General features: G+C 43.1%; 4 protein-coding genes across 7 annotated transcripts; 2 read left to right on the top strand and 2 right to left on the bottom strand.

The window, feature by feature from the left end:
- The first annotated feature begins 12,324 nt into the window (after positions 1–12,324).
- SLC25A5 (solute carrier family 25 member 5) lies at positions 12,325–15,139 on the top strand. The gene is made up of 4 exons (XM_037069132.1): positions 12,325–12,522; positions 13,510–13,996; positions 14,223–14,363; positions 14,717–15,139. The coding sequence occupies exons 1-4, from the start codon at positions 12,412–12,414 to the stop codon at positions 14,872–14,874; spliced, it is 897 nt and encodes a 298-aa protein (XP_036925027.1). The 5' UTR covers positions 12,325–12,411; the 3' UTR covers positions 14,875–15,139.
- Positions 15,140–61,121: 45,982 nt separating this feature from the next.
- On the bottom strand, positions 61,122–77,707 carry STEEP1 (STING1 ER exit protein 1). 2 transcript variants are annotated; one of them, XM_037069140.1, is made up of 8 exons: positions 77,543–77,707; positions 76,217–76,334; positions 66,785–66,826; positions 64,718–64,856; positions 63,910–63,999; positions 62,983–63,075; positions 61,720–61,784; positions 61,122–61,667 (listed from the first exon to the last, which is right to left on the bottom strand). In XM_037069140.1, exons 1-7 carry the CDS (start codon positions 77,664–77,666, stop codon positions 61,722–61,724), a joined length of 669 nt encoding a protein of 222 aa, XP_036925035.1. In that variant the 5' UTR covers positions 77,667–77,707; the 3' UTR covers positions 61,122–61,667; positions 61,720–61,721. The 2 variants fall into 2 exon arrangements, with proteins under 2 accessions (XP_036925035.1, XP_036925034.1); XM_037069139.1 differs by having other exon boundaries at positions 61,122–61,784.
- Positions 77,708–87,658: 9,951 nt separating this feature from the next.
- UBE2A (ubiquitin conjugating enzyme E2 A) lies at positions 87,659–96,547 on the top strand. Its single transcript, XM_037069124.1, has 6 exons — positions 87,659–87,900; positions 88,036–88,116; positions 88,531–88,556; positions 94,424–94,513; positions 95,560–95,648; positions 95,925–96,547. Exons 1-6 carry the CDS (start codon positions 87,857–87,859, stop codon positions 96,051–96,053), a joined length of 459 nt encoding a protein of 152 aa, XP_036925019.1. The 5' UTR covers positions 87,659–87,856; the 3' UTR covers positions 96,054–96,547.
- A 3,978-nt stretch (positions 96,548–100,525) lies between these two features.
- On the bottom strand, positions 100,526–117,173 carry NKRF (NFKB repressing factor). Of its 3 annotated transcripts, XM_037069144.1 has the most exons (4): positions 116,410–116,495; positions 114,668–114,793; positions 104,576–104,706; positions 100,526–103,495 (listed from the first exon to the last, which is right to left on the bottom strand). In XM_037069144.1, the coding sequence occupies exons 3-4, from the start codon at positions 104,688–104,690 to the stop codon at positions 101,538–101,540; spliced, it is 2,073 nt and encodes a 690-aa protein (XP_036925039.1). In that variant the 5' UTR covers positions 104,691–104,706; positions 114,668–114,793; positions 116,410–116,495; the 3' UTR covers positions 100,526–101,537. The 3 variants fall into 3 exon arrangements, with proteins under 3 accessions (XP_036925039.1, XP_036925038.1, XP_036925041.1); XM_037069143.1 differs by lacking the exon at positions 114,668–114,793 and having other exon boundaries at positions 116,410–117,173; XM_037069146.1 differs by lacking the exons at positions 114,668–114,793; positions 116,410–116,495 and adding an exon at positions 110,076–110,100.
- Between the last annotated feature and the right edge of the window lie 6,349 nt (positions 117,174–123,522).

Here is a 123,522-nt window from a genome sequence, read left to right as displayed (position 1 = left end):
GAAAGAGGGAAAAAAACGTCGAGTTGCTGTTCCACTTATTTATGCATTCACTGGATGCTTCTGGTATATGCCCTGACCTGAGATCGAACCTGTGACCTTGACATATTGGGAAGATGCTCTAACTAACTGAGCTATGGGGCCAGGGCCTTATATCAGTATCTTCTGTGTATTCTTCCATAGATATGATGAAATAAATAGCTACGGTCTTGCTACTGCCATGCATAGGAATGTTTTCTGAGCTACTGAGCTATTGTTTTGATTTTGTTTTAATTAAGGAGGGAAAAGCATATACTTCATCTTTCTAATTTGAAAAGAACTCGTTAAAACTCTAGTGCTGGTCCTGGTCAGAAAGCTCAGTTGGTTGGAGTGTCGTCCTGATGTGTCAAGGTTGTGGGTTTGAGCCCCGGTCAGGACACATACAAGAAGCAACCAGTGAATGCATAGATGAGTGGAGCAACGAATCAATGTCTCTCTCCCTCTGTCTCTCTGTCTTTCTCTCCACTCCGCTTCCCTCCCTTCCTCTATCTAAAAAAACCCCAAACCTCTAGCTCTGTTTCTAAAATGAACTTAGAGCTACTTTCATTTTCTCTGTGTTATAAAGGGAATGTTCTGCTTTATGGTTGGCAGTGTGCACCAAACGGGACTAAGTACTTTAGGAGAATTATATAAAGTGTGATGCAGTATTGATCCAGGAGTAACTTACAGCCTTCAGGAACAAAACTTACCCACATACATGAAATAACTGTGATTACAAAACAAATGCAAGCAATGGCATGATAATGGGGTAACAGCTGTTTGCAAGACGGCCAAGGGGTTCTGTGTATACTTACTGAATCAATGATTAACAGGACCATCAGGTGAGAGGGGCCAGTAATGGGCAAGAGAGTTTGGAGGTAATGAGTTTTGAACTAAGCTTTGAAGGAAGTGGCAGGATATTAGTTGGTTAAGAATAAGCTAGCGGGCCCTGGCTGGCGTAGCTCAGTGGATTGAGCGCGGGCCTGCGAACCAAAGAACTGTGGTTCGATTCCCAGTCAGGGCACATGCCTGGGTTGCTGGCCAGTTCCCAGCAGGGGACGCAGGAGAGGCAACCATACATTAAAAAAGAATAAGAGGGCACTGCATGTTGAAGGCAGGTCATGTACGGTGTCACAGAGATGGAAGCAAGCAAAAAGATATTTGGGATAGAGTAAGAAGACTGGCTTCATGCATTTATTCAGCTGCTGGGTACTCTGGACCCAATGGTACATAAGTCAGATAAGGTTCTTGCCCCCCTAGAACTTGCATTCTAGTAAAAGCAGCAGTCAATAAAGACATACATCAACAGGATTGTAATAGTATGAGGGAAATACACAGGGTGCTTTATCAGAGAAATATGTGGAAGTGAGGGAAATGTTTTTCAATCAGGGAGCCAGGGAAGGCCACTCTGAGATGAGACCTGGAGGGTGAGAATGAGCTAACCATGCAAGCAGCTAGGGAGAACATTTCTGGTTGAGAAAGCAGAAGGTGCCAAAGTGGTGCTGGTAGTGGGGAAAGATTTAGTGGACAGAAAAGATATGAGTGTAGCCAGCGTGATGTGTGAGTGAGTCAGTGTGTGAGAGGAGGTTGGATAGAGAATCAGATCTTATGTGGCCATTTGGGCCACAGTAATGAGTTAGATTTTACTCTAAATGCAGTGATGAATCATTGAATTTTTGTTTTCAAATATGTTGTGCTTAATTTTTTACCACATTTTATTTATTTATTTTTAGAGAGAGGGGAAGGGGAGGAGAAAGAGAGGGAAAGAAATATCAATGTGTGGTTGTTTCTCACATGCCCCCTACTGGGGACATAGCCCGCAACTTAGGCATGTGCCCTGACTGGGAATCAAACCAGCGACCCTTTAGTTTGCAGGCCCATGTTCAATCCACTGAGCTACACCAGTGAGGCTCATTGAAGGTCCTTGTGCGGAGAAGATACAATCTGATTTTAATTTTTAGAATTTCCTTCTGCTTTCTGTGTGGATAATAGCTTGGAGGGAAGCGAGGCTGTGAGTGGGAAGACTAGTGAAGAGACTATTACAAAGTCCAAGTAACATAATGGCTTGGACTAGAATGGTAGCAATAAACATGGAGAAGAGTGAATGGGTTCAAGACCTACTTTGGAATTGGACTCAGCAGGATTTGCTGGACAATTGAATGTAGGGAATAAAAAGAAGGAATCAGCCCTGGCTGGTGTAGCTCAGTGAACTGAGCACGGGCCTGTGAACCAAACAACCGTGGTGCGATTCCCAGTCAGGGCACATGCCTGGGTTGCAGGCCAGGTCCCCTATAGGGGGGTGCACGAGAGGCAACCACACATTGATGTTTCTCTTCCCCTCTTTCTCCCTCCCATCCCCTCTCTCTGAAAAAATAAATAAAATCCTTTTTTAAAAAGGTCTCTTATGGAAATGTTAAATTCAAAATGCCCTATGAGACATCCAGGCAGACAGCTGTCTCTAGTGTCAATTGTGTTATTGTCCAAATCAGTTGTGGTAGACAGAATAATGACCCCACCCCCAGGCTCTCCACACCCTAATCCCTAGAATATGCAAACATTTATCTTACAAGGCAAACAGGGCTTTGCATATGTGATTAAGGTTGAGATTATCATGGTTTATCTGGGTGGGCCCAATTACAAGTCCTTAAAGTTGGGAGATAGGTGGAGATAGGTGAACAAGAAGAGGAAGAAATAGGACAAGAAGAACTTGACTCACACCAGCTGTTGCTAGCTTTGAAGACAAAAGTGCCCAAGAACCAAGAGATGGGTGTGACCTCTAGAAACTGAGCATAACCCTCAGCTGACTGCCAGCAAGGAAATGGGGACCTCAGTCTTGCAACCACAAGGAACTGAATTCAGCCAACCACCTGAATGAGCCAGAAAATAGACTTTCCCTGACACCTTCCAGAAGGAACCCATTCTGGCCAGACACCTTGAGTTTAGCCCACTGAGACCAACATCAGACTTCTGATCTCCATAACTGTAAGGTAATAAATTTGTCTTGATTAAGTCACTGAGTTTGCAGTAATTTCTTACAGCAGCGGTGGAAAACTAATATTTCAGAACACTCTTAATAATAAACCAGAAGTGTCCTGGACAAAACCCGGAAAAGTCTGCAGATGAGGGGAGAGTAGTGACTGGAGACAGAAATTTGGGTATCATCAGTACATAGATGGCATTTAAAGCCAAGAGACTGAATGAGACCATCAAGGGAGTGGATGGGAAGACACCTGGCGGAGACAGAAACAACAAAAAATGACTAAACAAAGTCCTCAAGGCCCTGGCTGGGTGGCCCAGTTGGTTTGAGTGTCATCCTGTGCAGCAAAAGAGTTGTGGGTTCAATACCTGATAAAGGCACATTGGTATTTCTTTCTTTCTCTCTCTCCACCCCCCCCCCCTCTATCTCAAATCAATTAACATATCCTTGGGTGAGGAATTTTTTTAAAAGGGGCCTCAAGGAAGATGTGGAAGAACTGGAACTCTTGTGCCCTGCTGTTGGGAATCGAAAATGGTACAATTGCCCTGGCTGGTGTGGCTCAGTGGATTGAGTACCAGCCTGTGAACCAAAAGGTCGCCAGTTCGATTCCCAGTCAGGACATATGCCTGGGTTGCGGGCCAGGTTCCCAGCTGGGGACGTGCAAGAACCAATCGATGTATCTCTTGCTCATTAATGTTTCTCTCCCTCTCTTTCTCCCACCCTTTCCCTCTCTCTAAAAATAAATAAATAAAACCTTAATAAAAAATAAAATGGTACCATCATGTTACAGTCTAGTAATTCCTCAAGTGGTTCATCACAGAGTTACCATATGGCCCAGCAATTCCACTCCTAGGTATATATACTACAGAACTAAAAACATATGTCCACATAAAAACTTTTCCAGGAATGTTTATAGCAGCATCATTCATAATAGGTAAAAAGTGGAAATGATCCAAATGTCTATCACCTGATAAATGGAGAAACAAAATGTAATGTATCCATACAATGGAACTACTTAGCAATTGAACAGAATTGATGCCCTGGCTGGTGTGGCTCAGTGGACTGCACACTGGCCTGTGAACCAAAGGGTCACTGGTTCGATTCCCAGACAGAGCACATGCCTGGGCTGTGGGCCAGGTCCTCAGTAGGGAGCACTCCAGAGGCAACCACATATTGGTGTTTCTCTCCCTCTCTTTCTCTCTCCCTTCCCCTGTCTAAAAATAAATAAAATATTTTTTAAAAAGAAAAGAATTGACTATTGATTCACAAAAAGGACGGATGAATGTCAATATATAGGGAAGGAAGCCAGACACCTCCAAGGGTACATACTTTATGATCCCATCTATATGAAATTCTAGGAAAGATAAACTGACTTATAGTAACAGAAAGCAGACCAGTGGTCATTTAGGGAGAAAAGGAAGGATTACAATGGGGCACAAGAAAAATTAAGGTTGGTGATGGATACGTTCACTATCTTAATTGTGATGGTTTCATGGGTGTATACATATGTAAAAGAACTTAGCAATTGTACACTTTAAGTATGTACAGTTTTGCCCTGGCTGGTGTGGCGCAGTGGATTGAGTGCCGACCTTCGAAACAAAGTATCATCGATTCAATTCCCAGTCAGGACACAGGCCTGGGTTGTGGGCCAGTCCCCAGTAGGGGGCGCATGAGAGGCAACCACACACCGAGGTTTCTCTCTGTCTCTTTATCCCTCCCTTCCCCTCTGTCTAAAAATAAATAAAATATTTTTAAAAATCTGTTTAAAAAATATGTACAGTTTTATTGTGTGATACTTCAAAAAGATTGGTTTTTTATTTATTTTTATTCTTTCAATATTTTATTTATTTATCTTTGGAGGGGAAGGGAAGAAGAGAGGGAGAGAAATGTCAATGCATGGTTGCCTCTCATGCACCCCCTGCCCTTCCGGGACCTGGCCTGCAGCCCAGGCATGTGCTCTGACTGGGAATCGAACCACAGTCCTTTGGTTTGCAGGCTTGCGTTCAATCCACTGAGATACACCAGCCAGGGCTATTTTATTTATTTTTAGACAGAGGGGAAGGGAGGGAGAAAATGAGGGAGAGAAACATCAATGCATTGATCAGCTGCCTCTTGCACAACCCCAACTGGAGACCTGGCCCACAACCCAGTCATGCGCCCTGACTGGGAATTGTGAATCCAACCAGCGACCTTTTGTTTCATAGGCCACACTCAATCCATGGAGCCACCTCAGCCAGGGCTGTTGTTTTGTTGTAGGCAGTTACGCCAGGGCTGGAATTTTAAAGCATGCCCAGAGGGGCCAGAAATGAAATCCTGGAGGCAGGAGAGAGAAAAGGGCTTCAAATGCTAAACTGAGGAATTCAGGTTTGACCAAGTAAGCAAAAAGGAATCACTGGTTTCTTGACCAATATGGGTGACATGATAAAAACTGGATGTGAGCAGATTGTTCCAGAAACTAAAGTGAAATACTAGATAGAGACAGAAAGATTGGCCCACAAGCGATGAGCATTGTTTCCTCCTAATTACACTGCCAACATGAGTGTGATGTTACAGTCTTCCATATTGCAAATGCAAGCCAGGTCCAAAAACTGAGAGTGCCCCATCTGGGTACTTCTTAGAGACTCAAATCCTGCTTATATGGGTTTGGATGTGGTTGCCATCCCTTCTCAGGGATGGAGAACTGGCTGATCACCTTCTTAAGCGAGGGTGGAGTGATTTGGTCATTAAAACTCAGAGTTAGTCAACCTAAATATTTTTCTTAGTATTAATGAAATCTAACATGTATTGAATGTTTACTATGTAGCAGATTTTGTTTAGACATATGTAATTATCACTTCAGTACTTAGAGGTACAGGTACTATTCTCATTCCCATTTTACATGTGAAGATATTAAAGTTCAGAGAGACTAAGAAAGTTACCCAAGGCCCGACTGCAAGTGGCAGAACCACTATTTGAATTCAAGAATTGTGGCTCCAGAGCCTACCCTGCTCACCACTGCGCTGAATTACCTCTCTTCTTATTTTGTCCCAGGTTCCCAAACTCAGATGCTTAAATGCAATTCAGTCTTATATATATAAAAGCAGATGGCCATAGAATCTTAGAATTGGAAGGGTATAGAACTTTCTTTCCAGCCAACACAGCAATCTCCTCTCCAGTGTCCCTAAGAAGTAACCAGTTTCACACTTCTAACATTTCCGGCAACAAGAAGTTCCCACATTCCACGTTTAAGTAGCTGATATTTTAGAAAGTTATTTCTTGTTCAGCTGAAGTCTACCTCCATGAGACTTCTACCCACTGGTGTTGATTCCATATAGAATGTTTAATTCTCTTCTGCCTGACAGTCCTGCTTCAGTTTTGAAATAGGATGTCCCTCCTTCACCCAAAGCTCTTTCCCAGTTAAATATCTCCCGGTCAGTGAGCCATTGCTCATATGACACGAATTAGAGGCACTTCCCTTTCCTGACCGCCTTCGTTCAATGCTCCAGTTTGTTAATGTCCTCTTAAATGTCGTGTCCAGAAATAAGCACAAAACTCTATATGCTGGCCAGCAGAGAAAGCCCCCCTGATCCGTTCACCTCCATCCTCTTGTCCCAGCCTCGTACTCATTAGCATTTTTTGGCATTGTCACTTCACAGACAACTACGACCCCCAGTTTTCACAATGCTACGTTAGGCTCTAGCTCCTCATCTTTATTTTTTTATATTTTTAAAAAGTATTTTAATTATATTTTTTCCATTACCACTTTTTTCCTTATACTCTCTTCCACCTCCACCCCACCCTCCAATCACCATACTGTTGTCCATGCCCTTGGATCCTTTCTCTTTTTTCCTTGATCCCTCCACCCCATAATGCCCCAGCCCCAAGCTGCCAGCCTGCTCTCTATCTATGAACCTGTCTTTATTTTGCTTGTTAGTTCAGTTTGATCATTAGATTCCACATGTAAGTGAAAGCGTATGGTATTTGTCTCTCTGGCTGGCTTATTTCACTTAGCATGATGTTCTCCAGGTCCATCCATGCTGTACAAAGGGTAAAATTTTCTTTTTTTTAATGACCAAGTAGTGTTTCATTGTGTAAATGTACCATAGTTGTTTTATCCACTCATCTGCTGATGGACACTTGGGCTGCTTCCAAATCTCAGCTATTGTAATTGGCCTAAACTTTGAACCTTCTCCTTAAAAGTTTTCTCTGACCTCATTCAGCACCCATGGACCATCCTCAAAAGCCATAGGATGAAAAAATGCCTTGATGATAATGCCTTGCTCACGGTGCACACAGGAAGGCTCCTCATCTTTAAATGTCCTGAACTATTCAATTCCCAGTCAGGGCACATGCCTGGGTTGCAGGCTGGTTCCCTGCAGGCCAACTCCCAGCAGGGGACCCACGAAAGGCAACCATACATTGATGTTTCTTTCCCTCTCCTTGCCCTCTAAAGATAAATAAATAAATAAAAGCTTTAAAATAAATAAATAAATAAATGTCCTGCACTAAATACAGTATTAGAGCATTTTATAGGGCCCTTTGTGCCTTGTAAGCCTGGGCTTATTTGGGCCTTAGCCGTTCTGACTCAGTTCCTAGACGTCTGTGATACCTTTTGGACTTTCTGGTTGAAAGCCCAGCCCTCCTTCTGCCATCTATATACGCTTATGTACTTTTAAAATCTGAGCTCATCAGAGAATCATCTGTAAGGCCACTTTAGTTGATTAGATCTCTCTCCCTTTTTCATTTCTAATTGTGTCACAGGTGGACACAGGTAACCACAGGTAACCACATTCTTGGTGATCTTGGACAAAGAATTGAACCAAACACACACACAGAGTTAATAGCAGAAAGAGAGAGATTTATTAAGTGATAGTACACTCCACGGAACATGGAAGCAGGCCAACACCGAGCAGAGACTGACCTCGGGGCTGGAGGAATTCTGTTCTTATAGGGCAGATATTCCTGCCTAGTTTTGACAGGGCTTATTATTTATGTATTTATGTATTTATGTATTTATGTATTTATTTATTTATTTTTAGGGAGGGGAAAGAAGGGATAAAGAGAGGGAGAGAAACATCAATGTGTGGTTGCCTCTCATATACCCCACACTGGGGGCCTGGCCCACAACCCAGGCACATGCCCTGACTGGGAATTGAATTGATGATACTTTGTTTCAAAGGTCGGCACTCAATCCACTGCGCCACACCAGCCAGGGCTGTTTTTTTTGGGGGGTGGCGTATTGCACATGTACAAGTAGTTATATTACTTTAAAGCTACTGTGCATGTGGTCTCCCATGATTTTCCTTGATTGGCCACCAGGGAAGGGGGTCACACAATGTTAATTCATTATAATGCTATTATAATGAAGTAGGGCTCATGTAGCATGTTCTGTGCAGGTGCATCCATGAGTCACTGCTTTTCCAAAAAGTGGGAACGACTGGTCTTAGAACAGGGTCTCTGCCCTGTATTGATATCCTTTGTCTTAGCCCTGGGGCATCTCAGGAGTTTCCTCCTTCCTGACTATCTCCTGCCTCAGTTGGACTTTTTCTAAAACATACAGATCTGAATTTTATCTCTGAAATCTACTGACCTGTTGAGCTTTCTTTCACTTTAGGCCTTTGGCCAGGAGATCATATCTATCTTTTCTCTGATTCTTTTTTTTAAAGATTTTATTTATTTATTTATCTTTAGAGGGGAAGGAGACGGAGAGAAACATCAATGTATGGTTGCCTTTCGTGGGTCCCCTGCTGGGAGTTGGCCTGCAGGGAACCAGCCTGCAACCCAGGCATGTGCCCTGACTGGGAATCGAACCGCGATCCTCTGGTTCGCGGCCCCTTGCTCATTCCTCTGAGCTATGCCAGCCAGGGCTTTTCTCTGATTCTTTTGACCTCTCTCTTCTCTTTCTCTTTCTCTCCCCCCTCCCCGCCCCAGCTCTCTCTCTCTCTCTCTCTCTCTCACACACACACACACACACACAACTTAACCATGCCTAGCATTCTTTTGCTTAACAGATCCAAACAGCATGATCAGTTTCCCCAAGATTCTTTGTAATTTTTACTTTGCTAACCAGATCTTTCTTATGTATTGTCAGGATTAAGCTCAGTTTAGCAATTTACCTCTCTCTGCCTCTTCAGTCTTCTGAAAACTATTCTTACCAGCAAGAGATTCAAGAATTTATCCAATGTGTGGCCATCAGAATAATGAAACTTCTAGCAGATATTGGATGCCTGATGTCTCTGATCACCATTTCCCCCCTATGTGATGGTTTTATGAAGTGCTATTCAGAACTTTTATATTTCTAGGCATTCTCTTATATATTTCTACAACTACAATCACTTTCATTTCTCCCTTTCATTTTCGCTGAATGCTTTTCACCCTCCAGGCAATGAATTACTGGTTATACACTCTTGATATATTACTGTTCTCTCCTTTTACATGGTATTTCCCTGAATAGGTTTACCCTTCCTTTTCCAGATGCCAGTTAGAAGTTCCATTCTACCAAGTTTGCCCAATACGTATAAAATTTTTTGTTTTGCTTGTGTAACCATTTTATATTCACTGTATTACCCACATTCTGGGTGTCGGTACATAGATAACTAATGGGGGGCCTTCAGTATCATTTCTGACCCTCTTCCTTGTTTTTTCTTGAGAATTGCAAGGCACTGCCTTAGATTTACTTCCTCTTTCTAAATTATACTTGTAGTCTACACAGTTTCCAGTAACACAGTAGTTACTAACACAGAACCCCCACTATGCCTCACTGGAAGAATCCATTTTTAATGAATTGACCAGCCATATATCATTATCACTAATATTAATGTCTATTTTAGTGGGATCTTGCTACTGGTTTCCTTTTTTTTCTATTTACTTTTCAATGGTCTTTAACCTTCAGACAGAAAAAAAAATGTTACTTAAAAACCCAGTATAAAGAATTTCCATATATCCTTCACTCAGCTTCTCCAAATCTTACATACCACTGTAACTAAGAATAGTGCTGGTAGAATACTATGAGCTAATCCTCAGATATTTGAATTTCATCAATAGTACCACCAGCGTCCATTTTCTGCTTCAGGATCCAATCCAGGGTCACACATTGCTTTAAACTGTCATTCTCCTTAGTCTCCTTTACTCTGTGACAGTTCCTCAGCTTTTGTTTTCCATGACCTTGACTCTTTTGAGAACATCTGACTCCTTGAAGTATACTTGGCCTAGGCAACTAGGAGAGCTCCAGCTTATGGTGGATTTGGAAGAACACCAAGCCAGGCATGAAGCTGCTTTTAAATGACTCATCTTGTATTTTATCTTCAGTAAAAGGACACTTAGGTACCCAAACACTGAGAAAAGACGAACTGTATGCAACTATTTGATCATCTTTTTTTCGTGGAGAGATAGAAATCTGACAGAGCAATAAATGTGGAAGTGCTTGAAACTGTAAAAGGTACCCAGATAGAATACAATAGGGACTTGATGCTCAAAGGGAGTAGCAGATGTGGCCTTGAGAGGCAGAAAAGAGGTAGATAAGTGATAGCCCTGCATTTCAAAGAGTAATTAACATTTGAATAAAACGCATTAATCAGAATGTCAAGGGTTCAAACTAGAACGGTTTTGAATTTTATTTTGGAATGTGTTCTAAAAATCACCTCCCTCTAAATAAAATACTCTGTAGATTTTTGCTCTAGCTGTTAAGGCTGGCCCTAGTAGAGGAGTGACCACCACTTTCAAAGAATATGCTCCATCATTGTCTGAAACTGTACGGCAAGGTTGTTTTTGTATCGAGACGCCTCACTAACTGAAACCCGCTAATGAGAAAACTAGCAGCCTCTCATGAGCACAGGTCAGAGACGCCCCCCAAGATCAACAAAGCTGGATTCAAAGTTGCTCTTCTTTAACACACGATACTCGCTCTTCGTGTTGGGTTGCTGGAATTCTTGGGAGGGCTGACAAACTGTAAAGTATACTTAAAGGACCTGAAAATCTTGGAGGAACCCTAGAATTGGGTCCTTTGATGGGCCCATCTGGAGAAGGCGGGAGACAGGAGGAAAGTGAGGGATATGCCCCCTATGTCTTCAGCATGCTGGGCAACTACAATTTGGCTGCAATTGATGTTTTCAAGAGTTGTTCTTACTTTTATAAACACTGTTGTGATCAATTAGGTATAGGATTTGGGATTACCTCTTGGCTCCTGTTATGAACCTGAAAGTGCATTCAAACTAATAAGTAGGTTTTTAAGGACATGCGTGGCAAATGCTTACCTAGGGCACACATTAAGGGGTTCAGTAAGCATTTGTCCATGGACACAACAGCTCTCAATCTAATTCTATTGATTCCTCTAAAATTTTCTGGAATTCAGGAATCTACTCAACCCAAGAGCACTTTACCTGGAGTCCAGGAAGCCATAGGCCAACCTGGTTCACACAGCCTCTTAAATGGTCCTGTACAAAACTCTGAATTTGGCTGCTGGCTGCAATTTCCCAACCCCCCAAGGGAGTTCTTTGGACTCTCCTCTGGCAATTCCCAACATCTTTGTTAAGCTGGGCTTGCAGACCCGGGTATGGAGCACACTGACAGTATCCCAGCTTTGCTGTTCCCCAAATGTCCTCTGGCTTCACTGGCAAAACTTCAGGGCAGTGCCAGGTCTAGAAGGAGGAGGCAGTTGCCTTGGCACAAAATTTAAGGAGGCACCAAGTAACTTGGTAATCAAAATAAATGATTTTAATGCACTATTTTAAGAACTCAAAAGTAATGCAAAAATGTGATTCGTGAACATGAGAAAAGACTCACGAACAAATTATCACAGTTTAAAGACAGGACCTCCACCCCCCCATACACACACACTTGCATGACCCTTCCTCATTTGCCTCACTCTAATCCCAGGCCTGGGGGCTCCAATTAAATTTATTTACCAAAACAGGTGACCGGCCAGCAAACCGTAGTTTGCCTGTATGAAATTTTTAAGATGTTGAATTAAATATCATTTATCTTGATCACTGGATTTTTCTTTCCTTTTTTATGCTGTTCCCTTAGATTCTGCGTCTCACTCTTGCTCCGACCCTGATCCAGATGTTTTTGTACAAGCACATGGAGACCTTAAGCGCCCCTCCCCGCTCCCAGGCCTCTCCCAGGATCAAGCATCCAAATCCTGGTTATTCGCTGGAGCCTCCCCTCCTTCCAATCAGGTCAGCTCCCTGGGACCAGCCTCGGGGTGAGGAGGGCGGCCCCGGCCCGACTCCGAGGCTCCTCCCACGCCGGGCCGAGCCGAACCACTCAGCAGTCCCGGGGCTCAGCGCACCGCCCGCCAGACCCGCCTCCGACGCCGGCCTCCGGAGCGCCAGCTCCGGGTATATATATCGGCCATTTGCTTTGCTCCGCCCTAGAGCCCCGGAGTCCCAGCCGGTTACAAAGCTAGTTCTGCGTTCTCTCGCTCCTTCTTTCGTTTCAACATGACAGATGCTGCTGTGTCCTTTGCCAAGGACTTCCTGGCAGGTGGAGTGGCTGCGGCCATCTCCAAAACAGCGGTAGCGCCCATCGAGCGGGTCAAGCTGCTGCTGCAGGTACATCCTGGGATCAGGGAGCCCGACCAGGAAGTGGGGGAGGGGACGGGAAGGGGGGTCACGCAGAAAACGGGACCCCAGGGTTGGAGGGGCGAACTCTTTAGATAGGTCCGTGGAAGGGGCAGCGTGAGGGCCAGGGTGGCCGCAGAGGGGGACGAAAAGGCTACCTGATGGAGGTGTTCTGGTGACCTGAAGTTGTAGATCTAAAAGGGGGTCGGGCGTGGAGGGCGGTGTTGAAGGCCGGGGTCTCGGCACCCCAGAGGCCGCGAACTTGGACGGGGTAGTCCGGAGTGGTTAGCAGACTCCCCGGACCTTCGGGTCAAGGGCAAAGCCTGAAAGCCGGCGAACACCTGGTCTGACTGGAGCCACCAAGGTCGCGGCAAGGATATCACAGCCTTGGGGAAACCACGCGGCCGGTAGAGCGGCCGCGTTCCAACCCGGCCGGGCCGGGCCGGAAGCCTGCACCGGATAGCGTGAGTCTGCCGCCTCCGCGCCGGTGCCGCCGGCGCGTCCCCGCAGCCGGCCTGCGCCGCGTGCTCGCACGCTCTGGCTCTAGGGGGCGCACTCGGACGGGCGAAGGGGACTGGTGGCCCTCAGGTCACCTCTAGGAGAGAAGTCTGGGCGAAGCGGGAGAGAAGCATCTCTGGGAAGCCGAGGCGTAGGGCTTGGTCACCAAGGTGACCGCGCCCTACAGGGAACTCACTTAATGCCTCTGAACCTTTCTCTCAGATCTAAAGGTCACCTGTCCGCTTGAGTATGCCCTCTCTGTACCCTAAAGGGTGGAGGCTTAAAGCTTCTAATGATGCAGATCGCCTCTTCCACCTGTGCCAGCTGTCTCGCGGTTAGGAAGGCCCAGCTTGTGATACAGAAGACTAGATGGGGGAAGGGACTAACCTTAAATTGTGTTGATTGAGATAATATATTATCTTCCCTTTTCCCTTCTCCATGGTTATAACTCTCCCTGTTGGCCTCCTTTTTGTCTATCAGGTGCAGCATGCCAGCAAGCAAATCACCGCAGATAAGCAATACAAGGGCATTATAGACTGTGTGGTTCGTATCCCCAAGGAGCAGGGAGTCATGTCCTTCTGGCGTGGTAACCTGGCCAATGTCATCAGATACTTCCCCACCCAGGCTCTCAACTTTGCCTTCAAAGATAAATACAAGCAGATCTTCCTGGGTGGTGTGGACAAGAGAACCCAGTTTTGGCGCTACTTTGCAGGAAATCTGGCATCAGGTGGTGCTGCTGGGGCCACCTCTTTGTGTTTTGTGTATCCTCTTGATTTTGCCCGTACCCGTCTAGCAGCCGATGTGGGCAAAGCTGGAGCTGAAAGGGAATTCAAAGGCCTTGGTGACTGCCTGGTTAAGATCTCCAAATCTGATGGGATCAAGGGCCTGTACCAAGGCTTTAATGTGTCTGTGCAGGGTATCATAATCTACCGAGCTGCCTACTTCGGTATCTATGACACTGCAAAGGGTAAGTTTGCTATGTGCTTTGAAACTGTTCTTATGAGACAATGTAGAAGATCATTATGCCATCCTAGTTTGCCAGGAGCCAGAAATTTTTTTTTTTTTTGTAATTGCTAAAGGCAACTAAGGTCTTCCAGTACAACCCTTGTGACCAGATCAGATGCTGGGGGGACATGGGAAACAAGCCGGTAAAACTCTGCTTTGTGGTTAAAGTGTCTCTTTCTTATTCTCAGGAATGCTCCCAGATCCCAAGAATACTCACATCTTCATCAGCTGGATGATTGCACAGTCCGTCACGGCGGTGGCTGGGTTGACTTCTTATCCATTTGACACTGTTCGTCGCCGCATGATGATGCAGTCAGGGCGCAAAGGAAGTAAGTTTCCCTTAAGCGAAAGACATGGGCATAATAACAGCGGTCTGCTCAGATAGCAGAATGGGGTTGATTGTGTATGCTGCACAGTTGCCTTTGAGCAGGCCCTTTGCATGTGAACAAACGAGGATGCTGCTTAAAAGGTGTAAGAGGTTAAGTCCAATCCAATGGGGAATCTATATTGCTCACTGTTCTCCAGTGACAGCGTTAATATTTCAGTATTGGCCAATGTGTTGATGTTGGATTTTGAAAAACTGATAATATCTCTTCAGAGGTGGGGCCTGGGTTTAGTCTGGTGGGTCCTAGGACTTTTCATCAGCATTTGGTCACCAACTCCATGTCTGTCTTCTTTGCAGCTGATATCATGTACACAGGCACACTCGACTGCTGGAGGAAGATTGCTCGTGATGAAGGAGGCAAAGCTTTCTTCAAGGGTGCATGGTCCAATGTTCTCAGAGGCATGGGTGGTGCTTTTGTGCTTGTCTTGTATGATGAAATCAAGAAATTCACATAAATTATTTCATAGTCGTCCTCCCCCCACCCCGTGAACAGGCATGTTGTATTATGTAACATATCTTGAGCATTCTTGACAGACTTGTTGGCTGTCTCTTTATCAATGGCAACTATTTACTGGTTGAAAATGGGAAGCAATAATATTCATCTGACCAGGTTTCTCTAAAGCCATTTCCATGGTGATGGTGGGACTCAATTATATTTTTTATTTCAGTCACTCCTGATAAATAACAAATTTGAAGGAATAAAAAGTATCTGAAATATAACTTTTTGTTTGTGGTTGATTTGCCTATAAAATATATTTAATTTAGTAGTGTGCTATCTTTGAGTAAATGCTTTATGTTTAGTAAATACTACAGTATCTCCTGAGACGCGAAGAGCTTTCTTTTAAAACCAATCTTGCTCTGGCTGGTTCAGTTGGTTGGAGCATTGTGCCAAGGTTGTGAGTTTAATTTCCGGTCAGGGCACATACAGGAAGCAGGTGGTGTGTACAGGGATGGGTGGGACAGCGGTTTTTCCCTCTCTGAAATCAATAAGTAAAACTTTAAAATTAATAAACTCAACCCTGGCTGGTTGAGTTTTCTACTATAGCTCAGTGGTTTGAGCAGGAGCTACAAACCAAAGGGTCGCTGGTTTGATTCCCAGTCAGGGCACTAATCTGGAGTTGGGGCCAAGTGAGAGGCAACCACATTGATGTTTCCTTCTCTTCCTTCCCCTCTAAAAGTCTTCAGAAATAAGTCAATTTCAGCCAATCACTTACCAAAGAACAGCTTGGTTGTGTGACCCATTGATGTTCCTACTACATTAGTAAAATAAAATTCCCGGTCCACTGCATCCAAAACCCGTGGATTTTGATCCACGGCCTGTGGGAGGTCATAGCTAAATGAGCTTTCTCCAAAAAGTGAAATGTATCCACCTTACCTAGTCTGTGGTTATTAATTCAGAAATAATAAACTGAACCCTGATTGCTGTGGCTCTGTTGGGCAGTGTCCTGCAAAGGGAAAGGTCAAGTTCCTAGGTTGGGCACATCCCTCTGTTGCAGGTTTGATCCCGGGTCAGGGTGCACACTGGAAGCAACCAATGATGTTTCTCCCTCTAAAATTAATAAAATTGTATCCTTGGGTGAGGGTTTTAAAAAAACACGTATATGTATATGCTGAAATGTTCACTTCTAAATGGTTGGTTCTGTGAATTTCATCTAAAAAAGAATCATAAAATGCAAGGTAATAATAGAAATTTTCATCCAGTTGCCTTTCCTCACCCATCTTTCCTGGCTCAAGCCATTTTAACCTAATCCCATTCAAAGCAGAGGATTAGAGCTGGCACTGTTAGTGCTGAGATTGCAGTGCTGTTAAAGATTACCGGGAGATCCAGTTAACTGCCAAGGCCTCAACATTTCACAAAGAGGAAATGTACCTGCATTTTGTCTGGTGTGCTAATATTAATAAGCCCAGTCAGTGGAGGACATTTGTGTTTATTCTGCATAAGCCCTTATTTGGGATCCACATGAAAATGTGTTGGCAATTTCTATAGCTCTTAAGCCTCGGAAATCCAGTGGGTTTTTTCCTGTAACACAAGATTTGTGAATAAAGCACCATGGTGGTCATGCCACAACATTAATAGTAGGAAATGATAGGTGATTCGTGTGCACAGGTAAAACTCATTCCTGAGGAACATCACACATGCTGGCTGGCATATTTAAGTGCAACTCACTAGGAGTTTGCATGGCACACAGTGCCCAGGGAGTCCTAGACACTTCAATCACCTGTATCTTGTAGCTTCGTTGAGAACTCCTGCCTGGGGCAGGGTTGCTCCGTTGGTTGGAGCATCGTCCTGTGCACTGAAAGGTTGTGGGTTTGATCCCCAGTCAGGGCACGAACCTAGGTTGCAGATTCAATCCGTGAGGGTGCATTTGGGAGGCAACTGATTGATGTTTCTCTCTCATGTCTCTGTCTCTCTCTCCCTCCCTCCCTCCCTCCCTCAAAGTCAGTAAATATATCCACGGTGAGAATTTAAAAAAGAACTCACAGTGTATACATATATCAAAAAAAGTTGTACATCCTGCCCTGGCTGGTGTAGCTCATGGATTGAGCATGGGTCTGTGAAGCAAAGGGTTGCCGGTTTGATTCCTAGTCAGGGCACATGCCTGGGTTGCAGGCCAGGACCCTGGTGGGGGGCACGTTAGAGGCAACCACACACTGATGTTTCTCTCCTCTTTCTCCCTCCCTTCCCCTCTCTCTAAAAATAAATAAAGAAAGAAAATCTTACCTTTAAAAGAAGGACCCAACTATTAATACATGAAATAACTTGGATGACTGTCCAGCAAATTATGCTCAGTGAAAAAAAAACTACCCTCATGATTACATATTATATGATTACATTTATATAACATTCTCAAAATGACCAAATTACAGAAATCAATTAGCAGTCAGCAGTGGACAGTATAGTGGGTTATAGCTATAAAAGGGCAAAGTGAGGGGTTTAAAAAACAAAGAAAGAAAATTGTACACCTTAAATATGTACAATTTTTCCAAGTTAAAGATCTTAAAGTTGTTTTAAAAACCCCAAACTCTTGTTCTAGTCCAAGAGAGGCCTGGTACTGCCACTTAATTGCACTGTGAGGCAAGTTACCTAATTTCTCTAGGCCTCAGCTTTCCTCATTTATAAAATGAGGGTACTACAGCCTGCCTCGGAGGGCTGTTACAAGAATTAAATAATTTATGCAAAGCATCTGCCAGAGAACATACATAATGAGCACTCTATAAATGGTAACTATGACAATTATTAGGAAGCAGTTAAGATTTCAGGAACTCCAGAATCAGAAGTATCTGATTTTGAATCCTGGCTCTGCTGCTTACCTAGCCGTATGACCTTGGGCAAGTCACTTCATCTCCGCAAGTCTCAGTTTCCTCCTCTGTAAAATCAGGATATAATAGTGTTGGCCATATTTCCTACCAGTGTTTTGAGTGAAGGTTAAGGACCGTGAATCATGTAGAGCAGTAAGTATGACACCTGGCATGTGGTACACACATCAATGGGAGTTTTTCATATTAAGCATCCATTTTGTTGAATGAAGATTTGCCCAAGCAGAGTGCTGTTTAAGAATGAATTCAAGTTCACTTTTCTTTTTCTGCAACAGCCTAGACATACTATATTGTGTAGAATTTCTATAAAATAAACTTCAGCTTAGGTCTTTTTCAGTTGTAGATTTTGACCCTGAAAGGGGCTAAGAGACTCTCCAGTTAGGGCTGCAAACCACAGCACAAGAGAACCCAAGCCCCCTTTATGGTTATTACAATAGATGTAGACTCACCGAGCTGCAGCTATTAAAATAAACCTAGGATCAGGCATTAATGATCAGAAAGCAAGAAGTGGTGCCTCCTACAATTGGGTGGCTGATATAAATGAGGCGGTTGTTGGTTTGTGTTTTTTTTTTCCTGTTGTTTCTATTCTTGTTGTTCAACGATTTTTGAAATTTAATTTAAAGACAAAGTGGTTTTAATCTCTCCAAGCTGTGCAGGATAGTGCTATAGAATTCATTATGTCCATTATGCTCATGTGAACATTGATGGTACACAATCTTAGCAACACCCTAATTTATTCCGTTGTTTTGTTACTATTCAACGCCTAACAGAATCCGTGGAGCCTGATTCCAGGTGAGAGAGCCAGAATACAGGTCAGCTTGTGCACAGCCGAGCTTCCCATTCCAGAGGCCTCTCCAGTCACTGGAGGCAGTGTGCCGCGGGAGCTCCAGACCGCCGGAGAAAGAAACCAGGGGTGTCTCCCCACAGGGGCAGTTGTCGTGGATGGTAAGTCATTTAAGCCATTATTTTCATATTAAAAGACATGCGGATATGTTAGAAAGTCTATTGCACAATTTGAATGCATTTTAAAACCAGAAGCTGCGAAGAGAGTTCTTGTGTACAGAGGACCATTTCTGGCACTGCCCCCAGATTCCTGGGAGGACCCATTCAGCCTCCTCTGCTATCACGGATACTTCAGTAGTAGAAAATTTTTAAAAGTACTGCCGTAGTGGATGATAGATTTTTTTTCCAGCGCCAGTGTTACTGAGGTAAATTTTATGTCTCCTGTGAAGTTTGTGAGCATAGTATTTCGATTTTGCTTTTTAGGGTTTTTAACATAGTTAATATCTGTACACGGTAATCAAATAGTAAAGAAAAGCTATAAAATGAAAAGCCAATATCTCCCTGTCCTGCCTTTCCTATCCCTAGCCCCGCCAAAAGTAACCATTATGAACAGTTTCTTATATATCTGTCCAAAAAATGAATGCATATTGTTGTAATAGTATCTGACTTGTTTGTATCTGAATGATATTCTCACTGCTTGCATTCAAAATGGCATGATTCTTTTAGACCAGTGTCAGCCGTGGGGCACCAGGACTCACAGATGCTGTCGGAGGCAGGAGTGCGGGGAAGGGATAGCTTCTGGACTCTGAGCAACGACTTCTAAGTGTAACCCTCTATGAAACCCTAAACCGGCACTTTTCTTCCCTTTTGAGTTCTAGCTTTGGTCACTGAGTGGGGCCCATCACTTCCAGCATCAGCGCCTTAGTTTCTCCTCTAAAGTCTCTTACAGTTTTAACGTTCTCTAGCTCCATCATTTTTACATAAAGCAGAACCTGTGAAAGGACTGGGGTTAGGTGATTTAATCCTTTCAGAGAACATTTTTTTTTCCAGAGAACATATTAAAATATCTAACAGAGTCATAAGTGAATAGTCTCTGACTCAGAGCGGTCGTTTGCAGACTGTGTGGGTGGGTTGACGCTGCAAGTAAAATTATGAATGTAAAGATTTATATCAATTTTGGGAAGAAGAAACTGAGCAACAAAATTACAGCTTGGAGTTGGGGTTAAAGGTGATCTGATTTACCTCAAAATAATTAACATCTGTCTTGTCAAAGCCTCATCTTATTATGTGTAATGTGCACTTTAGTATGCAGGTGGAGATTTATTTGCACGATAAATATCGGACACTGCAATTTCTGGACAGAAAAAATGCCTTGTGTTCCACTCAAAATGTTTGGAGGAGCTTTCCCATCATTTCAGCCATTATTTGCTTTATGTGCAGGTGAACAAGTTCAGATGCATGGTGCTTTTCTTAGCCAAAGGCTTAAAAGAGCCTTGGTATCCTAGCAACAAATATAAACAATGTTCAAGAGACAGATTGGGCAGTTGTTTCCAATGGACCCACTTCGGAGACAAAACTGAGTTCGGTTAAAGAAGTCTATTTACCCGTGTCTTTTTAAATATCGTCAAGGTAGGAGACCGTGAAAGAGAGGTCTCATTTTGATGCTGAGCATCCAACCTGGGATTTCATTTCTTTGGGCCACTTTTGTAAGGCAGCAAGGAAATTTAGCACTGTTGAGATTTTAAAGAATGTGTAGATTATCGTCACATGATGCATTTTACCGTCTCTGAGGTTTTCACTCCCAGAATGGAGATATTTGTCGCTGTAAAGACATAACCAGAACGAAGTCTGTGCTAAATTGCTGTTGACAGATCAACTTCCAAGAGCTTCATGTTTGGGAGTGAAAAGGAAACCTCTTCTGTCTAAATGAGCTTCCAATGCCCTGCTCTGTGACCAGCAGAGATATCCCGTGGACAGAGGCAAAGGGACTGTGAAGCTAAGCGTGCTTCAGCTTTCAGCGCTACCCCTGGTTCGGACCCCTTCCCAGCCCTAGGAGATACCATAGCAATGTATTCACTTGCTCAGTTTTGTTAAACTTTCAAAAGTAAGATCTGTTTGTGTTTTTAATAAGAAGGCGCCAAAATTAGATAAGCTGACCCCCCCACCCCCAACCACGGAGCTGGAGTAGATGAAGGGCTATGGAGCCTGCCGTGCACATCGGGGGAGAGGTGGGACCTAGTCTGGGACATGCTCATCCCCCGATTTCGCTGCTGCTGTCCGTCTTCCCACTCACGTTGCACTCAAGGGAATTTTTTAAACCAGCGGTCTCATTCTCAAATACCAAACTTTGTCACTTGCCAGTTACCCAGATTTAACTGCTTTGTGCCTCAGTTCTACCATCTGACATATGTGGAGAACAGTATTACCTGCTTCAAAGGAGTAGTGTAAAAATTAAAGGAGTTAATATATATATATATACAGAATTTAAAATAATGCTGGGCACCTGCTTTATACAACTTTGCTATTATTATGACTTACTATTTCATTGTAATACTTTCAATTATTTAAAAAATATTTTATTTATTTACTTTTAGAGAGAGGGGAGGGGTGGGAGAAAGAGAGGGAGAGAAACATCAATGTGTAGTGGCCTCTTGCAGTCCCCCAACTGGCCTGCAACCCAGGCATGTGCCCTGACTGGGAATCAAACTAGCAACCCTTTGATTCGCAGGCTGGTGCTCAAGCCACTGAGCCACACCAACCAGGGCAGAATACTTTCAGTTATTTTTATTTCATTCATGAGAGACTGATGCAATGAATTTATCTCTGACCTACAGACTTCCTAAAACAGTCTCAAGAAAATATCACGTGTGCTATAGGAAATGAATCAGAGAGAAAGAGAAAGAGGGAAGGTTACAAAAGAAAGAAAGGAACCCTTTTTGAGTGGAATGAATATGAACATGGTTGTAGTGATAATCCGAAGCTCTAACTCAGAGCACATATTTTACAACACTGATTATGAAAGAGGGCAAAGGCCAACAGTAAAACCACCCTGCCTCACACCAGATGCCACTGCTCTGCTGGCCCAGGAACCACTGTGTGGTCACTTGGGTTCCCTTTGCTCTTGTAGTATTCCAAGGAATCCATGAAGTCCCAGCCTGACCACCCGACCCTTTGATTTCAGTCCCTAGGGAAAGAAGCTGCTAGGAAGAAGCAAGGTACCTAGACCTTTGGAAGCAAAAGATTGCCTTTCACTTATGCAATTAAGTTCAGAGCCAGGAGTCCATTTATCGTAAAACTTGAGCCTTGTCACGGGTTTATCCTAGAGGTGAAAGTCAGGGGGTAAATACACTTGGGATTCTGGGTAAAACAGCATGCTGCTTGCCAATTAGGATAGAAAGCTGGGAGTTTGGCCAGGGAATTTGTAATCCTGTTTGAACTCCATGCTTCTTTGTCTTAGGTCACATCATACCTCATCATGGATTAGTGCCTCAGTTTGCCCACCAGGAAAACTGGAAATCAATTTTTCTTGAGTTACAATAGCATTTCTTAAATCGTCTATTGGGGGCTGTGGCATTTTTTCAGAATTTCTAGAGCTAGACAGATTGGATTAAGTTAAGACTACTTCTCTTAATCAAAGAATCAATACAAGGAGGTACCAGTGATTTCTCTAGAAGCAGCTTCCCTGGCTGGTGTGGCTCAGTGGATTAAGCACTGGCCTGCAAACCAAAGGGCCACAGGTTCAGTTCCTGGTTGGAGCACATGCCTGGGTTTCTGGCCAGTACTGGTTGGGGGCGTGTGGGCTGGGTCCCCAGTAGGGGGCGTGCGGGAGGGGACTGATTGATGTTTCCCTCCCTCCCTTTCCCTCACTCTGAAAATAAACAAAGTCTTTCAAAAATGAAACTACAGAAGCAGGATCATAGCTAATTATTGTGACCTCTTATATTGTACTAAGCACTTAACCTGGATTAACTCTCCTAATCCTCTCAACAACCCTGAGAGGTAAGTATTACTATTAACTCCATTTTACAGCTGATGAAACTAAGGTTTAGAGAGGTGGGGTAACATATTCTGAGCGCTCTCACCTGACAGAAGCATTCAAAGACAACTTCAAGGTGATCCTGTTCAACTATTTATTTTGGGTCGTGAAATATATTAAAATATTAAAGCCAACTAGTTTTAATACCAACAGACGAAATCCACATGACAAACATTAAACAGAAATTTGAATAACCAAAGCTCAGTCTTCAGAATCCAGAATCCATTTTTAGAGTATGGATCATTTTGTATTTTCAGCCAATTTAAAAATTATTGTTGAAAGAAATTCCTTGAGTTAAATTTGACTTAATTCAAGTTTTGTTTGCTTTTTCAGGATAGACCTTCTTTTTTTACTGTATTTATTTATTTTTAGAGAGAAGGGAAGGGAGGGAGAAAGAGAGGGGGAGAAACATCAGTGTGTGGTTGCCTCTCATGTGCCCCGTACTGGGGACCTGGCCTGTAACCCAGGTACATGCCCCCGTCTGGGAATCAAACTGGTGACCCTTTGGTTCTCGGGCTGGTGCTCAATTCACAAAGCCACACCAGCCAGGACAGGATAGACCTTCTTTTTAAAAGAGGGCTCTTAGCAAAGAATGCTGAGCATCCTCTAAGATTACGTTCTCAGGCTGTTGGGACATTGAGTAAGGCCCCGCTTGACAAACACAACCACATGATTAAGTAGTATTTGGCATCCCCTCACCTCTCACCAGGGTGTCAGAAAAATGCTGAGACCTGGGCTTCTGTCTCTTCTAACTGATTGCACATTATATGGAGAGACAGTACAAGCACCTCTTCTTGCTCTGCTACTTCTACGCATGCTCTACAGTCCCAAACCAAGCCAGCTGCTATTCCCTAGCCGTGTCATTCATTTGCATTTTTCCTAGTGTTAATCTAAAAATAAAAGGCCTTTCAAAGTAAGAGGCAACATGCATTTATTTGAGATTTTTTTTAAAAAAAGATAGCTATTCATGATGAACCGATTCAGGCAGAAGCCCAATTAGAAGACAAAGACAGTGGGTATTTATGGGAAAGGGAAGAAGAACAATTACATCAATAGAAAGAAGGCATTTCTATTGGTCATAGCGTAATGATATTAATTCTAAATGATGTTTTTAATTTTCAGTGCTGTATTTATCAGTCCTCTTGTTATAATATCTGCTGTCTTGTTACTTTTGCGAACAGTTCTTTGGGATACAGTGTTGCTTTAGGCCCAGTCCAAAGGTCGTTTTGCCTCAGTTGAGCATTCCAAGGCTTGAGTCATAAGACATGCAAGACAGATCCTCTGGTATGGCATCTCTGGCTCCATTTTAAAATGGCTCCATTAATTATTTTTTACACTAGCTTTGCGGCACTATTACTTTTCCCAGGCCTGCCCTTCCCTGCCTCTCTGCCAAGGCATGGTCCTTCAAGACCCAGCTGAGATCACACCCCCTCTTCATGCTTTTCCAGAACCCGCCAGCCAGCATGCTCTGCCCTCTTCCTTGAACTTCTAGTCTATTTACATCAGCTCCGTAAGGGCAGGAATTTTATCAGTTTAACTCATGGCTGTAGCCCCAGTGCCTAGAACAGCACGTGGCACATAATAGGTATTCAGGAAATCATTGTTAAGTGAATGCATTATAATGTTTAGTTCATGGTATAGTAACTAAATGTTTACTTGTCTGTCTCCATTAAAGTCTATGTCTTGTTCTTTACATTCCTTACATGGAACATAGAACATGACACATAGTGGATGTCTGGTAAATGTCCACTGGAGGGAGAAGTGAATGAGGGAATGAATGGATGAACAACATGTGGACTTTGTTCTGGTGGTTCAGCAGACGTGGATTTTGTCTGGATTCGGCCCCTTGCTATCTGGCAGCAATTTCACCGGAATAAATTTCACAGGGCAGGGCCTTCCTCACTTGCACATATTGTTTGCCCAGCCCCTGGGCTGAGTGGGAGGATCTGAATAGAGCAGGGGTTTGGAGATCACCTGGTTCCTGGTTACTGCTGCTATATTGTCCCCGCTAAAGAATAGGAGATCCAGCCCTGGCTGGTGTGGCTCAGTGGTCTGAGTGTGGGCCTGCAAACCAAAGGCTTGCAGGTTCAATTCCCAGTCAGGGCACATGCCTGGGTTGCAGGCCAGGTCCCCACTGGGGGACACACAAGAGGCAACCACACATTGATGTTTCTCTCCTACCCTTTCTCCTTCCCCTCTCTCTTAAAAATAATTTTTAAAAAATTAAAAACGAATAGGATATCCAGGGCCTTGGGACACCCCCCTCCCCAAATCTGTGTTAAAGAAAAAAGCAGATATGATGCTGCATCAAGTGTGTCTACCATCCTGTGGACATATGCTGCCTATTTGATCGCGAAGCCTTCCACATAGTAAGTCCTTGATGGCTATCTGGTTGTGATGGTGACAAATGCCGAACACTGATTGTTATACAAGATGACTCAGGCCACTCCACGGGGAGAGAAGCAGGCGTGTACTGGGGCACCCGAGGACACTGCCATCAGAGATATACCAACTGCACACCCACGTGACTTATCAGGGCTGATTACTCCAGAGACGTCCTCCCGCACCTGGGCTCCATGTGCCGGGCTCTTAAGACAGGCCCAGCTGCTGAAAGCCAGTAAGAGCCCTACAGTGAACATGTCCCTCTTTGACTTGCTCTGAAACGGCTGGGTTTGTTCTTTCCCCCAGGGGTACACCAGGGCATTGGTTTGTCTTTCTGCTTACCCATCATTATTTCTTGTTTTTTAGACTTGATTTATTTATTTTTAGGGGGAGGGCAGGGGAGGGGAGGGAGAAAGAGAGGAAGAGAAACATCAATGTGTGGTTGCCTCTCACATGCCCACTTCTGGGGACCTGGCTTGCAGCCCAGGCATGTGCCCCGACTAGGAATCGGACCAGCAACATTTTGGTTTGAAGGCCCGCACTCAATCCACTGAGCCACACCAGCCAGGCCCATGGTTATTTCTTGACCTTTTTACTCTGGCCCAGATGCTCATCTGATTGTATATGGATTATCTCATTTAATCCTTTCAGTAGCTTTATGAGGACCATTTTACAGATGAGGATAAGTGAGGCACCTGGCAAACCATATACATCCCCTGCAGCAGAACACCCTGCAAGCAGAGCACCCCCCAAACTCCACTCCCGACTTAAACGGGGCCAGCACAGGACGGTGTGCTGCCTGGAAAATGACCCTGGTGATCGGAGGAAGGGAGTGGGTTCAGGACTGTGTTGGGACCGACCAACAGCGCAGCAGCAGCGTAAGGAGAGGCAGTCCGTGTGGTGAACGGCCAGACTGCCTGTTTCCAGCTGTGAGCTCTCAGTGCCTCAGCTTGCTCAGCTATAAAATGGGGTCAGGAACAGCACTGTAGTGCGCATCAAATGAGTATTTGCAAGGCACATGGAAACAGCATATGCCCTGAAGTGTTAAGTGACTGCTCTCTCAGAGGCCAGTCTTGTCACTTTGGGGTGCCGGATTTTTCCTGGGAAACTTCACAGGGGATGCTCTCCGCGTGTTGACTGACTAATGGTCCTTGCTGCTGACGCGGGCAGTAGCCCAGGGACTTTACCCGCACGCCACGGGTGGGCCTGAAGAGTGTTAACTAGGGTAGAGTAAGGCTGCCAAGGCCCTGAAGGGGAAACGCGGCCGTTGCTGGACTTGTGGTGACTGAAAGCCACTGGACATGCAAGGCCGGATGAGAGATGCGGGCTGAGAAAGGCACCGCGCTGCAGCCACGGCAGCAGCCCACCGTGAACCCTCGTCCCCGTGCTCCCGGCGGCTTCAGGCGCCCTCTCTCCTCCGCCTTGGCGCTGCTGCGCGTGCTGCTGGGAGCACTACACCTTCCAAGCAGACCCCTCTCCCGCCAAGCCACCGCCTCCAAGACACCTGCTCTGCCCACTGCAGCCGCTCTTTGTCCTCCACCCCTAAGGCCTCATCCTCATTTGCATGAGTTAACACTTAAATATGTGCTGACTGGTTCCCTAAATGTATGGATGTATTGGATGTCTTGGCTCCACAACGCGTTCATTTCCCCGCCACTCTATCACACAGGGCCCCTGACACATACAGCCACATTGCGAGTGTCCAGCAAACACTTGACTTGCCTCTATGGGGTCTCCCTGTAGGCACTCCCAAAGGAGGCTCTCCGGGGGCCTTCATGTCCCAGAGCCCAGAGGTACCAGTAGGGGTGCCTAGTAGGAAGCCTGAGTGGCCTCCATTGCCGTTTTGAGCCTTCGCTAACCAGGTAGGATAGGTATAGCCCACCTTTGGAGGCAATGCCTTGGTGCAGAGGAAAGGGCCTGCAAGGAAACCCACCGATATGGAAAAGTTTGCTGAACCCCGGCTTCCGTGCAGAGCTCTGTGCTGGGCACCCAGAACACAGAGAGAGGTATAAACAGGGCTCTGGCCCTCATGGGAAATATCATGGAAAAATGGAGGAAACAAGAGATTTAGAGTCAGAAAATTCCACCACACTAACTGTGTGAGCTTGGGCACACTACAGCACCTCTCTGAGCCTCAGTTTCCCCATCTGCACCTCTGAAGGGATTTGGGGTGACGTGGGATAGGAGTAGTCAAAGAACACCATAGCCAGATCTATAATCGCTCTGCCATGAGAAGAATATATTCACCTCCTAAGTAATTTAAATGACATTTTAAAGTGATAATCAGGTGATACAATATTTATGAAAGCTCTTTTTTTAAAAGTCCAAGCTGCTCCGCAAAGGTTCCTCACTTTTCCCACTGCTAAAATACATAATAGGCACTCAGTAAGTGCTTCTTGAGGAGAGTGACAAATGTTTCCCGAGTGGTGAGGTGAACAGTCAATTTAAGGTGAAAGGACCATATAGAACTTGAAAGTCAAGGATATAGGAATGTCATCTGCCAAATGCTTGTCCGGACAACTGAGTTGTCCAGATGGCGAGTGTTGAACAACTTCAGAGGGGAGCAGTCATGGTGAGCCTCCATGATGGAGTCCAGCCTTGAAATGAACCTTAAGGACTGGATTGGATTTGGGTTAGCGAGGCATATGAGAGGCCATCTAGTCAGAGGGCATGGCATTGACAGTGCAGAGGGAGGAAGGAAGGAAGGAAGGAAGGAAGGGGAGAGGGAGGAATGCTGCCCAGTTAAAATCAAAGCTTCCCACAAGTCATGTGAGTCAGGACAAGCATACACACAGAAACCTGTGTGCTGATGCTTGAAGTGAAAACTTGGTCTCCCCCACCAGATGGGAAATTCTAAGAAAGGGGGACAGAGCCATACATGGCTTGTTCACCCTATATTCTCAGTACCAAGAGTAGTAACTAGCACACAGAAAAAGGCTCTATGAATATTCACTAAAGTGAGCGAGTGGATGAATGTGGCCATTTGTGGAAAAGGCGTTTGAGTCCTGCCTCTGCTGCTCATTGCCTGGGTGGCCGCAGGCAAGTTGCCTAACATCTCTGAGACTCATTTTCCATTCTGATCATAACACCTACCTCACAGGGTTGTCCCGAAGACTCAGTGACATTGTGTATGCAGTGCCTGCTGCCACCCACAAGGACACTTGGTAGCCACCCTTTGGTTGGAGCAGATTTAAAAGGAGTACTTTGTGTACAGTAGACCACCAGCAAGTATTTTTGGCTGACAGGAAGGTTGGGGACCTTGAACTTTTTGCCCTGTAAGCAATGGGAAGCCTCATATGCAAAGTGGGGTGTTGGCTGATTGGCTGGATGTGATGTGAGGCATGGGCTGCAGGGGAAGAGGGGAGGAGGCGCTGGTGTGGAGGCTGTTGTAATTGTGAGGGGATTAGGATTAGGGTGATGGCAATAGAGATGGAAAGAAAGGGTTGTTGGGAAAAGGAGGACCAGGGGGATTTGTTAGTCACTGCTGGCAGGTGACTGCAAACTAAAAGGGGAGACAGGTATGAGCTCAGAAAGATGCAGACAACTGCCAAGTGGGTTTTACTGCTGAAGAGCAAGCAGCTATGCACTGTCTGGAGACCCAGTCAAAGAGCAGAAGAATCCAGAAGACTCATGAGAGGTTCTGCCATCCCTGGTGAATGAAAGTCACAGTGTCCAATTCCCAGAACCTGAAAGATGTTCAGGCGATGGTATTTTTTTTGAGGAACGTTAGAGTCAGTGTACTTTGTTTCTCTCTTCTCCCAGAATGTTAGAAAAGCACAGTCCACCAGGGGGCAGTGATATCTGTCTGAGTCCAATTTCCATGTAATATAGTAACTTAAAAGGCAATCTTCCCTCACTGATGATCCAGCTGTCCAAACAAGCACAAACCGGATATTGGTGCCATTCATGTCCCCTGCCTGACTAGCAGGAGCACCACTGCCAGGGGTGTGCAAGTTGTGATGTGGCCATGAGGTGAACACTGCGAAGCCGCAGAGCCCTTGCCTGATTACATAGGACGTCGCTTCTTGCTCAGACTTGGAGCTGCCTTCTGCTTCTAGCTTCTGGCCACCTCAATGTTTGCATCTCCCTAACAGGGCCAGGGAACAGCAGGGACTCGTGCGCAGCGGGCCTGATGGTGTGAGCAGAGCTCCTGCAAGCTGAGATCAACAGAGCAAGTACCCACGCCAAGCAGAGCCCCATGCTGGGTGTCAGGAGGTGGAAATTCAGAAGAAATGGAAGATTCCTTTAAGGAACTGAATCTAATGGGAGAGAAAAGACAGATTCGTACTGGTTCAGAGAGTGGCTCTGGGATGAGAAAGGACACTTCTTAGGTCTATGTCTTAGGTTACGCCTCTGAACCTCCCTGAGTTTCAGCTTCCTCATCCAGAAAATGGGGACAGTAATAACAGCACCACTCTCACAGGTGGCTGTGGGGTTTCAATGAGATAATGTGTAAGTGAGATAGTACCTGGCAAACAACATTCGATAAATAGTGGCTGGAATCCTCGTTATTGTTAGGAGTAACAATAAAGCAATATGGTATATGTTGAACACAGAAAAAACTTGGAGGACACGGTGGCAGGTGAGTAGGAGGTGAGTTTTAGCCTGAGTTGTTGAAGGTGAAGAGGTAGGCGTTGTGAAGGAAGATTGGGAAGGGCATTCCAGGCGGAGCGAAAGAGGGAGTGTCTTCAGGCCCCGCAGGTGATCTCACTCAGCTGGCCCGCTGGGGCTGCATTGTCAAGGACAGAAGCTCCTTCAAGGGGGCTGAACCGCTACAGGTCCTGCAAGGCTAGGCAGAGAAGGCTGCTCAGCTCCTCCTCTCAGCACTGAGAAGCTAGGGCAGTGATCTGAGGGGGAGAGTATCTCAGGCAACTACTGTTTGAGCAGCCTCTTGGTCTCCAGTCTCAGCATTTTAGAGGAGGAGGGCAAGTCCACGAGAGCAAGTGCATTAGTCAAATTTCTCCTTAGAAGCAGAACCAATAGGAGATATGTATGTTTATAGATTTATTATAGGAATTGCCTCGTGATTATGGAGACTAACATCCGCCATCAGCAAGCTGGAGACCCAGGAAGGCTGGCGGTATAAGTCTGAGCTGAAAGGCCTGAGAACCCAGAGAGCCTGATGTCCAATGGCAGGAGAAGATGGATGTCCCAACACAAGCAGAAAAAGTAAATTCACCCTTCCTCTGCCTTTTGCTCTATTCAGGCCCTGAGGACCTTGGATGACACCCACCACCCACATTGGTGAGAGCGATCTTCTTTACTCAGTCTACCAATTCAAGCACTAATTTCTTCCAGAGATACCGACACAGATACACCCAGAACAGGGTTTTACTAGTTGTCTGGGCCTCCCTTACCCTAGCTGCCACATAAAGTTAACCACCACCGCAAGCTCAGGGAGATAAGAGTCCTCGTGCTCTCTCCGCAGCTGCAAACCCAGAGGGAATGAACGAAAACACAGCCTAAGGAAGTCAGAAAGTTCCTTTGTTCTGGGCCTCACACTGGTATTCCAAGAATTGGAATTCCAAGACAAGATCCAAGGGACCTGGAAGTGAGCTTCTACACACACAACACCCTCAGCTATCAGCTGCAAAAAGCTCATCTTCAGGCCAGTGCCCTCACCATCCCCCACCCCCGGGGCAGTAAACTGGGAGGAGGTTCTTGGCATTTTTAATCCCAGATCCTGGTCTGGAGTTTTAATTACCGTGCTAATTTTATATGCTTAACTTCCCTGTTAGCAGTTTGTTTTAGGGCCCTTTAGGGCCCGGGATAGCAGAGCTGGGCTCATTTCCTGAATGGTAGGCACCCATATAACCTTTGGTTATACAGGGACCTCGGCCCTTGGAGAGAAACCTTGGCATAAATAGCCCCAAACAAGAGATAATAGAAAAGCCTTTTGTACTTAGCTTCAGGATACTCTAAGTGATTTTGTCGGCTGTACATTTCCCTTCATTAGTGTTGGATTAGGCTAATATTAAAATTAACTTTATGAGAGGCAGTCCAGCAGAGCGGTTCAAAGCCTTGATAGCAACAGTGATTATGGACCCATAACCACACTGGTTTCCAGTCCAGTCACCACCACTTACTAGCTGTTTCCCAGGCTGAGATAACTAGCTGCAATCTCTCTGAGGCTAAGTTTCTTCATCTGTAAGACAGAGATAGCTAAAGTTCCTTCCTCCCTGGGTGTTCGTAAAGCGCTTGGCCCAATGCCTGGCCCCTGGAAGCATTCCATAAAGGGGAGTGATCCGGATTATGGTCACCTTGTTAATGATTCTAAAGGAAGTCTGAAGGCAGCCTGAAGGGAGAGGCATGTGAGAGCAAGTCAAACCCCGATTGAAAAATGTCAGCATACAATCCAGAAAAATCACCCCCTGCTAGAAAATTGAGGCATTTACTTGTTATTCTGCTTTCTTGATTCTTGTCCTCAGGTCTGTGCGGGTTCCTCAGCAGGTTTAGGTTAGAGTGAACAGGTGGCTTTGGCCTGTGGCCAGTGGGACACAACGCTTGTTGGGAAACACCTCTCTGTGCGGGGGGACAGGTCTGGCTGGGGACAGGTGTGCGTTTGCAAGATGAATGGTTGTTACCATGAAGTCACCTTTGTCCATGAAGTGGGGGAGCAGGAGGCCAAAGTCTCTGGAAAGACAAAACTGCTGCCTTGGGCAGGGCTTACCTGCTTCCACATTCTCGATAAGTGATCAATTTGTGTATGTGATGGTTTGGGAACAAAGACTAAAAAATACATAGCGTTTTTTTCCCAGCTAGGACATGGTATAAGGACCTCTGGGAAGTAAGTGTCACGGCTTTAGCCTCAACTCTGTCCTATGCCAGGAAAACGAATTGGTAAGTTCAGTCTTTATGGCCCAGTTCCTCCACTGTTGTCAAGAACCCTAGCACTGTGAACATGCCCTTGCGAGATTTTATGGTGCTATTGACATCTCCATTTACACAAGCACATATTTGTCTCTTACCTCATTTGTAATTGTTATGTTTTAATGATCACCAGAGGATATGTTTATTGATTTTAAGGAAAGAGGAAAGGTGGGAGCGGGGGAGAGACAGACAAACAGACAGACATCAGTGTGAGAGAGAAACATCAATCAATTGCCTGCTGTGCGCACCTCCACTGGGGATTGAACTCGAAACCTAGGTATGCGCCCTGACCAGAAATCAAACCTACCTTTTAACATACGAGATGATGCTCCAACCAGTTGAGCCACCCAGCCAGGGCTCCCTCATTTATGTTTTGTGTAGGTAGTATGTACCTCTGATACCAAATCCACAAGACCTAAAGGGTTTGCTATGACAACTTAGTCTCCTTACCACCGCTGTCCCCTAACCATCCACAGGTAATCTTACCACATTCTGCTGCTCCCCTCCAGAGATAATCTATGCAAATGCAAGCATATATTATGTTAGCACAAATAGTAACATTCTTACTCGTATTGGTATTCCCAGTGCCTGGCAGAGTGCCGAACACATAGGCCTTCACAAAAAGTTTTGTGGTTGAATGTTTGCTCTCAAGTTTGTGGTTCTCATCCCAACTCTGCATGTCTGCACTGTCTAGTTGATATTTCTACAGGTGTGTCAACATGTTACCAGTTTGTACTCGCAGCTCTGGCTTTACTTTCTTAGGACTGAGATTTACAGAGAGGCCACTGGGGCCTTGCTTACTATAAACAGTTCATTATCTCTCATAAGACAACTTGAAACGACACCCCGACGCACTCATTTCTTCCCTGCTCTGTTCAGTGTCAACCCAAAGCTTAGCTCTGGCTCTACTTCGGGGGTGGTGGTTGCCTAAGTGTATGGTTAAAGAGATGTTGATACCATGGTCATCTCTGAGGAATCTCTAAGCACACCCAGCTCAGAATGTTGACTCAGGAAATATGTAGGAATTTCTGAACCACTGCGATAAGCTTCAGGCCTTGCCAGAGCTGCCTTTTCCAGAACTACGCAAGCATCCAGACAGTTTCTCCCTCTCTCTCTCTCTCTCTCTCTCTCTCTCTCTCTCTCTCTCCCTCCTGCTAAACTGGGAGAAGCACTCACCTTCCCCAAAGATGTATATGCTGTTATGGCAATAGGCCTCAGCCCCTGAGGGGACTACAGAGCAAGAGCCTAGAATCCAGGTCCAGTCTCAGCAGTTATTAGAGGTCATTCTGCCAAATCAGCAGGCCCTGCTCCAGACACCAGAGGTGCTCTATGCTCCTCAGAGGGCTGGGTTGTCAGCCCAGCTCCTCCTAAGCCTTCTCTCCAGGCCTCTCCTGTGTCTGCATTATCCTGACACAAGAGCTTGCCTTCCCAAGTGTCCGAGTCCCAGAGAGACTTCCCGAGTCTGCTCACTGAGGCCGGGTGTCTAGCTCTGGGGAGATCCCATGGGAGGAGCCAGAAGCTGTCGCCTACGAAGGCTTCGGAGCCTCAGTGTGAGTCCTGGATAGCTCTCGATTGCCCTCAGGGATCACTCAGGTTTTGACATCTCTCAGTGAGAGGAACCCTAATAACCCTGACCCGTACACCTGCATTCCCTGCGCCACGGGCTCTGGCAAGGCTGGACCCAGCTGTGCCGGAACAGCAAGAGTTCAAAGGGTGCACCACCTGGTTCCCAGGTGTTTCTCATACAGACTTTAGTGCAGTTCTATGGAAGGGGGAAAAGGAGTATCCTTAATTAGTATACACCTCCAGATTCATTCAGCAAACCTTTGTTTAGTGCCTGTTATGAACAAAACCCTGTGCCAAGTACTGAGAGGAGGGGAAGAGGATAGATACAAAGATGAATTAAGTGTGGTCCTTGCCCTTAAGGACTTTGTTCTGTACCGGACAAGCTAGCCATATGTGTAAGTAGCTATAATGAGACCAAACCCATTCACTGATTTGACATTTGCTGAATCAATATTCTGGGTGGGGCATGGCAGGGAGAGAAAAACTCCTATCCTTAAGGAGCTTATAACCTAATGAGGAAGGCAAAGAAGAAGACAGTTACAATATACAGGGGCTCCTTGACTTAGAATAAATCCATTGTACGTTGAAAATATTGTAAATCGAAATGCATTTAATGCATCTAACATAGCAAATATCATAGCATAGCATAGTCTACCTTAAACATGCTCAAAATGCTTATTACATTAGCCTGCGGTTGGGCAACTATCTTGAGTTCCATCTCAAGAGTAATTAATTGCCTTCTTTTTCTTCTCACCAGAGGCAGAAGACACAGTTCTGTAGACATGATGGCAGTTTTGTAGACAAAAATCACAAAACACAATATCAGAAAAAACACCAGTAACATACTATACTATATAGAGTATTGGTTTTTTATCCTCATGACCATGTGGCTGACTGGGAGATGCAGTTCATTGCCACTGCCCAGTATCATGAGAGGGTATCATACCACATATCACTAACAAGGAAAAATAAAAATTCAAGATTTGATATATACTTTCTATTGAATGCATACTGCTTTCACACCATTGTAAAGCAGAAAAATTGTAAGTCATAGCGCCAGAAGTCGGGGACTGTCTTTAGTGACAAGGATGCGATAGTTGTCAGCAGAAGGAGCTTTGGTAGTGAAGAGCAGGAACGCCTAATGGACACTTGGAGAATCTGGAAAACCTTGTGAGAGGAAGTTCCGCCTAAATCAAAACTCACCGCTGCCACTTGGCATGGCTACGATGTGAGTAGTGCCCCCGGAGTTGTGCACTGCCTTTTGTGGCAATCTGGGCTGAAGGATGAATAGGAGTTAGCCAAGGGTTCTTAGCAGCTGTGATGAACCAAAAGTGGCTCGGAATGGATAAAGTGCAAGGGCCACGTGGTAAATATAGACGGAGGGAATGTGGGAGTTAAAAACTCATTTTGCAGCAAACAATGTAAACACTAAATTGGGCAAGAATTATCTATGGATGCTACGCCTAGGGCGGAGTTTAATGAGAAGCGGTATATTTGCATGCTCTTCAAGTGTGTCTCCACAGATTGCTTATTGTCGGCAAGGGACAAAAAGAGTAGGCAGAATAGAGAAATCAGGCACCACCTTAAACTGGTGATCAAAATGAACATCACCAATGAGAAACAGATGTACATTTGAGTGCGTCTATGTCAGACACCATATTACCCACCTACTGTACATATCTAACATGGTGAAATGTCAGGCAAACACAGTATGAGGAGCATTCTGTTAAAAAAGGTTAGCAGGAGAGGAAACTATATATTCTTAAAAAATAACAAGGTCCTCAAAGCCCCCCCAAAATGCTGTGGAATGCTCTAGATTAAAGAAAGCTAGCCCTGACTGCTGTGGCTCAATGGATTGAGTGCCAGCCTGTGAACCAAAGGGTTGCTGGTTCAGTTCCCAGTCAGGGCACATGCTTGGGTTGCAGGCCAGGTCCCCAGTAGAGGGCGTGCGAGAGGCAGACACACACTGATATTTCTCTCCCCCTCTCTCTTCCTTCTGCTCACTAAAATAAATAAATAAAATATTTTTTTTAAAAAGCTAAGTAGCATGAACAATCCAATGTAATGCCTGGCCCTAGATTAGCTCCTGTACTGGAGGGGAAGAAATGTTCTGAAGGACATCGGTGTGTCAACTGACGAAAGTGCATATGGATGGCAGATTAAAAAAAAGTATTGTAACACTGTTAAATGTATGAGACTGAGAGTTACACTTTGGCTGTGGAAGTGGATATCTTTAGGCTTACAAAGTACAGACTGATGAGGGGAGAGGTGGCGAGAAAATACAGACAACTATAACTGAACAACAATAAAATAATTTCAATTAAGAACAACAAAAAAGGAAAGTACAGACCAAAGTGTAGGGATAAAGGGTCATAATGTATACAACTTGCTCTCAAATATCTCAGAAAAAAACTGTGTGTGTGTACAAAACAGATAAACATTAAACAATTAAAATAGATAAACACAATGTGTATGTAGTTAATATACATAATGCGTGCAAATATGTGTATGTGTGTGAGTATAAATGTGTATCTATCTATATATATCTAGTCCTCACTATATAGGTACAAAGACATGTAGCTACATGCAGTGTGTGTGTGCATTAGAGAGAGAACCCAAAGGATAAAAGAAATAGGATAAAATGTCAACAATAGGTGAATCTGGGTAAAGGGTACACAAGTGTCTCTTGTACTATTATTTTTGCACTATTTTGTGAATTTGAAACTATTTCCAAATAAAATTTTTAAAAACGTATGACCAAGTGTCAGGTACAAAGGGTTGGAAGGTGGAGGAATGGGCAGACCCCCCCACCCCCAGTTTTAATGAGATATAATTGACATATACCATTGTGTGAATTTTAAAAGTTTGTATTTATGTATTTATTTTAGAGAGAAAGAATGGAGGGACAGAACATTGGTTAGTTGCTTTTCACACACCCCCATCCAGGGACCTGACCTGCAAGCCAGGCATGTGCCCTGACTGGGAATCAAACCAGTGACCTTTCAGTTTACAGGCTGATGCGCAATCCACTGAGCCATACCAGCCAGGGCAACATTGTGTAAGTTTTAGATATACAACGTGATCGTTAGGGTGGTCAGTGATATGGGCTGTGAAAGAATTCGCAAAGGAAAAAAAAAGAATTCACAAAGAGAAGACAATGTAGAGAATAAAGTTTTCATTTGCTCTCCAAGAAAAGGAGGGGCAGGGTGTGGAGAGATACATCCGCATTGAGGGGTGGGGGCTTAGAGCTTTTATTAGATCACAGTTGGATTAAAAATGGGTGGGGGGTTGCTGCTGTGGAGCCCCTGGGCTTTTTGGGTGTTGTACCAGGAGGCTGTAGTTTGTTCCGCGATGTTATCTTCTGCCTGTGGCTGTAGGGAGTGGTTAGTTCTGTCCTTGCTTCAAGTCATTTCCATTCCTGGGGACGTAAGCTCAGAAGAGTAAAAGGGCAGGTAAGGTTAACGAGGTCGCAGGCCCGCTCGGCAAATGATGCCATGATAGCAAATGGGGCTGGCTGTGCCCTTTCAGCGATGATTCAATGCACTTATGTATTGCAAAATGATTACCACTGTATTTAAGCTAACACCTTCATCACATGACATAATTATTTCTGTTTTTGTGCTGAGAATATTTGAAAGGCACCGTTAGCAACTTGTAAGTATATAACATAGTATTATTAATCGGAATCACCAGGCTGGACATGAGGTCCCCAGAACGTCTCATCTTATAACTGGAAGTCTGTTCCCTTTGACTAACATCTCCCCATTTCCCAGCAACCAGATCTTGAGGAGATTTGCATATCATGGGTGGAATCTGAACTTTATTCTGAGGACAAGGTATATGCAATAGAAAGACTTAAGAAAAAAGACCTTGCACCACGACGTTGACTCATGTTTTGTTTCCTAATTTGTACCTTCTGCTAGTTCACACGTTTGAGACCATCACCACATGCAGTGCATTACATAGCCAGAAGGGGGCAGCAAAAGGACAAAGCGCAAGGACAAAGGAAAGATGGCCACGTGGCTGACCAAGCAGAGAGACGTGTAGGGGTAATTTTCTCAGTGCCTGTCAAGCTTAGTGGGCACTTCACACTGGAGATACAAAGATGAATGAGATAATGTAGTCTCTTCCCAAGAAATCTGGTGGCGTGACTGTCCCGGAGGACTAGTGGGATGGTGTCTGGGGTTTGTCAGGGGCAGCCGTGGGGGTTTGGGCTTCCGCCTGGCCTTGTGGAACTGTGGAGCTGTAGCTGGCAGGACGAGCTATAGGGGGCTCTCTTTCAACTGGACTAGAGGATGGGGTTCGGGAAGAAAGACACGTTTTGTAAAGAATGACCAATAAAGCAAAAACTCTCCTTCAGTCTCTGAGGAGGATCGGAATGCACCCACCCACCCAGAGCAGAAATATGGGGCTCCGACACTTCTTTAGGTCAGAGGCCTCAGGGGAGAAGGAACGGGGCTGGTTCTCCAGCCTCACCAATTTCCTGTCCCCTGTTTCTCCCTTCCTTCTGGAAGGAAGCCCAGACTCCATTTTGGGAGATCTTAGCACTCTCCCTGCGAGCACTCTACCTTTGCTGGGAGGGAATTGCAGTCACCGAGGCATCAGCTAAGCTGGCTGGCTGAGACCTCCTCTCCCTTCCCCAGAGCTTTGCCTTCCTCAGCGCAGTCTTTTCTGGGCGGTCCCTTCAGGATGCAGTCCACTCCTTTTCTGGAAGCCACTTCCTCCAATTCCTGGGAATCCCCTCTGGCCCTGTAGACATACCCATTACCCTACTCAGGGCCTTCCCCAGACTTCCTCGTGGGAGTCAAAACTTCCTTTTCACTTTACATTCCTTCCCTTCTGCCAGGGAAGATTCGATGCCAATAGCACAAATCAGATAAGCTAGGTTCTGCTTAAAGGTGAGCTAACTAACCTACTAGCACACTTCCCCAGAATTGACCAAAATAAGGGGAACTTCAGGCACCTACAAATTGGGGAGAAAGACATGTTTGGTCAGGCAGGCCTTCTTCCTGCTGCCTCGGTGCATCATTCAGGACTGGTTTATGGACAAGGTGGAGAAGGGAATGGGAGTGGGGTAGGGATGATGGGGGAACTGCAGGCAAGAAATCTCATCATGAGGCTCTTGCTGTACTTTAAGAAGACAGCAGCCTGACCTAAAGTCTTGACAGGGTATACAGGGCCAGGCTGATGAAGTGAAAATGTGTAGGATAGAACAGGCCTGAATGGGTGATGGAACATATGGAGACGTGGGTTAAGGGACTGCCCAGGTTTCCTGCTTGGCTAAGTAGGTGAGTGGTAGTGCCATTAATTGAGGAAGATACCATCCAGCAGGGCAGACTGTGGGTTTGAGAAGGAAGGAAAGGATGATAAACGTGGTTGGGTATATTCATTTGAGTCACCTGTGGGACATCCAAGTGGGGCTGTCCAAGAGGCACTTGGGTGGGAGTGGAGGTCTGGAGCACGGGAGCAAAGTCTGGCCTGGAAACAGAAAGTTTTAATATTGTACAACACAGACACACACACACATGGAGACATACATGTAGGAGACCATTCTGCGTACCGTGGGCCCAGCTCCCACTCGGAGATGCATAGGACCCATGCCCACGGAGAGGTTTTCCCGTAGGGAATCAGGCCTGCATTGTACCTAGACTGCTGTGAGACTTGCTTTTGCTAAAACTCCCTCACCCTGAATTGAGACACAAGTGCTCACTGTAACTTCCTAAAAATCCATGCAAAAACTCCCCAGTATGGAGTGTAACCGGTTCAACCACTTTTCCCTTTGCATTTGCAAATATCCTTCTTCTGTGCCATTATTAGTGGCATCATCTCCTTTGTTTTCTGTAAAAGGTAACCACCTGAAGCGAACCTGTGCATAGTAAATAAGGACTATCATGTCATGTGCCCAGAAAAGAAATAAAGGCCTATAGAGGCAGGGGCCGAGGCTTTTTCTCTGCTTGAGAAAAAAGCCATGCTGTCCCTTTTACTCCAGAGGACTTGGTAGTCCATGTGAATTGCTCGTGCCTCATGCACAATGTGATGGGCCCCACGCGCTGAGGTCCGCATCACACACAGGCACCAAAATTGGTTCCCTCACAGGGTCATTCAGCTCAGGGCATGTTGGCAGAAGAAGGTGCGCACATCCTCCTTGGAGATGAGAGCGTAGAGTTCCTGCACCGCGGCTTCACAATTCCTCCTTAACAGTCACCGTGCATAATCATAAGGATGACAGTCACACTGGGTCTGGAGCGGGTTGACTATTGAACCTCCAAGAGTCATGCCTCCATGCAGACTTCAAAGTAGGCCTCCCCTCCCTTCCAAGCCTGTATGAATACTGTTGTTAGAGTCATTTGCTGGAGGATGTGTGGAATGCTGGTGTGTGCACTGGGGTTGGCAGGGGTGGGCGGGGGTGGCACTTGGCAGGGAGTGGAACGCTTGTAAATCTGTAGAGCTTGATCCTGCCCCTTTCAGAGTGGATTGAGCCCTTAGTGTCTATGCCCTCACCCTGGTCTATCCCCATCCTGCGTACTAACGGGAGGGCAGCACCACACTCTTAGCCTCACAGGATGTCCTCAGGCTGATGTCAGGAGCAAATCAGTCCCAGTCAGCACTTCCGCCACCCTTGTAGGCAACAGGTGGAGCAGTGTGCATGGCGGTGGGGGCCTGAGGTGACTTTTCTCGTAGGTTGGAAGAAAAACAACTGGTCTGAACTTCCTAGTTACAGAACATCTGACTAGTAAAAACCTGCACGTGCATGGGGTGGAGACTGGGGAGTTCCCCTCCCCCGAGCGTTATCAATAATAAAGGACACTCCTTTTACAAGATGACTAGAGGAGAGCTCTCAGGCAGGACTCCACACTGGGCTTCTGTTTCACCACGAAGAAATCCTGAATGTCGGCCAAGCCTGTATTCATTCATTCAGTCAGTCACTGAGGGCTTGGTTTTGTATTTAATGCTGGGTGGGGCAGGGCTGAGGATTGTGCCCTTGGAGTGCTGCCAGTCTAGGTGCAAACACAGAATGCTCACTTGTGTGGTGACACCAGAGCAGTATATCCCAACAAGGCCCCAACCGCAGCAGAGCAGTTGTGCCTGATAACTTCCGAGGGGCAATGCAGCGAGTGTAGACAAATGCAAGTGGCTGGGAAGGGAGCAGCGTTCATTCAAAGCCTGCGTGCAGAGGATGGCCCAGAATGGTGGACAGGCTTTCCACCAGAACGGGGTATATTCCAAGGCAGAGTGATCCAGTCAGCAAGAGGGCCAACCACAGCCCCAAAGTCCTACTGCCACTCTATCCTGCTGAAAAGGAAATGGGGCGCAAAATGCAGACTCCAAGGGTGGACACTAGGCCACCCTGAGGAGTAGCTCCCAGGGCTCCGGCTCACATCTGAGAGGCAAGAGATGAGGGTCTGGCCATTCTCCTTAACCTATAGTCTCCGGGGTCACCAGCCTTTCTGATGACAATGAATGACGACTCAGCCAGGCTCCCTGCCAAGTAGACAGAGGGCTGAGCCAGAGCTCCCCTCCCCTCACGTGTTCACCCTCTTCCACTCAGTCCTGAGTGATTACCTAAGGCGCCCTCCAGAGTTGCTACGATTATCCCTGGCTCTCTGCCAGCTCTGCTTTTTTCTTTTCCTTCTTTTTCTTTTGGTAGATAGAGGCCACCAGCTCATGGAAAAGCATTGCCAATCTCTCCCCAGTGCCCTCATTCAAGGTGGCAGCTAGGGTTGGTTCTGGGGTTCCTATCCACGGTGGTGGGCTGGGGGTCCTGAACTAACAAAGGAGGTGGGGGCAGAGATGAGGGTTGTTCAGGACCTGGAAATATACTCAGGCCCAAGGGTATGCTGCAGCTGGCTAATTCCAGCACCTGAGAGCCAAATGCTACATGTTCAGAAATGTTGTGAGCTGGTTGTTAAAGACAGCATTTGTTTAAAAATATACATGGTAACGATGAAGTAAATTCTATTAAAAATGAAGGCAATAAAGACCCCCAAACTTGTCACTTCCTAATCACTTTACTGTATTTTACTATTATCTGTGCACTTGACATTATTTATGACCTATGATATCTGTATGGTTGAAATACTGTATAACTGCTTACAACTGACAAGTATAGTTTGCAAGCTGCCAATCTCAAGTATTCTCCTAAAATTGGCAGCTTGAAATCAGCCACGTGGGAGTGTTTACAACTCAGAAATCAGTAAATGCTGCAAATCAGGGCTTGGTTTGTTTTGTTGATTACCTGAACCTAAGAAAGTGCTGGGAAAAAATGTTAATAATGCAGATTAAACTCCCCTGTGTGCCATGTAACTGTTACATTGTGAATCATACGAAAAATGAGGAAATGATCTTCTGGTGTTTGAAAACCACTATCTTATTCAGCAGTCACTCACATTTTTGAAGAATTAATGAATGTTCTGACATGTCTTTGTTGTTTCACACAGAAACTAAAATATCAGCCACCACTCATGTTAGAACATTTGTTCATCAGTTGCAAACCGCAGATCGGCTACAAATACAAGACTCTGGCAAAAATCAATGAAAGCACTCTGTGAGAACCAGTTGGTTAGTGAGTCATAAATAAGATTAACATTTGTAATGTTATTTATTCATATTAATGATGATAATGTTATTATACTAATATTGTCTGTTTTGTTATGTTTAATTGGTGTGCTCTACATCCTTTGTATCAGTAAAATTTATAGTTAACTTCTGTACACGTATACATTCATACACTTTCCCACAGAGAGTCTGTTGTTAAACATTTACCATCACACCCCTGGCTAAGCCCAAGGGTCAGTACTCCTTTGGCACCACAAACACAAGGTTCAAAGGTCCAAGAGGTACTACAGCCCTGAACAAAATCAGGTAGAGGACAGACATGTGCCTGAAAAAGTCTGTGTCTTTTTTTTTAAATCTTCACTCAAGGATATGTTTATTGCTTTGAGAGACAGAGAGAGAGAGGAATATCCATGTGAGAAACATCAATCAGTTGCTTCTCCTTTGTACCCCGACAAGGGATTGACTGCAAAACCTACATATGTGCCCTGGCCAGAAATCGAACAAGCAACCTTTTTAAAAAAATTTTTATTTGTTTAGTTAGTTTTAGAGAGAGAAGAAGGGAGGGAGAAAAAGAGGGCGAGAAACATTGATGTGTGAGAGATACATCAACCAGTTGCCTCTCATATGCCCCCAAGCAGAGACCTGGCCCGCAACCCAGACATGTGCCATGACTGGCTGGCACTCAATCCACTGAGCCACACCAGCCCGGGCACAACATTTTGGTGTAGGGGATGACACTCCAACCAGCTGAGACACCAGGCCAAGGCTATGTCTTAAAAAAAAAAAAAAACCTTCAAAACATTCTCACTAACTCCGTGAAAGTAGAGACTTTGCCTCTTTCCATTCATAGTGATATCCTTGGCACCTAGTCAGTACCTGGCACGTAAAAAGTATCCAGTCTTCTAAAATAAAGAAATAAATGGTTCTTCTATGTCAACTAAGTCTGTTCTAGCTTCTTCTTTTTTTTTTTTTCACCAAATAAAAGGTTTATCAGTAGCTTCTTCTTAATACCACCCAGAGACGACCATGACTGGAGACCCAGGCCTGTATGCCTTAGCCTAGAAATTCTCCTGTCCACGGGTTCCTTGCTTCCCCCTCAGTCTGGCTCTGAGAGGACTGCACTCCAGCGTGTCACATTGGTGCCTGACAGGAAGTCCACTGCTTTACTTCCTGTATGCTGGCTCTCTAGAAGTTGGCCTGGACTAGCCTGGTGCCTCCACACCTAATAAACCACTTCGGTCTAGCTGCCCACTGTACCTGTATGTGCTGGAAGGAGGGCGCCACTTGGAGCTTGGGAGAGGTGTGCTTTTAAGAAAAGAATTTATCTTCAGGAGGAAGCAGAAGCATGTGGAAAACATCCCAGGTCGTGAGGCAGGCTGAAAGGGAACACTGCAGCTTCCAAAAGGCTTGGGTCAGTTCATGGCTGATAGTTCAACTAGACTCAAGGATCACATTTGGGTGTTAGTATGCCCTGATGTCCTTGTCTGAGTCAGAGGAATCAAGGCCTCACCCACATATAAAAATGTGGCATTTTTATACTCTTGACTTCTTGTGTCCTTCAAATGCCCTGGCTCAAGTCCTCACCGCCACCGCTGCTGCTGCTGCTGCATGCCCACAGCTTTTCCCCACATCCTGAGACCGCTGCCCAAAGACAGGCAAAGTGATCTGCAAAATAAAGCCTGGCAGCTTCCAGAGAGAAAACAGGAGGCTTCTTCTCCATCCTTCCTCCCCCTTGCCGCATCCTATCCCCAGCTATAATGTGGGCTCAGGCCCTGATCAGTGTCAGCCCTTGACCTCTTATTCTGACTGCATTTTCCAATACTTAGGCAACACTGTGGAAACAATAAGGTCGGCATTTTCCAGTCCTGCCTCCACAGTGCATCAGATATGAGCGGAACCTTCTCTAACAGTGCCTTCCTCCTGCTAATCTTCTGTTCCCAATGCGTCCAACTGCCTGCTATTTTTGCATGTAAATTCAAGGCCTGACATTGAAAGAGAAGTTATCATTAACTTGGTACTTTGTGCCAGGCACTGAATCTAAGTCTTATATGCCTGAACATATGTAGTGGAAAGTCTAGGATGGGCCCTCTGCTATTTGTCAAATGAATAAGTGACTAACAACCCTTTTCAGAGCAACCCCGAAAAGCAGGCATTATTTCCCATTGTACCAATTAGGAAACTAAGGCTTAGGGGAGTCAAGTAACTTGCCTAAGGTCATGGTTAATAAGAGAAAGAGTCAGGGTTCAAACCCAGGTCTGTCAGAATCTAAAATTAATTTTGGAGATGCTACGTATTGTATATGTCTCAAGTCTCCCCCATCCTCAACCTCCCTCACCCAGGAAGGTTCTGGATTAGCAGACACAGTCCTGTGATATTTTCGACTCCAGTTATTCATGCAGCTATGGCTGCAGCCCTCCAGGCAGAGGGCATATATGCGGGCTTCCCCAGCTACAGGGGACTGCATGCCTCAAATGGCTCATACTCCGAGGATTGGTCATATCATAAGGTGGCTGCTCCTGGAAACTTCCACAGCCTTACTGGGAGGAGCTCACCCTGGGCCAGTCACCACCTCCGGTACATCACTGGAGGAGGCACTTCCTGAAAGTTCTAGTGGTGGAGGATTTCCTTTTAGGGAGCTGCTGTGCAGGCAAGAACCACTGCTCCTATCGCCCAGGGCAGGACTGCTCCACCTCGGTTCCACCTTAGCTCCACCTTCCACAGTGTGGGCTGCTTCTAAGTGCCCTGCTCTGTTCCTGTGGCACGTACTGACCTCTAGTGGGCAGAGTGGAAATGCGCTGAGGCTGGACAGCCTGAGCCAGCTTGGGCCTCCCTCAGCCTGATGTCCTTGCAAGAGCTGTGCTCCCACATTTTACTGTTCATTGGAAGCCAGCTAATTCCTATCCAGTTTGATTTGTCTCTGACTCCTCTAGTGGGTAGGTCTCCACCTTGTCGCACCTCCATTTCTTCATCTGTAAAACAGGGATAAACAACATCCCTTACCATATACTAAAACCTGAGAAAAAACTGTAACTGGGGGAGAAATGTGTAAGTAGATTCAAGATGCTAAGGCTCCAGGGGAGTGCTCATGAAACTCTTGATATCTGACCAGAATTATTGGATATAAACGAACAATGTTAATTAACCTTTTTTACATCGCGTAGCACACACAGAAAATATTTGTCTAGCACACTGGGGTAAAAGGAAGTGAATGGAGCTGTCCCAGACTTGGCCCAACTACCCCAAAGGTCAAGGGCATGATATCTCCGCCTTCCTAGAATCCTTTAAAAGTGCTGTTTCAAAGTACTCATGGAAGCAGTGGTGAGCCACATGAGGATTCTCTTTCCCTCTTTCATATAAGTCAGCCAGCAAAGGGTTCAGGTGAGTGGTCTTGCCTCTCAGAGACCCGCAGTGACCATAGACACAGGTGGGGATTGTCACTGAGCAGCGGGCCGGGGTTGTATATGCCTGCCCTGGCCGCGCGGCAGAGCTCTGCAGTCTTGGACTCACTTGTGCTCCTTGCTTAATGCAGAAGGTAGGGCCATCGCAGCCACCCCACAGACCTCCGGGCAAAAGCATGTTGCATTTTAGGACAGTCTCAGCCTGTCGAACACCAAAGACAGGGTGTCTATCCAAAACAAAATTGTGAAACAGGTGCACCAGTCTTCTGTCTGCCTTTGAGATTCTTGTTCCCTTTTCTCCTCCTGTTGCCCACTCAAGCCTCATTGATGCACTCATTTAAAAAAGCCTTTAAAGAGGGGAGACAAATTGCCAAAGTCTATGCCAGGTACCGGGATTACCAGTTGAACCCATTGGCTTCAAGGAACTCAATCTTGTAGAAAGAAAAGCACGAAAACAGAGGAGCCGGCGGCCCTGGCTGGTGTGGCTCAGTGGACTGAACACAGGCCTGCAAACCAAAGGGTTTCCAGTTCAATTCCCAGTGAGCACACATGCCTGGGTTGCAGGCCGGGTCCCCGGTGCGGGGTGAGCAAGAGGCAACACACATTGCTGTTTCTCTCCCTCTTTCTCCCAGCTTTCCCCTCTGTCTAAAAATAAATACATAAAATCTTTTTTAAAAAAAGAGACAGAGGACCCTCGTAGGTCCTCTTTGTGATAAGAGGACCCTTGTGATAAGTCCAGTGGTGCCCATAAAGAGGAGGGTAAGTGCAAGCGCCTAAGGCAAGCTCAGAGTCAGGAAAGTTTGCAAAGACACTTGAAGAACAAACAGGGGTTGGGGAAGGGAGGAGTAACTGGGGCGTGACAAGGCAGCTGTCCAGAGGGGACAGGTACAAGGGAAGCATGAGATGCGGGAGGATGAAGCATATTCAAAATACTTCAAGTTGCCCAGTTATGCTAGAATATAACGTGCTAGATGGAAGCGGGCGGGGGGTGATGAAGCCAGGCAGGCGGCAAGCAGATTCTAGAGCCGCCAGTTAGATGAGTTTTTGCAAGCAGGTTGTCCAAACGTTTGGCGTCTCTGGGCCACACTGGAAGAAGAAGAATTGTCTTGACCACACATCAAATACATTGCAACACATAGTCACAAAAAAGATCTCATAATGTTTTAAGTAAATTTACGATTTTGTGTTGGGCCACATTCACAGCCATCCTGACCTGCATGCAGCCCACGGGCCACAGGTTGGACACCCCTGTATCTAAAGGCAACAGCAGGTCACCGGGACATTTTGAACAGGTGAGCACCATATCCAAATTACTTTTAAGAAACACTGCTCTGGTGGCAGAGAGAAGGACAGGTTTTCAAGGCAGGGAGACCAGTGAGGAGGCCGTTGCTGTCATTTCAATTATATCAGTTCAAAGCCCAAACTAGGAAATTGTCGGAGGTGCAGGATTCAACGGTAAAGGAGAGGTTTGAGAATCCTCAAATCAGCAGGATCAACAGAATGTGGTGGTTGATGGGAAGCAGGTGATCACAGAGAGAAGTTGTGCCAAGGGAAGTGCCAGTTTTCTGGCTTGAGTAACTTGGCACATAGTTGTGCCATTCAGTGAGTTCCAGATCACAGGGAGGACCCGGGCCGGGGCCGGGGTTGGAGATGAAGGTCACTGTGGATATGTTGGGTCTGGGAACCTGTGGGACACAGGTGTGGATGTCTGATAGCTGCTTGTATACGAAAGCATTCTCACTCAGCGGCAGGGGGCTGGGGCTCATTGAAGCCGTGGCTATGAACAAGATGATGTATAAGAAGAGAAGAGGGCAAAGAATGGAACTCTGAAGTGCACATGCATCTAAGGAATGTAAAGAAAGAGGGAGAGAGACAGGTGTCCTAGAAATGAAGGCAAGAGAGAATGGCCACCAGAGCCAGATGCATGAGAGAAGCCAAATAAGTTAGGGTTGGACAAGGAGGAGAGACATTTCAGCAGAGGAGGCAGAATCCAGACTGCAGTGGGCTGGTTGCAGAAGTTTAGACTGTGAAAGGGAAGAAACAATGAAAGCTAGGAGGGGGCTCTGTGTCAAAGGCTTCTGTTGAGAGTATTGGTTCATATTTCCACACGGAGGGGAAGGGAGTGAGGGGAGGTTGAAGTTACAGGGAACAGAGAGGACAGAAGTGATCGAACAATAAGCGGTATGGTTCCTAGGAAAGCCCCGAGGGGAGGGGAGGGGAACAGGACCTGAGCACCCGGAGGAGGTGGGTCTCAGTCATGGGCAGGAGGAGGGTGCTTGGGCGTAGAAGAGGGCGCTGCAGATTGGGTTTGCTGAGAAGCCAGCTATGAGATGGAGATAGGCATGCAGGATGTTTATTAGAGAGAGGTCATGGGTTCACCCGCCATGGAAGAGAAGAAATTGGAGGAGGGAGACGTTGAGCTGCAATGCAAGTTTGACGAAGACCTCAGCCAGCACCATGGGAAGCTCTGAAGCTAGGAGTTGAGATTAAGGGGGCCGGGGCTTTATACCCCACATCAGTCATTCTCTGGGTGTAGACTGCCCCGGGGAGGGCAAAGCAGCTCTCTTCATTTGAGGCAAACCCCAAAGGGGTCTGACAGCTAAAGGATGTCTGCTGCAGGCATTGAGTCCTTCAGCCCTGAAGAGGGGTTCAGGGAAGCACGTACGATGTCCACTACAGAAAGGAAGGGGGCGCTATTGCATTTGAGTTGAATCTGTGGGCCAATTAGTAATAGAGGCTGAAGGAGTTCGGATTTCATACCATCAGCCTGAATTTTTGCTCTGTGAAAATGGAAACAAGCTCTTCTGCTGAAAAGGGGCACTGACTGGGGTTGGGGGCTGAAGGAAAGTCAAATGGCTGTGGGATGGCTGCTTCAGGACACTGAGAACGAACTGACTGGGGATATATAATAGGACCGCCAAGTGATGTTGGGGTCTGCATTGAAACCAGAGAAGGAATCATTTTGGCAGGCCCCAGTAGTGTTTAGAGTTCAAGGTTTTAGGTAGTTTGTATCGGATGGCTTCTATATTGTTTAGAGGAGAACCTATTAAGACACTGTGTTCCTTTCTACCTTTCAAAAACTTTTTAAAAATGTTTATTGATTTTAGACAAAGAGGAAGTGGAGAGAGAAACATCGATGTGACACAGAAGCATCCATTGGTTGCCTTGCGTGCACACATGCCCTGACTGGGGACCAGCTGGCAACCCAGGTATGTGCCCTGACCAGGAATCGAACCCCTGACCTTTTGGTGTATAAGAGGATGCTCCAAGCAACTAAACCACACCGGCAAGGGCTACCTTTTGCCAACTTTTTGTCTATTTTCTAAATTCACAAACTTGGTACCTAAAGTAATTCCTAAACGAGAGCTACACACAAGGACTTCAGTAGATAGCTATTGTTTTTGTTACAATACTAGTTACTTATGCTTATGACAACAATCTGGCTAAAGGCAAATAAAACTATATAGATATAAAAATATTATAGACCAATCAGAAAATTTATTTCAGAGTTGACAATAAAGAAAATAAACACTGGTGGATGAGCAGACAAAAATGACAGGAGTCAGGATTAAACCTAATTAGCAGGCAAATACAAAATGTAGAAAATTTCAAAGGAAAACTAATTATGAACTACAAAGGAAAAACCACTGCTATAATGGTGAAATATAGAACAGGTTGACCCATCAGGTACTCGAGTGATAAAAGATAAGTATACCGGCCACTTAAAAGGGCTTTTTAAATTCACACGGTTATTACAAGAGTAATCATTCAAAAAACGGTGCCTTGCTATTCTGAGAAGAAAAGGTCCCCGAATGGGGGAGAATGGTTAGAATAAGAACTCACTCAGCTCAAAGCATGGGCTAGGCAACCCACTAAGATGACCTCAGGACACCAGCTTATTTATCATCTATGAGTAACTATGACTGGGTAGCAGCACCTTTTCTTAAAAATTGATTTGAGAGAGAGAGGAAAGAGGGGAGAGAGAGACAGAGAGACATAGATTTGTTGTTCCACATATTTATGCATTCATTAGTTGATTCTTGTATGCGCCCTCACTGGGAAACAAACTCACAACCTTGATAAATCAGGATGACGCTCTAACCACCTGTCCTAGGTGGCCAGGGCAGCAGCAACTTTTATAACTGGCAGTAGCAAAATGGTTCTTAGGGGGGAAAAGAAATATCCGATTTAAGAACAAAGTCAGCATTTATGATGGGGCCTCACCCTGCTTCCCTGCACAGAGTTGCCCGTGAGCGTTCATTTTAATAAGGACTTTGTTGCCTAAGCTATGACTCTATGTGTAGAAATTTTAGGACACAGAGAAAAGCAGACCTATAGAGTTGCTATTTAGGAGGTATTACCTTGATACACCCAAAGTTATTCCAGATACAAGGTGAGTCACTCCAAGGTGAGTCACTCCTGCTTCCAGCTCTACCTTAGAGAAGAGATGGGGCTCCTCACAGGCTCCAGGGGCTGATCACTCCCAGGAACTATCATCTTTTTTTTAAAGATTTTATTTATTTATCTTTAGAGGGGAAGGGAAGGAGAGAAGGGGAGAAATGTCAATGTACGGTTGCTTCTCGTGAGTCCCCTGCCGGGAACTGGCCTGCAACCCAGGCATGTGCCCTGACTGGGAATCGAACCGTGATCGTGTGGTTCGCAGGCCCACGCTCAATCCACTGAGCTACACCAGCCAGGGCAGAAACTATCATCTTATAGCTCTTTCCACCCACCTGCCTGACCATCTGGCATGATTTCTGGGAACTCCAATTACTGTTCCCCATCCCCTCCTCCTTAGTCTTAGAACACACATGCACACACACAAATTACAGGTGGTCTTTAAGTTCTTTTATTTTTTAATGAGAGTTTACATTTAGTATAATTTTGCATCAGTTTGTCATTTGTATTAGTCTAATTTTGTATTAATTTTATTCATTGTATTTTGTATTAGTTTCAGTCATACAGCATAGTGGTTAGACAATGATAAACATCACAGATGGAGTGCCAGACAATAAAATCTGGCACAAAAATATATAGGGCTTTAGGGGGAAGCAAGGAAGGAAGATAGGAGGTATGGGTAGATGATACAAATTTGGATAGAATGGATAGCAAAGAACTTTCTGAGGAAATGACATTTACCATATTTTTGGACCATAGGACTCACCTAGGTTTTAGAAGAGGAAAATAGGGGAAATTTTTTTGAAGCAAAAAATGTGGTAAAATATTTAATAACATAAAGAACACACTATTTCACCAATGTAAATGTAAACAACTCAACAGCAGCATTAACAACCATTATTCCTCCCAAATTTGGGGCGGGGGGTGTCTCATAGCCTGAAAAAATAAGTAAAGACCTGAAGCAGATGAAGGAGCAGGCCACATAGATATCTGAGGGAAGAGTGTTCTCAGGAGAGGGAACAGCGAATGTAAAGGCCACAGGGTAGGGAGTGTGCCTGGCATGTTTGAGGGCCTGGGAAGAGACTACTGGAGCTAAAGGGGAGGGAGCTGGGGAAACCGTAGTAGGGGTTGAGGTCAGAATGAATGTACGACTAGTAGACACTTTGGTGCCTGGGAGCAGGGGAACCAGGCTGGTCCCCAAATGGGAAGCCTGCCCTGGCTGGTGTGGCTCAGTGGACTGAGTGTCCACCTGTGAACCAAAAGCTCTCCAGTGTGTCAGAGCGCATGCCTGGGCGGCCACCCGGGTCCCCACCCAGCTAGGGGCTCATGAGAGGCAACTGATGGATGGATCCCTCTCCCATTGGTGTTTCTCTTTCTCCCTTCCTTCCCTCCTCTCTAAAAATAAACACATACAATGTTTTTTTTTTTAAATGGGAAGCCCTCCAAATCCTGCTGGGACTCGCAAGGGAGAGGGGAGGCCCCACAGGAGTGCCTATTAATAACTCACTCTCTCCAGCTCCATTCCAAAGGCATGACTGGATTCTCATGACTAGACTCCCTCCACCACTCCCAACCCTCAGCCACCCGAGAGGATAGGCAGCGCTTCCTTGCGTCTCCTCCTCCTATGATTAGAGCTAAACCTGCAGGAGCAAACTGAGATGATGCATTGACCTTTAGCATTTCAACAATCCATCCCTTTACTTGCAGAGACTAGTCATTTGTCCTTTGAGATAGTGCGGGCATGATGGGTTTGTGGCCACTTCTTTCCTCCAGGGCTTCTGACAGAAAATTAAAAAAACTTTCAACTAGGGTCTTTAGACAGCAAATTCTTTCAAAGTCTCACTTTCCCACCTGCACCCCTCACACTGGCTCTACCTTGGAAGGAAAAGAGAGAAATAAGTGGCCCTCCCCTCCCTCTGGGATCCCCTATTCCTGAGTCCTATGGCGTGCAGTGTTCCCGAGAGTCCGAGGTCTATCCCTCTATTATCTGAAAGATGATTTCTAGTTATTTAGATATTTAAATATGGGCTTTATACTTTTCTATATTACAAATATCTTTACCCACTCTGGCTTGCTTTTTCACTCTCTTAATAGTGTTTTTTGATTACCAGACATTCTTAATTTGAATGTAGTGAAATGTATCCATCTTTTCTTTTATATTAGTGCTTTTCTTGTTTTAAGAGGTCTTCAATGACAATTTTGCTATATTGCATTTTCTAGAAGTATTATTATTTTACCTTGCACATTTAGATCTACGATTTGCCTGGAAATGAGTTTTGCGGATGATATTAGGTGGTGGTCAAGTTTTCTTTTTGCCATATGGATAGACAATTTTCCTAGAAAAATTCATTGAAAAAAATCCTTTCTCCACTGAAGAGCAGTGGCATCTTTGTCCTGTATCTGTTATATCTGCGTGGGGCTGTTTCTGGGCTCTCTGTCGTGTTCCATTGGTCTATTGTCGATCATTGGGCCAATATTACAGTGTTTTCATTACTTTCACTGTATAATAAGACATCTAATAGGAGGAGTTTTCCCACCCAGTTCTTCAAGAGTGCCTTGGCTATTCTTGGACTTTTTCATTTCTGTATAATTTAGTTTGTCAAATCTCCCCCGGATGCACACACACACACAACTGTTGGGACTTTGTAATGGGGTCTCATTGGATTTATAAATCAGTTTGTGGAGAATGGACACCTTAAAGCTACCAAGTCTTCCAATCCATAAACATGGTATATCACTCCATTTATTTAGGTGGTAATTTTTCTCAAGAATCTTTTATCGTTTTCAATGTAAAGGCTTTGCACATGTTTTCCTATATTTATCCTTAGGTATTTTTAGGTATTGTAATGACTTAATACTTATTTTTTAAGTTTTCAACTGCTTGTTTATATACAGGAAACAATTAATTTTCAATATTGACCACATGTCCAGCAACCTTTCTAAGTTTATTCGTTATTTCAAATGTTTATCCTTCAGTTCTTTTGGGTATTCTACGTATACACTGTGTTTTTTGCAAAGATGGCAGTGTTATTTCCTTTCTCCAAATCTTTAAACTTTCTTGGAAAAGGTTCTATTTATTTATTTTTAGAGAGTGAGGAAGGGTGGGAGAAGGAGAGGGAGAGAAGCATCAATGTGAGAAACATCGCTCGGTTCCTTGACCAGGAACCGAACCCGCAACCCAGGCATGTGTTCTGACCAGGAATCAAACCGGTGATGTTTTCCTTTGCAGGACAACACCCAACCAACTGAGCCACACCGGCCAGGGCACAATGCTGTTTTGATTGCTATAGCCTTGTAGTATAGTTTGACATTCAGGTAGCATGATACCTCCAACTTTGTCCTTCTTTCTCAGACCAGAACAATGTAGACACGCCAACTCGCCTCACACGCACGTCTTTGGGATGAGGGAGGAGGAACCCAGAGTACCCACAGCAAATCCACACCATCCTGGGGAGAATGTGCAAACTCCACAGACAGTGGCCCTGGCTGGGAATCTATTTTTTTTCTCATCAGAATTATAATCAAATGACATTGAATGAAACAACATTATTCAAGGACCTGCTGTATCTAGCACATAATAGATACTTAATACATTCAGTTGATTGAATAAAAGGTAGCAGGTTAACTTTGACCGGGAATAGGGTCCACTTCTTCCTCTGAGAGTGGAAGGAGAAAAGGATGGGAGCTGATACCAATAAGCATGCCCCTATGCTCTTGGTGCTTTGGGGAGGAAAGTCATCCACTGAGAGAGCGTTTGCAGGCAGAGAGATTCGAAGAAAGTGGTGGGTGAAGGCTCAAAGTTGTTTCTGAGTGAAACAGGAGACTCGCTGACACATAGTAAAAGGGTTGACTAGCTGTAGGGAGAACCCATCTGATACTGGAACCATAAATTCACAATGCCAAACTCCACTTATTCACAAGATATGGACACTCATCCACTTGGGTAAAAGATCCGAGAAAGGATATTGTAGGACTGATTCTAAATAGGGAGCTTTATTTTTTCAGTTAAGGATGGCTGCTGTAATAGAATCAGGTCGGTGTCAATCAAAATATCTAATAATTAGGAATGATTGCCAGTGGCTTAAAATAGTCACGCAGAAGATTATTACCCTATGTATTTGAATAAAAAATTTTTAAAGATTTTTAAAACATTTAAGATCTGGCCTGTGTCTATCTTGCTCTAATTGTTGTCACTATAACGAAGCATTGCTGCCTCTCACCCACTTCCCAGACCTGTTGCAATTCCAAACTGGTTTACCTAGAGACCTTTAAATCAAGAAATAATGCATCCCCTTGACACTGCCACAAGTATGTAACATAAAATTTCTTTATGACTTTCTCCCAAAGGTCCTGCAGCCATTATCCAGAGTTCTGTCAACTAGAAAGGGGCACTTCCCAGACAGTGGCTCTGGAGAGTCAGAATGCCACTGTGTGACACGTCAGCCTGGGAGCTTAGGGCTCAGGGTCGGGAGATCAATGGAATTTCAGCTTGAGTTCATATCAGAATAGGCCCAGTGAGATTGCAAATACACCGTGAGTGTATTTCCTTCTTTAAAAGGGGGATAAGGTAAGGTTTACAATAGCAGCAGAAGAAATGAAGTACTTAGGTATAAATGTAAACAAAATTTTTGCAGGATCTGTACATTGAAAACTATAAGATACCAATGAAAGCAATCAAAGATCTAAATAAATGGGGGTTTCTTTAGATAAATAAATAAACAGTGGTATAAGGGTTAGAAGACACAATTTTATTAACATGTTAATTATCTACAACTTGATCTTTAGATTTTACACAATTCCAATCAATTCCAGCAAGAATTTTGGAGATACCAATAAGCTGATTCTAAAATTTATATGGAAAGTCAAAGGAACTAGAATAAGCAAAAAGTTCTTAAAAAGAAAAAAATTAGAAGACTCATACAACCTCATTTCAAGACTTACTATAGCCCTGACTGGTATGGATCACTGGGTTGGGCATCGTTCCTCAAACCAACAGGTCACTGGTTTGATTCCCAGTCAGGACACATGCCTGGGTAATGGGCCAGGTGCCCAGTTGCGACAGTGCATTAGATAAACCGATTGATGTTTCTCTCCCTCTCTTTCTCCCTCCTTTCCCCTCTCTCTAAAAATAAATAAAACCTTTTTTAAAAAGACTTACTATAAAGTATAATAATTAAATCAAGATAGTGTGGTATTTGTGCAAAGATAGATGACAGACAGAAGAAAAAGCCCCGAAATACAGTCAACTGATTTTTGACAAAGGTACACACAGGCAACTGAATGGAGAAAAGAAAATCTTTTCAACAAATCCTGCTGGAAACCTGGACATTTATATACAAGAAAAGAACCTTTAGACATGCCTCACACCTTTTGCAAGTATTAATTAAATGTGAATCATAGATCCAATTATAAAGTATATGATAGAAGAAAATATAGAAGAAAATCTGCATAACCTGGCATCATAAAGGTATCACACTATTAAGAGAATAAAAAAGACAACCCACAGACTGCGAGACGTTGCAAATGACATATGTGATAAAAGACATAACCAGAGTAAAGAGTGCTTAAAACACATCAATTAAAAAAAAGTTTAAAAACAGGCAAAAGATCTCAACAAACTCTTCACAAAGAAATTATACAAAAGTTAGCAAATATGTTCACAATAAAGCAATCAAATAACCCAATTAAAAATAGGTAAAGGATTTGAATAGACATTTCTCCAAAGAAAATATACAAATGGACAACAAATATATAAAAAGTTGCCCAATGTCACTAATTGTTAGAGAAATGTGTGTCCAAACCATAAAATATCACCTCACACACTTATTTGAAAACTGTCATAGATGAGAAAAGACTTAAAGAGACATGACAGCTAAATGCAATGTGGGATCCTGGGACAGAAAGAGGACATAGCAGATAAACTGATGAAATCCAAATGAAGTCTGTAGTTTAATGTTATTGTACCAACGTTCACTTCTTAGTTTTGACCAATATAGTATGGCTTTTTGCAGGGTGAGGCAAAAGTAGGTTTATAACTGTGAGTACACAAAACACAGTTTATTCTTGTATTATTGTTTACTTCTGCACCATTTTCCAAATAAACAACTGTAAACCTCCTTTTCCCCTACCACACATATACTAGTCTGCTAGGACTGCTATAACAAAGTACCAAAGACAGGGTGGCTCAAACAATAGACATCTATTTCTCACAGTTCTGGATACTGGGGAGTCCAAGATTAAGGTGCTGGGTGATTCGGTGAGAGCTCTCTTCTGAGACAGATTTTGAGAGAGAGAAAGAGAGAGAGAGAGAGAGAGAGAGAGAGAGAGAGAGGCTGAGAGAGTCAGACACAGAGAGACACAGACATACAGAGCTAGAGACAGAGAATGAGAGAGACGGGGACACAGACAGTCCCCTCTTATGAAGGCGCTATTCCCATCATGATGGTACCACCCTCATCACATCTAAACCTAACAACTCCCAAAGGCCCATCTCCAAATACTGTTACAGTGGGGGTTATGGCTTCAACATATGAATTACAAAGGGGGGGTACAATTCAGCCCATAGCACTAAATAAGGTGTTAATGTTAGGAGAACTGGAGTGAAGAATATACAGGAACTTGCTGTACTATCTTTGGAGCTTTTCTATAAATGTAAAATTATTCCAAGGTTTTTTTAAGTGAAAAAAAAATCAAGGTAAGAAGACTTAAAGATGCTGGTGAGGATAATTCAGATCATCAATCACAGGATAAAGCTAGGTTAAAAGGGAGATGATGCCCTGGCTGGTGTAGCTCAGTGGATTGAGCACGGGCCTGCAAACCAGAGGATTGTGGTTCGATTCCCCGTCAGGGCACATGCCTGGGTTGCAGGCCAGTTCCCAGCAGGGAACTCACGAGAGGCAACCGTACATTGATATTTCTCTCCCCCTCTCCTTCCCTTCCCCTCTAAAGATAAATAAATCAAATCTTTTTTAAAAAGGGGGAGATGGTGATGGAATTGCAATACTGGGAAAAACAGGGGGATCAAGGTTCAATGAAGTTTAAAAACAGGTTTAGTTCACCACCAGTGACATTTTTATTTCCCTTAAGGAATATAGAATATTAAAAGCTTAAGTGCAATGGGGTGTCCTTCATTAAAATTGAGTAAAGAAGAAGAGTAGACTGGTGAAGAAGTAGAGTAAAATGTCAGAGGAGTAAAAAAGGGAAGATTTTTCCTTGAGAAAGGGAGGTGGTCCACAGCTAGTGGTCGACGCCAGCTAATTTTTTCAAAGCTTCTCGATTTCACTTAAACAGTAAAATTATACTTCCAAATGTCAGTAGAAACATTTTATAACATTTTATTATTTTGTCAGTCGGTTATTTAAAAACCAAAAAATAGAATAAGACTGAAATTTCAATATGAGTCTTTATACTAACATTAAGCATTGTAATTGCTGCCAAAATACAAAATACAAGTAAATGAAGACAATAGAGAAACTCCATCATGTTATTTTAATAACAATTTTAATATGAAGGAAGAAAACATAATGAAGAGCACATGTCTCCTTGCAATTGTCTTTACATTGCACTTTACTTGGTTTCTCAAAATGAACAGCAATCTGTTCTCAATAACATATTTACATTTTAAATCCCACATGAGAAGTAGTTCAGCATAGTTGCATAGTCAGATTTCTGGCTTTATCACTTGCTGGCTATGGGAACTTGGAAAACTCAAACTCTCAGGGCCTCAAAGTACACATTTATAACATTATAGTGATGGACAGTACAGTAGCCCTCCCCCTCCCCAGCCTTTATCTGTGGTTTTGCTTTCTGTGCCTTCAGTTACCCATGGTCAACCACGGTCTGAAAATATTAAATGGAAAATTCCAGAAATAAAGAATTCAAAAGTCTTACATTGCATGCTGTGCTGAGTAGTGCCCTATGATCTTATGTCTGGGATGTGAACCAACCATTTGTATATCCACAGTGTAAATACTCCTCACCTATCAGTCTCTTAGTAGCTGTCTCAGTTACATCAACTGTCAGGGTATCACAGTGTTTATGTTCAAGTAACCCTTATTTTACTTACTAATTGCCCCAAAACACAAGAGTAGTGATGATGGAAATTTGGATATGGCAATAGAAGCCATAAAGTGTATGCATGCACAGGAAAAAACATAGTGTGTGTGTGTGTGTGTGTGTGTGGTGCAGACATACACTGGGGATCTTGGAATGTGTCCCCCACAGATGAGGAGGAGGAGAGCTACTATACTTAAACCTCTCTCATTAGATTATCTTCATGTTTAAACTAAAGTAATACCCATAAAACTGCTTTCCATGGCACCTGACACATAGTAAGTACTCAATAAAAAATAGCTAGTATTGCCCTGGCTAGTGTAGCTCAGTGGATTGAGCATGGGCCTGCAAACCACATGATCGCGGTTCGATTCCCAGTGAGGGCACATGCCTAGGTTGCAGGCCAGTTCCCAGCAGGGGACACACCAGAGGCAACCATACATTGATATTTCTCTCCCTGTCTCCTTCCCTTCCCCTCTAAAGATAAATAAATAAAATCTTTATTAAAAAATAGCTAGTATTAAAAATAGCTATGCCCTGGCTGGTATAGCTCAGTGGATTGAGCATGGGCCTGTGAGGCAAAGGATCATGGTTCGATTCCCAGTCAGGGCACATGCCTAGGTTTCAGGCCAGTTCCCAGTGGGGGACACATGACAGGCAACCACACATTGATATTTCTCTCCCTCTCTCCTTCCCTTCCCCTCTCTCTGAAAATATATAAAAAATAGCTAGTATTAGTACCATTAGTACTACTATTTTTGGTTATTACTATTAATAAAATAATCAAGATAATTACCCTTCAAGTCTAAAAACAAAACAAAAGTTTTAGCAGAAGTGGGAGTACCAGAGTAGCAGTGATAGGAGGTTGTGGGGAAAGAATAGAGCACTGGATTTCAGAGGCAGCTGAGATGACGCCCACCCTGTGGGCACGGCACTTTGTGGCTAAAGTGGCGTGAAGGTGAAGGTCATTGTTTGCAGTTGAGGTCAAGGAACTGTGCAAAGGTTACTGTTGGTTATTAGGCACATGACGCCTAATTATCTCTCAGAATGAGGACAGGAATTAGGGCGAACAGGACAACTTAGTTGCAGAGATCTGACTAGATGCAGGTGATACCTGGTAATATGGGTGAACAGATTAAATCTGGATACAAACACTACATATTGATATCGCTGAAGTGGTGTAACATTAAATATTTATATCTGTAAGACTCTTCCACAAATAGCAAATGTGAAATAAAATACCCAACATATACTGTTTTCAACCTCAGCATCATTTCTCACTCTATAATTTCTCCCTCCCACATGCCACCCCCCCCCCCACACACACACACACAGTGGCAGCAGTACTCTTAGCTACTTGACAGGATGGTAGCTCCCTTGGGTTGCTTACTGAGATTCCATTTTTTTTTTAAATATATTTTATTAATTATGCATTAGAGTTGTCCTATTCCCCCCCTTTCATTTCCCTCCACCCTGCACACCCCTCCCCCACCACTCCCCCCTTTAGTTTATGTCCATGTGAAACAAGTTGTTTAGATTCTATATTTCCCCTACTATTCTTACCCTCCCCCCTATTTTCTACCTACCATCTATGCTACTTATTCTCTGTACCTTCTCCCCCCTTCTCCTCCTCCCACTCCCCTGTTGCTAACCCTCCATGTGATCTCCATTTCTATGGTTCTGCTCCTGATCTAGCTGTCCTCTTAGTTTGCTTTTGTTTTAGGTGTGGTTATTAATAACTGTGAGTTGGCTGTCCTTTCACTGTTCATATTTTTATCTTCTTTTTCTTATATAAGTCCCTTTAACATTTCATATAATAAGGGCTTGGTGATGATGAACTCCTTGAATTTGATCTTATCTGAGAAGCACTTTGTCTGCCCTTCCATTCTAAATGAAAGCTTTGCTGGATAGAGCAGTCTTGGATGTAGGTCTTTGGATTTCATGACTTGGAATACTTCTTTCCAGCTCTTTCTTGCCCGTAAGGTCTCTTTTGAGAAATCCGCTGACAGTCTGATGGGAACTCCTTTGTAGGTGACTGTCCCCTTATCTCTGGCTGCTTCTAGGACTTTCTTCTTCATTTGAATCTTGGCTAATGTAATGATGATGTGCCTTGGTGTGTTCCTTCTTGGGTCCAACTTCTTTGGGACTCTCTGAGCTTCCTGGATTTCCTGGAAGTCTATTTCCTTTGCCAGATTGGGGAAGTTCTCCTTTATTTGTTCAAATAAGTTTTCCACTCGTGGCTATTCCTCTTCCCCTTCTGGTACCCCTATAATTGGGATGTTGGAACATTTAAAGATGTCCTGGAGGTTCCTAATCCTCTCATTTTTTTCAATTCTTGTTTCTTCATATTTCTCTGTTTGGTCATTTTTTTCTTCCTTCTGGTCCACTCCCTTGAGTCCCAGTTTCCTTTCCATCACTATTGGTTTCCTGTGCATCTCCCTTCATTTGAATTAGTTTAGCCTTCATTTGTTCCTCTAATTTGTGACTAAAATCAACCAGTTCTGTGAGCATCCTGATCACCAGTGTTTTCAACTGTGCATCTGAGAGGTTGGCTATCTCTTGGTCGCTTAGAATTATTGGCTCTGGGGCCTTGAGCTGTTCTTGAGCCATAATGTTTTGGTCTGTTTGCACCTGTTATGTATGAAGGGTGGAGCCCCAGGTGTTTATCTGGGTGGGGCGACCCAGTTGCTGGGTTGTGATGCTGTATGTGGGGGCGGGGTCAGAGAGGGGCAATGGCATTTGTTCCACGCTCTCAGATTTCAGTCCTCTCTGCTGCTTCCCGCAAGCAAACCTGGCCCCCCTGGTGCCAGTTCCCAGGTGTGTGGGCCTGTGCACTGTCCAGGACCCTGTGGGTCTCTCCATTAGAGCCTGGGGGCCTGTCCTGGCACCTCAACCCCAAAAATCTTTCCAATTGGTGCTTTCAGGCTCTAATTCCCATCACTGGGTTCCTAGTCTGCATGGTCTGTCTAACTGCTCACTCCTTTGCTTGGTTTATCTGCACACAAATGTGTGACCGCAGTCAGCCAGCCTCCTTGCACCCTCACTGGGTCCAGCTGTTGCCACCCCACGCCTGGGATCTGCCAACCACAGCGTGTGCTCCTGGATCAGTCCGGCCAATCTTTCCTGCCCGACCCCCACTCCACCAGCCGCTGACTCTGCTCCTCTTACTGGTCTGGCTGAATGGTTCGTTGTTGTCGGACTTCCATACAGTTCAATTTTCTGTGTTTTGGTTGCATTTTTGTTACTAAAACTTTGTCGTCTTTACACTTGGTTGTGCAAGGAGGCACAGTGTTTCCACCTACGCCTCCATCTTGGCCGGAAGTCCTCCATTTTCATCCAGATCTCAGCTACCCTAACCCCTCATGCAATCTGGCTTTTGCTTCTTTAAGTGAAAAATCTGATAAGGGATGGCTCACTTACAGCTTTCATATTTGAAGTAAAGGAAGCTTTATGCAGATTCTGGCTTTTCTGGCTTTTTTGTGACAGAAGAAGAGATTCAAACCATAGCTGATACCTGCCAAGACCTCAAGGGATCTGACTTGCTGTGCTTTTAAATCTTATGCCATGATTTAATGCCACTTTTTTCTATGACAACTTATAATATTTTTTTTCAAAAATCTTTGAACATTTTACTAAAGACCAGCTACTTTAAAAACTAGAGATAGTTAAGCCCTGATCTATTTAGAGTTCCTGTACAGCTAAGAATGTTTATATCAAATGAAAGAAAAAAAACAGTACAGAAGAGCCATATATAGAAAGATTAAAAAAACCCAACTCTAGAAAGCAGGTCAGATGGACTCAAAGACCTCACTGAATGTAGGAGCAACATAAAGCCTTCTGCTGGGGCGCAAAGGTAGGAAGCAGTGCACACAGTCAAGAACAATGTCTTTTGCCATCTGGCCTAAATGCTCGCCTCTAGTCTGGGTTCAGAGAAAGGTCCTGATCATTTGAACTGGTTGTCAATCAAAGTCCCTTTCATTTTTGCCTTCTTGGCTTCCAGTTCAGCCTGGGGAGGAAGAAAAGGTATATGTCATGATACATGATATGAAATGCTTGTTTTCCTTCTTTATTATATCACTACCTACCAAACCCTCTCCCTCCACGCCCACTTAGTATACAAACTAGAACAGTGGTTTGCATTCCTTATGAATCTGTAGCAACTGGTTTCTGACCTTTCTGCTGGTACGGCACACAGAAAATGATGACGCACAAGGCGGTGGTCAGCGCAGGCATCCCGCAGCCCCGTGACTCCCAGAGGGCTGAGGGAATCAGTCATTATCACGGCGTACCAGTATCTTATTGTTGGCACAACACGAAGAAAAACACTGCTCTAGAACAGAGCTACTTAGAGTTGTGTGGCCCATGACCTGCTGGTCACTGGTGCATGCAAGATCCACACAAACACAGACAGTAAATATTTAGAGACTTTTATAGCCATTTGACAGAGTAATAATAAAACAAAACAATTTAATAAAAACAACTGAGGTAAATCCATTTCATTGCATTTGATAAATTACAAATCTGCTCTTACAAATTGGCAATTAAAAAAAATAATAAAGCACTGACCTTCACCTCAGAAAACTCGATAAGCACTGCTCTAAACCACCACGGCAAAGTAAAGCGGCTCCCAAGACCTACCACCTGTCACCAAAAAATCCTCCACAGTCACTGGGGCAGACTGGTACATAGCTTTCAATAAGGCACTAACAAAGTGCTGTCTAATTGTAAAGAAATATCGTAAGTAAATTATTATCAAGAAAACGTGTAGACACCATCACCTATGGGTGTGCACACTCTGTGAGGAGCCCATAAATAATGCAGGAACAGGTGGTGGAGTCAGGGCTTTACGGAGCCATGAGCGGCCCCAGTGCTGGGCCTACCCATGCAGCACAGTTGTGTGACATCACACCCTGGGAAAGAGTCCATAAACCTTGATATATAATTCCTGACCAAAAGTGGCACATGAAAATATCATTCTAGTTAGGGCTGTACAACAAGTACCACCATTTAGGGCCTGGATCCTGTGGTAACTACTCCAGAGCACGGTTCGTCGAGAGTCCCAGCCCAGGGTTAAACACCTGGCAGCCGACTACACTGGTAACCCCTGACGGATGTCCTAAAGATGTCCCTGACTACTGGAGGATCTTTCAGACCAAGAAACCCAAACGGTTCAGCCCAGCACCTTGCTACCACGCGCCACTCACCAGCTCTTGCAGGCGCCTTTTGCTCATGCCTTTGCGCTCCAACTGTTTTTCAATCACTTTGGCATTCTGTGCATACGAGTCAGCAACTTCCCTCTGACGGGAAAAAAGAAGTGTCATTAAACCAGCAGTCACACCGATGAGTAACAACAGAAACCTTAAGTACCAATTTGTACCAGTCAAATTCTGAAATTATTACTGAAACGGCAGGGCTGTTCCCTTTCAACTCTGTAGCTTTTCAGTAATCCAGGAGAGGTCAGGTGTCAACTGAAATGATTTTAAAAGTCACAGATAACAGCCCTGGCCAGTGCGACTCAGTGTATTGAGTGTGGACTGCGGCCCAAAGGGGCACCGGTTCGATTCCCAGTCAGGGCACATGCCTGGGTTGTGGGCCAGGTCCCCAGCAGGGGGCACGCAAGAGGCAACCACACATGGATGTTTCTCTCCCTCTCTTTCTCCCTCCCTTTCCTTCTCTAAAAATAAATATAATCGTTAAAAAATGTTTAAAAACTAACAGATAACAGCTCTCTCTGTCAACGTTATTATACTGAAGAACCATAAACATAATTGCTGCTACTTCTAAGGGCAGACTCATAAACCATCAGAGCCAGACTGGAAGGGACCTGAAATCGTTGAGCCCAATAGTATTTAAACTGAAGAGGGATGAGGAATTTGCCCCCTAAGACCTCTCAAAAGCACAGTATGGCAAAAATAGCACTGATGAAGTGAAACTCCCTGGTTCTCATTTTACAGATGGTCCCGCGATTCGGGGACACAGGAACCAGCCAGTCTCATAGTTTCTTACTGGCAGAACAAGGTTTACAAGCAGTCTCCGATCATTCCGCTGCTGGGGTGCTCTTGTTCTGGAGCCTTGTTCCTTTCACACCAACTCCCCCCCAGTTCAATTCCCTTGAGAGCAGGAGCACTTACGGCTTCAATCTCCTCTTCTTCTTCGTCAATAGTTGACACTGTGACAGAGCTGAACTTGCCCATGTCTTTAGTCCGTTTGGTCATCATCACCTGGAGTTGCAGAAGAGGAGGAATCAGTCTAGACACAGCAAGAGGCTCTGTGAGCCGTGTGTGCATGCGAGCGGGTGTGCGCACATGCCTGGGTTCGGGGAAAGGTAGCCGTTGGGGGTGGACAGCCACCTCTTTGGGATAGGGATTTGGGATTAGATTGTTCTAACATTGCCCATTAAGGTGTTTTAAAGTACATCTGAAAATTAGCCTGATTCATTCCATTTTAAATTGTTTACACTGGAAAAAGAAGACATTTGAAAGGAAGTAAATGTGAATAAAAACCATACAGTTTCGCCCTGGTGGGCGTGGCTCAGTGATTGAGCATGAGTAATAATAAACCAAAGGGTCACCTGCAAACCAAAGGGTCACCCATTCCATTCCCAGTCAGGGCACATGCCCGGGTTGCAGGCCAGGTCCCCAGTAGGGATGTGTGAGAGGCAACCCCACATTGATGTTTCTCTCCCTCTTTCTCCCTCCCTTCCCTTCTCTCTAAAAATAAATAAATAAAATCTTCAAAAAATTCAGTTTCTAGCTTTACTCATAGGGAAACTGGATGAAAGAAAAAACCAACACATTATCACACAAAAAATGGCATTCTCTTAATGAAGAATGCATTCATTTGTAAAGGACAGTTTCTTGTGCACTATAATCTTATTTTAACATTTAGGGCAACATCTGTAGGTATATGAACCAGTCTGTCTCCTTCAATGACAATTACCTTCTTAGGAGGCTCTTGCTTCTGAGTATATATATTCGTTTTTCCGAAACCCTGGCCAAACTTGACCACTGCTCCATCCACAATGAAGGTCACAGGCGCGTTCTTCGGCTGGGACTGGTAGAAGAGTGGCAGTCCGCACCTGACAAGCAGCAGCGTGAGTCACTGGGGAGTCTCAGAACTTAGATCCCCTAAACGGCGATTTGTAAAATGTGCTGAGATCCCAGGAATGTTTTTCTTTGTGGCATAAACTAAGCATGTGTTCTTTCCAATGTCTCCCCAAACTACTCAGTAAGAATCACTGAGGGCGCTTGTTAAAACTACTGATCAGTCCTGGCTGGTGTAGCTCAGTGGGTTGAGCTCAGGCCTGCGAACCAGACGATCGCAGTTCGATTCCCAGTCAGGGCACATGCCTGGGTTGCAGGCCAGTTCCCAGCAGGGGACTCACGAGAGGCAACCATACATTGATCAGATGCCTTCGCCCCACCCCCAGAAGGTCCTGATTCAGCAAATCTGGGGTGGAGGCGGGTAGCCTTGGTCTCTGTCATTTTCCTCAGCATCTCAAGTGATTTTTACCATCAGACAGATTTGGTAAACGGTGGCTCCTGCCACTGACTGCTTCCTGGTCAAAACTGCTGCCATTCTTCCCCAGTGTCTGGGTGACTAGTTTGCAGGTTTTATCTTGTTCTGTTTTGTTTCCACAGTGCTAAGAGGGAGTGTAAAGGCTCCGCTGCAGTGGTTGGCACACAAATTCCTGTAGTAATCGTCCTACTTTCTTTGGCTGGTCATTCTTATTATACTTTTTCAGCTAAATGAGGGAGACCCATAAGATCAGATAAAACCAATTTAATGAATCCAGTGTGGCTGTGAACTAAAAATACCTTCTTGGCCTCTCCCTGCTTTACCCCTCCTTCTCTGAGTCTTCTGAGAGCCAAGATGTAACTGTTAATTATTGAAACAAGATTAAACTTACTATTGTTTAATATTCTATTAATCTAAAGCTGGAATATGTATATATATTGCATTAAATAAACTTCCAGGCTTTCTAAGTGGACCTAGATTAAATTACACTATGTTACATTTACCGTATGACCCAGTAACCCCACTCCAAAAGAAAGCACATGTTCCCATCAAGATTTATACCAGAATGTTCATAGCAGCTCTATTTGTAATGGCCAAAACCATGAACAACTCCACTGCCCTTCAACGAGTGAGTGCTGAAACAAACTGGTGCAGCAGCATGCTTCTCGGCGATAGAGAGGAAGAAATTACTGATACAAATAATAACTTGGATGACTCCCGAAAGCATTATGCTAAGTGAAAGAAACCAGATGTAACAGATACAGATTGTACAATATATAGTAAAGCACATTTTGTAGCATTTACACAAAAGTTTAGAAAAGGCAAAACCACAGTTAACAGAAGGCAGATCAGTGATGGCCAGGGCAGGGGGGAGGGAGGGGCGTAACCGCCAAGGGCTCGTGGGGTCCTGGGGATGTTCTGTGTCACAGTAGTGGTGCTATCACATGACTGTATACTTCTGTCAAGACCCATCAAATGGTACGCTAAAGAAGGGCAAATTTAGTGATGTAGAAATTACACCTCGACTTTCAAAACTAATACTATATTTAAAACCCTATTTTTGTGGCTAGTTGGCCAGAGATGTAACTTTGACTTGTCTCTTCCAGAAACATATTGTTATCTGGGTAGCAATGATAAGGATAAAGAAACAACAAAGGCCCTGGGTGGTGTGGCTCAGTGACTTGAGCACCAGCCTGAGAGCCAAAGGGTCACCAGTTTGATTCCAGGCCAGGGCAGGTACCTGGGTTACAGGCCAGGTCCCCAGCACGGGGTATGCGAGAGGCAACTGATTGATGTTTCTCTCACACACTGATGTTTCTTTCCCTCTCTTTCTCCCTCTCTTCCCCTCTGCCTAAAAATAGATAAATAAATAAATAAAATATTTTTAAAAAAGATACAACAGAGAATTGTATCCAAAGAATTCTACTCCTAACACATTCTTGCCTCTAGCTGCTTACACTCAGAGAAACCCACACTGTTCATACTTACTTTGCACACTTCTTCCTGTACTGTCGTTCAATACCTTCAGGCCTGTACACAAAACAATGGAAGTTAAAGCAAAAAGATATGAGCAAATCTCATAACCTACTAACATCACTATTTCATTTCTTCAAATGCTAAAGGTGTCTTTCAAAATCTGTCACCTGCTAGATCAACTGCGTATTAAACACATATTAATTTTAAAGCATCCTTTCCCTCTCACAAACGCCAACTAAGCCCCTAATAGGGGTCAGGCATCTCCCTGGTGGAGGAAGGGGAGGCGCAGTATTACAGTCCTAGCAGCCACCTTAGTTGCAGTAACAATAACAACAATAGAGATAACTGATTACATAGCTTTTACTATGTGCCAGGAACTGTTCTAAAGTGTACCTGTACTAACCCAGTTAATCGTTACAACAACCCTGTGAGATAGGTCATATCATCACTCCCATTTTACAGACGAGGGCTCCTAAGCACAAAGCAAATAAATGATTTGCCCAAGGTCACACCACGAGGAACTCCAATAGGTTGAATTCAAGCCCAGGCTATCAGATGCAACAGCTCACAGAACACTGCCTTAGAGTGTGCCTTATCTAAGAGTTCCTTAGATAACCAACTCTTCCACCCATCCAGTTACTTCACAGAAACCTGGGACACATCCATGATTCTGTACTTTCCCTTATCTCCCACACCCCCGCATGCACAAATCCTGTGGCTTTTACCAATGAGTTCTCCACCTTTCTTCCACCATCTCAGCCCAGACCACCAGTATCTGTTCCCAGGACTATGGTCACAGCTTTCTGACTGGTCTCCTCACTTCCCCCACACATTTGTTCAAATTTTTAAAAAATATATTTATTTATTTTTAGAGAGAGGGGGATGGAGAAAGAGAAAGAGAGAAATGGTGTGTGATGGAATGGATCAGTTACCTCCCTCATGGCCCCCACTGGGGACCTGGCCCACAACCCAGGCATGTGCCCTGACTGGGGATTGAACTGGTGACGCTTTGGTTCCCAGGCCCGTGCTCAGTCCACTGATCTACACCAGCCAGGGCTAAAATTCTTAATAGACAATATGTGCACTCGGTCTATACAGAGTATAAAATGAGAAGTAAATCTCCACCCACCCATCTCCACCCACCCAGTTTTATTCCCCAGAAGCAAATACTGTTTCTGGTTTCTTCTGTTGCCCTCAGAGTTAGTGGATGATACAAACAAAGAATCCTCATTGACACATAGAGAAAATAGTTTTCCTTTTTGGACAAGTGTAGCATACCTTATATTATCTTCTACCTCTTTGTTCAGTGAAAAATGTATCTTGGGCCCTGGCTAGTGTGGCTCAGTGGACTGAGCGCCAGCCTCTGAACCCAAGGGTTGCCGGTTCGGTTCCCAGTCAGGGCACACGCTGGGGTTGAGGGCTGGGTCCTCAGTAGGGGACGTGGGAGAGTCAACCACACATTGATGTTTCTCTCCCTCTCTTTCTCCCTCCCTTCCACTCTCTCTAAAAGTAAATAAAATCTTTAAAAATGTATCCTCTTGCCTAAAAAATATACGCATAATCCTTCCCCATCATTGATAAAGAACTGCTTCATTCTTTATAAGGTCTGTACTATATTCCTTTGTATGGATGAACCAAATGTCTTTTACTTGTTGGATAAATTCCTAGAAGTGTATCCACTTTAAATTCTGATAGACACTGCCAAATTACTCTCTAGAGAAGCGGAACCATTCACACTCTCGTCACCAGTGTGAGACTTCCTGTTTCCCCACAGTCAACACAGTATGTTATTGAAGTACACTACTGCCAATCTTGCACGTGAAAAATGTGATCTCGTAACTTATAATTCTTTGTTTTAAAAGAATGAAGCTAGCCATCTTTTCATATACTTAATGGCCCTTGTATTTTCTTTTTGGGGGGGGTGACCTGTCATGTCCTACCCTTTGTCTTTTGAGTCGTCTTTTTATTGTATGTTAAGGAGACGTGCAAATGTTAAGGGGCCTCGCAAACAATTCTTCCCCAGTTTGTATTTTTCTTTGATTTTTCCCCCCACGTGGAAATTTTAGATTTTTGTGTGATCAAAGAAATAGCGTGTGTATGTATGTTTGTATGTGTGTGTATGAGAGTGAGAGAGACAGAGACAGACAGACAGTTAGACAGTTAGGACTTCCCCACTCTAAACTCATATCTAAAATAAAAATTCTGACTGCTTATTCTAGACTCTGTTCTCACTACCGTCTCACTCCAAATCATTCTGTAAATAAAGCCAAGAGTGGCTTCCCTGCCCCAGTCAGGTGGCTCAGTTGGTTGGAGCATCGTCCCACACACCAAAAGGTCACGGGTGTGATTCCAGTTAGGGCACGTACCTAGGCTGTGGGCTGCTCGAGGCAGGTGTGGGAGGCAACTGATCAGTGTTTCCCTCTCACATTGATGTTTCTCTCTGTCTCCCTCCCTTCTCCTCTCTCTAAAATCAAGAAACATATCCTTGGGTGAGGATTTAAAAAAGAAATGAAAGAGTGACATCCCAAGACACCCAGAATAAAATCCAAACTCCTTACCGTGGCCTAGCAGACAGCAACTGAGCCCATAATCGGGCCCCTGCCTCATCTCGAACATTCCCTCTTTCTCTCACTGTTGCACTAGCCACATAAGTCTTCCTTTTGTTCTTTAAAGCATTTCACACATGCCCTTCTCTCTGCCTGGAGTGCTCTCCTTACCATTCACTACAGCTGTCCCATTCTCATCTTTTTTGCTCTCAGTTCAGGTATCACCTACTCATAGAGGCTTTCCCTGACCATCTTTTCTAAGGGGTTCTCATGTGATTCTAGGTATGAGCCCTTTGTTTCATTCATATGACCTTTCATAATCACAATTACTTTATCTTTCCATCATCCTATTACATTGTAAGGTCCATGAGATAAAGAAATCAGTGGAGACCCTGCCTGTCGGTCTCACCACTCTATCCCCAGAGCAGAACAAAGTACTGGAAACAAAATAGACATGCAGTAAATAATGGTTGAATTAATTATTTTAAGAATTCAGTTTAGTGAGGAAAAAGATAATCATGGAAGTTCTTAAATAGAGGAATGCATGCAGTGTAATGGGGACACAGAGGTCGCAGCTGCCAATCTGTCTGAGGTAAGCATGGAAGGCTTCTTGAGGAGGTGATGTGCAAGCTGCCAGTCCTGATAGAAAATGGTTTTCTGGCAGAGGGAATACTATGTACAAAGGCAAAACAGCACAAAATATTCAGAGAATTACAGTCTGTTACTAGCCCTTAAAAAAGATGAAAGGAGTACTACATACCTCACAGACAAAAAGATTTTAAGATTACAGTATGAACAACTGTACACCAACTAACTAGGTAACTGAGATGAAATGAACAAATCCTAGAAGAACAGAATGACACAAACTACCAAAACGCACAGACAAAGAAACAGAAAATCTAAATAAAACACAAGCAATCATAGAATAGATAAATGGGACCTGATTAAAATCAAAAACAGTTGTGTTTCCAGGAATACCGTGAAGAAGGTGAAAAGGCAACCCACAGAAGGAGAAAAGATACAGTGGTGCTGCTTGGGGTGTAACTCCCATGCTGGTGATCCCCACCATCTTTAACACTCTGCCCCTCTGCTGACAAGTATTACTTTTGTTGCGTGTGCTCCCACTTGCTGACATCACTGGACTAGGGCACTAGCAATATTTTTCCTTTTGTGTACCCCATCTGGTTCCCACTGGCATTCTAAACTCAACCTCAGCCTGAAGGAAAAGAGTTGCCATGTAACTGACTTCTAGAACCCTAAAGGCAGCCAGTCTTGTAAGCTGGAGCTTTCAAGGCACAGGAATATCAAAGGGGGCTGTACATTTCCCAGTGAGTTAACCTTCAAGCACCTATGGCAAATGGGATTCTGTCAAACTCATAAAAATGGATCAAGTATAAGGCAGGGTTCTTGCTCTCAAAAAATTCATCTTTTTGATATATATTGAGGCTCTAATGTAAATGAGACAAGGCTTTTAAGTGCCATGATCATTAAAAAGTGATTAATGAGCCAAATATTTAAACTAACTGTTCTTGGTTGTCTTTCCTACCTGTCATCACTAGGAATATATGCAATAGGGAAGGCTGAAAACAAAACCAAATGTTCTTCCTGGTTGTGGTAGACAACCTCCAGATTGGCCCCCAATGACCTTTGCACCCTGGTATTGCTACCCTTGTAGTCTCTTCCCACAATGAATAGGACTGATGTGTGAACCAATAGGACACTGCAGAAATGATAGTGTCTGAGTTCTGAGTCTTAGACATAAAAGACACTGCAGTTTCTGCCGTGCTCTCACTTAGATTACTCACACTGTGGGGAGCCAGCTGCTGTGTCACGAGGATACTCAAGCTGCCCACTGGAAAATCCCCGTGGTGAGGAACTGAGGCTTTTCCCTAAATGTTAGCACTCAGCTGCCAGTCATGTCAGGGAGCCACCGTGGAAGTGGAAACTCCAGCACCAATGAAAACTTCAAATGACCGCACCCATCGTCAATCTCTCATCCACAGCCTCGTGAGAGACCAGAACTATCTACCTAAGCTGCTCCTGAATTCCTGACCCACAGAAACTATATGAGATGACAAATGTTTTTCGGTTGTTTAAAAAAAAATCAAGCGCATACCAGGAAATAAGGACAAAGAGGCAGGCCGAGGCCAGATCATAGAGAGCCTTCAGGCTTAGATTTATCCTGTTAACCAGGATTTTTTTTTAAGTTGTGCTCTGCAATAATGATCCCTAAATGAAACTGGATTGGGGGGGGGAGGAGTCCTTAATGGGTTGGGCTGAAATCTCCTCCAATCAGACTGGTGTCCTGCTTATTTACACTTTTGGGTATGAATTTCGCTTGAAGAAAGGATTCAACGTCTAAAAATGTTTAAGGTCCCTGGCTGGTGTAGCTCAGTGGATTGAGCGTGGGCCTGCGAACCAAAGGATCGTAGTTCGATTCCCAGTCAGGGCACATGCCTGGGTTGCAGGCCAGTTCCCAGCAGGGGGACACATGAGAAGCAATCATACATTGATAGTTCTCTCCCTCTCTCTTTCCCTTCCCTTCTAAAGATAAATAAAATCTAAAAAATAATAAAATAAAAAAATAAAAATGTTTGAGAGCCGCTGCTGTGGGTCATGAAGAGTCACTGAAAGATCTGAAGCAGGAGATCGGCATAATGTGCATCTGAGATCATTCAGGCAGAAAGAGGGCAAAACTAAAGACAAAAGACCAGGTAAAAAGGCCACTTCAACAGCCCAAGCAAGTGATGATGGCGGGGGTGGACAGGAGGTGGCAGCCACAAGAGATTAGAAGGTAGAACTGACAGTGCACAGTGAGTGGGTGTGTGAGGGGACTGCATCGGTGTAGGGATGGGTGAGAGGAACACAGGACAAGCTCCCAGACTTCTGCCTCAGGCCACTGCATGAAAGGCGGCATCACCACAGGAGGAGGAAACAGAAGGAATTGTGTGGGGTTGATAGTTACAGAGACCTGACTGCGGTGGCTTCAACACAACAGTTTGTTCTCATGTGAAAGAAGTCTGGTCCTGGCAGGGGTCCAGACCCCAGAATAGCACAGCAAAAGCTCTGCGATTCTTGTGGCCTTTCCTTCCCAGTCCTAAATGGCTGCTGGGGCTCCAATGATCAAGCCTGTTTTCCAAAAAGCAGGAAGAAATAAGAAGGGTAAAAAAGGTTTTCCTTGGAAGCCCCATCCAACAACTTCTACTTCCATCCCTTTTACTAGGAAAAAGCTAAGTCACACTGAGAATCTCAAGAGTTCTTTTTTTGGGGGGGTGGGGAGAGGGGTGGACTGGAATATGTACCCTAACTTTATAGACACTAGCATATAGGAGGGTATGAGAGAAGATCTGGAGTGGAGCTGAGTGAACCCATCTGCAATATTTTCCACTTTAGAGGAATGATGAGTTTGGCCTTTGTTAGGGTGGATCTGAGGTAGAACATCAGGTGACGAGGTAGAGTAGGCAGTTAGATACACAGTTTTAGGCACAGGAGAAAAACATAGGCAGAGCTAGACTTTGTGAGTCATCAGCATATACGTGTAATTGATGCCATGAGAGAGGAGAGAGAGAGAAAAGAAAAAAAATCAAGGCCAGAACCCTGGAGAAGACCAACATTTAACAGGCAAGCAGAAAAACCCAGAAGACTGAGAAAGCCAAAGAAGTATAAGGAGAATCACAAGAGCAAGTTCACAGAAATGAAGGACAGAGAAAGCATCAAGGGAGGGGCATGGGCAACAAAGACACAGACAGAAACTCACCCACCGATTTGCACTGGGGCAGTGGTAAGTGAGGAAAAGAGAGGACTAGGGAACAACAGTGTCAAAGAAGAGGCACTTTAAAAAAATCATTTCTTTATTTTAGAGAGAGGGGAAGAGAGGGAGAGAAGCATTGATTAGCTGCCTCTCACACGCACCCTGACCCAACCTGCAACCCAGATTTGTGCCCTGATCGGGAATCAAACCAGTGACCTTTCCCTTTGCAGAACAACGCCCAACCAACTGAGCCACACTGGCCAAGGCAAAGAAGAGGTGCTTTGGAATGGAGAGACTTGGAGGTGGAAAGTGATGGGTTCCAGGACCTGTGTTGAGCAGACTGCTATATATTCAGTAACTGGTGCTCCCACACTCAGCAGGCTACAGAAGAAGGGTAAGGAGCAGGCCGAAATGCCACCCTGGCCAGCTGGGGAGCACCCCGGACTGGTCATGATTAGAGCAGGAACTCTATCAACCAAGGGCGGGGGGGGGGGGGGGGGGGGGGCNGGGGGGGGCGGTTACCGTGCCTTGTCAGTAAACTCTAAGCTCTATGGCCCAACAGAGTCACCTGGCCAGAAGCCTCAGGCCTGGGAAGTACCCAACACCAAAGCTGGGCCTGAAGCTGGCTCATGTCCAGGATCAGGCTGACGGGATTCCAGGGTTTGTACCTCAGCCTAGGACCACTCAATTTTCTGGCCTGGAACTGGGGACATCTGCACTATAGTGTCACAGGAATCTGTGGCCTAGTTGCATTATAGATTACTTTCTGTACTAACTAAATAATATATATTCTTTCAATATATACATACATATATATATATACTATTACATAGTATATATATATACTATTATATAGTATATATATAATATATAACATGTCATGTTATATAAATATATAATTAATAATTTATTGATCCTAAAGATAGTCAGTTAATACTTTTCAGAATTAGAAACCTAAATAAAGATTAATAGAGGGAGAAAAAGCACAAGAGAAGGTATTAGCTTTAGATAGGGCATGTCATTTATAAACCTTTCTATCTACCATAATGAAGTATTCCTCTGATATTGCCTGTGAATATCGTAAGTTTCATTACAATTTGTGCCCCTGGGTATATCTGGTATATAACCCAAATCATCTTCAACTGCACAATTCTGGAAGCCCAGTTGTCACACTAGTGCTCAATGCTTGATTTCCTACTGAATGTCACCTAGCAGTGGTTTATAACTTTTTTCATTAGTGCAGGCCAATATCAGTTTGGTTTCTTAAATAAATATCAATAGATGCCAGCCTATAGTTTTCTCTAGTTTGACACTCGAATATAAGCTTCATAAGGGCAGGGTCCCTGCTTGTTTACTAGTTGTACTGGATTGTATAGTGACCCTTTAAAAATGAATGTCCTTCCAGGAACCTCAGGATGTGGCTCCATTTGAAAAAAGGGTTGTTGAAGATGTAATTAATTAAGATGAGGTCATGCAGATGAGTAGAATGTGCCATAATCCAACATGACTGGTGTCCTTAGGAGAAGGGAAGAAACACAGAGACAGAGACCCAGAGGGAAGCCCGTATGGTGATGCAGATAGAGATCACAGTGACGTCTCTACAAGCCAAGAAATGCCAAGGACGGCTAGCAAGCACCAGAAGCTAGGAAGGGGCAAGGAAGGATTCTGACCTAGAACCTTCAGAGAGTGAGCATGGCTCTGCTGACACCTTAATTTCAGACTTCTAGCCACCAGAACTGTGAAACAATTAATTTCTATTGTTTTAAGCCACCTAGTTCAGCAAACTAATCTACTGGGATATCTCAGGTTTCTAGGGCAGTACATGGCACTTGGTAGGTAGGAAATCAATAAATGAAATATTTGATGAATGAATGGCTGGATGGATGAACTTTTTTTAAAGATTTTATTTATTTATCTTTAGAGGGGAAGGGAAGGAGAGAGGGAGAGAAATATCAATGTATGGTTGCTTCTCGTGTGTTCCCTGATAGGAACTGGCCTGTAACCCAGGCATGTGCCCTAACTAGGAATCGAATTGCGATCCTTTGATTTGCAGGCCTGTGCTCAATTCACTGAGCTACACCAGCCAGGTGGATGGACTTTTTAATTCCCTAGAATTGACTTCTCTCTAGCATCCAGTACCTGTTGATGGCCATGCACACGTACTTCTTAAAACTCTGTCCTCTCCTGTTTTCCACACCACCAGGTTCTGCTGGTTATGTTCCAGTTATTTTGTCTGTTTTTTTTTTTAAATGTGAGTGGTTCGCAGGATTGTATCTTCAATCCTCTCTTTTTTTTTCTCCACAATCTTTCCATGTAATTTTATCCCTTCCCAGGCTTCAATTCTCCACATACACCAAGGACTCCCAAATCTACAAGAGATCTACCCATATCACTCCTCTGCTTTAAAAAAGGAGATGGTTATTGCCTACAGATCCAAACTGGCCCACTTCAGAGTTTTATTGTCCTCACCCTAGGAGCTATGAACCCCTTCCGGTAGGGTTCCCTGGGCTCTAGCCAAAAAAAAAAAAAAAAACCTACTCAAATTTCCAAAGCACACATATTTGATGCATGTAACAGTTCCATATTCCCTCCACCTGGAATGCTTCTCATTCCCCTCATCTACTTTGTGAAATCGTATTCCATGGCCAAACACAAAGCAACCATCTACTTCTACTTTTCCTGACCACCATTCAGGCAGGGTGAGCCATTCCTATCTGTTTTCCCATAGTCTTTTGTTCAGCACACCAGTATTTCATCATATCATTAAAGGTAGCCTATTCCCTCACTGAGCCATGTGCTATTTAATGGTAAGGATGGCACTTTATTTATCTTCCCAGATGCAGTCCCTAAATCAGTGCCTGTACATAGCATGCTCCAAGACATTACAGGTTGAATGACCTCATTCTACTTGCAAAAAAATCCCCCAAATTACAGCTCTCAAATGTTAATAGAATCACATCCCAGCACCACTTCAACAAAACACAATAAAGATACTGCTGCATTAACAGAAGTTAGAGATCTACCGCAAACATCAGTGTTTTGGGCCCAAATGGATAACCTTTTTGACACTAGATAGGGTATTTATAGTCTCAGAACTAGGCCCAAACACAATAAGAAAATCCCATACAGAGAACAGCAACCACTTACCTGCGAAGATACATAGTTTCCTCGTCTTCTGTGTTACAGAACTTGTGGGCGTGTTTGGCAGCGTCAATTACCCGGGACCGATCCCGGGGCCTCATGGGCAATTTCTCTAACTGACAGTCTGAAGTAATGGAGAAAGAGTTGATTATTAGAGTCACTGAAAAATACCCTGAGGCAATCAGAAGTTTCGGGGGGGGGGGCCTAGCACCGTAATTTTCACTATAATACCTATACTTATTGAAACCTATCATTGAATTTTCCAACTAAAAGTGACTTGGTGTCAGGAGACCTGGATTTTAGTCCCAGCTCTGTTACACACACCCTGTAGAATGGTTTTTAAAGCTTAGGAATGGTTGAGATCACTTAGGGAGTGAGTACAGATTGAGAACAGGTGACAGGACTGAGTCCTAGGGCCTTGCAAGACCTAAGTTTGAGACAGAAAAAGGAACCAGACACTGAGAAGGGGCAACATCGAGGTAGGAAGAAAATCAGGAGAGTGAGGAGTCATGGAAGCAAAGGAAAAAAGTGTTTCAAGAAGGATGGAGTGCTCACCTCTGTCAAATGCCGCTGAGATGGGGACTAAAATGACCACTGACCACTGGAACTGGTAATATGTTCAGTTATTAACCTTGACAAATTGTGGTTTAGATGGCGAGGTGGGAAGGAAGGCCTGTCTGAAGTGAGGTCAAGTGGGAAGTGAGGTCAAGTGGGAAGTGAGAATGCAGAAACAGCCAATACAGGCAAGCCTTTTGCTATTTATTTTATTTATTTATTTATTTTTAGAGAGAGGGGATAGGAAGGAGAAAGAGTGGGAAAGAAACATCAATGTGTGGATGCCTCTCATGTGTCCCCTACTGGGGACCTGGCCTGCAACCCAGGCATGTGCCCTGATTGGGGATCGAACCGGCGACCCTTTGCTTCACAGGCCCGTGCTCAATCCACTGAGCTACATCAGCCAGGGCGAAAAGTTTGCTATTTTTTTAAAAAGCAAAGAAATGGGGTTATAGTTGGAGGAGAATGTAGGATCAAGGAAGGATTTTATTTTCATTGACGATAAGAGCTTACTGGGGTATCCAGAAGCGGAGTGAGAGGAGGGGAAATAAGGTGTATTGTTTCCGAAACAGAAATTAGTTTTGAGGAGCGGGGTCTGGATATAGAGTTACAAGGTTAACGGATGTGTAGGGAGGATGTTGGTGCAGAGAGAAAGCCCACTAATCTTCAACTAGATGTGGCTCCCAGATCACACAGCCTGAGAAAAATTGCACTCGAGAACCGGAAGTTTTGCTCCTTGCAGTGCCCTGGGCCGCCCGCCAGCTCCCCATTACATACCCAGCACGAGAACCATCTGGCCGCACAAACAGTAATAGACGTGGAGGGGCTTCTCGCCGTCGTCATATTCCTCCCGGTCCCGAGTGTCGGAACAGACAACTGATCGGGACACAACTTTAGGCATGGTTCACAGGTGACACCCAGAAAACGCCAAAACTAAGGGTCGTGCAGAGATGACGTCACAGGCGCGCGTCGAACCTTTCCCTTACAGTAACAGTTAAGCTGCTGTCAGTAGCTGTCACGTTGACTTCCGGGTTGTCTCATTAGGCTAATAAGTTCGGGGGCGTCTAGAGTCTCCCAGATCCTCCTTTGCCTTGGCCGTTAACTGTGACGGCTTTACTTGGGACACCTTTAACATTATTTAAATTATTTATATATCTTTCCATGTATGCGTATGTATATGCCTATATGTTTATATATAAAATCAGATAAAACAAAGAACTATATTTGCACAATAGGCATAATACAGATTTTAGGTGTGCCTCTGTGATTTTAATGGCCGTATTCAGGATGAGTACCTAATGAAGTTGAGACATCTTTTTAAAGCTGAGATATAATTCACATAACATAAAATATAAAGTGTACGATTCAGTGGGTTTCTTTTTTGTTTTGTTTTTTTTGTTTTTAGTATATTCACAAAGTTGTACAACCATCACTGTTATCTAATTTCAGAATATTTTCATCATCCTCAAAAGAAATCCCATTTGATTAGCAGTCACTCCCCACCTCTTTCCGGGACCCGGCAACCCCTCATTTACTTTTGGTTTCTATGGGTTTGCCTCTTGTGGACATTTCATACGAATGAAATAATACAATATGTGGCTGTTAGAGTCTGGCTTCTTTCACTTAATATACTGTAATGTTTTCAGTAAAAAGTAGTAATGAATCAATGAAATGGAATTTCATTCCTTTTTATAGCTGAATAATATTTTGTTGTATGAATATACCACATTTTGTTTCTTCATTCATCAGTTGATGGACGTTTGCACTGTTGCTAATTTTTGCATATGACTGACTCTACTATGAACACTGGTGTACAAGTTTTTGTACGGACATATGTTTTTAGTTCTCTTTGGTATATACTTAGGAGTGGAATTGCTGGGTCATATAATAACTTGATGTTTAACCTTTTGAGGAACTGCCAAGAGTGTTTTCCGAAGTGGCTTTACTATGCCTACCAGGAATGCATCCATGGGGGGTTTCTGATTTCTTCACTTCTTCACCAGTAATTATTTGCGTCTGTCTTTCTGATCATGGCCATCCTGGTGGGTGTGAAGTGGTAGCTCATTGTGGTTTTGATTTCCCTTTCCTTGATGCCTAGGGACGTTGAGTACTTTTTATGTGTATTTCTCATTTATATATCTTCTTTGAAGAAATGTCTATTCAAATCCTTTGTCCGTTTTTAATTGGGTTATTTCTCATTTTGTTGTTGAATTGCATAAGTTGTTATATATCTTGGATACTAGACCCTAGTCATATAAATGATTTGCAAGCAGATGCATCTTAATGATATTGTTTGCCACAGGTATAAGGGAACGTCTTCTGCCTTTCCTTTCCCCAACCCAGAAACTCTCTCAGAACGCTTTTTGTGGAGGACAGAATCCTGGAACCATCCAGAATGAGGACAATGAGATAGTTTACATTGAATGCCTTCAATAATCCAAATGATGATGCCAAAATAGTGGATTTTTAAGAGAGTTTACTGAAGATTGCAGGAGCTTACTACTAGAAAATTAACCGGTTGGCTGGAAGAAGTTTTGTGTTCAAGATACAGAAGATGTAAACGGATGGGAATTTAAAGTGATCTGCTAGCCCTCAAACAAACATGAGTTAAACAAAGCATAAAGGACATATTAATGCATCTCTTAAAGAATTACAGTATTTACTCCTACGTCTTAGTCCAATCTCATCCTGATGATTCTGTTATTCAGTATTTATTGATCTTCTACTGTAGTCATCAATTATAAATAGTCTCACCCACTCATGTGGCTTAGTCTAGTGCAGAAGTGGATAAACTTTTCCTGTAAAGGGCTAGACAATAAATGTTTTAGGCTTTTAGGGCCAAGAGGTAAAATCAAGAACATTAGGTAGGTACTAGTATAACAAGAGAGAAAACAAATTTCCACAAATATTTATTGATGAAATTCAAAATATTGTATGTGTGTGTGTGTGTGTGTAATACAGGTCTACTAATGAGAAGAATGGCATTCTTTGATGGAGGGATGACATTTCACGTAACTAGGGTTCAAAGTGAGTGTTCCCTATCATCAAAATCAGCTACAATCTCAATACACCTTTAAAGGTTTTAAAATTGTTTCATTTATGAGTAATTTGACATGTTTAAGAACCTCATTTTTACTTTGTAACAAAAGTTTACAATTTGATTTTTTAAAGTCAAATGCACATACCTATTAATGAAGGCCTTAAATATATTTTTTTAAAAGTAAATTGCAGCCTTGGCTGGTGTAGCTCAGTGGATTGAGCGCGGGCCTACGAACCACACGATCGTGGTTTGGTTCCCGGTCAGGGCACATGCCTGGGTTGCAGGCCAGTTCCCGGTTCCCAGCGGGGGGCGAATGAGAGGCAACCATGCATTGATATTTCTCTCTCTCTCTCTCTCTCTCTCTCTCTCTCCCTCTCCCTCTCCTTCCCTTCCCCTCTAAGATAAATAAATAAAATTAAAAAAAAAAGTAAATTGCAGCCCAGGGTGGTATGGCGCAGTGTATTGAGTGTTGGCCTGTGAACAAGTGTCGTTGGTTCAATTTTCAGTCAGGGTACATGCCTGGGTTGTGGCCAAGTCCCCAGTGGGGGGGGGGGCATGTGAGAGACAACCACATATTGATGTTTCTTTCCCTCTCTTTCTCCCTTCCCCTCTGTCTAAAATAAATAAATAAATAAATTGAAAATATTCATCTGTTAACGTTTATCTGTAATGAGAGTTTGTGTGTTTCATCTCTAAAAAAAATTAACACAGATAAGTACTGCCAAATACTGATATCAATCCACAAGCAACTGATTTTAATTGAGCATATTCATCCCTTAGAAGGCATTTAGAGAGTTCAATTAGATTCTTCTCTTAATATTTGCCTTTTAGCATGTCATTATGTTGCAGAGTAATCATTTCCAATTAAAATTTAGGTGGAAGTTCCTCAAATGCACAAACGAATGTTGAAATACACAAATTGCCTTTGCACTTTGTACCAAGGTCCAAAAGATGCTGCTGTGACTGTAACTTGAGCTCAGAAAATACAGCCACTGCAAATTTGTGTGGGAATGCAAATCCTCATTTTTGTTTTAACTTTTTACAGCACAGGAAGTGATTAAAGTAACTTCACATCACATGTGATTCAAACAGTGTTAGTTGTCAGTGAAATAAATTTCCTGCAGAACAAGTTTCACATATAAGCAGAGTTTGGCCTTGTAATTTTAGGCTCAGTGCATTAAGTAACATTACCAAGTCTAAAGTAGAAGGTAATTTCAAAATCCATTCAGCGTTCAATAATAGTGGTTGAGGGCGGATTTTCTCATTCAGAAAGTTTCCAATCTCGTCCCTGAGCTTTAAAATAACTTTTAAAAAGAGCACTGCTAAGCTAATGAACTGCTGTTAGTAGGCCAAGTCAGAATATTCAGCTTCTATTTCTGACAAAAATTCATGAAACTGACAATGATTTAGTCCATCAAAGTGAATGAAATACATTGTTGACATTCATGGTTGAATAACACAAGAGAGAGTCAAATATTTTCCTGCAAAGTACCTGCTGTTTAATAATGAAATGAACAGCCATGATATTTAAACTTACATTTTCCCAAGCTTTGTATATTTGTCCTTTCTTCTTCATAAATATTTGTAACACACATTAGCCGATTCTACTCCAGGTTGTATTGAACTAGCATTTCTTGACTTCTTTGGAAATATTCTCATCTGCAGTTGTTTCTCACAAACTCTTCATACAGGCCAATTGTTCCATCACTTTAAACTCAGCGTTAACTCTGAGGAAACAACTGAACAGTATTGGTAACATCTGTGAATTCATCAAGACCCACGGAAAACCACTGGAAATTATTTGCCCTGTTTTAAAAAAATGACTATTGATGCTGCTTCCAACGTCCTTAACTCTTTGAGTTTCTGTTCTTGTTGAAAGGCTAATAGTTTTTGAAGAGTTCACTTTCCCTGGACACATTTCTCTGGCTTCTGAAATCAAACACAACTTAATTAACTCACCATCAGTAAATGCTTTCCTTCCTTCCTTGGCTAACAAATGAGCCACTCAGAAACTCACTTTGACCACAGTTGCATTTTCTTTTTTCTTTTTTTTTTGTGAAGAACTCTGCTATAATAATTATTCCATTTTAAACTTTCTAACTTTTCTAATCATTGCTTTCCTGAGAGCTGGGAACATTGTGATATGTGGTTAGTTTGGTAACAGCCATATACATTGTATTCTTTTAGCAGTGCTAGAGCATCACCGTGTAATAAACACAATGCTTTGTTTGACAGCTACTTTGATAACCAAGTAACCTACACTTAAAAGTATACTATTCAAAATCCACTTTTATTTTCTTGTTTTGACATGACAGGTATGCACTTCAATTTTTTTTAAAGGCCACAATATGGTGACACTGCAAACGCTATTGAATTGTAAGTGTGTGTCGCTGGGATTTGCAGTCAACCAACCAACAGCGTGAAGGGATGAGAGCACCACATACGGTCTCTGTCACAGATGCTCAGCTCTGCCATCAAAGCACAGAGGCGGCCATGGGCAATACATAAATGCAAGAGCATGGCCGTGTCCCGGTGAAACTTCGGGGACGCCGAAATTTGAATATCATAGTCTTTATGTGCTGCGAAATATTATTAAATAGTATTCTCCCTTGGATCATTTCTCCACCATTTAAAAATATAGAGCTTGCAGACCATAGGGGCAAAGACGGCAGGCTTGATTTGGTGGATGTAGCTGGTTTGATTACATTTTTATACACAACATTGTAGCCATGTGTATCAGTTTCCTATTACTGCTGTAACAAACTACCTTGTGACTTAAGAAACACAAATTTATTATCTTACAGCTCTGGAGATTAGAAGTCCAAAATCATCCTCACTTGTCTAAAGTCAAGATGTCAGCAGGGCTGGAGTCCTCAGGGGAGAACCCATTCTTGGCCTTTTCCAGCTTCTAGGGGCTGTCCGCATCCCTCGGCTCCTTAGATGGTGGCTCTATCATTCCAATCTCTGATTCTTATGTCATATGCCCTTCTCTCTGAATTCGGACTCCTCCTTCTCTCTTAGAAGGACCTGCATGATTGCATCAGGCCCACCAGTTTAACCCTGGATACAAGATTCTCAAGATTCTTAAGATTCTTAAAGTTAACCACATTTGCAAGGTCCCCCTTTTCAATTTAAGGCAATGTATTCACAGGTTCCAGAGATTATTATGAGGTCCTGAGGAGGGTGGGGGGGGTGCATTATTCAGCCTGTCGTACCACGCCTTTGTTCTCGTGATTCAACAACGCAGCTAGTAGGGGAGGGGTGGGGGGAAAAGGCAGAAAAACTGTACTTTAACAACAACTAAAAATGTTTTTTTAAAAAAAATCAATTATCTAAAACTGATTAAACATTTTTATAAATAAACATAAAATTTAAAAAAATCGGCTAGTAGTAAAATCCTATGTTCATACCCTAATTTCCCCCTTTCACTCAGCTTCACTTTTTCTTTTTCCTCTCCCTCCTCCCCTTCCCTCCCCTTCTCTCTCTCTTCTTTCTCCTCTCTCCCTATATCCTAGGGCCTATAGATAAACAGCATAGCACTACTTTTATTGTCAAAGCCACACTGTGACAACTTGTTTCATATATGATTCTCTTGACTTGTCTTCTGACATTATTGGGGTCAAGAAAAGACCTTTTATTTGTGGTTTCTTGGTTGCCATTTGTACATTTTATCAATAGAAGCGAAAACTATGGGAAAATAAAATTCCTTGTCTTCACTGACTAACAGAAATACAAATGGCCTCATGGGCAGGAAATGAATGTTTATCCAGTCTCTCCTTCCAACCCAAATTAGTTAGGGAAATCACAATCTATTCTGCAATTTGAAAGTTTCACGAATGAAAGTCTACAGTCTCCCTAGTCATGTACTCCCATATTTCACAGTCCTCCTTTTAGGAAAATTCTCAAATCCTTGCCTGTGGCTAATTTGGACTTTTAAAAACTCTTCCCTGAAGCTGCATTGCTAACTCACTTTAAACAGAAAAGGACTTGCAGTCTCTTGATCCCTGTTCTTGGGTAAAGGGGATGTTTGACTTTGAAGAGGCTATTTCTTCGAGATGCAGTGGTGAGAAGAGGGTGGAAGGATTGCTTGGTCAACTCTGCCATGGTTAGTATGTTCTAGCCTGACAATTCTCTGTGCTGGAGGACACTCTTCTGTGTTGCCGCTTGCTGCGACAACCCTGCTTCTGCTGAGCAATAGGGTGGTACCACGTTCCTGCAATGCAGTTCCCCTGTATGGTCAGGGTACTCTCCCCACGGCCTGGTGCCATGGAGCTTCCAAACTGCATTGGTTCATGCTCCCGAGTTTTCTTGGTTAGATACTCCATGGAAGAAAGAGCAAAGGAGCTGCAGAAAACAGACAAGCCCACAACAAGCTCAAACACATCTCTAGCCTTTGATAACTTTCAGACATTTACATCCAGTGTCAGGAGATTCCCAGTCTCTCTCCTACTTGTCTAGTACATTGCATGCCACTTCTCAGTAGCGTGTTTTCAACACATCTCTCTTAGGCTCAAACATGTATGAAAGCTGCCTACCACTCCTAAATGCCTCATCCTTGCATTTGGAGGCATCTAATCAACTTCTGTCACCCCCACTTTTCCAAGTGGAGGTCCCCTCATTCTCCATTCACCACGTTAATCTGCCCACTAACCCCAGAACATGGTTAGTTCCATGTCCTTGTTGGTGCTATCGTCTTCATAGAAACTGATCGAGTTCTCTCCCAAGCCCTGCTTTCATGTCTTTTGAAACAAAGGTGAAACTAGACCCATGCCAGGAAGTTCCCACCTCACCAGACAGATGAGTCACCTGCTATGCTGTCCCTCAGCATTCGTGGATTCCCATGTTTCTGCTACATATCTTGCTGCGGCTCTAGTTGGCAGAATTCTAAAATGCCACCCCCTCCATCAAGATTCCTGGCTATCGATGTACACACACCTTCTTTTGGTTATTTGGTCAGACACTCGTGTAGGTTCTGCTGTAAGGGAATTTTGGAGGTGTAATTAAAGCTACAAATCAGATGATTTTAAGAGAGGATATTACGTGCAGTGAGCCTGACTTAATTGAATAAACCTTTAAAGTAGACTGTGTTCTTCCTGAAGAAAGAGATTCAGAGTATGAGAGAAATTTGATGGGAGAGAAATTCTTTGTTGCTGGCTTTGAAGACAGAATAAGCAAGCAATGTGGGAGACTTCTAGGAGCTCAGAATGGTCCATGGCTGGCAGCCAGTGAGGAAACGGGGGCCTTAGTCTTACAACCACAAAGAAGTGAACTTGGCCAACAGCTTGTGGTAATTTGTTAAGCAGCAATAGAAAACAAATGGATTTGCTTTTGTAGATATTGCTTTTGTTGATTTCACATGTGTGTATTAGTCCACATTTCTAAATGAGAGGAAAAGGTTTTTGAAATTGATTTTTGTACCCCTTTCCCACCTCAGGTATAATGTGAGGCAATTAGGAAGACTTGCCTTAACTGATATTTTGGAATTAATGGGAGTTATAAATCCTTGACATGAAGGTACCTATTGTTAAGTAGCAGCTAGAATTACTGCCATTGTTAAGTGTCCCCCACCTCCCAGGTTAGAAACAAATTTCTGCACGTCTGATATTTTCTGGATATCTTCACATGTATATCTCACCAGTCCCATGAACTCAGTAAGTCCCCAAATCTCCTTTCACCAAACTCTTCCCCTCTTCTCTATTTTCTAATTCTGTTCACAGTACCTTCAAACTCCCAGTTGCCACCTTAGAACTTCCAGCCATTGTTGACTCCTTCCTCTATCTTTCACTCATAATCTCTCTGTTGTCAAATGCTCTGCATTCTTCCCTCCTCCCCATTTTTATCATCCCTGCCTGTCTCAGTATCTGTTTCATAGAATATGTCAAGAATCTCCTAGCTGCCCTCCTGGGACCAATCTCCGATTAGCACAACTCTAACTGGTTTGCTCACCCATATTCCAAGAAATCCACTAGCTTGGTGTTCAAAACTCTCCAAGACCTAACCCAAACCTATTTTTCTCATATTTTCTTTTTTAAAAGATTTTATTTATTTATCTTGAGAGGGAAAGGGAAGGAGAGAGGGAGAGAAATATCAATGTATGGTTGCCTCTCGTGCATCCCCTGCGGGGAACTGGGAACAGGCCTGCAACCCAGGCATGTGCCCTGACTGGGAATCGAACCGCGATCGAGCACGCCCGTTCTCAAACCATTGAGCTACACCAGCCAGGGCTATTTTTCTCATATTTTCAAAAATTCCTAAATGCATATTTTGCCTGTTTTCTAAGTTATTTGGGATTGACCTTTAAAAAGTATTCTTTAAAAATGTTATTGCTTTTGCAGGTTCGAATCCTTCCTGTAATCTACAGCTTTTTTCAAGTGCATCTTACCATTACTTTTACTTCAGACCCACTGCCCTTCTCAGACCTTGGATTCTGAACGTATAGCAGCAGCTTGGCTCGTTGAACTGTCAAGGGGAAAATGTGGTTCCAGAACCAAATTGTGAGTGCGCAGAACTAAAACTTCATTTTGCCTTAACTGCCATTCCCTCCTCCAGGACACACACTACCATTTTGTGCTTTTGGTGTCACCGACCTAAATGTTGGGACCCAAACCCCTCACATTCATTCCACAGAAAAGCGACCCACAGTCCCCTTTCACGGTCAAGGCTGATTTACTGTGGATTTTCAGTGATTTTGACTGGTCACACACAGCGTTCTCCAGTCTCCGTGTTCTGGGGTTAATGTGCATGAACCGCCCCAGTTCCAGATTTTTGAGAAGCTTCAAGTTTGCCTCCGCCCACTCCCTCCTCTAGTTTGGGATTCCACCCTTCTCGACTCTCCAACCGCAACGAGCACTTTAAGTGATTGGGGCTTAAAAAAAATTTTTTTAAACATAATTTTAGCCCTGGCTGGTGTGCCTCATTGGATTGAGTGCCCACCTGCAAACCAAAGGGTGGCTGGTTGGATTCCCAGTCAGGCCACATGCCTGGGTTGCGGGCCAGGTGTCCAGTGTGGAGAGCAGAAGAGGCAACCACAGATTGATGTTCCTCTCCCTCTCTCTGTCTTTTCCTTCCCCTCTCTCTAAAAGTAAGTAAATAAATAAGTAAAATATTAAAAAATCGCTAAACAGTAAAAAAGATCATATTATCTAAAAATGCAAAAATTATATCATCTAGAGCAGAGGTGTCAAACTCGTTTTCACCGGGAGCCACATCGGCCTCGCAGTTGCCTTCAAAGGGCCGAATGTAGAGCTCCCTGCCCCTAGTTAAGGAGTAGTTACATTTATACCGTCCTAAAATGACATTCGGCCCTTTAAAGGCAATCGCGAGGCTGACGTGGCCCCCAGTGAAAATGAGTTTGACACCCGTGATATAGGCTAAGCATAGAAACTATACAAATAAAAATATTTTAAAAATATTTAAAAATTTTAACTTACTGATTTTAGAGAGGGGAAAGGATAGAGAAAAACACTGATTTATCGTTCCACCTATTGAAGCATCCATTGGTTGCTTTCTGTATGTGCCCTGACTTGGGATGGAACCCCCAACCTTGGGATACGGGGACAACTCGCTAATTAATGAAGCTAGTCGGCCAGGGTAAGTGAGCTGGTTTTAGAACACACACACACACAACCGAAAAAAAGCTTGCCAGGGTCCCTTTCTAAATTTCCCAGGTGGGGATGTGGCTCATTCCCCCACCGAATCCTCGAGAGCTGCAGGTTTTCGTTCGCTCCTCAGACCGCCTCTCAGCCCTCTCGCTGCCCCAACGAGGGTTTTATTACCTAAGCAACTTTGCTTCCCCTCCCCCCGCCCGTCTTGGTACGGCCTGTCCGGCGTTCCATTCCCCCCCCCCTTCCTTCCAGGTTGGTTCAGCCCCTGTCTACTCCGGGGTGGTGCTTAGCCGGCGCCAGACCGACCCTCGACTTCGGAGGGGCAGTGCAGTGCCTCTGGGCGCTTCTTCTCCGTCTTCTTCGGCGTCTTCAGCCTCCTCAGTCCCCTTACCCTCGACTGGGACCCGAGATCTCGGTGTATGCCCCAGCCCTGACCCCGCTCGAGATATGTCTACCCCGGCTCGGCGGCGCCTCATGCGGGACTTCAAGAGGTAACCGACAGGGACCGCGGCGGCCGGGGGGCTGGCAACGGGACGCAGGGCGGGTCCCGAGGCGGGCTGGGGGCTGAGGGCGGCCGGGAGCGACACAGCTGCGGGATCGCAGGGCCCCTGTCTATTTCCCTAAAGGTTACAGGAGGATCCCCCAGCCGGAGTCAGTGGGGCTCCGTCCGAAAACAACATAATGGTTTGGAACGCGGTCATTTTTGGGTGAGTCTGCGTTCCGGCCGTTGGCGAGGGATGGGGGTTGTGAGGTGGCTCTGCCTGCTCTCTGGGACCGGCCCCTGTAGGAGGCAGAATGGGAAAGGGACAGTGTTGGGGTCTGGCCTGGCCTAGGCGCCTCCCCGGAGCCTGTGCCTCGATTAGCTCGGTTCCCGCTGCCAGGGGAACCGTTTGGGGTTCTCAGGGGGGCGGGGTGGGGAGTGGTGGCGGTGGCGGTTAGGCGCGGCGGCCTGCACTCGGTGTCTGAGCCTGAAACGTCCATTTGTAGTGGCTTTCCGACCCAAGACCCGGCGTTTTGCCGGAGGTGGAGTTGGGAGAGCCTAAAATAGCCATCTCCTAAAATGAGCCAGGGAGAAGGGAACCCCTTAAGCGAGAACTGACTTGTTTTTCTCTGTGTTGCAGGCCTGAAGGGACCCCGTTTGAGGATGGTAAGAGAGTTTCTTTAGACACACCTTTCAGGAGCCTGATCATCTGGGGAAAGGGTTCCTAGTCATCCTGGAAGTTCCTCCTACTTAGGAACCTGCTTCTCCCTAGCCTCTGCCTACTAAAGGCTTGAGCGGAATCCAATATGTGGCGGGTTGTTCTGGCTATTGTCTGCTTGATTAGAAGTGCACCTTTTTTCTTGCTTCTTAAAAAAAATCGGGGTAAGGCAATCACTTTTTAAAGAGGAGCATCATAGCACTGATATTAAGGACTTTCCAGGTCTGGGCTGTGATCTGCAAAATTCAGCCCCCATCAAGATACCGAGTTAGTAGTATTCAACCCAACCACTTGCTGAGAGACTGAGAGATCCCAGAGACCATCTGGTTACCATTCTACCACAAGGGCAGGGATTGTGTACAGCAGGTGTTTATATGTTTGTTGGATGTTGAATAGATGCAAGCATCCCTCGCAAACAACTATCTGGTTTCTACAATCTGGCAATAAATGCCTGTCAGCTTTACTGCTCTAAAATAGTTCTTTAGTGGCCAGTTTGAGTATAAATGGTTTCTTATTTTTAAAGGAGTTTTCAGAGAGTTAGATTTGACTTGAAAAATACATATTACTTGCTTTTTAAAGATTTTTTAAAACTTTCTATTTTGAGGTAATTTATAGATTCATGTGCAGTTGTAATAAATAATACAGAGAGACTGTATATCCTTCATCCACCTCCTCCTCTGGCAACATCATCAATGACCATATTACAATAGTACAACTAGGAAATTACATTGATACAGCTTTATGTGCACTCAGTTGTGTGTGTGGTTGATTTTTGAAAGTTTGATTCATTTAAAAGAGGATTAAAAGCATTTGAACTTCTGTTTGACATCTTTAATATTTGAGATATTTTTTAAAAAGAAAAGGATCTTTCTGTTATTCTTTTCTCAATGACTTATCTTCCTTTGGTCATGTAGCATTTGAGATACACACACACACACACACGTACATAACTCAGTTTGAAGATGGGGGAAAAAACATTTTTGCAAGCTTCTAAGTACATACTTATGTTATCAAGTTGGATTGCTTTTTGTTGCTGCCAGTCCACAAGATGCTGTGAGGTAGGTCAAGAACAACCAATTCTGTAATTTGCCTCAAATACTCAGATTTCTCTAAAAGCCTGCAGACAGACACTTGAATACTTTTAGCTTCATGTCTATCTTCACTCCCTGGGTAAATATTACTGCTCTCCAGTGCTGCAATGAAAAGAAATGACAGCAGGAGGGAGGGATCCGAAAGGCACACTACTTTGCTGCAGCATATCATTTGAACTGATCCATAGCCAGACTTCTGTTCCATGGTATTGGTGCTGGTTCTTCCTGCCTAAGCTCTATGTGCAGATTAACTGCGTATTTGCTTTAGTTTCAGCAGGCTTTGTTTTCATTGGCTTCTTTTCCCCACCCCTCCTCCTTTTAGACTTCTTTATGCTGGGCACAGCTTTATTAAAAGTACATCACTTTGCTGGGGGTTGGCTGGCTACTTTAATATTTCAAGGGTGCTTCTCTTGTTCTAAGTGGTATGAATTGAACAGGTACTCATGGAATCCATTATCTACCTGGACTTCCCCTCTTGACATTACTGCCTCTTTTTTTGATAATGTGTATCTCCACCCTGGCATTACTGAAAAGAATTACTCAGGCTAAATGACAGTACTCTTTTTCTGATCCATTCTGTCGAGCAGTCTGCTATCCAAGAATGCTCCCCTCAGGTGTCTAGAACACCAACTGTGGATACAAAGACATTTTGATCATTTGTTAATACCCTTCATTTTTGGTTAGGGGATTTACTGGAAAAGACTGATTTGGGACAAGTGGCATCATTGATTTTGCTGCTTCCAATGTATTATATAAATTAGCAGTCTCAAAACTATTTTTGCTGCTTCCTTGTGAACTGTTTGTTGTGGAAGTTTCTGGAATACCCAGGCCCTAGTTAAAGAGGTGAAATCTTAACAAAAGCAACTCTGATTTAACTTCACACACTAGAGGTAAGAGGAAAATGTTTCCAAGAGCTCACACTACCAAACAAAGAGCTGGGGCGGGGGGGGGGGGAATCTTGCCTTNGGGGGGGGGGGCAATGCTTCCTCATCAAAGTGTTTGGCTTTGTGTGCTGAATGCAAAGGCTGTGGAACAAAGCATTCTCCATCACATCATCATCTAAAAATTATTAATAGACCTAGTAAGATACTAGTCTTTGCTTTTCATAATAGATGTATTCTTAAGAATTTGGGTGTACATTTCTTTTAGTGAACCACTTAAAAATCCATTTAAGGATGTTTTTCAGGTAAACAAAGCCGGGCAACTGCAAGCCTGTGATAGAATATTTGGGCACTATCTTCAAAATCAGAATTTTTAGTTATCCAAAAACAATGTTTTTAGGTACTGTACTTTGCCTTCTTCTCAGGGGTCACAATGTGATGATGGCCAAATGGCAGAAAATGCCTACAGAGGTATTTTCTTTGGCCAACCCAGTATTTTCAAAAGTTTGAATTTGTGAATGTCTTTAGCAGAATATACTCTTCAGTTTAATCATATCATCCCCTATTGCCATACACCAGCCATTTAACACATTTATATAACTTTCCTGGTTCCTTACAATGTTTTGGCCTCAGGCACTTGAACAAAATCAGTACAGACTGTGTACTATGGTAAGGCTTACATTTTCTTTTTTGATATATTTATTTATTTTTAGACAGAGGGGAAAGGAGGGAGAGAAACATCAATGTGTGGTTGCCTCTCGTGAGCCCCCTACTAGGGACCTGGTCCACAACCCAGGCATGTGCCCTGATGGGGAATCAAAACAGCAACCCTTTGGTTCACAGGCTGGTGCTCAATCCATTGAGCCACACCAGCCAGGACAGTTTTCAGTTAATTAATTACTTTATTTATTTAAAAAATATTTTATTTATTTATCTTTAGAGGGTAAGGAGAGAGGGAGAGAAACATCAATGTATGGTTGCCTTTCATGCATTCCCCGCTGGAGGCTCACCTGCAGGGAACCAGCCTGCAACCCGGGCATGTGCCCTGACTGGGAATCAAACCGTGATCCTGGTTCGCAGGCCTGTGCTCAATCCACTGAGCTACACCAGCCAGGGCTAGTTTTCAGTTATTTTAAAACCCAGCTTTCTAAATATTCAGAGGATAAGTTCTAGTCTCAATTGCATATTAATTATAGGGTTTTAAATTTAACATTTGTTTTGGATCTCAAAAATTGCATTGAGGGTTATACTAAGGAGGTTCTGATTGTTTAATGTGGCTAGAAATAAGAACTACTACCTTATAAATATGTAATTTGAGTAAGACTTGGGTAAGTCCTAGTTTATATTTGAGTAGACATCGCAAGTTGTTTCACTTCTCAAGATATTAAACAAGCTGGTTTAAAAGAGTTGACTCTTTGCTAGCTAGGCAAGCACCTTGCTGAACTTCTGAGCAAGATATTAGGCAGACAGCTCAACTTAAGAAGTTTTGAGAGCCATCAGCATAGATACTAAACTTGCATTTAACTGTGTTTGATGTAGGTCAGAAATAAAGTCCTATTTAATATTTGACTACATTAATTGTATATTTCTTATTAAAGTGAAATTTGGTTTGAGATTTTGCATCCTTCAGCTGGGTCTAGAGATGTGAAACTTTAGAATTATGAACATTTATAGAGCATTTGTTTTATGTTACTGTACACATTTCCTTATTTAAACTTTACAACAATGTCATGTGGTAGGTACTATTATTAACCCCATTTTACAGATGAGGAACTTAAGGTTTAGTCAAGTCGAGTGGCTTCCCCAAGGGTTCACAACCAGTAAGTAACACAGCAAGGATTTGAGCCCAGGCCTGTGTGCCTTCAAAGTTTCACTTATGTCTGTCTGCCTCATGTGTTGTTTTACTGCCTTCAGGTATGACATTTAATGCTGGTTTTAATTCAAAGCACCTGAGGGCTCCATGCACTATGAAATCTTCCCAGTTTTAGAGTAATTCCTTGATGATAAATCTTCTACCTATAATTTAATTTAATCTGATTTCAGTATGGAGCCAAATGTGTCTGCACTTGAGATACATAAGGAAGCTCAAAGTTCTGAACTCCAACACTGATTCCCACTTTTTCTTGCATAACATCAATAGTATTAAAAAGGAAGAATATGCTTTCTTCCTCAGAAGGGGAAGATTCATGACCAGATGGTGGTAAAGGTGAGGTATGTTCTGATGGACTATAGCAGGGTTGTCAGACTCATTTTCACCCGGGGCCACATCAGTCTTGCAGTTGCCTTCAAAGAACTGAATGTCATTTTAGGACTGTGTAAATGTAACTGCTCCTTAACTGTTAAGGCATTGAAATTACATTCGGCCCTTTGAAGGCAACTGCGAGGATGATGTGGCCCCCAGTGAAAATAAGCCTGACACCCCTGGACTAGGGCATGTTTGTCTATTCCAAGATATTTTACTCTTTGTCCTAAGGAAATAATGACCATTAGGGTTAGGGTTAGGGTTAGAGACTATGTGTCTATATGTTGCATTTTAAAGTAGTCTCAAACTTTGTGTCATTTTCATACCAATAGCAACTTTGTTAGCAAGTTGTTTCCTACTAGCTTGCTGGTAGGAAACAAACTTTTGGGTCTTGTTCTATGTAATGGTAGCAGTAAAGGGATTGTAGTCTTCTCTTTTCTTAAGAGGTAACAAACCTATAAATGAAAGCAAGGAGGAAATAAATTGCCTATTCTGAAAGAATCAGAAACAAATTGTACTCTTCTCTGAAGTCTGATCAGTTGTATTAGAATAAGTGATTTATTAAATGTACCAGAGAAATATAGAACATGTGTGACCTTATACCAGATAGTAACTGATTTCATAAGTTTACTTGAAGAGCTTTCAGTCAGGAAAAAATAGTTGCCCAACTGTTTTTCTTGAATTTATTAAACCAAATTTAAAAGAACATTTTGAAGGAAATAATCTCCCCAACTAACATCATCCTACAATTCCCGAATGAGATCTAGCTTGTCCTTCTAAGTCTATATAACCTAGTATGCTGTAGGGCCTCCTGCTACAAATTCAAGAAAAAATAAATTTATTTTAGTAGTAGCATAAACCTCATTAGAAAGATAATTTTTTTCTGGTGACATGAATGTAATCTAATGTGATTTTTAAGTGATTTCTGCCATTAATTCCCTCCATTAGTGTGAATAATTAAGTTGATTTTTATAGTGAAGTACCTTGTGAGTCATAGTTAAGGGTTTTGAAAGGGACTATGACGTTTTTTCTGGCTTACATTCAGTTCCATTTTTGTTACAGAGTTGCCATTACATAAAAAGGAAACAGTGAACACTTTTATACCTATTCCCTTCTATTTAAAAAATAATTTGATGATTGATTTGTTTCTTGCATTGGTTTTTGAACCTTTGTAATCCCATTCTCTCTAGTCCACTTAAAAATCTCTGGAGAGTTTAAGATGATTCAGATAGGCCTTTAAAGTGTTCTAGTTTTCTGAAGGAAGGCCAAATTTTGGCTCTGGTTTGTCATTTTAAGGATGTATTCAAAATGTACAGTGGTTAAAAGCCATCCTATAGGTAGTAATTTTGAGTTTAAGATAGCTGTATTTACAGCTGGGGGAGAATAATGTCAAAATAAAGATCACCTTTGGGTGGTGGTTCTTACAATATCTGTCCAGTTTTAGAGCAATTCTTGGAGCAATTATATCTCTCACTCGGTCTCCCTATATCTTTGCATTATTCCCCTTAACATTTGAGAAAAGATCACATGGCATTAAGAATAAAGTACTACTGAACACACTGATAACTATGTTTTCTTAAACCTGTCTTTTCTAACTACAGGAACATTTAAGCTTATAATAGAATTCACTGAGGAATATCCAAATAAACCACCTACGGTTAGATTTGTCTCTAAGATGTTTCATCCGAATGGCAAGTATCACCCTTTTCTAAAGATTTCATTTATTTACCTTTAGAGAGAGGGGGAGGGAGAGAGGGAGAGAAACATCAATGCATGGTTGCCTCCCATGTACCCCCCACTGGGGACCTGGCCCCCAACCCAGGCATGTGCCCTGACTGGGAATTGAACCGGTGACCCTTTGGTTCACAGTCCGGTGCTCAATCCACTGAGCCACACCAGCCAGGGCACAAGTATCATTTTTAATACAGTATTTAAAACTACTACACTGTTTATTAGGGAGGTATTCCACACTTCCTATGGATTTGTCTGTGGTACCTGAGTATTTAGGCATCCTGCTGTTTGCTGAAAACTGAACTTGGCCATGGCACTCTATTGCTGTCTAAGCTACAGGCCTAGAACTAAAGCAGGGAAGCTACTTTGCTTTTTCTTGGCTGCAGATCAGAATTACGACGGAACATTTGAGAAACACAGATGCTCTAGCCCCACTCTAGGCCACTGAATGTCAGGTTCAGTAGTTGAGGGCCAGCTATACAATAGTATATTGAAAAAACACCACCAGTGATTCTAACTTAACATTTTCTTTTTTTTCCCTAGAAGTAAGCCCAGAACAGCTTGTCTTTTATTCAGGCTAATAAAGTACTTTCCAGGGTGTCAGATAGTATCTTCATGCCGACATGACACCTTGTGAAATCTGAGCTATCTTTTGTTAGTTCATACAGCAGGTACAGTTTACAAATTTGATGGAATGAATTTCTCAAAAGTCTGTGGAGGGCTAGGGACCCTGTTACAAAATGTTATGATTTCCTGGACAATGGAGCACTCTTCAGAAGAATGAGCACTAAATATCTTAGTTTTCTACTGATTACCTTTGACATTCTATCATCCTGATTATTTCACTAGTAATGCTTAGAACTCTTTTTAGGGAGGTAACTGAGAAGCAGATCAGGAAATGTTGTTAAACCTCAAAGTCAAAGTATTCTCGACTATATTTGTCTTGACTATGCCATTAAGTTTTGCGGTTTCGTTATGGTTAACATACATACTTCTCTGCTCTTAGTCTATGCAGATGGTAGTATATGTCTGGACATACTTCAGAACCGCTGGAGTCCAACTTATGATGTGTCTTCCATTTTAACGTCCATACAGGTGAATTTTCCTTCATGTCACTATGGCATTTTATATGTTTATATTAGCAGTTGAATTGCTTTTGAAAGTTGTAACTTAGGGGAAAGGGTAGGTCATTAAGACCTAAGCCTCCAGAAAATATATATATTTGCCTAGCTAGTAGCAGATTAATTTTAGATTAGTATGTTAGCTGTTACTTAGGACAATTCAATTGAGTATCTTAAGATATATATATGTATATATATTTGTGTGTGTGTGTGTGTCAAAGAATTGACCTTTTACAAATTGTCTTTATAGTCTCTATTGGATGAGCCCAACCCCAATAGCCCAGCAAACAGCCAGGCTGCTCAGCTGTACCAGGAGAACAAGCGGGAATATGAAAAACGTGTTTCTGCGATAGTAGAACAGAGCTGGCGTGACTGTTGACTCGAGTGCAACAAAAGAAAAGTCTGGGCATAAGAAAAATATACACCGATGTATTTGTCACCTTCTTATTCCTCAGTGTCATTACATTTACTTCATTAAAAGCAAAATAGTTATCGTGCCGTTTCCATCTTCCCTCGCCAAACTTTTCCTACCCCATCTTCTCCTTGACCATCAAAAAACACCCTCTATGAGATCAAATGTACTGTACCTGGGTTACATGCAGAAATGACTAATGCTTAATTCCTTTTCTGTTGTATCTCATCTCCAGCTTTAGGGCAGTATTTTGTTCCCGTACTTTACTCTAAGCTTAAATTCATTGCTATACAAGTGGTGGCTCTTCATAGCTTGATGACCAGGATGTCATTTTTAACAAAACGATTGCTGAAGTGTTTCATTCTAGCAGAAACACTTGCGTTGCATTTAGGAGTGAATGGAATATGACCTACAGAACAGGGAAATAAATCCATATAAACATCCATTTTGAAAGAGAAAGTCTAAAATGCTGTTTCTAAAATCTAACCAATACAAATTACCAGACGGTTTTTACTGGTAGGAAGGAGCATGTTGAAGGGCTCAGCAGAAGGAGTACAGCAATGGTAGTAACTGACACATCCTCTCCTTGCAAGATCCTCACTGGGCACACCCGTGCCGAGGTTCAGACCACAGTCGGCCTTCTGTATTTGCAAGTTCCACATCCACAGATTCAACCAACCACACATCGAAAATATTCAGGGGCAAAAATGTTATATTGTTGCTGATGTGTGCTAGGTAGTTAAGCCTCTGATGGATGTGTCTAGTAGTGATGGATACCTAGGGACGACTATACTGGAAGTCTTCTGGGTTCCTGCTTTTTAAAGAGCTGTGGGAACAGAGGGATGGAAATATCATTCATTAGCTTTTAAGGTAAGGGAAGGTTGGTGATCCTTTCACCTTTTCAAAGGAGCAGTGCTACTTTAGATGAACAGATTTATAATCCCCCCTCATTTTTCAGAGTTTTAATTAACCCAATGAAAGGGGCATATCTGTGGCAAACTATTTTCCACTCAAATCTGGAGTTAATGCTGCATGCTTTAGTTTCTTTTTCCCCCTCTCAGTGTTATAAGAACCTTAAGATCAATGTTTGCAACCTTTCTTTGGATATTTATACTTTTAAGTAGATAGTATCTTTAAGCAGCAGTGTGGGACAAGGCTTGTAAATGTTTTGTCTAAATGTTCCATTGTCACCTTTTGTGCATTTTATCACTCTGCTCAATCTAACTTTGCACAAGTAACCCATGTAAAAAAATGTACATTTTTCAAAACTTGTAAATAAAAATAATCTTAAAATTTTGTAGTCAAGGTATAATATTTTAGCTTAGCATGAACTTTTAGTATTATTGGAATCACATATCCACTCATCTCCCCCCGCCCCCCTTGAAAGAAACATTATGGTAAAAGCAAAAATATAGATTCTAGGAGAGGAAAAATAACAGATACTATTGAAGAGGACCTCTTTTCAGTCATAAGTGTTAAATGCTTTTTAAAAAACATTTTAAAAGAATTTAAAATTTAAATAAAGCAAAGCTACTTCAGCATATATTATGATCAATCAAAGGAATGAAACTATGGTTAAGGGGCAGTGGGAGAATAAACAAACCTGGATATTTTCCAGCACCCTCAGAGACCAATACCTAAATTGTTGATCCCGACATCCACCTCTTTTAAAAATCCCCAGCTTACAAACAAACAGCAATAAATTACTACAAAGTGTTATTTTCAGTCCTGTGTAAAGTTTGGGCATACAGGTATCATCAATCAAGTTATCTTGCTTAAACAAAACTCTTCTAAGAGGCAACCTATTTCTTTTTAAACAGCAAGGACAGTGACTTTGTGGAAACTTACCTCTTTGGGGCCAAGGACTAACACAATTAAATCCCTACAGTATACGTACCCATTCATCCTTTCGGACTGCACTTAACGGCAGCTCAACGTGGAGGAGCTCATTCTAAACTGACCACATTAATTGGTTTGTTTCACCTAGGAGCAACATCCTTAAACGTGATTACTTTTCCCCCTTAAGTCCATTTCTGCTTCAAGGAGCAACACATTAAACTAGTCTCCACTTGATACATTAGTTTTCCATTAATTTTTTTAATCCTTTTGTGGCTAGGTATCTTACTGATACTATTAATCACACTTAAATTAAGGTTGAGATCAAGGATGTGCAGATATATCTTTTGTACACCTCCTGAGAAACACTACTCTCAATCTCTTTCATGGGCTCATCCTTTTAAAACTTTACAACAGAGTCGAGCTGACTTCCCAAAGCATCATACCCATGGTAAAATGTAGCAGAAACCATTTATTTGACATTTCATGCTAATTTGCCTTTTGTTTACAATGTTTTTTAAAAAACAAATGGCTGCCTGCATATAATTATGCAAATAATAATTATAAAATAAAAACAGGTTATGTGAGGTCCCTTTTCAAATGACAATCAGATCTGAACCTTGAGTCTTCAATTCTGCACCTGCTGATGTGGGAAAAGGGGTATGATGAAAAACAAAAGTTATAATTAGAGTCCTTTATTTAGGACCCATCTACATACAGCTCCAGGGGTTACTCATAGCAAAGCGATGCATTGCATACTAGTAATCCCAATAGAATGCATGAAATTTGCATTTATTTTGCAGTCAAAGGGGAGAGAAAAAAATCCAAGATCTGTGAAACTCAGTGATTGATGTATGTTACATATATATACTGAGAACAGTATCTTAGTATAACATATTTAAGTAACTCCAATAAAACTTGAAACTGCTCGTGTACCTCTGCAAGGTTACTGGGTTAAAAAGGACTATTTCAGAGAAAGGCAGCCCTGGCTGGTGTAGCTCAGTGGATTGAGCATGGGGTGTGAACCAAACAGTTGCCGGTTCAATTCCCAGTCAGGGCACATGCCTGGGTTGTGGGCCAGGTCCCCAGTGGTGGCCATGTGAGAGGCAACCACACACTGATGTTTCTCTCTTCCTCCCTCCCTTCCCCTCTCTCTAAAAATAAATATACAAAACCTTTAAAAAAAGAAAGGGAAAACAAGAGAACCAATAGGGGACAAAATAGAACAATAAGGTTGTCCACAGCTCATTCTTGCCAAACCCATTTCTCAGTATACTTTGTTTTCAAATCAGAGTCAAGTGACTTCACCCTATTTCCACATCAAAACCAAAGCTGATCTAAGAATTTGGGAAATCTGGATCCTCAAATCCAGAACCAGATATATACTTGGCCCAATTACTTGGGAGCCTTAACTATAGCTACATTAATATTCTGCTCTACTGAACTTCCCTAAATACACCAGATTTATACATAACATTTCCCTACCCACTCCACCCCCCCCAAAATCATTTTGGGAAAAGGAAAGAAATGTAGAATGAGAAATGAGTTTATACTCTCTTTAACCCCCAAAGCCACTTTTACTCAGGAGATTTGAAGGATGACTTCTCTAATTTACTAATTGAACCATAGCTTCTCAAGGTTGGTATGAGCCTTACAGGTAAAAAAAAAAAAATCCTATAAAATCTATAAACTTTTTAGCTTAGTTACCTTTGCCATCGTTAAAACATTAAGTGCCAAATAACATGCACATCTTACTTCTCTTCCTATCAACATCAGGAAAGGTGCTTTGCTCTCTGTGCTTTTTAACGCTATAGGAAGACGGTGGAAAGCAAGTATCACAGTGTGTTAGTCACTGTAGGTGAATCGAAGTCAGAGAGATCCAGGTATAAAAGTTAATTCCTTTATATTTAAAAAAATTGATTGAACTACAATAGACAGCTTTTTTTTAAACTTTATTTTACAGATTTTTCTTTATTTTTTTTAGAAAGGGGAAGGGAGGTTAGAAAGAGAGGGAGAGAAACATCAATGTGTGATTGCCTCTCGCACGTCCCTACTAGGGACCTGGCTTGCAACCCAGGCATGTGCCCTACACTGGGAATTGAACCAGGGATCCTTTAGCCGGTCGGCACTCAACCACTGAGCCACACCAGCCAGGGCTACAATGGACAGCTTCTTAATGTGAAATATTAAAAAAAGGGGAAATGACATTTCTATTTATTGTGGGCCAATTAAATGACAAGTGTGGTGCTAAATGTTTTAAGACACTATAAACAATCCAATTGTTCTAAATAGTTCATGGGGGGGGTTAACTATCAATATTAATATTCGTCTCAGAATATTGTGTGAATATTAATACTTGATTTACCTGAGATACAAAAACAAAATCACATAAAATTAAACAGCCTGCAGTTCGGTTGCAGCCAGCATATTGGTTCACAGGAAAAACATGATGGGTGACGTATTAGCTGTTCCTATGTGCTAAGTCATTATGTTCATCTACATGTGCTCTGGTGTTGAAATACTTTGTGCAAACGCCACTTCCCCTCTCTCCCAAACCCATAGTGTCACTACTAGGCTGCTGCCCAGAAATAAGCACACCACCATTTTGATCAACTTCGGCTCCTTTTTATTCAGGAAGCACACACTAATTCTTTTTATATACTTTCTTTTTACATTCCAGGAATAAGCGAAAATAGCCATTTTAAATATGTTACAAAGTTGGCTTTGGGAGCTTAATAAGCTTTTTGAGAGAAGGACCAGCCAACTGACCTTTTCATCAAAGTACCAATGTATCTTCAGTCTTTTACCGAGCTCTGCTGCAGCTCTGGCCGCCTTGGATGTGCTGTGCATCCAAACCGTATGAAAGCTATAAGGGGAAGTTGCTGTGAGTCTCTCTGCAAGGCACCAAGAACAAACAGCTCCAGCTTCCTTTCCTCAGATTAGACGAAAGTTTCTGAAACTTTTCAAGTGCTCTCTCAGGTAGTGCTCTCTCAGCATGAAGACTTTTTGTTAAAATTGATATATCACAAGGTACAGTAAATCACTTCCAATATTCTGAAAACCACATGGTAGAAGTTATAAATAAGTGAACACTAAAATTACTTTAAGAAAGTTTTACATCATTTAGTCTGTAAGGACATTTACACGTACAGCACAATTTACTGTTAAACAGCTCTAACTGCTTCACAGAAAGATGAAAATAGATAATACAAAACGATCTGACATCAGAAATCTGGAATTAAGACTGTGATTTTCTGGTAATTCATATCAACCTCACGTATTGTTGCAGAGTGCTGTGCTATGCCCTTTAAAATCGGGGTTTCTTTCTCAGGGTGAAATTCCACTTGGATCCGCGTTCTTGCTTTGTACAAACGACTAAAATCTGGGGGCACAGCAATATCAAAGACACAAACGGTAATTGCACAATATCATCTGCTGGATTAAGCTAACACAAGTGGACAGAATTCTTCAAGTCCCAATATCTAATAAAGCACTATATGAAATGAACAAGGTGAAACATCTTAAGAATGATCATACTCTGCAACAGGAACATGTAGCATTTCTGTAATTCCTAAATATGCCTCATTAGGCATTTACAAAATAAATTAGTGAGGTCTAATTTGCTTGAGGCATCACAAGCTCGTAATGCCCCACTTGGCCTTCCTGTTTGAGCTGATCTAGTAGGTCTTCCTTCCGTCTTTTTCTACCTACCACCAGGTACCTATCGTGGCCTACCCCGTGAGACTTACTCTTAAGACCATACTTCTGGGCGATCTGATGTATTTGCTTCCGCTCGTCATTAGTCAGCTCTGTAGAGAAAGTCAAATCCGTGTGGCTCTCGGAGCGGGCGTAGTTTCTGATGATCTGTTCAATATCTCTCTTGGCAATTTTATTTACCCTTTCTACATCGAGCCCAAGCCCTTCTCGCTTATGCTGCTCTTTGACAGAGATCGGTTCCCGAATGCCCTCGCCGGACTTCCCTAAACCACCACCCGTCCAACCCATCTTCCTCAGCAGCTGATTACCTATGTTATCTTCTTTGATTTGTTGTTTGTAAGCCTCCTCTGCTGAGCGGCCCTGAATTTCGTTTCTTGAAATCACATCTTCAACAGCTCCTTTCTTCAAGTTGTTAATGACAGTCGGCTGGGTCTTTTTGAGGGTTTTCACAGCTTCCCCAGCAGCTTCATATTTGACAGTTTTCTTCACTCCAATTGCTTCTGCAATTACTTCACTCTCTAGAATCACCTTGCATTTCCATCGGAGGCCCGTCATTCTTTCATAGACATATTCAACTGTCATCCGGTTAAACTGAGCCGTGTCGTTGAGTGTGCACACAGGATTGGAAGAATTCTCGTAAACCACAAGATCCTTTATATCTTTCTTCTTGCCAGATCCCCTGGGTGAAGAGCTTGTCTGGCATTGTGAACCTTTGACAGATGGGTAAGTGGGTTGTGTTTTTTGAAGGATTTTCAAGGCCTCGTCGGCAGCTGCATGTTTACTTGTTTTTTTGGTTCCATAACCTTCAGCTAAGCAATGATCTTGCAAAAACACTCGACAACGCCACGTGCGATTTGGCATCATCTCATATTTGTACTCAACAGACATTTTGTTGTATGAGGCAGAATTGTTAAGGATACCAATTGCATCGTTTGCGTTTTCTGTAAGCACAAAATTGGTCCAATGCTTGGCGGAAGCATTAAAAATCGGCTGCCCAGAGGCATCTTTAGCCAGCACCACCAGCTCTTCTGGTGGTTTCAGAGCTGGAGGAAATTCATGCGAAGGCATGCCAATCTGACACACCACAAGGTCCTCTCCAATCGTGTGCTTGAATTTCCGTCGGATAACCCTAACTTCAATACGCTTCTGCAAGAGTTTCACAGCTAGCTCAGTAGCTCGATCCCTGGACCCATTCTTGCTGCCAGCATAACCTGTAGTTAAGTAGATATTTTGGCATCTAACTTCACAAGCGTAACCATCTGTTAGGAGTTTTTTATTTTTGGGGATGTCAGCAGGAGGGATTTCTTTTAAAGGAGCATATATATACTCAGGATTTGTCTTACATGCCTGAATGCAACGAGTTAACATGTATGTGTAATTAATTTTATCAGATCCGGAAGTCATCTCTGGATTAGAAAGGTTGTTCCAGATAGTCGCTGTTAATTTTTCAATAAAATACTGCTTCTCGGCTACCACTGACTCAGGAAATGTCTGTGATGGTGAAGGCTCAGGAGGTGACTGAGAGTTTGCCTGCTGTGATGTGCTGCTTGGGGCAGGGTTCCCACTGTCAAAATACATGTTGGTTGTTACAGGCTGGTCTTTTGTGAAAATAAATCCTGATGAATCACAATACTGAGAATTCCCATCTTGTGTACTGAAAGAGTCTTGAGTATAATCTTGGTAGATGTTTCTCGGCATGCTGGCAAAATGTGTTTGTTCATTTACCTCTTTTGTTTGAGGGCCATAAGGATCTTCCTGTCTTTCATCTTTTGAACTACTAGCTACAAAATGTACAGGCTCAAAACGAGGTCTCACATGGAATTTGGAGACGGCTTGCCTTTTAGGAGGATTTTGACCTATAGAATGAGTGAAATTTACAATTCATTACAAAGGGAATTAAAAAAAAAAAAAACCCAAGCAGGGAAATAGTACCAACCATATTATTTGCGAGCTGCATTGTTGGTACAAGATACTTCCCATCACAAAAAAACTTCAGGTTATTTAGGTGAAGGGATTCAAATATCAGTGTAAGGTTCCAGCATAAGGAGGTAATGCTTCCTGTCCTTCCACGTGTAAGGGAAGGGACTTGATAGAAAATATGCCATTGAATCAAGTATGCAGGTCACCACCATGCATGAATGGTAGATGCTTTTGCATCGAATGAGTTAAAGCACAGGTGAAGTGTATTGAGTAAGAAGTTGTTCCAGTATAATCTCATACCACCTGTGCTGCAAAGCTCTCTTCTTAAGGACTGCAAATGGAACAGATGGCTCTACTGCAACAGAGATGATGGCCAGAGGCATTTACAAAGCTTCTCTCTTTTGTATCAGAGGTGAGTGACTCTGTGATGGTGCTTTACATAGTTGTGACTAAAAATCAAATAAAAATAATTATCACAAGATCCCAAAGGTTTTCAACTTCAAAATCTTAATGTTCTGACCTATTCTGCACAAAAGAGTGTTTGCTATGTTTTATTTCTAGAACTAGCAACAGCTGGAAACTAATGATTTATGAGGGATATCAAATTTAAAGCTATGGAAGAACTCTGTTGAGGCTATACCAGACACGAGAGCTTCCTCCCTATAACACCATTCAGTAGAAAAGCTGGTCCATCTTGGACCCATCCAGGAGGATTTAGTTACTTAGATGCTCAAATGATCAGAGTATAAGGTTTTTCTATTTAGAGGGAGGTTCATGGCATGGGCTTCGAGGACAGCATTAAAGCCTGACTTCAGTATTCTTAGGCTTCAGTTCTATTTAGCATCCTCAAAAAAAAAAAAAAACTGTACATAACTAAAAGTTAAAATTCTTTCACAGTTGTGTAAGGTCCAAAATTACCAACGTTACTTAAAATCATATACCGCACTAATATGGTTTATTTAAAAAAAGGCCATGTAGTTTCTCCAAATCCCACCTTCCAGAAACAGTATACTCACCATCACATGTTGAAAGATGACGTTTTTGACCTTTGGAAGGTTTGGACAGCATCAGGTCATATGAAGGCATCTCCCCAATATCAATACCTTCAGCCATTTGAAGAATTTTTTCCATCAAGCGTGGGCTGTACCTATTTAAATTAATATAATCTACCATTAAAACAGATAAGAATGTAGTTTTTTTTTTAATTTCTAAATGAGCCAATCTTATCATTGTTCCCACAGGACTTTTCAACAGACTATCTTGGCTATAAAACTAAAGACTCTTCCCTAAAATACTTACCTATCAAATGAGTAATTATGTTACTGTCATTATAAGACACGCAAACATAGAATCAAGACATTGAAGCTAATATCATCAATAAATCCATAAACAATGAGTGCCGGTGAGGATGTAGAGAAAAGGGAATCCTAGTGCACTGTTAGTGGGAATGCAGACTGGTGCAGCTACAGTGGAAAGCAGTATGGAGGGTTCTCCAAAAGTTAAAAATGGATCTGCCTTATGACCCGGCAATTCCACCTCTGGGAATATATCTGAAGAAACCCAAAACACTAATTTGAAAGAATATGCGTACCCCTATGTTCAATGCAGCATTACGAGGGAGGAAAAAAAAACAGAATTATATTGCAGAAGATGGGCCCCCTGTACTCAGGCTTCCCCCACGAGGTGAGTGTTCTAGGAACCCATCTGTATCCATGTACCAGCTGGCATTGTTGTGAGAGGCTGTGTTCAGCTTCAGTGAAGTTTTTTTGAAGATTCTTTCAACACCTTTGCCCATTTCATGATGGGTGATTTATGACCGCATCTGCCCACACCATGCTGAGTGTTCAGCAGTTTTTGACCAAAAACAGCATGACCCCCATGCCCCACCCTCCCTGTTCACCCAATCTCATCCCACGTGACTTTTTTGTGTTTCCCCAGATGAAAAAAGTCCTCAAAGGGAAACATTGTGCCAATGTGGAACAGATGAAACAAAAAAAAGGCAGAAGCACTAAAAGGTATCGAAACTGATGAATTCAAAAACTGTTTTGAGTGGTAGGAAAAAGGTCTCAATAGGTGCACTGCATCAAATGGAGAGTGCTTTGAAGGGGACTGAAGTTTAAACATGTACGAATAAATACACAATTTTTTATAAATAAATTTTGCTTTTTTGGGGGGGTAACCCCTCATAATTACAATAGCCAAGATATGGAAGCAACCTGTCAAAAAAGTGGATATATATATATATATATATATATATATATATATATATATAAAATGGAGTATTACTGGGCCATAAAATATTACCGTATGTGACAGCATGGATGGACCTGGAGGGCATTATGCTAAGCGAAATAAGTCAGGGAAAGACAAATAACATATGATTTCACTTATATGTGGAATCGACAGAACAAACAAAATTCAAACAGACTCAGACACACAGAGGGGGATGTTGATTGCCAAAAGGGAGGGGGACTTAGAGACCAGGTTAAAGAGGGGAAGGGATTAAGCAGTACAAATTGGTAGTTACAAAACAGTCATGGGGGATGTAAAGTACAGTATAGAGAATATAGTCAGTAATATTGTGATAACTGTGTATGGTGCCATTTAGGTACTGGAAATATTGGCACAACACTTTGTAAAATATTGGGTTGGCCAAAAAAGTCTGTTTAGTTTTGTCTTTAAAATAAAAGACACATTTTCCATTTTCACCAATAACTTTATTGATTTCGATATTTTGAGTGTGGCAGCTCTCTCCCGCTACTGGCTTCTAGTGGGCAGAGACCAGGGGTGCTGCTGAACATCTTCCAATGCATAAGACAGCCCCACAGCAAAGAATTATTTGACCAACATGTCAATAGTACCAAGAAACTTCACAAACCACTTTTGACACATTCAATCAGTTACAACACCTTTGCCATACACTGCACAAATATTTGTGTTTCAGTTGCATTTTTACCCTTCATGAAATAATAAAATTTAATACGCTAAAAATGTTGTATATTTTTTCCATTTTCATATATCAAAATGGCTGCACAAAAGTTCACCAATTTTGATAAAGTTATTGTTTTTAATGCACGCTGGTATGACAGCTGTCACAATACATTCTAACAAAATTGTTTCAAATGAAGTTAAAGACAACTAAGCCCTACTAGAGCCATCATATTAAAAAAATAGATGAGCCCTGGCTGGTGTAGCTCAGTGGATTGAGCACAGGCCTGCGAGCCAGAGGATCGCGGTTCGATTCCCAGTCAGGGCACATGCCTGGGTTGCAGGCTGGTTCCCTGCAGGTGAGCCTCCAGCAGGGGATGCATGAAAGGCAACCATACATTGATGTTTCTCTCCCTCTCTCCTTACCCTCTAAAGATAAATAAATAAATAAAGTCTTTAAAAAAAATAGATGAACTTTGTGGCCAACACAATATATGATTACCTATATACTATGCTGTACACCTGACACTAAATCAAGATAATATTGAATGTATACTACAAGTAAAAAATAAAATTTAAAGCCTTTAAAAAAAGAAATTTAAGCCCAGGCCTTATCTTTAAGTTTGAATTAAAAGTATCCATATAGCACTGGCTGGTGTGGCTCAGTGGACTGAGCGTGGGCCTGTGAACCAAAGGGTTGCCCGTCTGATTCCCAGTCAGGGCACATGCCTGGGTTGCGGGCCAGGTCCCCAGTGGGGGGCACATGATGGACAACCACACACTGATGTTTCTCTCCCTCTCTTTCTCCCTCCCTTCTCTTCTCTAAAAATAAATAAGTAAAAAATTTTAAAAATATAAGAAAGTATCCATATAAACTCCTGATTTATTTTTCACTATCATATATGTACTATATGTAAATAATTACATTTGTATATTTTAAAAAGCAGTAAGAATGTTAAGAGCTGCTGGGTTGTTAATATGCAGATGGAGATCTATCATTTCCCATGAAAAAGAATCAGGGTCCTTAGAGAAACGGCTGATTCCAAGTCTGGGGCATGAAATGTGTAAGATGGACCTGGAAGATATTCTTGTGCCCGAAAACCAGGAAGCTGTCAAAGACTTCAGGAATTGTGTCAAATGGACTCAGCAGCCAATTTGAATTGCCTCCTACTGGGAAAGTAAGCCAACTTGAGCATCATCAATTAGAACAATGACATCAGTGAATTGAAACAAATCAAATGTTACAAATCCATTAGTTTAAAAAGATACTTACAAGCTCATTATTGGTCACCTCTGGAGGATGGTAGAGAAGCAAGTCATTCCAAAAAACAGGGAATATTAAGGAGGAAAGCAAGTATTTATCTGGCATTTTCCATCCCAATTATACCTCAGAGCAACTAAAGAGTTGATGAAGAAAATCTCTTTACAGGAGCAGCCCAGCTAGTAAGTATAGGAATGATAAGACTGCTACCAGTTTGCAACCAATAATGGAATAAGTGGTCATCAATGGCTGCTAAACCTATTAGGTGAGAAGTTGATGGGGAAGAACCCAGAAAACAAGCTACACAAACACGCTCAACCTCGGCTGACGAAGCTGCAAAAGTGATTGAATGGAGGAAGGGCGGCCTTGTCACCATGTAGTGATGAAGTGTGCGGGCTCCCATCCACAGGCGGCAACCAAACAAAACCTCAGCCTGAACCGCAACCTTTATACAAAAATTAATTCAAAATGCACCATAGACCTAAATGTAAAATGTAAACCTATAAAACCTATATTAAAAAAAACAGGAGAAAATCTTCAGGGTCTAAGTCTAGGCAAAGAGTTCTTATACTTGACACCAAAAGTATGACCCATAAAAGGAAAAGCTGATAAAATGCCCTTCAAAATTTAAAAACTTTCAGGGAGAAAAATCAGGACAACTGTGTAATAGCATAATCAATAAAATATAATTTCAAAAAATTAAAAACTTTTGCTCTCAAAAGTCCCCATGAAGAGGATGAAAAGACAAGCTACAAACTGGGAGAAATATCTGCAAACCACACACCTGACACAAAACTAGCACCTAGGAGAAAGTCCTCTCAAAACTCAACAGTAAAAATATACGTATATATTATATATATTTTTTAAAAAAGACCTGAAAAGGCCCAACCAGTGTGACTCAGTTGGTTGGGCATCGTCCTGCAAAGTGAAAGGTCGCTGGCTCAATTCCCAGTCAGAGCATATGGCTGGGTTGCGGGTTCAGTTCTCAGTCAGGGCACTTGTGCGAGGCAACCGATGGATGTTTCTCTCCCTCTTTTTCCTCCATCCCTTCCCCCCTCTCTAAAAAATAAATATATAAATGCAATCTTTTTAACAAAGAGTTGTTCTGAAGTTGGCTACTAAGCCAGCTCTTCCAATGATATTAAAAAGATACAAACAGAACATTTCACCAAACAGGAGATACAGATTGCATACAAGCACATTGAAAAGATGTTCAACATCATTAGCCACCAGAGAAATGCAATTTAAAAACACAATGAGATATCACTACACACCTATCACAGTGGCTAAAATGAAAAATAGTGACAATATCAAATGCTGGCAAGGATGCAGAGAATCTGGATCACTTACAAATTGCTGGTGGGAATGTAAAATTGTATGGCCGCTCTGGAAAACAACTTGGAAATTTTTGCAAAATTAAACATGCAATCACCATCTAATCTACCAATTACACTCTTGAGCATTTACCTCAGAGAAATGAAAATGTATGTTCATGCAAAAACCCGTATATGAATGCTCACAACAGGTGTATTTGTAACAGTCAAAAAATGCCATCAGCACAGATGTCTTTCAACAGGTGAATGGTTAAACTCGGGCACACACACACCATGGAACCAGCAATAAAAGGGAACTGACACATGCAATATCGTGTATGGATAGGAGGGAAGTGGATAGGGTTATAAAATGTAACGGATCCTTATGGCATTGGAACTGCTCAATATCTTGACTGTGGTAATGAATACACAAACTTCCATGTGATTAAATTGTATAGAACACACACACACACAAGTACCAGTAAGACTGGGAAATCTGAGTAGTATCAGTGGATTTTGACAATGTCATTATCCTGGTTATGATGTTACATGATAATTTTGCAAAATGTTTATCATTAGCAGAACTGGGTAAAGAGTATGGGGTATCTCTGTATTATTTCATACAACTGCTCATGAATCTACAATTATTGCAACAAAGGTTTCAATTAAAAAGGTGACCGGGAACATTTTAATATCACTAAAAATGGGACAAGCAGACACGTGCCCCCTGATATCCATATCACAAGACAAAGAACTATCTATAAGTGTTCTTGCCCACCAAATAATTGACCCTGAACGTAACCAAGCCCCTAACTCCCAGAAACATGTTAAATTCCACGACAGGAACCTAGCCAGCCAAATCCAGAATGAAGAAAACACTATTTGTTAATCCAATTTCTTCATCAGATAAGTAACATGAAAATAAAAGGAGCCATGGCTGGTGTGGCTCAGTAGATTGAGTGCTGACCTATGAACCAAAAGGTTGCCAGTTCAATGTCCGCTCAGGGCACACACCTGGGTTGTGGGCGAGATCCAGCCGACTGATGTTTCTCTCACACTTTAATGTTTCTCTCCCTCTCTTTCTCCCTCCCTTCCTCGCCCTCTAAAAATAAATAAATAAAATCTTTTTTAAAAAAAGAAAAGGAGAGGGGAAGTTTTTATACGTTAAAGGGAACAGATCAACCGAGAACCTTGTTTGGATCATGACTCAAACAAACCAACTGCAAAAAGACATTTCAGGACAAATGGAAAAAACTGAACATTGGATGATTTTAAGAAATTGTTATTTAGCCTTGGCCAGTGTGGCTCAATTGGTTAGGTGTCACCTGGCAAGGCAAAAGGTCGCTGGTTGGATTTCTGGTTGGGGCACATGCCTGGGCCTTCCCTGGTTGGGGCATGCGCCAGGGGCAGCCAATCGGCGTTTCTCTTGCACATCAATGTTTCTCTCCCTTTCTTTCTACCTCCCTTCCCCCCTCTCCAAAAATAAATAATTTGTATCTGATATAGACACATACTGAAGCTCTCACAGGGGGGAATGATGTCAAGATTTTCTTTAATACACTGCAGACTATCTCCCGCAAAAACAACTGGGGGCAAGTTAGACGAAAGGAGCAGGAGAGCGTAAGAGATTGTTGATAATTGCTGATGTCCAGTGATGGGAATATGGGTGCTCATTAAACTCTGCTGTACGTGTTCGATTTTTCCATAATAAAGAGTTTTAAAACACACCATTTTTAAAAAGAGCTTCTTAAGAAGTAGATTTGCTGCTTGGCAGGGTATCATTTTACTGCACAGAAACAAAAAGATGGGCTCAAGTGAAGTTTCTGCTGTCATGGGGATCCACTCACCCCTCCTATCTCCAGCCTCTCCCAGCCTAAGACCAGACAAGAGACTCCTGGGAGCATTTGGGAAGAAAGTTCCGAAAACAAGTAACCAGCACACTTTTACATGAATAGATTCTGAACTTGAAAGGGGGATAATATTTTCCATTTTCAGCACAGTAGTTTGCACACCCAGCAGATGTCTTTCTTAGCAAATCGGAGAAGTCAAAACATGGTGGCCTTCTCTGACCAGATTACCGCAAGCAAGCCCAGTTGTAACCTGTACTTCAAATTGGTAATTGCTACTGCTGCTGTTAACACCAGCATTTAAATGCCAAGAGTAATTTTACTTTCATTTACTCTTATCCAAACGTTGGAAAGTATAGCCTAAAATGTCACATGTTCTATGTATCACTTCCATTCAGATTTGGGAGTCCAATTTCCAAGGTACAAGAGGAAAACAAGAGATTATGAAAATAAAATAGCGGTCTGCAAATCTTCAAGTGGTAATGCCACTTCTGCTACCAAAATTGGTACTACAACCAAGGCGCTCACCTAGAATTGCAGTCAAAATTCTCCAGACCTTCAATTACAGCCTGATTCCAAATAGGGTATAAAACTGTAAATGGCAAGCATGTCATCATCCAGTGTCCATGAATGATGCATTTGGGGCTCACTCCATTCACACTCACTTTTCTCTCAGGTTTCTTCTGTTCCTTATTCATTACGCCTGCCACAAAATTCATCATCACCCATAGGCTACAAAAATAAACCCTTGTGTAGGTTGCCAGCACACTCCGCTTCTCAGTCCTTTATTAGGAAGTCCTAATGTTGAAGAAGCCCGAGCAGCTCAAACAATAATGGAAAAGACCCTACAGTGCCTAACACCCGACTCTCCTAAGAACAATGCAAATAGCAATCTAGAGTCTTTAATAAGACCACTAGGATTGCATTCCCATTTTTTAAATTCTCCAGAGATTAGCTATTGAGGGATAAAGAAGTAGTTCCACAAATGTGAAATAAGCTAAGACAGTAAAGCTTTCATTACTGTTTTCCGTAGCATAGTGTTTTGCTAGTGGATTTAAAGTAACACCTTTACTCCAGAAGTTTTAGAGAATCCACCAAGAAAAGCACCTAGTAACCCAATTACTGATAATTGCACTAATATTTTTGGGTTTATGTTTTATTCCTTTTTCTATGTTTTCCATGCTACTTCCCCCCTTCTCCCATCCCCCCATCACTATCAGATTATCTACGTTGATTTGCAGTCTGGTAAGGGGTTTTCTTGGTTCTTAATTTACTATATTATAAGCTTTTTTCTCCATGTCATTACCACATGAGACTTAACAACTATACAGTATTCTATCTTTGGAGGGATTGTGATGAAAAATATCATCAAGGAAAGTCTAATACAGTGATTTGAAGATGCATGCATATTATATATTTAAGTCTGTTAATATATCCATTTGGTTGTAAATGCTTACAAAAGAAAACAAAAATCTCCAGCAAGTCTTTAGGGTTTTCAAAGGCAGCGTATTATTTACTAAGCTTTTGGAAATCTGGATGCTATTCAATGGTCCCAGCATGCCTAGCACATAAGAAAGATAATTTCGCCCTGGCTGGTGTAGCTCAGTGGATTGAGCACGGGCCTGCGAACCAGAGGATCGCGGTTCGATTCCCAGTCAGGGCACATGCTTGGGTTGCAGGCCACTTCCCGGCAGGGGACACACGATACATTGTGTGTCCTCGGCAGAGGCAACCATACATTGATATTTCTCTCCCTCTCTCCTTCCCTTCCCCTCTAAAGATAAATAAATAAAATATTAAAAAAAAAAAGAAAGAAAGATAATTTCTAGTGGACAAAGACATCCGAGTTCATGAATCTCACAATCCTTAACAAAAACAGGCACATATAGGTGCATGCTTAGGACATATGATGGCACCTGAAATTTCATAAATACTCAGTAATAGATGCTTTCAAAAACATTTAAGTGTATTCAACGGGGTCTATTAAGTCCAAGTAAAAAAGCTGAGGTTTGAAAACTCAGCAAAGACTAGGATTACCAAGTATAAAATTATATATTTAAAGCTATTCATAAGACTCCTAACAGAAGTGAATAACATACGACCAGATTATTGATTACTCTTTTGAAAGCCCCCACTCACTCACACTTCATTAGCTGGTGACCGATGCCCTCTACGTACTATGTGCAAAGTTAGTTTCACAGCATGAGCCCAATGGCATGAGGCTTCCAAACAGTCTCACATGAACAAGGAAGAGACAAATAATCAAGGTGGCAAAGCTGGCTTCATTTTAAGGTATATTTTCCTGACTGATTAGTATTGCATTAAAGATCAATAGGCCAGGATTCTGTTTCTAATCCTAGTGATGAAGAATGATTGGAAAACTGAATGCTCCAGTTAACCAAACAGTCTGCTTTATTAAATATATATATATGTGTGTGTGTGTGTGTATACACACACATATGTACACATTTATCTATAATGTTTAAGTAAAAATTGCACAGATTCCCTAGGCATTCATAGATGTAGTTGATTAGAAGACTGTACTAACTTTTCATTAGCCACAAGATATATTTTAGATATTGCTTGCAGAAAAAAATGCTTGACAGTTTCCTTTGATAAAACAGACAAATAAAATAGTGAAGAGAAATAATTTCAGCTATTTGAGCTTCCTGGTTGCTTGGTTTATGATGGAAAATGATGAAAAAGCATATTGGGAAACACTGCTTTATTTACTGTAACCCTATAAAACGGCGGTTCTCATAGTGCAGTCTCTGGATGGCATCACCTGGGAACCTGTTAGAAATGCAAATTCTGAAATTCTGGGACTCCACCTCAGACCTACTGAATCAGAGACCCTGGGGATGGGACCTAGCAATCCGTGTTTTTAACAAGCCTAACTAATGATTTCAATGCCTGCTTAAGTTTAAGAACCATGGTTACGGAGTTAAGAACATATTTGAACTTGTTCCTTAAAAAGTACCACTATCACCAACAGGAATGAAACACGCTTTGCCCCTCCCAGTTTCATCTTATGATCAAGTTCTCAAAGATATCTTTGACCTAGGACTTACTTCAGCCCCATCTGACACAGAACACAGCAAGTCCTGCTAAACAGGGGAAAGTGTAATAATTTCCCTTCTTGCTACTATTTACAACCTGTTGTAACAGTCAAGGGCTGGACCTTGAAGAAGAAATTAGCAATTTAAGTTGAGAATAGGCTGTTTCACCTTGTATTCTATAGTTCCCTTGAGAGAAAAGAGGGATCACAAAACAGATCAGAAAACAAGAGGTCTGTCAATATCAACATTAACAAGTACCGGGATATAGATTTTCCCCCTGAAGACAACAGCTAACGTAAAGCCTGACTAAAGCGGAAGACTGCAGTTGGTTCCTAGTTTGTAAAATTCTTTATTGCCTCTTCTTTCTCCTATAGACAAGTTACATATAATACAAACATTACTTCTCTGTTATGCTATTTGATAATGTTATAGCAACTTGTATTGACTGAAATGACTTAACTACAGTGTCACATGGTGACTATAGTATATATACTATACACAGACGAGCTTTGGCAAGTGTAAATACACCCACAAAATGCCCTGGAAGCTTGACCTGTTAACACTGACTACCACTGGCCTGATCTGTGCTTTTTAATGCCATACTTATATATATATATATATATATATATATATATATATATATATAAGGCTGCTGTTCTTGAAATGAAATCCTGAGGTATAATAATGATGTGGTTTGTACCAGTTACTTGCTTTCACTCCTGGTCCATCCTTTCCAAACACAGCAGCTGTATCTCAGTGGAAAGAGCATCAGAAGACTGTGGGGCCTTGGAGAAGTCACTTAACTTCTTGGCCTCCATTGATTTAGCTGTGAAAAGGAGACACCACCTAATTCCCAGGGTTGTTATATGAAGTGAGATACATACATTTTTATATATTTTGTACATTATAAAGTTATAGTCATCCATTCACTCCACACAAATTTATTAAGCAGCTATTATGCAGAAGGCACTCTTCTAGGCACTGAGGATAAAGGTGTGAGGAAGAAAGCATAAGCACATTCCCCAAAGGGGCTTACGTTCTAATGGGTAGGTAAGATTTATTAGCACAAAGGGTGGTTATTATCCTCCCATGTAAGGATTTTTTGATAAGAATTCACTTTCCCAATGGTTTTCTCTAATATTCAGATCTGTGATAAAAGTACATTTTCAACTGCAAGAACAATATTGTTTAATGGTCAATTAGATTTATGTGACTTAATAGCTGACACTTCCCCAGTAGTAACCTGTTCCTCCAGTGACATAATCATCATCTCTGGAGGCAGAAATTACACTAACCTAGAGAAGATAGAAAAAACATTAATTTTTGTGACAAGAGTAAAGCAAAGCATCACACTGGAGACCTTGTTCAACAATTAACGGTAGCAGTGGACAATCCTATTTTTCTGTATCTTTTAGTCATTCCTGGTCTGAATTGGCTGAATTTGATCCGATCATTTTCCAGAATTTTTCATCCTTCCTAATAAAAAATTCACTGTGAAGTAGGAGTGTCAAAAAAAAAAAGCCTCTCAGTTTATCAAAGGAATAATTAGTCTAAGACTACTGACTGGGTGTTCTGAAAGACAGAGGTCCAAGTAGTGTTGTTTTAAAAATTGCGTTGGAACCATACTGCAGTCTCCATCGAATGCAAAGAGCTTTCAAAAAGGCCTATTCAGAATGCGCACAAGATTTAAGAAGGGGGGGCAAGACAAACCCACACATGCACACCTAAAACCTCACTCAAGGCCAATTGTTAATCCCTCTGATCAAAATTAAAATAAAGGAAGGCAATCCATTTTTATAGTGGATATATCCATTTCTTTGTTTGCGTCCAGACACCTTATGCGCAAATCTACAAGCAAGGCGGACCCTGTGGGGGAGACACCTCATACAAACCACCTCCACAGGAGACAGTAAAACCCAGCGGAGCGATGGGGGCGGCGGCTGTTGTTTTATTTAATGGGGATGGAAAGACAGTAGTCAGGAGTACACTAGGATTAGAACCGCAGCACCTCCACCCCCTCGAAGCCCGACTCTAGGATATTCTCTGCGGATACCGCATCCTTGGAAGGTCCTACGCAGGTCCAAGGTTCTCCTATTCGTCATTTCCCTGGCCCCCCAGAACCATCACCACGATGCCCACCGATAGTCATTGTGGTGATGGTTCCTCTTCCAGGCACAGCTCTATCTCCATCCCTGGTCCTGGAGGGGCCGCTCCTGTGATCCCGGGACCCTTCTACCTGTTATGTCATCCTCTGTCACCTCACTCTGCCAACCCCCTCCACAGGCCAACAGTGTCCTCCAGCATCTTCAAATCTCCAGCCTCTAAACCCTCACCCGTATCCTGCCCCCGTCCCTATCCCAATTCCCATCATTGATCCCCTATCACGGTCCCTTAACCCAACCCGAAACCCATCCCTTAACCCGACCCGCACACCTTCCTCACCTGCAGCCCAGGAAAACGTGGTTGGTCCAGGCGGCGGAGAGAGCAAGTAGCTGGTCGAGGGCAGCCCCGGGATAGCTGTGCAGGTGCCGACAGATGAAGCTGCGTCTCAGAGCCCACTGCCAGTCACTTTCGTGGCTGTAGCGCCACTGCTCCAGCACTGGCTCGGGCGGGGGCGGCGGGAGGGGCGGCAGCGGCGGCGGCGGGAGGGGGGGCAGCGGCGGAGGCGACAGGAAGTCGCCCCCCAAAAGCAGACGTCCGCCAGCCATCTTCTCCGCCCCCAAGCAGGGCCACCGGGGATGAAGCCAACTACCGACCTGGAGCGAGCGGCCTTGGGGGCTGGGAGGAGGGGCCGGGTAAGGAGGGGCGCGTCGTGGCACGAAGACCAACTCTCAGGGGACTAGGGTGTGTGCATGGAGGGTGACTGTTAAAGATGAAAAGGCGATCACTTCCCGACGCCGGGGCGCACGCTTGCAGCACTCCTCCAACTCGTGGTGGGGCGGGAGGGCGCCAGCTGCAGTCACTCGCGGATCAGGAACGCTGAGCCAGGCCCTGCGCGCCAAACTTCCAGCCACCCGCAGATCCACGCTCCGCGTGGTGAAAAGGAGGGGGGGGAGAGACACTAGCACACTCTACTATCCGTCCTCTAACTTCCAGCCTACCTACCCGCGTGCTGTCCGGCAGTTGTGAACCAGTGCGCATGCGCTGAGGTGGATTTCCCCCTAACTTCCAAATCCCGTCCGCAAATATCGCGCGATGTACATTTTCCCTTTCTATGAAGACTCTGGGCCTTTGACGCACTAGGGTGACTAGCGGAGGGGGTGGAGGGACTCCGGAAAGGGAACTTCCAAAGATTCGCAGAGGCTCTGGAATGTGTTCTGATAAGTCCTTAGGAGACGACCTCAAGTGATTATTGGCAGTAATCCCTCCCCTGAGGCGTTTCCTTGGGTTTCTGAGCAGCATGACACTGAAATCGTGTTCTCGGAAGGAACTTAGGTTTGCAATACATTGTACCCTATTTTTTTTAAAGTGTCAGCTCTCCGAGGCTCCTTTTCTTCACAGAATTGCTTGAAAAGCTATGTGTGTTGTACATCATTAGCTTTGTATTTTATTGTGAAAGCGTAAGAAAGGTGAAATACTTGTAAAGAAAATCATCCACAGCACCTCTTCTCAACCACTTTTACCGTACATACTCCATTCCAATTACTGACAAATATAGATAGCGTACTTACACAGTTCTGATCATGATTACGAGTAATTCTACATTTTCCATATCAATTTAAAATGGGCAAAATATTACCAAATACAGAAAGACCCCACCAAAAGAGGCTTAAAAGCTGCACAGCAGCAAAGGGCAAAATGACTCTATGAGCCGACCATATCACTCCACCACTGCCTCAGTCAGTTCTCTCAATCCCAGTCCACCAACCTGTGCCATTAAAGTAGTTCGCTAGTAAGTGTCTGTCAGCTCGAGATTACAGAGCATCCACTGTGTGCTCAATACAGGGTGAGTCAAAAGTAGGTTTACGGTTGTTCGTATGTAAAATAATACAATGATTAATAAATAATAATAGAAAAATTGCCCTGGCTGGTGTGGCTCAGTAATTGAGTGCCTGCCTGTTAATCAAAGGGTTGCTGGTTGGATTCTCATCCAGGGCACCTGCCTGAGTTGCAGGCAAGGTCCCTAGTAGAGGGCACACAAGAAACAGCCACACATTGATGTTTCTCCCTCTCTCTCCCCTTCTCTATAAAATCAATAAAATCTGCCCTGGCTTGTGTGGCTCAGTGGACTGAGTGCTGGCCTGTGAACCAACGGGTCGCTTGGTTGGATTCCCAGGCAGGGCACATGCCTGGGTTGGGGACCAGGACCTCAGTAGGGGGCGTGTAAGAGGCAACTACACATAGATGTTTCTCTCCCTTTCTCCCTCCCTTCCCCTCTCTAAAAAATAAATAAATAAAATATTTTTAAAATAAATTATTTTTAAAAGATTTTTTAAAAAATAACAATAGAAGAGTAAACTCTGTGTTTCACATACTGACAACTGTAAATCTACTTTTGTGGAACCCAATATGAGAGAAAAAGGAAAAAGAAACTGAGTTTTCTCTGTTGTCCTAAAACTGATTATAGTCTTGGTGGGGAGAAAGAGCCCTGCATAAAATTCAATGTCCTACTGGTAGCAGAACCATTGGATGAGGTGGCTTTGACCCATTTCCCTATTTAACTTTTTAATGACATATTTTTATTACGTGATGCATCTTATGTGTAGGGGTGTATTAAACCGAGAAGAGCAGAAGATAATGTCACTTTTGCCCTGGCTCAGTGGGTTGGGCGTCGTCCCACAAACTGAAGGACCGCTGGCTTGATTCCAGGTTCCATTCCTAGTCAGGGCATCAGCCTGGCTTGCGTGCCAGGTTCCTGGTTGGGAACGTGCAAGAGACAACCAATTGATGTCTCTCTCTCTCCCTTTCTCCCTTTTTCCCCTCTCTCTAAAAATAAATATTTTTTAAAAGACATCACTTTACACAGTTTCATAATGACTTATTTCCATGTCTTTCTTGTCCATTTTGTATTGAGTGTTTTGTCTTTGACTCTATGGTAGGCATTCATGTTGACTGAAGCAATGGCAGTCTTTGAGCTATCATATCAAAACACAATACTGGATCGGAAACTTGGAGATCGTAAATTCAAGTCCTAGTTGTATGAGTGAGAAAATTCAGGTTGGAGGGGTGAACTGACTTGCTGAAGACTGTAGAGACTGGCAGCAAAGCTGAGATCATAATCTGGGTCAGTCGACTCCTCATCCAGTGCTTCTCCAGACATTTGCCATGCATTGCCGTTTTTTTAACTAATTTTTCTTCTCATGTATTGCCTTTGAACTTTTAAAAAGTAGTTTGACTGCTCCCTACCCACCCAGTGTCAGGTCCATGAGAGCAAGGAATTCACCTATGAATTCCTTGCTTTTAGCACCTATGCCTGGCTACTGTGGACACTCTAGAGATATTTCATTCTATTTTATTTATGTTTAGAGAAAGGGGAAGGGAGGGAAAGAAACATCAATGTGTGGAAGATATATACATTACTTGCTTTTCACATGCCCCTAACTGGGGACCTGGCCTGCAGCCCAGGCATGGGCCTTGACTGAGAATGGAACTGATCATCTTTTGGTTTGCAGGCCAGCACTCAATCCACTGAGCCACAACAGCAGGGCATATTGCTTGCGTTAAGTGAATGATTGACTCAATGAAGGCTCTTCTGATTGTCCCAATCTTGTGAAATTCATTTTCTTGAAGCCTGTATCTTAAGCTGATTTGTTATTTTACAGTTGGATGAATTTCAGCCTAAGTGCCCGCCTTCATCAACAACAGCATTGCCATCAATATGGATCTTTCCTAGAAAATATTTGAGAAAATAAAAGCTACATCCTCTTAGTTTGGATGAAAGCTTGTTCATCAGATAGGAACAAATCATTGCAATCTGTCTTTTGAACTTGGATTACAAAATGAAAGGCAATGAAACTGATGTTAGAGACCATTTACTTTGGACAGCCATAACTGGATTCCGTTTGTAATCCCCACTATGGAATGCACAGTTTCATCTCTAGAAAGCAAAACAAAAATTTTCCATGATTATCCACGACCTTATTTCCCTAGGAAACCTCCTGAGCAAAAAATCCTTCTGCCAGCCTATCGCAGACCATTCCCTTCTCACAAGTCACAGATGATTTCTCAGTGAGCAGGAATTGCAACCCCTGAACAGAAGTAAATTATCTGAAAAGTGGTGGACGATAGATATAGGAAGGAACAATGATAAAGGCAACCATCAAGATCCTAAAAAACCCCAGAAACCTCCTGTAGTCATCCATCCTCCTCCCCTCCACCATGTTTCTCTGTTCTGAAACAGGCTCCTGCTACTGTCTTTACACTACACACACACACACACACACACACACACTCACAGCTCTGGGCTCCCCTCCCTGCCCTTTCCTATGGGGGAGTCAGTGAGTGGCCAAAGGAGGAAAACTTGGAAAAATAAATAAGTAAAACCTTTAAAAATGTATAATAATGTTAAATTTACCAAAGTTAATATAACTGGCTGTGGTTATATAAGAGTATATCCTTGGGGTGGTTTTTTTTTAAAGATTGTATTTATTTATCTTTAGAGGGGAAGGGAAGGAGAGAGGGAGAGAACTATCAATGTATGGTTGTCTCTCATGCTTCCGCTGCCAGGAACCGGAACCGGGAACCAGCCTGCAACCCAGGCATGTGCCCTGACTGGGAATCGAACCGCGATCGTGTGGTTCGCAGACCCGCACTCAATCCACTGAGCTACACCAGCCAGGGCCTATATCCTTGTTTTTAAAAAATACCTACTGGAATATTAGGGGTAAAAGGCCATGACACATGTGAATTATCTTCAAATGGCTCAGAAAAAAAATAGAGAGAGAATAAGTGAAAAAGCAAATGAGGCAAAATGCTATCAATTGGTGAATATGGGCCAAGAGTATGTGGGTATACTTTGAACTATTCTTGTAACTTAATTTCAAAATTAAGTGCTAGTAAAGTGCAGTAGTTCCCTACATTGGTGAAGAATCTCAATGTAGCTACATCTTAATCACTTTTTATTGTGTGTCCAGCACTGTACTGGAACCTCGGGAGTGCCATAAATGAGGTTCCTACCCCGAGGAAGCTTAACATCTATTGAGGCTCAAACAGGAAGCAGATTATAAAAGTCCAAATAAGCAGTTCAAAAACAAAGATCAGAGTAGGTGGATGGGATCAAGAAAGGCTTCAAGGAAACAGTAGGGCCTGAGCCTCAAAGGCAGAATTTAAATCAGTAGAGGATATTTCAGACAGTCAATAAATCATTTGGGAAACTCAGGGAGAGGCCTGTGCAGACACTTAGAGTACTGGAAGGGAGAGTGGGTATTGGGAAGTATTGGAAAATAAGGTAGAGAAGTTAAGCTGGGGTCAGTCTCTAAGTTCCTCAAAACCAGTGTCTAATTAGGTTTCATGCAAAATACCCCCAGAGCATAGAGCACTGGACCAAGTCCATAGGAAGTGTTCAACATACCCTTACCATTTGATGAAGACATCATAACCTGATTAAGCCCAAAACCAAGATGAGGAGTACATCCCTAATCCTATATATAACAGATATATACATATGTAATCATATAGGGTACCAGAGCAGGGACTTTCTAAAGCTCAAGCCAAACTAGCTAAGTGATGATGGAGGACTTGGATGGACAGCAACGGAAGGTAAGTAAGTGTAGATGGCAAAGCCACTGTGAGGTACTGCGGTTCAAATGCACAACTTTTAAGAGGTCCCCACATTTCAAAAGGATGGCCTTGCAAGAAAGCTGTCCTTTCATTAAGGGATGACTCTCCTGAAGTGGGGGCATCTCAGATAGGGGCCCTGGTTGTTTGGCTTTTTTGAGGGCATCAGAGGCCCAGTCCTTTCCCTAGTAGTCGGCATTCTCAGCTGCTCAGAGCCCCAGGAGCAGGACCTCATCGATACAGTAGGCCCATGCCTTCCAACTATGCTCTAGCAAAGCCGTGTACAAATTTTAGTTAATCAAAGCCACTCCCCACCCACCACAATTTGCATTAAAACTTCAGTCATGTATCTTCATTTCTGATTTCTCTTGACCAGCCAGCAGCTTCTAACAGCTTTAGTCTGATGATGCATCAAACACCAAAATGCTTTAGAGGTGGGTGGGCAAACTACAGCCTGCAGACCGACTCTGGCCCCACCACCTGTATTTGCATGACCCTCATGCTGAAAAGGGCTTCTACATTTTTTAATGATTGAAAAGAATCAAAATAATAATTCAGGACATATGAAGATGAAATTCGAGCATGAATGTCAAATTTCAGTGTCTGTAAATGAACTTTTGTTGGTGCCCAACCACACTCATCCTGCTCCATCCATATTATGTATGATTGCTTTTGTGCTTTAGTTAACAGTTGAATAGCTGCAGAGACCAGATGTCTTGCAAAGCCTAAAGTATTACCCTGCTGGGCTTTTACAGAAAAAGTTAGCTGACCCCTGACCTAGAGCAACTATTCTCAACACGGGGCTAGTTTGCCCTCTAGGAGACATGTAGCATTGTCAAGAGACATTTTTGGTTGTCACAAGTGGGGGTGGGATGGAGTGTTACTGACATGTAGTGGGTAGGGATGTTGTTAAACATGCTACAATAGCCAGGTCTTTGCCACAAAGAATCATCTGTCTTCAAATGTCAGTAGTGCTAAGGTTGAGAAATGGTGGATTAGAGGGACCTAAGAAACATCTTGTAAAGAGGAAACTCCATCCTTAATAAAGAGTACTATTTATGGAACACCCAGGTCCTTTAATTTACATGAGCTTGTATAGCCTTCACAATCACCGTGCATGGGAGTTACTGATATTCCCCTTTTACACGGAAGTTTGTAACACAATTTGACCACAACGCACATGGCTAGCACGGCTGTCAGGCTCCGGTCTGTATTTTTCCATACCTCGCCTGCCGCTACTCAGTGGTGTCACAGGCTTTCATCCGGCTGCCCCCTAGTGTTCAAGCTATACAGATGCAGGCCAGTGTCCTTTCCTTCAGACCTCGGTACCATGAGGATACGGACCACTACCCCATCTCCAGCATCTGACATTCAGGAAATGAAGCCAAGAGAAAAAAAAAAAAACCTTTACCTCGACCCCAAGCAAACTTATAAAAACTGATCACTCTCCCTCTTGCCCACTTTCATTCAGGATGGGAGGCGAGGACAGGAGCTTCCCTCCCTGGTAGACCCAGGACACAAAATACTTGCTACCTTTAGAATGCTGTTCGACCTCGGTCGGTGTGGCCCAGTGGACTGAGCACCCACCTGCGAACGGAAAGATCATCCACCTGGGTTGCTGGCCAGGTCCCCTGATGTTTCTTTCCCTCCCTTCTCCTCTAACAGTAAGTAAATAAAACCTTTTTAAAAAGGTTTTAAAAGAATTCTTTTTTACCTGGCTGGTGTAGCTCAGTGGATTGAGCATGGGCCTGCGAACCACACGATTGCGGTTCGATTCCCAGTCAGGGCACATGCCTGGGTTGCAGGCCAGTTCCCAGCAGGGGACTCACCAGAGGCAAC

Source organism: Sturnira hondurensis, unplaced genomic scaffold (genome assembly GCF_014824575.4).
Source record: "Sturnira hondurensis isolate 20B ecotype Veracruz unplaced genomic scaffold, ASM1482457v3 Scaffold0018484, whole genome shotgun sequence".
NCBI classification, from domain to species: domain Eukaryota; kingdom Metazoa; phylum Chordata; class Mammalia; order Chiroptera; family Phyllostomidae; genus Sturnira; species Sturnira hondurensis.
The sequence above is the reverse complement of the archived record's forward strand: the minus strand, read 5'-3'. Positions and strand labels throughout refer to the sequence as shown.

Coding starts and splice junctions, on each gene's coding strand:
- SLC25A5 (XM_037069132.1), top strand. CDS start 12,412: ATGACAGATGCTGCTGTGTCCTTTGCCAAGGACTTCCTGGCAGGTGGA. Junction 13,997..14,222: donor TATCTATGACACTGCAAAGG/GTAAGTTTGCTA, acceptor TCTTATTCTCAG/GAATGCTCCCAGATCCCAAG. Junction 14,364..14,716: donor GCAGTCAGGGCGCAAAGGAA/GTAAGTTTCCCT, acceptor TCTTCTTTGCAG/CTGATATCATGTACACAGGC.
- STEEP1 (XM_037069139.1), bottom strand. CDS start 77,666: ATGCCTAAAGTTGTGTCCCGATCAGTTGTCTGTTCCGACACTCGGGAC. Junction 76,335..77,542: donor CCAGATGGTTCTCGTGCTGG/GTATGTAATGGG, acceptor CCATTACTTCAG/ACTGTCAGTTAGAGAAATTG. Junction 64,000..64,717: donor AGCAAGAGCCTCCTAAGAAG/GTAATTGTCATT, acceptor CTGCAACTCCAG/GTGATGATGACCAAACGGAC.
- NKRF (XM_037069143.1), bottom strand. CDS start 116,675: ATGGCTGGCGGACGTCTGCTTTTGGGGGGCGACTTCCTGTCGCCTCCG. Junction 104,707..116,409: donor CACGTTTTCCTGGGCTGCAG/GTGAGGAAGGTG, acceptor TAATTTAAATAG/GTACAGCCCACGCTTGATGG. Junction 103,496..104,575: donor TCATCTTTCAACATGTGATG/GTGAGTATACTG, acceptor CTCATTCTATAG/GTCAAAATCCTCCTAAAAGG.
- UBE2A (XM_037069124.1), top strand. CDS start 87,857: ATGTCTACCCCGGCTCGGCGGCGCCTCATGCGGGACTTCAAGAG. Junction 94,514..95,559: donor TAAGATGTTTCATCCGAATG/GCAAGTATCACC, acceptor CTCTGCTCTTAG/TCTATGCAGATGGTAGTATA. Junction 95,649..95,924: donor CCATTTTAACGTCCATACAG/GTGAATTTTCCT, acceptor TTGTCTTTATAG/TCTCTATTGGATGAGCCCAA.